General features: G+C 50.3%; 1 protein-coding gene and 1 non-coding gene across 5 annotated transcripts; one reads left to right on the top strand and one right to left on the bottom strand.

Moving 5' to 3' along the window:
- Positions 1-53,802: 53,802 nt before the first annotated feature.
- PHF2 (PHD finger protein 2) lies at positions 53,803-142,563 on the bottom strand. 4 transcript variants are annotated; one of them, XM_031447225.2, is made up of 22 exons: positions 142,302-142,563; positions 97,269-97,354; positions 91,735-91,849; positions 79,501-79,661; positions 76,563-76,704; positions 75,568-75,754; positions 74,364-74,526; positions 73,321-73,408; positions 72,768-72,874; positions 71,152-71,243; positions 69,866-69,955; positions 68,890-69,249; positions 67,850-67,969; positions 67,282-67,400; positions 65,336-65,514; positions 65,123-65,193; positions 64,146-64,309; positions 59,780-60,054; positions 58,105-58,200; positions 57,470-57,579; positions 56,483-56,888; positions 53,803-55,799 (listed from the first exon to the last, which is right to left on the bottom strand). In XM_031447225.2, the coding sequence occupies exons 4-22, from the start codon at positions 79,607-79,609 to the stop codon at positions 55,711-55,713; spliced, it is 2,967 nt and encodes a 988-aa protein (XP_031303085.1). In that variant the 5' UTR covers positions 79,610-79,661; positions 91,735-91,849; positions 97,269-97,354; positions 142,302-142,563; the 3' UTR covers positions 53,803-55,710. The 4 variants fall into 4 exon arrangements, with proteins under 4 accessions (XP_031303085.1, XP_064346158.1, XP_064346160.1 ...); XM_064490088.1 differs by lacking the exon at positions 142,302-142,563 and adding an exon at positions 141,551-141,695; XM_064490090.1 differs by lacking the exon at positions 142,302-142,563 and adding an exon at positions 141,551-141,695 and having other exon boundaries at positions 59,780-60,033.
- On the top strand, positions 112,672-112,744 carry TRNAA-GGC (transfer RNA alanine (anticodon GGC)). The gene has a single exon. It is a non-coding gene; the product is annotated as a tRNA-Ala (tRNA).
- Positions 142,564-144,179: the final 1,616 nt, after the last annotated feature.

Genomic DNA, 144,179 nt, shown 5'->3' with positions numbered 1-144,179 from the left:
CATCCCAACAGCTTTGTTTATGGAGGACTTACTGGGTGCCAGGCCTGGTCAGGAAACCCCAGCCAACTGCTCTGGCCTCATCTCATGACATGTTCCCACTGGTCTTTCTCAGACCCCACCCCATGCAAGGCCTTTGCTTAGACTCTTCCTTTTGTCTGGAACAATCCCTCTCCCTCTCTTTATCTGTATTAGTTAGCTATGGCTGCATAACAAATGACCCCAAATCTTAGGAACTTAGAACAGCAGACACTTATAATCCTGATCTCTGAATCAGGAAGCCAAGAGTGGCTTAGCCTTGCGACTCTGGTTCAGGTCTCTCATGTGGTTGCAGTCGAGCTATCAGCAGGGGCTGTTGTCTCCTGTGAAGGCTGGACTGGGGCTGGAGGACCCACTTTCGAGCTCACTCATGAGGCTGTGGGTAGGAGACCTCAGCTCCTCATCACATGCACATCCGGGAGGACACATAACATGATGGGAGGGAAGAGAGGAAGGTTTTAAGGGAGAAGCCTGAGGCCAAGACCACTGCAGAGAGAGGACCCTCAAGCATCCTGGGCAGGTTAGGTGTATCAGGGGTCAAACTCAGGAGCAGAGCCAGTATATATATATGACTTATTACAAGGAGTTAGAGTTGGCTTATGTAATAATGGGGGCTAGTTAAGCAAGTCCGAAATTCATAAAGTAGGCCATTAGGAAGGAAGACCATGAGGAGACTGAAACCCCCAGGCATGGGCTGAAGCTGTGGTCCACAGGTGGTGTTTCTTCTCTCTTTTGGGGAAGACGCAGCCCTGCTTTTAAGGGCCCCCCCCCCAACTGATTAAGTCAGGCCCACCCAGATTATCCAGGATATTCTCCAGTGCTTAAAGTCAACTGATTAGGAGCTTTAATTACATCTGAAGAATAACTTCACAGCAACATCTGGGTTAGTGTTTGATTGAATAACTGGGGGCCATAGCCTAGTCAAGCCTAGACACATTAAAGAAGTCGTTATGGCCCATCCATAATGGCACCCATACACATCTCCATAAACTAGGTTAATCTTCAAATAAAAAAATAACAAAGTCACACTTTCATCTAACATGATAGAATTATCCTGCTGTATTATTTTGCATACAGCCAAAATTGCACTAATTCTTTCCCCCAAAAGAAGATGAAAAATCCTTGGGTGATGTTCACTTCTGTTTTTGATATCCTGGAACTTAAGTACTAGATGTAGAGCTAACTACTATCAATACATCTTATATTAGATGATAAGGGCATAAGAGAGAGAAAAAGTTTTTTAATTTGGTTATTTTATGTATATAAATATACTGATGTCAACATAAGGAAGAAATACTCCACTCTCTCTCATTCTGTATCTCTCATTTCTGTGCTCCTCATTTCTGTAACTAGTCATATGGTGTAGCTGGTGCTTATCCCTACCTTCTTCCACTGCCCACTGCACATTCCCTTTGTCTTCAGCAAGTATCTCAACTGGTCATGGCTCTTTACATGGTGGAGTGGTCCCAAACCTTTATTCCTGAAGGGTCTGAGCCATTGGTTTTTGTAGTTCTACATTGACCTTAACCACAGGGCATGGCAGATGCCCTGGGAATCTCCTCTGTTCCAGACATCCCCTTCCCTACCTCAGTTATCTAACAGTAGCCCAGTTTTCTCTTGGTAATTAAGACCAGTCACCCCAGCCAAAACAGTGCCCCTTCTTTTGCTTATTGATTCAGAGTGATTCAGAGGCGTGAGGAGCCCAAAGTGGCCAGGCGGCAGTCTTCACCTCTAGTTCAGTGGAATCGTTGTTGTGTCTCCTCATGGAAGCACTCCTTATTCTAAATCTAAGACCTCTAGGCCAGCAGAATATAAAGTTATGGGAACAAGAAGCAAAAATTTTGCCAGTGGGTCACTAGGGGTGAGTGTTGCCACTCTCATTTCCACCCCTTGGCTTCTGGACCCGTGAATCCCAGCTATGGGAGAAAGACCACATACTGGGCACTGACTCAGGTTGTAGACAGCCTTTTGGAGAATCTTGTTCCAGTCCTACAAGGTATTGCCACCCAGTCGGCACTGTAACTGAGTTTTCGGAACGTCATTCCATCGATCTATCAGACCAGCTACTTCAGGATGACAGGGAGCGTGGGGAGTCCGCGGAGTTCCACAAGCTCGGGCCCACTGTAGCCCTTCTTTTGCCGTGAAGTGAGTTTCTTGATCTGAAGCAATGCCACGTGGAATACGATGATCGTGGATAAGGCGTTCCATAAGTCCGTGGATAGTAGTTCTAGCAGAAGCATTGCATGTGAGGAAGGCAAAGTCATATCCTGAGTAAGTGTTTTATTCCAGTAAGAACAAAATCTTGTTCCTTCTATGATGGGAGTGGTCCGATGTAATCAACCTGCCACCAGGTAACTGGCTGATCACCCCAGGTAATAGTCCATACTGGGGACTCCAGCCAGCCAAGGTGATGGAAGGGTCATGCTGCTGAGCCCATGCATCACGTCCATCACTGCCACTGTGTTCGTGCCCCTTTGTCTGTGACCACATTAAGATATGACAGGGTGGCTGAGGAAAGATGCTGCTGGTAACCACAGAAAACGTAATTCCATCCACTTGATTATTAAAACTCTCCTCTTCTGAGGTCACCTTTTGATGAACATTCACATGGGACACAAATATCTTTACATTTTTTGCCCATTTAGAGAAGGCTACCCACACACTTCTTCCTTCAGATTTCTTTGTCACCAACTTTCCAGTCATGTTCCTTCCAAGTCTCTGACCATCTGTCTAAACCATTGTCCAAAGCCCACGAGTCAGTATACAGTTGCACATCTGGCTATTTCTCCTTCTGAGCAGTGAGCTTTGAGTTCTGCCTGCTGGGAGGATTTCCCTTTGCCATTATCCTCCAGTGATGTCCCAGGAAGGGGCTGCAGGGCTGCAGCTCTCCACATTGAGATGGTGCCTGAATGCCAAGCAGAAGCACCTGTGAATCAGGCCCAAGTCTTCTCTTCCTCTGTCAACTGGTCTTAAGGAGTGAGACCGTAGGTCAAGGCTGGGAGAGAGAAGGCAGTGTAGCAGGAGTGGGGACCATGGGCATTTGGGCCACTTTTTAATGTAACTTCCTTATGCCTTCAGGGCTGCTTGGGTCTGATGTATATACCATTTCCATTTGATGGAGGTGTGCTGCTGTGCACACCCAGCTTTATGGCATGGTGGGTCAGGTAACACCCAGTTCATGATGGGCGGTACAAGTCACGTGACAGCTTAGTGACCCATGGTTAAGCATTTAATCTCTACTAAGGCTCAGTAGCAAGTCAAGTGCTGTTTCTCGAAAGAAGAGTAATTACCTGTGGATGATAACAGGGTCTTGCTTCAAAATCCTAAAGGCCTGCACTGTGACTCTGGGTTAGCTGCATCAGCCTGCCGAAAGCTCTGAACTGCACCTCTGTGTGCCATGAGCATGTCAAGCATCATTGGATCTGCTGGATCATTTGCCCCAAGGAGCAGAGCAGCTTGCGTGGCAGCCTGGACCTGTTGTAAGTCTTCTCTTGTTTTGGACCCACTCAAAACTAGCAGTTTTTGGGGTCACGGAATAAAAGAGCCAGAGTAAAACACCTGAATGAGAAATATGCTGCCCCCCCCAAATCCAAAAAGGCCCATTAGGCATTATGCCCCTTTTTTGGTTGTAAGGGAGCCAGATGCAGAAACTTATCTTCCACCTTAGAAAGCATATCTTGACATGCTTCCCAACACTTGAGCCCCAGCGATTTTACGGAGGTAGAATGCCCCTAAATTTTAGTTTGGTGTATTTCTCATCCTTTGACTTTCAGATGTCTTACCAATAAGTCTACAGTGATTGCTCCTTCTTACTTGCTAGGTCCAATCAGCATAATGACATAAATATAACGGACCAGTGGGATGTCTTGCGGAAGAGAAAGGTGATCAAAATGCCTCTGAACTGAGTTGTGTCATAGGGCAGGAGAGTTGTTATACCCCTGAGGTGAGACCGCAAAGGTATATTGCTGGCCTTACCATATGAAAGCAGCCTGCTTCTGGTGGACCTCATGGACAGGGATGGAGAAAAAGGCATTTACCAAATCAATAGCTGCATACCACGTTCCAGAGGATGTGTTAATTGCTCAAGCAGGGAAATCACATCTGGTGCAGCAGTTGCATGCAATTGGAGTCACAACCTGTTTAAACTTTTGATAATCCACTGGCATTCTCCAAGACCCATCTATCTTCCGCATATGACAAATAGGAGAGTTAACTGGGGATGTGGTAGGAATCACCACCCCTGCATCTTTCAAGTCTTTCGATGGTAGTGCTAATCTCTGCAATATCTCAAAGAAATGCTTTTGGTTTACTATTTTGTAGGTAGAGGCAATCAATTTTGGTGGCTTCAACTTGAACTTCCCCATCAAAATAGCCCAGACTTCACAGGTCAGGAAATGAATATGGGGATTCTACCAGCTACTGAGTATGTCTATTCCAACCATGCATGTCAGAACTGAGGCAGTAACCACAGGATGGGTTCAGGGAATCACTGACCCCGCTGTGAGACAGACCTTAGCTAAAACTCCATGGATCACCTGACCTCCATAAGCCCCTTCTGTGACTGGTGGACCCCAGTGATGTTCGGGGTCTCCTGGAATTAGTCAGTCCAGAGCTAGTGTCCATAAATCCCTTAAAAGTCTGATTATTCCCTTTTCCCTAATGCACAGTCATCCTGGTGAATAGCCGTAGGTCCTTTTCAAGAAGGCTGGTCAAAAGATTAACCGTTAAAGTTTCCAGAGTGTAATGGAGTCCTTCCTAAAAGGATCTGTCTTCCTTTTCATTCAGAGGGTTCTGGGTCTGTAAACTGACTCAAGTCTGGCAATCGATTTAGGGCTGTGACTCTCTGCTTTTATGATTCAGGTTAGAATTTTAATGACATAGAACTTTTTGGCTCATACAGATCAAGCAAATATTTGATAGACTGCCCATTTCACTTCTAGGAAAACCATGAACATTGGTCAACACATAGGTCTCTGCAAGTCAGACTATTCTGGTGGTTCCTTTGGTTCTACTGTCCATCATTGCAACCAAGCCCACCTTGCATTCAGGTGACTAAGAGCTGCCACTTGGCCTCCGTCACCCCAGGATCCAATTATCCTCATTGCATTTACGTTTCTCAAGTTGGTGACAGAAGTTCTCACTGTAATTTCTGACCTTCAGAGAAGAACAATCATGGAGCTCTTCAAGGATTCTGGGACTCCCCTCACAAACTGACTTCTCACAAGGACAATAGGAAGAATCCTTGTAGTGATGGAATGTTCTGTAACTTGACTGTGTTTGTGGATCCATGAACACACACGTGTGGGTTGTAGTGAAAGATGGAGTCCTTCCTAAAAGGATCTGTCTTGTAGTGAAAGATGCATCCAGCAAAGGGTGGTGAGCAGATCTTAAATGACAAACCCACTCTAATACTCCAATTTCCTATGCCTTTGGATCCCTTCCTCCACAGTAAAACAAGGCAGCTCTGGCATCTCAACCTCATCTACTGTGCCCACCTTTTGGTTGATGTTTTAGCCAAGTAACCAAATGAACTGTTCGAGCCCCTTCTCTCCCCTCAAGCTGCAACATTAAATCCAGAATCTCTCTTTAGTGAGCTTATGTCAATAAAGTCATCCTGATTCAACTTTATGTTTCTTCTGTTATTATTCTACACCCTAAATATTCATTCCTACACATTCTCTGGATTTCAGTCTGTATAACTTGGAAAAATCACATCAGTTTTTGGGGGGGGGGCGTTGCACTTCCTCACGAGTCACACATTGTACCTCGTCTTTTGGGATCTATTTGGACTTGAATCTAGTCATACATCTACAAGCAAAGAGGGGCGGTGGGTAGAGGTGCAACCTGAGGAAATCAGCAATGTCTTGCAAGGCTACATGGTGGGAGAGGAGGGCAATATATGTTCTTCAGATAACTTCTTAGGCAGGGATGGGAGAGCTGCTTCTCCTGGTCAAGATGACTCAGCAGAATTTAGGAACTCAATGTTCCCACTTTCGTTCGTGTCTTTCCATGTGGGCTCTTTCTGAATTTCAGGATCCCATTCCTTCCCCATCGATGCCCTCACTTTAACAGCAAACACCATGCAGGATTAAGACTTCAGTTTGCTTTATGATTCAGCCATTCACAGGATGATGTTTTATGCTTGGTTTACAGACATCCCAGCCCTGTGGCTATAGGAGATAAGCGTCTCAGGGCGGATGCAGAAGACATCATGTCATCAATGCAGAGTTTAAGCTGGGAATTTGCAGCTTGAGCTCGTCTTCTTCTTTCCCCACTTTCTTTAGCACATTTAGGAGCAACCACCCAATGCTATTGTACACCTTATTTTGACTAAAATATTCTAAGGTAGCAAATATGTGACTACCCAGAGTCTTGCCATCTGTGCTTGATTACAAATGTCTAACAGCAATCATCTGAGTAACTTTTTTGCCACACAGACTGCCACTGTCTTCTTTACCACTAAAAGCAGGATCATTCGTGCCTTTAAACCTAGGAAGATTAGAGAATAAGTTCCAGAAACCCAGAGCCAATACAGAGAACTCATCCATAAGAGTCTATTTCTCTGGAGCCACTTACATTGTGGACATTTGTATCAGCCAGGGTTCAAACACAGAAAAAGACCCTGTATTATACGTGTGGAGTGGTTATAAAGTTCTAAGTTTTGGTCTTCTGTCTGAATGAGCCATAATGGAAATGCCACAGCCAAAGCAAAGAGTGGAGAGAAAAACACACCAACAGGGCAATGTGAAATAAAGACATACTGCTAAATAATTAGATCCTCAGTTTTAAAACTGGTATCTGCCAGAAATTATCTTAGGGCAAAGACAGACACAGTGACAGTCACCCTCCTTCAAAAGGAGGTCTTTGTGGAGGCTACAGACAACTAACACACGGTTATTTATGCACAGTTATTATTGTAGGAATTTTTATTTTCCTTTCTACATGCCTGAATGGTCAATATTTCTATCTATTTGGATAAAGTATCATTTGTGGCTTTGTTCTCTTTGTCAAAATTCTCCTGAAGTACTGTTATTATTTTTAATTGAAGATTTTATTGAGATCATTGTAGATTAACATGCAATTATAAGAACTAACACAGACATCTTGTGTACCCTTTGTTCAGTTTGTGTGTGTGTGTGTTTAGTTGTATACAATTTTATTGTGTGTGGGTTTATCGATCCACAAGCACAGTTATGTTACAGAACATTCCATCACTACAAGGATTCTTCCTCTTGTCCTTTTATAATCACATTCACCTCCCACCCCTAACCTGTTCTTTAATCCCTGGCAACTACTAATCTGTTCCTTATTTCTATAATTTTCAAGAACATTACATAAGGGAGTGGGTGGGGTTATAGTTCAGTGATAGAGCACATGCTTGGTGTGCACGAGGTCCTAGGTTCAAACCCCAGTGCCTCTGTTAAAGGGAAAAAAGCAAAAAGAAAATTTCTTTTAATTAAATAAACAGCAAAATAAAAAATTTTTTAATGTAACATAAATGTAATCATATAGTCATCGATCTTTGGGGATTGGCTTTTTTTGCTCAACGTAATTTCCTGGAGATTTATCCAAGTTGTTGGGTATGTCAATAGTTCACTCCCATCATCTCTATATGAGATGATGGATGTTTACTAAACTTGTTGTGTAATTGTTTTATGGTATTTCTAAGTCAAATCATTGTGTCATATGCCCTAAACTTATACAGTGCTATGTGTTGCTTATAGCTCAATAAAACTGGAAGGAAAAAACAGTTCAGTCACTTTCATTGCTGAGTATGATTCCATGGTATGCCTTACTGCTACAGTTTGTTTAAACATTCACTTGTGGAAGACCTCATAAAATGAGTTGGGAAGTATTCTGTCCTCTTCTATTTTCCAGAAGAAATTATGTAATATTGGTGTTATTTCTTTAAATGTTTGGTAGAATTCTCCAGTGAGACCATCTGAGCTTAGAAATTTCTAGCTTGTGAGATTTTTAATTCAAATGAAATGTCTTTAATAGTTGTAAGTGTTGATATTATCTGTTTAATCTTGGTTAAGTTTTCATAGCTTGTGGTGTTTGAGAAATTGGCCCATTTCTTCTAAATTGCTGAACTTATGAGCATAAAGGTGTTCAATGTATTCCTTTATAGTCACCAGATGTTCCCTATTTCATTCTTAATAGTGATGATTTGAATTCTCTCTTTATTTTTGTCATTCTTGCTACAGGTTTATCAGTTTTACTGATTTTTTTAAACCAGATTTCTGTTTTATTGACATTGTCTGATTTTTAAAATAGTTTCAATTTCATGAATTTCTGCTTTTATTTTTATATATTATTTCCTTTCTACATTTTACTTCCTTCTGGTTTATTTTTCTCTTCTTTTTTTAATATCTTGACACAGAAACGATTTATTTCAGACCTTTCTTCCTTTCTAATGTAAGCATTTAAGTGCTGTAAAGTTCCCTCTCAGCACTGTTGAGCTGAATCTCACATATTTAGATTTCTTTTCCCTCTGAGACTTCCTCTTTGACCCGTAGATTATTTACAAGTGTATTGCTTAATTTTCAAATCTCTCAAAAGATACTTGTTACTTCTCTATTGATTCCTCTTGTCTTTCTCTATTGATTCCTCTTGTCTTTCTCTATTGATTTTTAGTTTGATTCCATTGTGGTGAGAGAACACACTTGTCTGAGTTCAATTTTTAAAAATGTGTTGGTTGCTTTATGGCCTAGGATATGGTCTTTCTTAATGAATGTTCCATAAGCACTTGAAAAAAAGGTGCGTTCTGCTGTTATTGGGTGGAGTGTTCTAAAAATGTCAATTAGATTCACTTGGTATATTGGTTTGTTCAACTCTTCTAAGCATTGCTGTTTTGCAATGGTTCTATCAGTTGCTGAGATGGGGACTGAGGTCTCCAAATACAACTGTGGATCTGTGTATTTCTCCTTTCAGCTGTACCAGTTTTTCCTTCATGCATATTGAGGGTCTATGGTTTGGTTAAGACTGTTAGCCTTCCTGGTAGGTTGATCTTTTTCTCATTATGTAATGTCTCTCTTTGTCTCTAGTACTTTTCTTTGCTTTGAAGTTCATTTTATCTGATATTTATGTAGGCATTCTTACTTTATTATTAAAAATTAACATTTGTGTGGCATATCTTTTCCAATCTTTTACTTTCAACTTACCTGTATCATTGAATTTAAAGTGAAGTTTTTATAAACAGCACAAAGTTGGGTGATGGTTTTATAATCACTTTGCCAAGCTCTGACCTGGCCACATGCCCACTTTGAGCTGATCATGGCCCAGTAGAATGCCATGGTCTAACTGGCCAAGAATGGATCACAGGTTTGTCTCCACTTAAACCACCTCGACCAGCAAAGGAAAAAGATGTGGGCCTTCAAAGTAAAAGAGGAGACAGTGGGATAGAGGGTAGGCAGCAGAAACAGGTGCCCACTGCCCTATACATCTCACTGACCAGGCATATCCAGGTCTAGACACAGGACTGCCAGTGCTGTCATCCTCCTGCCCTCTTGCAGGTTGGGGTGGGTTCTAGAGCTCCTCAATGGGACCATCCCACAGCCTCCTCTGCACTGGGACCTGGTGGCTTCAACTGAGTTTGACAGCACTCCAGCTCTACACTCAGAGTCAATATCCAGGAGAGGCAAATGATACAAACCTACCTGAAGTCACCTGAGATCACACTCCTATGCCAAATTTTCAAATGGCCACAGGATATTGACCAGAATCCTGAGAAGAGCAAACTGGGGACCTCTGTACCTTCTGGAAAGCCCATAGTCCAAGGGCGGGAGGAGGAGGGCTGCATCCCATTAATGTGTGAGATGGAGCACTCAGCCCAGTCAGAGGGAATCCCCTGTTAATCGAGAATTGTCCAGTAGCCTTCAGGTCCCTGACCTGCAGAATTTTACCCAGGTGTGACCCAAGGAACCCAGGAAGATCAAAGAATGTGCCCAGGGATGCACCTCTGCCAAGGGGTTGGGTCAGGACTCTAGTGAGGGCCATCTGACTCCAAAGTCTGGGCTCAGCAGATGAACTGGATTGATGTTCTCTTAAGAGAGATGAAAATAGACAAGTGTATCTGGCAGTTCTTATAAGGGAGCAGGTCACTTGCCAGCTTGAGCACAAGGGCCAGGTTTCGTTCCTCCCTACAACTATTTCCTTACCTGCCAGGTGCAGGAACATTCCCTCCCTCCCTCAGGGGGCTGTAGGAGGTCACAGGAGTCTTTCCCAAGCACCCTTGGGTGGAATCTTGGCTCCTCCAGTGGGGTTGCCAAGGGTAGGACAGAAGTTGTAATTCCTGTCACGGGCTGGGCTGTCCTTCCTTCTTCTCTCCCTGTTGTGCCCAACTCTGTCCCACAAGAAAGGGTGGGGTCAACATCTTGAGAGGACTCAAGGCTTCCCCAGAGCTTCCCAAAAAAGTCATGCTCTTGGAGCCTCAGTTGGGTGATAAGGCTGGTGGGCCCTCTGTCCTCTGCCCTGTCTTTCAAGATCTTGTGACAAGGATGGGAAGCAAGAGGAGAGAAGGTGAAAGTGATTCAAAAGAAAGAATCAGGGCTTGCCTTATGCTTATGAAGATTCTCTCCAAGATGTAGCAGTAAGGGAAAAACAAAAGTACAAGGATTTGTACAGATAGATAAAAATTAAATAATATATAGACAAAATGCTCACCTGTGCATGAAGACATTCTGAAAAGATACATATGAAATGGACAGGGTAAAGTAGTTGGACTGGAGTGAGAGGGGCAGGCAGCACTGCTGATGGACACTTAGGTTGTTTCCATATCTTGGCAATTGTAAATAACTCTGCTATGAACATTGGGGTGTATGCATTGTTTTGAATTACTGGGTTTTTTTTCCAGATATATATTTAGCAATGGAATTGCTGGGTCATATGGTAGTTCCTATTTTTAGTTTTATGAGAAACTGCCATGATGTTTTCCACAGTGGCTGCACCCATTTACATTCCCATCAACAGTGTACAAGTCTTCCCTTTTCTCCATCTCCTTGCCAACACTTGTTATTTTTGTTCTTTTTGATGATAGCTATTCTGACAGGTGTGAAGTGATATCTCATTGTGGTTTTGATTTGCATGTCCCTGATGATTAGTGATGTTGAGCATCTTTTCATGTGCCTGTTGGCCATCAGCATTTCCTCTTTGGGAAAATGTCTATTCTGTTCTTTTGCCCATTTTTAAATTGACTTTTTTGGGGTTGTTTTTTTTTTAAGAGTTGTATGAGCTGTTTATATATGTTGGATATTAACCCCTTATTGGTCATATCATTTGCAAATATTTTCTCCCATTTAGAAGGTTGTTGTCTCATTTTGTCAATGGTTTCCTTTGCTGTGCAAAAGCTCTTTGAGTATAATTAGGTCCCATTTGTTTATTTTTGTTTTTATTTCCTTGGTTTTAGGAGATGGATTCAAAAGAATATTGCTATGGTTTATATCAGAGTATTCTGCCTATGTTTTCTCTTGGAATTTTATGGTATCCAGTCTTATGTTTAGGTCTTTAGTCCATTTGGGGTTTGTTTTTGTATATGCTGTAGGAAAATGTTCTAATTTCTTTCTTTTACATGTAGCTGTCCATTTTCCAAGAAACACTAATTGAAGAGAGTATTCTCTCCATTGCATATTCTTGCCTCCTTTGTCATAGATTAATTGACCATAATTGTGTGGGTTTATTTCTGGGCTGTCTATTCTATTCCATTTATCTATGTCTGTTTTTGTTTCAGTACCATACTGTTTTGATTACAGTAGCTTTGTGGTACAATGTGAAGTCAGGGAGAGTGAATCCTTCAGCTCAGTTCTTCTTTTTCAAGATTGTTTTGGTTATTCAAGGTCTTTTGTATTTCCATACAAATTTTAAATTCTGTGAGAAGACAATTAGTATTTTGATAGGGATTGTATTGAATTTATAGATAGTCCTGGGTAGTATAGTCATTTTAAAATATTAATTTTTCCAACCCAAAAACATGGTATATCTTTCCAGCTTTTTGTGTCATCTTCAGTTCTTTCATCAGTGTCTTATAGCATTCCAAGTACAGGTATTTTACCTCCTCAGGTAGGTTCATTCCTAGGTATTTTATTCTTTATGATGCAATGGTAAATGGGATTGTTTTCTTAATTTTTCTCTCTGATAGTTTGTTGTTAATATACAGAAATGCAGCAGATCAACTTCATTGATGAGCTCTAGTAGTTTTTTGGTAGTGTATTTAAAATATTCTATATCAACTGCAAATAGTGACAGTTTAACTAGCTCCAATCCAATTTGGATTCCTTTTATTTCTTTTTGTTGTCTGATTACTGTGGCTAGGACTTCCAAAACTATGTTGAATAAAGGTGGTGAGAGTGGGCACCCTTGTCTTATTCCTGGTCTTATAGGAAATGCTTTCAGCTTTTCACCATTGAGTCTGATGTTACCTGTGGGCTTGTCATATGTGGGTTTCACTGTGTTAAGGTGTGTTCCCTCTACACCCACTTTCTGGAGAGCTTTTATCATAAATGAAAGGTGAATTTTGTCAAAAGCCTTTTCTACATCTACTGGGATGATCAAATGGTTTTTATTCATCAATTTGTTAATGTGGTGTATCACACTGATTGATATTCAGATATTGAAAATCCCACTTGATCATGGTGTATGGTCCTTTTAATTTATTGCTAGATTTGGTTTGCTAATGTTTTGCTGAGGATCAGTTATTGTATTCTTCACCTCTGGTTGTTTTATATTTTCTAACTCTTTGTTTAAAAGTTCTAACTTCTTGTTCTGTGCATCCAGTCTTCTCCTGAGTTCTTTCATCACCTTTATGATCATTACTATGAACTCCTCCTCTGGAAGACTGCCTATCTCCACTTCATTTAGTTCTTCTGGGCGTTTATTGTCTTCCTTTGTCTGGAGCATGTTCCTCTGCTGCCTCATTTTGTCTAAGTTGCTATTTGTATTTTTATGTATGTGATAGGTTAGTGACGTTTCTCGACTTGGAGACATGGCATTCTATAGGAGAAGCCCTGTGTGTCCCAGCAGTGCAACTCCCCTCATCACCCAAGCTATATGCTCTAGAGAGTCCCCCAAGAGGGCTGTGTGGGTCTTTCTGTCATGACCAGGCTGAACCTGTGGGCAATCTGGTAGACCTGACTGGCCCCTAGCCCAGTATTTTGCCAGGCCCTGCCTTGTATAGATGCTGCTGGCTGCTGGTTAATGGGGTCTGTTCATGAGGTGGTTGACTCAGGGAGAACCACAGAGGGGCTGGGGATAGTGCTGTTTCATTGGTAAGAGGAATTAGGGTCCAGATGACTCCAGGGCTGTGTTCCACACTTGCAGGTGAAGCCAGGTCCTGGGGTTAGTGCCAGACAACTCACAGGCAGAGCTGGGTTGTGGAGCCTGGCTGCAGGGCCCAGGGATTCCAGAGCTGGTATCATATCACTGAGGAATGAGGGTGTTTAGTTTCTGACACAGTTGTATACGGGGCCTGGGGAGACCCAAAGTTTGCGTTGGGCTACTAGTAAGCAGGGCTGAGACCCAGCTGGTTCCAGGTTAGTGTCTGGTCTGCTGTGGGCAGGCTGGGTCCACAGGCTGCAGGATTGATTTTCATGGGTCTGATGTCTGCCCACTGGTGAGTGAGTCTGATCTAGGCTCACTTCCTAGCTAGGGAGGCTGACCAGGCTTCCTGGAGGGCAGGGCCAGTGCCTGCCCACTGGTAGGTGGAGCTGGATTTTGGCCATCTGGTGGGCAGTGCCATGTGTAGAGGTGGGCTGTGGGCTTAGGAAGTTTTTAGGTAGCATGTCTGCCGTTGGATGGTACTGTGTCTCCACCCAGTTAATAATTTGGCCTGAGGTGTCCCAGCTTTGTGACTATAAGCTGTTGGGTGGGGCCGGGTCTTGGTGCTAATGAGCTAGAGGAAGGATCCCATGATGGTGCTCTCCTGAACCAGCTTCCATGCGGTAGAACATGCTCCTAAGTACGGCTGCTGCCAGTGTCTCTGTCCCCAGTGTTAGCCCCAGCTGGCCCCCACCAGCACTTCTCCAGTCCAGCAGAAGTTCTGCACCAGGTTCCTATCAAATTACTTCTTTTGTCCTGCATCCCAGAGCACATGAGACTGTGTGCACCCTTTAAAAGTGAAGTCTCTATTTCCCACAGTCCTTTGGGACTCCCCAGATAAAGCCCCCCTGACCCTCAAAGTCAAATGCTCCAGGGGCATTTCTTACTGGTGCAGAGCCCTTGGGCTAGGAAGCCCAACATGGGGCTCAGAACTCTCACTAATGTGGGAGAAGCTTTGCACTATAATTATTCTCCAGTTTGTGGGTATGGGACTTATTACATCATGAGTTCACCCACTCCTACCCATCTCATTGTGGGTCCTTCTCTATGTCTTTAGTTGTAGATTTTTTCTGATATGTTTGGTCTTTTTCACTGGTGGTTGTTCTGCAGATAGTTTGGTGTGCTTGTGAGAGGAAGAAAGTTCAGGGTCACTCTACTCTGCCATCTTGACCAATCTCCCCCAGTTTTGTTTTGTTTAAGCCAGTTTTCATGAACACCTTAATGGTCTGTTTCTCCTTTGGAGAATTAAACCTATTTGGATTTTGATTTGAATGAAATTTGATAATTTAGTCACACTAAAAATGTACTTCCAAGAAAGTATTCCTGTGTCTTAAATGTTAGTGGGTGGGTAGTAGCTGTGAAATTTCTAGGCTGAGACCTTTATATAGCATAATAGTTTGTTGCATTGCTGTGACATACCTGAGTTTTTTAATAGTCCTCATTGGTTTCCTAAAGTAAGATAGATGTTTTTTATACATAAAATGCTCTTGTGCAGCAGCCTGGAAACCAGAACAAGAAAGTGAAGAAGCATTCCACAGAATGGGAAATAATATTTGCAAATCATATATCTAATAAGGGCCTAGTATCTACTATAAATAAAGAACTCCTACAACTCTATAACAAAAAGATACCCTAATTTAAAATGGGCAAAGGTTCTGAGTAAACATTTTTTCAAAGAAAATAAACAGATGGCCAAAAAGCTCATGAAAATATGCTCAACATCAGTAGTAATTAGGGAAACACAAGTCAAACTCGTAAACAGAAACTAAAAAGTGGTAGCAAAAGTAGAGAAATATTGAAATGGTGTATATTACTACTGGAATGTAAAGTTGTATAACCACTATGGAAAATAGTTTGGTGTTTCCTCAATAAATTATAGAATCTCCATGTGACCCAGCAAGTCCACTGTAGGTTAATACCCAGAACTCAAAACAGATGCCCAAACAAAAACTTGTACACAAATGTTCATAACAACACTATTCACAAAAGCCCAAAAGGGAAACACCTCAAATGTCTGTCAACCAATGAATGGATAAATAGATGTGCCATATCCATACAGTGGAATACTATTTGACCATAAAAAGGAATAAAATACTGGCCCATGCTATAACATGGATGAACCTTGAAAACACTAAGCTAAATGAAAGAAGCCACACAAAAGGGTACATATGGTATTATTCAATTTATATGAAACATCTAGAATATGGCAAATCCAGAGAGACAGAAAGCAGATTAATGATTGCCAGGGCAAAGGAGGACTGAGTAGGGAGTAACTGCTTAATAGATGTGGGGATCTCCTTTTAGGGTGATGGGAATGTTTTAGAATTTGGAAGTTGTGATGGTTGTGCAACATTGTGAATGTGCTAAACATCACTAATGTGTGATTTTACCACAATTAAAAATATAAAATATTTTTTAATGTAAAAGCCTGTTCTTCCTAGGAAAAAGAAAAGAAAAGAATGGCCTAACAATATGAATCCTTTTTGGTAATACCCACCCTACTCCAGCCAAAGACGAAAAGGAAGCTTGCACCCACCCCACCTCCGTGGTTTCAGTAGGACTCAGAGGAAGTTATCTTCCATCTCCTGCCAGTAGAAGCAGGCAGTGCTTTGATGCTCCCACAAATGTGGGCCAGCCAGCTGAGCCTTCACCCCTCACAGCATCAATAAGACTGAAGAAGGCAGTGCAATTCAGGTCAAATAAACACTTTACTTCCCTCCAATTCTTGGTGTTGGTGAGACCAACCTCCCACCCTGCAGCAAAAAAGAAGGGTGAGCCAGCCCTCTACGTCTCCCTCCCTAGGATCAAAGGGCCCAGCAGGGAGTGGATTCTATATCTTTACTTGGAGACAAAGAGTGCTTTGATTGGTAACACATCTCAGCTGAAAAACCATCAGTGGGATCCAGCGGGGAACTACACATACACGCCTACCTGGCCCTTGTGCTAGAAATGAAAAGGAGGACCATCTGACTGAAAAGGAAGATGATGAAATAGAATCCAGAGTCATATTATAATATGCAAACTGTTTACAATGCAATAAAAAAAATCACTTGTCATTTCAAGATCCAGGAAAATCACAACATAAATGGAAAAAAAAAACAATAAACATACATCAACACTGAGATGATTCAGATATTGAAATTATCTGACAAGGATTTAAAGCAGCCATCATTTTTTTTAAAAAAAAAATGCTTCAACAAGTAATTACAAATTCTTTTGAAACTAATTTTAAAAATAAAAAATATCATCCAAGAAGTAGAAATTATGAGTAAAGACCAAATGGTAATGATAGAATAGACAAATACAATGGAAGGGACAGACTGGGAGTTCGAAATTTGTAGATATTGACAGGCATATGTAGAATAGATAAACAAGATTATACCGTATAGCACAGGGAAATATATACAAGATCTTCTGGTAGCTCACAGAGAAAAAGAATGCAACGATGAATATATGTATGTTCATGTATAACTGAAAAATTGTGCTCTACACTGGAAATCGACACAACATTGTACACTGACTATAACTCAATAAAAAAATGTAAAAACTAAGAAATTTTTAAAAAGTCAAGAAATAAAAAAAATTAAAAATAAAAATAAAAACTCACTTTAGGGGCTCAATGGTAGAGTGGAGATGGCAGATGACAGAATCAGTAAACTTGAGACCAGAGGAAGAAGATTTATGCAATCTGAGGAACAGAGAGAAAATGGACAGGATAAAACAATTGAGCACAGCATCAAGGCCCTGTAGGGAAAAGAGAGAAGAGTTAATGTTCATTTTCTCCATAGTCTTAAAAAGGAAGAAGCAAGAGCCTGAGACTGGAAAAATATTTTAATAACTAAATGGCCAAAAACCTACTAAACTTAGTCAAAGATGTCAACCTGCAGATTCAAGGTGAGCAAATGTTAAATAGAATAACCCTAAGGAAATCCACTGTAAGACACAACATACTTAACATTCTGAAAACTAGAGACATAGAAAAAAATCTTGAAAACCGCCAGAGAGAAAAGACACATTCTTTATATGGAAACATAACTTTGAATTACAGCAAATTTCTCATCAGGAACTATGTAGGCACAATATTTTCCAAGTCCTGAAAGAACTGTCAACCATGAATACCAAATCCAGTGAAACCATTCTTTAGTAATGAAGAAGAAATTAAGATTGACAAAAGAAATTTGGTGGAATTAATTTTATTGTTATAAGACAGTCTCTTAAATGATGGCTAAAGAAAGTTCTATAAACAGAAAGTGATGAAAGAAAAAAGTTCGGAATGTCAGTTTGGAAAGCAAAGAACAACACTGACATGGGTAAAAATAGGAGTAAATAAAATAGTCTGTCTTACTTGTCATGAGTTTTTAAATCCTATTTGATAATTGAAGCAAAAAATTTAATATAATCTGATGTGGTGCTCAGTGCATGAAGAAGAAATACTAAAGATATTTTTTTAATGGGGAAGGTAAAGAATCTAAGAGGAAATTAAGTTTTCTATACTTCACAGTATATTAAAAAGCAAAAATCAAAAGAGAATACTCAAAAATGTTGAAATAATCTACAGAAAGATATTAAAAGAGAAACAGGGGACAGAGAAATAAAATAAACAAACAGAAAACATAATAAAGTGTCAGACTTTAGTCATAACATTATCAGTAATTAACTTAAATGTAAATGATCTAAATATAATAATTAAAAGACAAACTGTTAGAGTTAATAAAACTGTGATTCCAATAGTATGCTACATACAAGAAGCTTAACACAAATATAAAAATTTAGACAAGTTGTAAATTAAAGAATAGAACTAGATGGACCGTGAAACTATTATTTTCTAAATGAAGGAGTGGCTATTCCAATATTAGCTAAAATAGATGTCAGAGCAAAGAAAAATACTAAAGAGAAAGAGGGGCATTACATAATGATTAATGTATTGATCTACCATGCAGCCATAATGACCTTAAATGTGCATGCACAAACCAACAGAACCTCAAAATACATGAAGCAAAACCCAGCAGATGTGAAAAGAGAAATGGAAAAATCTAGAATTATAGCTGGGAACTTCAACAACCTTGACTCAGCAATTGATAGACTTCTAGACAAAAAATCCACAAGAATACAGAAGAATTTACCAATAAAATCAACCAACATGATCTAATCAAAAGTTATAGGCTACTTCACTCAACAGCAGCAAAGCACATATTATTTTCAAGCATCCATAAGACATTCACCAAGAAAGACTGACTATATCCTGGGCCATAAAACAGCCCTCAAAAATTTTTTTAAATTAATATCATAGAGTGTGTTCTCTCACCACAATAGGATAAACTAAAAATCAACTAGAGAAAGACCTCAGAAAAATATCTAAATATCTAAATACTTAAAAAATGAAGCCATACACCTGTAAATAATCCATGGGACACAAAGAAAGTCTCAAAGGAGATTCAAAAATACATGTAAGTAGGGGGGTGGAGGGTGGGAAGGGATAGACTGGGATTTCAAAATTGTAGAATAGATAAACAAGATTACACTGTATAGCACAGGGAAATATACACAAAATGTTATGATAACTCAGAGAGAAAAAAATGTGACAATGAGTGTGTATATATCCATGAATGACTGAAAAATTGTGCTGAACACTGGAATTTGACACAACATTGTAAAATGATTATAAATCAATAAAAAATGTTAAAAAAATACATGTAAGTAAATAAAATTAAAATATGGCATATTCAGAATTGTGGGATACAGCTAAAATAGTTTACTGTGAAATTTATAGAATATGAAGTGCAGTGCCCATCAATGGATGAATGAGTAAAGAAGAGGCTATACACACACGCACGCACTTGCGCGTACGCACACACGCACGCGCACACACACGATGGAATATTATTCAGCCACGATAAAGAAGAAAATCTTGCCATTTGTGACAACATGGATGGAACTTGAGGACCTTACACTAAGTGAGGTGAGTCAGACAGAGAAAAATAAATACTGTATGATATCACATGTGCAATCTAGCAAAAGCCAAACTTATAAAAATGGAGAGTAAATTGATGGCTACCAGGGGATGAGGGGGAAGGGGAGAGGGCAGATGTTGTTTAAGGGTACAAATTTGCAACAAGTTAATAAATAAGCCCTGGAGATTTAACCTACAGTGTAGTAAATACAGACAATAATACTGTATTATATCATCAAACTTGCTAGGAGATTCGATCTTAATTATTCAAATAACTAAAAAGAAATGACAATTATGTGATGTGCTACAGGTGCTAATTATCGCTACAGTGGCAATCATAATACAGTGTATAAATGTATCAAATTAACATGTTGAACACCTTAAATTTATACACTTTATGTATTAAATATATTTCAATTAGAAAAAAGAAACACAAAACAAAATGCCTATTAGGAAGCTGCCCCCAGGAAAGCAGTAGAATCTGCTTAAACAATCAGGCTGAGGTTGTCACTTGGGTACACTAAGGAGATAACCATGAGCACTTGCCCTCAGGTCTCTAACACCCTAGAAAACAGATCCCACACACAGACAGGGTGATGGCTGTGGGGGTCAAAGCTGCTCATGATGTGAGCCCTGGGGAGGGGATGGGTCAAGGCTGCTCTGAGCCTGAACCCTGATGGGAATGGGAGCTAAATGCCTGGGGCTCACAGACCTCTGTGAAAATATGATGGTGCTCTGGTCCCAATGCCAGAACAATGAACATTTGTGAGCATGCGTGCGCACGCACACGCGTGCGCGCACACACACACACACTCATGAACCCTCCACACACTGAGGATCAGGAGCCGCTTCACAGCTGAGGCAGCGATGGGCAGAGTGGCGCTCGGAGAAGTGCCCCTCCAGGGAGGAAGGTGCTGGACAGCAACAGCAATGTGAGGTGCCACAACCCAGGGCACGCAGGCAGCCCCCACGGCCCGTAGTAGAGTGGAATGGGCAATGTGAGTGACACTGCTTAGAGATTTGGGCTTCAGATCAGGAAGTCCATGTCTGAGCTGTCCTGCACCCTGACTCTGCGGCCAGAGCTGTGGGGCTAGAAGACAGCACACAGAGAAAACCATGAGAAGAATCCAGGCTAATCCAGACAGGCTGCTGCGCTGTGTCTGAACTGCACCCCATGGAGCAGGAGGTCCTCACCGAGATAGGTCTATGCTTCTCTCTTCTTTAAAGAGAGAAGCCATGGCTTCATCAGGGGTAGAAACCAGCCCAGAATCCCTAAGAGTTGCACTGCTCTTCTGAGCTCTGCATGGACACTAAGTCATATGGGGGCTTTAGGCAACAAACACAAACAGGCAACAACTGGACAGCAGCATGTAAATCAATGAAGTTAGAACACTCCCTCACACCAAACACAAAAATAAACTCAAAATGGCTTAAAGACTTAGATATAAGACAAGACACTATAAACCTCCTAGAAGAAAACACAGGCAAAACATTCTCTGACATAACTCTTAGAAATGTTCTCCTAGAGCAGTCTACCCAGGCAATAGAAATAAAAGCAAAAATTAACAAATGGGACCTAATTAAACTCATAAACTTTTGCACAGCAAAAGAAACCGTAAGCAAAACAAAATGACAACCTACAGAATGGGAGAAAATATTTGCAAATGATGTGACTGACAAAGGTTTAATTTCCAGCATATATAAACAATTCCCATGCAACTTAATAACAAAAAAACAAACAATCCAATCCAAAAATGGGCAGAAGACCTAAACAAGTAATTCTGCAATGAAGACATACAAATGGCCAATAGGCACATGAAAAAATGTTCAATATCACTAATTATCAGAGAAATGCAAATAAGAACTACAATGAGATATCATCTCACAACAGTCAGAATGGCTATCATTAAAAAGTCCATAAATTATAAATGCTGGAAAGGGTGTGGAGAAAAGAGAACCTTCCTACTCTATTTGGGGGGAATGTAAATTGATGCAGCCACTTGGAAAAAACTATGGGGTTTCCTTAAAAAACTAAAAATAGTTTTACCATATGATCCAGCAATCCCACTCCTGGGCATATATCCAGAGGGAACTCTAATTTGAAAAAGCTACATGCACCCCAGTGTTTATAGCAGCACTATATACAATAGCCATTATGGGAGTCTCAGAGGGAAGAAAGAGAGAGAGAAAAGGACAGAAAATCTATTTGAAAAAATAATGGCTGGAAACGTCCCTAATCTGATGAGGGAAATAGACATCCAAGTCCAGCAAGCACAGAAAGTCCCAAACAAAATGAACACAAAGAGAGCCCCACACCAAGACACATTCTAGTTAAAATTTCAAAAGTTAAAGATAAGGAGAGACTCTTAAGAGTAGAAAGCGAAAAAACAACTGGTTACATAAAAGGGAACCAACTTTACAGGCCAGAAGGGACTAACACAATATATTTGAAGTACTTAACAGAAAACTTAAAACCAGAATACTCTACCTAAGCAGTTATGATTCAGAATTGAAGGAGAGCTGGAGTTTCCCAGACAAGAAAAATCCAAAGGAGTTCATCACTGCTAACTTGGCCTTAAAGAAATGCCAAAGGGACTTCTTTAAATGGAAAAGAAAAGATCATAAATAGAAACAAGAAAATTATGAAAGAAAAATTATCACAGGTAAAGGCAAACATATGGTAAAGGTAATGGATCAACCATTGATGAAGCTAGCACAAAAGTTAAAAGACAAAAGTAAAAATCACCTGTGTTTAAAGTAATTGTTTAAGTAATACAAAAAAATTAAAAGAAGTAAAATATGATGTCTGAAACATAAAATGTGGGGGAGGGAGTAGTAAAAATGTAATGCTTCTAGAATGAGCCCCATATTAAGTGCCCATCAAATCCAAGTACAAAGATTATTATATATGAACCTCATGGTAACCACAAACCAAAAATCTATTACAGACACACACAAAAATAATAGAAAGAAATACAAACGTAATATTTTTAAAAATCATCAAAACACAAAAGACAGCAAAAGAAGAAGAAAGGAACCAGGAAGAACCACAAAAATAACTAGAAAACAATTAACAAAATGGCAATAAATACATAACCTATCAATAGTTGCTTTAAGTGTAAATCAAAAGACATAGGGTGGCTGAATTGATTTTTTTTTTAAAGAGTAAGACCAAATATATGCTGCCTACAAGAGACTCATCTCCAATCTAAAGACACACACAGACTGACAGTGAAGGGATAGAAAAAGGTACTGTAGATTCGATGCAATCTTTATCAAAATAACAATGACATTTTCCTCAAAACTGGAACAAATAATTCTAAAATTTGTATAGAACCACAAAAGACCCCGAAGAGCCAAAGCAAAAAAGAACAAAACTGGAGATACCATGCACCCTGATTTCAAACTATACTACAAAGGAATAGTAATAAAAACTGTATGTTACTCACACAAAAGCAGACACATAGATCAGTGGGACAAAATAGAGAGCCACACTTCTACAGTCAACCAATTTATAGCAAAGGAGCCAAGAGCATAAAGTAGGAAAAAGACAGTCACTTCAATAAATGGCATTGGGAAGACTAGTCAGCTACATGCAAAAGAATGAAACTGGGCCACTTTCTTACAACATATACAAAAATAAACTCAAAGTGGATTAAAGCCCTAAATGTAAGACCTAAAACCATAAAACTCCTAGCCGAAAACATAGGCAGTACACTCTTTGACACTGGTCTTAGCAATATGTTTTTGAATCTGTGCCCTCAGGCAAGGGCAACGAAAGCAAAAATAAACAAATGGGACTACATCAACCTAAAAGCCTCTGTACAGCAAAGGAAATAATCAACAAAATGAAAAGACAACTTACTGAGTGGGAAAAATATTTGCAAATCATATATATGATAAGGGGTTAATATCCAAAATATATAAAGAACTCACACAACTCAATATCAAAAAACAATCTACTCAAAAAATAGAGGACCCGAATAGATATTTTTCTAAGGAAGGCATATAGATGGCCAACAGACACGTGAAAGAATGCTCAGAATCACCAATCATCAGCCAAATACAAATCAAAACCATAGCTATATGTGATATCGCCTCATATCTTTCAGAATGGCATTATCAAAAAGACAATGAATAACAATGTTGGGTAAGGAGAAAAGGGAACTTTCATGCGCTGTGGGTGGGAGTGTAAACTGCTGCAGCCACTGTGGGAAACAGTATAGAAGTCCCTCAAAAAATCAAAAATAGAACTACCACGTGATCCAGCAATTCCACTTTTGGGTATTTATCCAGAGAAAACAAAAACACTAATTAGAAAAGATACATGCATCCCTATTTTTATCACAGCATTATTTATAATAGCCAAGACAGAAAGCAACTTGCGTCCGCTGATAGATGAATGGATAAATAAAACATTTATATACATATATGTATACATATATATACACACACACATATGAATACTATTCAGCCATAAAAAAGAATCAAATCTTGCCATTTGCAGCAACACAGATAGACATGGAGGGTATTACAAAACAAATGAGACAGAGAAAGATGAATCCTGTATGATATCACTTTTACGTAAAAATTAAAAAACAAAACAAATAGACAAACAAAAGAAACCAGAAACAGATCTATAGCTACAGAGAACACACTGGTTGTCACCAGAGAGGAGGTAAATGGGGTTTGAGTCAGGGGATTAAGAGGAACAAACTTGAAGCTATAAAATAAATGCCATGAGGTTATAATGTGCAGTATATGGAACAGTCAGTGATATTTTAATAATTTGGTATGGTGACAGAAGGTTACTAGACTTATTGTGGCGATCAATTTGTAATGTATATAAATGTTGAATCACTAGGTTGTACACCTGAAACTTATATAATACTACATGTTATCTATTCTTCAATAAAAACTATAACAACAAACATGGCAATTCTAGTCAGAGCAATTAGGCAAGAAAAAGAAACAGTATCCAATTCAGAAAGGAAGAAGTAATATTATTTCTACTCCAATGCAACATGATATTATATGCAGAAAAACTAAAAATTCTACACACAAATAAAGCTGCCAGACAGATAAGGTCAATACCCCTACTCAGCTCTGAAGCAGCTGCAGAAGACAGATCATTGCCCCTCTGCTCCCCATAATATTATGGGAGTAAAATTTCTGAGGGGGGAATTGAGACAGGAGGGAAGGGGTCAAGGCACAAGCATTGAAGGAATGACACAGCCATCGAGGACAGGACAAACTGGTTAGAACCAAGATGACAGAAGATTCGACTTCCAGTAGATGTTGGGACTCATGGGACACTCGCAGGTGCCATGATAGTTCCTAGGCTGACCATAAAAGGTCAAAAATTGGCGGGGGCCCAACTTCTGGAACTCCTTGCCCCTTCTCCAACATAGTTGGCATAATCCTTCCAGTCATTAACATATGAAATTACCAAGCCCATTGAAAACTAACAACCCCATACCTCATGGTCGCTCTCTCTCTCGCCTTCTGAGATGGCCCACACTCTGTCTATGGAGTGTGTATCTACTTTTACTTTAAACTAAACTTCCCTGCACTTCTCGGACTCTCTCCCTCTCCCCTTCAGAGATGGCCCACATTCTGCTCATGGAGTGTGTATCTCCTAAGCTACTCACCCTTCTGATTGAGACAGACTGCACTCTGTCTATGGAGCGTGTATCTTTCTATAAACTTGCCTTCACTTCACTAAAAAAATTTTTTAAAAGCTGTCAGAGCTTATCAATGAATTCAGCAAAGTTGCAGGATACCAAATCAATAGGCATTTCTATACACTAACAATGAAAAAGGAATTAAGAAAACAATTCTATTTACAATAGCATCAAAAAAGAATAAAATACTTAGGAATCAACTTAACAAAGTATACAAAAGAGCTGTACCCTGAAAACTACAAAACATTGGTGAAAGGAATTAAAGAAGACATAGATATAAAGGCATCCCATGTTAATGAATTGGAAGACTTAATATTGTCAAGATCACGAAACTGCAGAAAGGGAACTACAGATTCAATGCAGTCCGTATCAAAATCTCTACAGCATTTCTTGCAAAACCAGAAAAAAATCCCTATAATTTATATAGAATCTCGAGTAAGCCCACATAGCCAAAAGAATCTGGAAGACGAGGAGCAAAGTTGGAGGATTCGCACTTCCTACTTTCAAGACTTACTTTAAAAAAAAAAACCCTACAATAATCTAAACAGTGTGATTTGGCATAAGGAGAGACATATAGATCAGTGGAATACAATGAAGACTGTAGAAATAAACCCTCACATATATGGTCAAATGATTTTCCAAACGGTTGCCAAGACAATTCACTGGCGAAAAGACAGTTTTTTCAACAAGTAGTACTGAGAAAACTGCATATCCACATGCAAAATAATGAATTTGTACCCTTACTTTACCCCATATACAGAAATTATCTCGAAATAGATCAAGACCTAAACATAGAGTTAAAACTATAAAACTCATAGTAGGATACACAGGGGGTAACCTCCATGACATTGGATTTGGCAATGATTTCTTGGACATGACACCAAAAGCAGAAGCAACAACAGAAAAATATATGAATTGGCTTCACCAAAATTGAAAACTTTTGTGCATCAAAGAACACAATCCAGAGTGTGAAAAGAAAACCCACAGAATGTGAGAAAATATTTGCCAATCATACATCTATCTGGGATTAATACCCAAAATATATAATGCTCTCCCACCACACAACCACAAAAATCAAATACTCCAACTGATAAATGAGCCAAGAGTTGACTAGATATATTTTTAAAGCCATGCAAACGGCCAAACAAGCACATGAAAAGATGCTCAAAATCATTAGTCATTAGGTAAATGCAAGTCAAAAACCACAATTAGATACCACCTCATACCTACTAAGACAGCAATTGTGAAAAAAAAAAAAAAAGGAAAGTAACAAGTATTGGTGAGAATGTGAAGAAATTGCAAATATCACACATTACTAATCGAAATGTGAAATGACCTAGCCACGGCGGAAAACAGCATAATTCTTCAAAAATTTAAACATAGAATTACCATATGATGCAGCATTCCCATTTCTAAGCATATACCCAAAAAATTGAAAGCAAAGGCTCATATACTTGTACACTCATGTTCACAGAGGCATTGTTCACAACAGCCAAACGGTGGAAACAACCCAAGTCTTCACCAACAGATGAATGGGTAAACAAAATGTGATATATACATACAATGGAATATTATTCAGCCAATAAAAGGAATGAAATTCTGATTCCTGCTACAACGTGGATGAAACTTGAAGACATTATGCTAAGTGAAATTAGCCAGACACAGAAGGGCACATAGTGTATGATTCTACTTACATGAGATACCTAGAGTAGGCAAATTCAGAGAGTAGAAAGATGGTTACCAGGGGTGTGCAGAAGGGGGGATGGGAAGTTATTGCTTAAAGGTTAAAGAGTTTCTGTCTGAGATGACGAAAAAGTTCTGGGGATGGATAATGGTGATGGCTACACAATACTGTGAATGGATTTAATTTCATCACTGAATTGTATGCTTAAAAATGCTTAAAAGGATAAATTTTATGTTATATGTATTTTGTCACAATAAAAAAAAAATCAGAAAAAGAAAGGGAGGGAGGGAGGAAGGAAGAAAGGAAGGAAGCAAGGTCGATATCCCGGCCAGCCTGGCTGTTATCCAGTTGATCGGACTTTCGTCTTTCCTGATCCAGCCTCCACCCAGACCATCCTCCAGGCTGGGTATGTATACTTCCAAACTAAACAGAAGGATATTTTAATCCCCAAAGAAGAAAGTTAAAGGAGGGGGAAGCTTTCTCCTATTTTCAGTCTTAACTCTTCAGGTGAAGGCGAAATGCTCGTTCTATTTCCAGACGGGAATCCTAGCATTTCTCAAGGGGGAATCTTCTTTTTAAGTGGAGTAGCTCTAGAAATGACCAGGGCTGTGAGTGGCTAGTCATCGCTAACCACGGATGAGCCTCACGCAGTTGTAACTAACCCCCGCCCCATATCATGAATGGGGTGCCCTTGCCCCCATGTTACCAACGAAGAATCCTAGGCTCAGAGAGGCACCGGAATTTGCCCCAGATCTCATAGTTATAATACATGGAAGAGTCTAGGATAAAATCTAAGTCTGCCTGAATCCTTTGCCTGGTTTTTAGGAATAAAAGGAGAATTTATCAGGTCAGAGTTCAGAGAAAGTCTGGATTCAGAAGCAGAAGGTTTAGCTTCAATCTCTGCCCCCACTCACAGTATGGCTTTGGTCCAGTCATTCTGTCTTTCTGTGCCTTGTTTTTCTCATCAGTAAAAGGAGGATCAGAGTCTCCGCCTCACAGGGGCTTGTTGCTGACTGAGCTCTGCTTGAGGTGAGTGCTTGAGTCACCGCGATGTTTAGCCCATGTGACTACTTTGGGGGAGATTTATTGGTGGCTGGCTTGATTCCTTCCATGTGCTGGAGGTGGGTATCTTGACAGAAGTACATTCTCTTGGTCTGATATATTTTTCTTCCAGAAAAGTTAAGAAGGAAGTGTAATGAAATAGGCTCCCAAAAGTAGACTGAACCCCCATGAGGGAAGGCAAGAAAGGGACTCGTGGGTAGCTGGACAGGCAGCCACTTGGTGGCAGCATACAGAGGTGATTTCTCCCCTGGAAAGGAGTGAGACTGGGTGCCTTTTGAAGACCTTAGGAAGCCTGGTGACCTTCGAGGAAAGTAGATGGAGAAGCAAGAGAGCTTTGTGCTCTCCCGGAGAGCTGCACAAGGAAGTCGTGTGAGGAAACATAAGCGCTGGCTCAGGCCAGCCACATCCTCCCCACACTGGCTGTGTGACTGATTGGGTCACCTCCCCTCTGTGAGCCGCTTCCTCCAGGTGCCTACCCGGTGTCTTCTGAGCCCTGAGGTTAGCATCTTCCCTGCCTGGAGTAGATGGCCGTGAGTGTGGCCAGAATTCCATGTGATGGCAGCACCCACCCAGTGATTATGTCATTCCTTGAGTGTGAAAATTTTAGTCAGCAAATGCATTATGAACACCGACTGCCCCAAGCTGCCAAGCGTTGGATGCAAATGTCCCTCACACATCAGGTTGGCTGAGAGCCTCAGAGCCTCTCCTTGGAGCAGGAGTTCACAGTTGTGGGGAGACTCAGAGTGACAGAGGCCCTGAGAGGACTCTGTGGGCAGCAACCACCCATGCCGCAGTGGTAGCATGAGTGAGTAAAGGGGAAACTGAGGCAAAGTGGGACAGTCTTGCCCCCAAATAAAGCTGCCCATCCACTTGTTGCCTTGTGGGAACTCGGGCCTCGTGTGGCCAGAGCTCCCAGTTTTTTTCTAGAAAATCCAGAGATCCAGATAATTATGTAAAATGTCTGTAGCAGTCAAGACTGTCTTGGTTCTGCTGCAGTAACAAACACATCCAAAGCCCAGTGGCTGGAAACAACAGTTTTCCTTTTTCTTGCTCTGTTCCTTGTCTCTGTCCCACGTAGTCTGCAGGGGCCTCTGATCACCATCATTTACCGTGATTTTGGCCCTGTGTGACTCACTGAGAGGGTTTAGGGGCCTGGCCCAATTCAATGCTGGCCAGAAGAGCAGCCCAGATGTCTCTACACCAAGAAGAAGGTCCCAGCCAACTACACAGTCAGCCACCCTCTCTCCTGCTCAGTCAAGGTTGGCATCAGCCTGCAGGCCACACAGAACCCATCTGCAGGTAGGATGTGGCCCCAGGCTCCCTGGGCTGTGTCCTGGGACCATGAGCTAGTACACAGAGATGCTGAAGACCAGACGCAGCAGAGAGCCAAACACTGGCGCATGCGGGGACCTGGCGAATGGCATCGCCACACTGCCCACTCCATTCTCCCTCTTCTCTGAAGTGGTATCTCTCCAGAGACCCCTGCCCTCCAGGCCCGCAAGTATGGGTTCTCAGCAGCCTCTCTCCTGCCTTCTGACCTTTCTGTCTAGTATCATCCCATTGCCACTGTCCCCTCCACAGCCTGCAGCCCCCAGGAAGGGCCAGCCTCATCCCAGTTCCGGGCCCACAAGATGGGTACTCAGCAGAGAAGTTTGGAAGAAACAACGAATGAGGACATGGGACCCTCATTTTTCATATAAAAATTATCTCAGCCAATATTGATGCCCATTTGCACATGGCGAGGACTGAGACAAGTACTGACATAATAACACAGTACTGGGTACTGGGTACTGGGTGCTTCCTGTGTAGCAGAAACTGCTCTCCTTCACTCCTTACTGCAGCCCACCATCACCCCAGGCTACAGATGGGGAGACTGAGGCATGGGAAAGTTAGGAACTTGCCTTTAGCCACCACCTCCTCCGTCTCCCCACAGCCACTGGAGCACCCTGAGTGGGGAGGGGGCCTGGCTGGTCTGCGCGTGGTGGACTGTGTCCACAACTGGGGGCCATGCCCCTCCCACCTCCAGGCTCAGAATCCCACTTGGGATTCAATCTCCTCCATCTTGAAAGCTCCCGGTGCCCTGGGTGACAACAGGAGGAATCCAGCTCCTGAAAGCCAGGCCAGTCCCAAGAGAGTGTCCACCCAGCTCGGCCCCTAGCACCCTCAAGCTGAGCCTGGACACCTGCTGGGGCATCGTTCCTATAGCCTCCTGCTGGGAAGAGGCAGCGTGTCACAGTCTACAGATGAGAAAAACCGAGGCCACAGGGATGGCAAGCGTCAGGGCCACATTCCAGCCAGACCGCAGCCCCACAGGGATGACTTTGGGTGTAGAGCCACTGCCTCAGAGGGGACAACTGATTTGGCAAAGAGAAGGACACAAATCTGTTAGATTTTTAAAATTGTGATACCATAGACATAAGATAAAATTTACCATTTTAACCGTGTTTGAATGACAGTTGAGTGGCATTAGGTACATTCACAGGGCTGTGGAAACATTGCTGCCAGCCATCTCCGGAACTTTTTCATCTTGCAAAACTGAAACACTGCCCTTAAGAAGCACTAACTCCCCACGCCCTCCTCCCCCCGCCCCTGGCACCCGCCAGTCTACTTTCCGTCTCTGGGAGTCTGACTGCTCTGGAAACCTCGCATAAGTGGAGTCGTGTGGTACCTGTCCTTTTGTGACTGCTTTATGTCCCTTAGCAGAATGTCCTTAAGACTCATCCAGGTTTTACGTTGTGTCAGAACCTCCTTTTGAAGCCTGAATAGTACCCCGCTGTATGGGCATACCACATTTTGCTTATCCATTCATACGTCGATGGATTGCTTCCTCCTTTTGGCTGTTGTGAACAATGCTGCTGTGAACCTGGGTGTGCAAATATCTCTTCAAGACCCTGCTTTTCAGTTTTGGAGGGTATAAAACCAGAAGTGGAATTATTAGATCATATGACAATTCTATACTTATTGTTTGAGATATATTTTTAAGGGACACTTTTGGTCATTTATATTGTAGTAAAGTGGAAAAACTATAGTCAAGAAAAAAAGAAAGCCAAAAATGACTTTTTTTTTTCAATTTTGCAGACGAAACCCACTATGAACATGTGTATGGTGTTAATAGAGGGGGCACCATCTTTCCAAAGCTCCCCTCCATTCACCCGCCTGTCAGCTGCCCTTTGCAGCCACTTGTCCTCGGCTCGGCTGGACCAGTGATGGGCCTACCTTGTGGGTGGACGTTGGAAAGAGGACTTGGGCCACGGGATGCCACACCAGGCCTTTCCTCAACAAAGGCCGGTGCTCCTTGAGGTCACATGCCCACAGGGCCGCGGGTCCCCAGTGCCTGCCCGTCTGCCCACCCTAGGCCAGGCGCCAGGCCCCCGCGTGCCTCACAGGTGCTGGGGGATCAGCCCGCCTGGCCTCCCAGCGGTTCCAGAGTCATCTAGAGAATATATTTGAGCTGTCGTGTGGAGTTGAGTTTCTTTTGGCAAACGCTGGAGACTGACAAAAATATTCACGTCAAAACATTTCTGGTGCAAAATTTATGAAAGCATTTGAATTTGGCCTGGGCATTTTTTTTTTCCTTTTTCCCTCTCCCCCTCCCCTGCCTTGTCCTGAGCTGGGGGTGGGGAGGAGAGATAGAGTCCAGATGTTGGTGAGAATTAAGTTCTCTTGTCTCCCTCCCCCAAGCCCCTCTGGCTGGAGGGACGTCGGAATCAATGGTCGCTGTGTGTCCACGCGGCACAAAAGGCGTGCGGCCGAGCCCTGCACTTGCCCAGCCCGGTGAGCACCGAGGAAGTGCCCTGGCCTGGAGTTTGCCCCCTAACCCCAGGGTCCGGGGTAATTGTCTGCAGAGGCAGCCTGGGGCCGGGCGGGCCATAATGATTTAGGCAGGATCCATTTCACTTCAAGCCTTTTCCACTCCGAAGAGGCCTAATCGAAAGTAATCTGAAAATTAGGGAAAATAAAAACCATGCCCACCGTTACATAAATACCCATTTCCTCGCATCGGCTGCTCGAAATCACCTCATTCCAGAGCAATGTGATGTTTCCCTGATGGGCAAGGCCGAGCCCCGGGGGGGCCTTTTGATCCACACCGCCCCGAGGCCTGCTCCCTGATGGGGATCCTGCAGCAGAGGGTGAGAGCTGGAGGGGGAGGAGTGAGGCTGGCCATGGGGCTGGTCTCGGCACTGATGTCCAAGGTTCCCCTGGGGATCCAGCCTGCAGACCTCGCTTGTGGCCTGGGGGTGGTGACGGAGGGGACAGTGGGTTGAGGTGGCCTTCTTTCTTGGACGGTTCATTTATTTTTCCCATTTCCTCCCCAAGACTCAAGACTTGCCAGGCTCTCCTGACAGCTCCAGGTGACCTCTGTGCTCATACCCTCTCCCTCTCGTCCTGGGTCATTCCTTTTGGCCTTCAGACACTCCCAGCTCAGTCGTACCCCAGGGCCTTTGCACAAGCTGTCCCCAATGCCTGCAGGGCGCTTGCCCAGTTTCCACTCACCTCAGGCTTTCTCTCCACTGCCATCCCAGATGGAAAGTCACTCTCTCAGAGTCGCTTTCCCTTATTTTCCTTGTCTCAAGACCCTCTTCGCTGCGCTCTCATCTCGCTCCACCCAAGCCTGGTGTGTTCTTGCTGGTTGCTTGTCTTTTGAGGCCCATGCTCAAGCTTCAGGAGACAGGGGCCACGTCCAGCTTGGTCTCCGTGACTAGAACTCAGTAAACACTTGCTGACAGAATGAAGACGTTTTTCATGCAAGAACAAAGTTCGGTGGTTTACAAAAGAGGGGCTGGGGTCTGGAGTCCGGGAGGAAATCCAGGCTAAATCCTGCCTGCACAGCCCACCTGCCTCCTCCCGGGTTCTGGCCGGGGGGCAGCAGCATTAAGCCGGCAGAGCTTCCAGGCCGGCATCCGGCACGCCAGCCGCTGGTGTTCAATGTGACTGCAGATCTGCCGGTGGTCTGTCAGGGAGCGAGGTCTCCCCTTGGATGTGCCGGGCCTGTTCTGGAAGTCCCCAGCCAGACCATTCGAGTCTCCCAAGCCAGGCCCCACTTGGACCCCGTCTCTGGGCCAAGCCAAGTGCTGGACATGGAGGTGCGACGGGGAACCAGACTCTCTGTGTCCCGGAGAGGTGGACTCCCTGTGTCCCTGCACGGACCCTCCCACTGCGCACCCACGCTTGCCAGCCTTCACTGCATCAGCCACTCGCATTCAACCTGGGACCCCTGTACCTGGCAGGGGGAGTGTGCCAGGATCAGCTCCCCCTTTGCTGACAGGAGTGGTGGGTTGATGCCCCAGCTCCCTCAGGAGGGGATGCTGAGGTTTGAGTTCTACGCGGACGCCCACAAGGGTGACTGGCCAGGTGACACACACTTTGCTGGGCTCCCCCCTCCCCACTTCACTCCCCCCCCACCTCCTGGCTTCTCCTGGGGACCCTCCCGCTCACAGCTGCAGTGGGACCCTTGACTCCCGTCTGCTTGAGGAGGCGCCTGCCCCTCTGGGTTTTCATCTCCTCGCTGGGATGAGGGACAGTTGTAGATCGTGACAAAGTAATGGGATGTCTGTCAGCCAAGGTGAAGGAAACGGACTGCCACAGCCAAGTCTCCTCCACATGGCTGGGAGATCCACCGTTCCTCCCCCAGCATGACCGTGTAGCTGTCTTGTGTTTTGCTCTTGGCAACATTTATAACAAAAATGGGATGACTGGGGTTCCCCAAAATGGAGTCAAGTCTGCTCCCGAAGTTCCTATCTGTCCCGGGCTGCAAAGATCTCAGAACTAGAATCCCAGGGTCTCTTATGGTGGGGCTTGTCCAGGGACATCAGGCAGGTCAGGGTCTCTGGGTCTCTGAGAGTGGGGGTGAGCCCCTGCATCTCAGGCTGGGTGTCACCCAGACTAATGCCCTTGGTTGGCTGTGCCCATGGCTATTCAAAAAGGCCCCCAACCCAGGGCTGACCTGACAGGCAGGGCCCTGGCTCAAGAGTACAGAGGGCATTTCTGGAACCAACAATTGTGGCAATAACTTACATCCATCACATGCTCAGAGGAGCTAAGAATTTCACACGTTATACTTAACGCTCACCACTGCCCTCCAAGTTTGAGACGAACAGCCCCATCTTTTTATAGATGACGAAACTGAGGCATGAGTTCGAGGGACTGTCCGAGTCCACTGTGATCCCCGAGGCCACAGAGAGGCCTGACACCCAAGTAGTGGCAGCTCCTTTTCTGCCCCACAAAGACCCGCCTCTGCACCACCTCTCACTCACCCCAAGCTCCGCCCAGTTCAGACCCCCAGTGGTGCTGTGAGAGGCACGTCCGACCGCTGGGGGCTCAGCCAGGATGAGGGGAGATGCCCAGGAGGAGGGAGGACCCACCGCTGGCACACGAGCAGGCCGTGCCAGGGCAGGACAGAAGATTCCAGTCTTGGGCGGGGGCTAGACAAAGGGGCCTCCAGGCCTCTGACCGCCGAGTTCAGTGGGCCTCTGTGCCACAGGGGGGAGAACCAGTTCAGAGGCCCCTCCCCATGTCTTGTGCAGCATCCCCAGCCGCACCATTGTCATCCCCAGGCCTTCGTGTTGTCCCCCACCTGGAGCACATTATCACCCACCACACTATCCTCCACCCGGCCAGCCCTGCTCCAGGGCCTCCCCCGGGCTGGCCAGGGGCTCCTCTGGGCTCTGAAGCCCCACCCTGGCCTCTTCTCCGTGCAGCCTGTACAGTCCTGTGTGTTACCGTGTCAGCCTCCCCACCAGCCTGGGCCCCTCCAGGACTCACACTGGGTCAGAGTAATGCCCAGTGGCCAGCAGCTGCTAGGAGAGTGACAAGCGAATGAATGAGTGAGGTGAAGGAATGGGCCCCGGCATCCAGCTCTTCAGAGCGTATATAGGGGTGTGATGAGGCAGTTCCCAAGGGGCCGTCTTGCACAGGTACACTTGTCTCCTGCATCCCTTTACAGATGTTCCATGGGCCCCCGTGCCTGCCTGGGATGGACATTGACCCATTCACACTTCTCCAGGTCCCAAGGGGACAAGCCACCCTATGGTCACTCTCATTTCTACTCTGGGCACAGGGTCAGTGGCAGGGGCAGCCATCAGGCCCGCCCAGAGAGTGGCATGGGCTCCAGGAGACTGAGTGTGGTCCCTGTGCCAGTCGCCATCCTCGGCCTGGAGATAAGGCCTTGTCCAGCAGTGCTTGGTGGTCCCCTCTGCTCCTCCAGGCTAGGGGTCTCTCAGAGGCAGAGACAAGGAAGTCCACAGAGCCCTGACCCCTTTTCCTGGACCCCACTGGGCAGAGTTGCAGGAATTCCACAACTGCCTTTGGGACATTCCATCTACTGCTATCAGGGGACTTTGGCTGAAACTTCCAGTTATGAATCCTGCACCCTGGTCAAGGCTTCCCAGGTAGGCACGGGTCAACCCAGAGCCAGGAGATGGTCCAGTCCAGTGCAGTGCAGTTGAAAACCACACACATCACCCTAGAAGATTCAAGAAAGTTGTGAAGCAAGAGAAAGTTGTGCAGCTGGGAGTTCCGGAAAGGCTGCTCTGAGTTGCAGCAGGAGGTAAGCATTGACTAGAAATGCAAATAGCCTGTCCCAGGTGAAGGCTCCCCAGGAGCCAGACAATGTGAGCCAGGCAGGCTGGGCATTTCTGCTCCATGGGAGCACAAGGCTGGAGAATGCTCAGAGCTGAGGCCAGTCCGTGTTGCACGAAGGGACAGGCCTGTCATCATGGGCCAGTCGGAACGAGTCTGGAGTCTGGTCACCATTGGGTGGGGAGCTGGGCTGGGCTGGGCTGGGCAGGAGCCACTCAGACCTGAGCCAAGTCAGGGACGCCTCCCCAGGACTAGACTTTGTGGATCGGAGCGGAGGGATGACCAGAGCTAACCAGGAGAGGCGGAGGACAGTGCATCCCAAGGCCAGAGACTCCAGGAAGTGGGGGCCCCCTTTCCCTACAGACAGAACCCGTCCAGAAGCCCTGCCTCTTGGTCTGGGGTGGGGGCCCGACTGGCTCGTTTCCGACCCTTGAAGCTTTGGAGGGTGGATGTTGTAGGGTGGGCAGGGGCTCCCAAAGGAACTGTGTGTTTACCCGCAGTAGTCGGGGAAGGCAGACCATGTGAAGGCTCCCGGAGCGAGGCCGGTGCTCTGTTGCAATTACCCGTAAGCCTGGTGTTTACATGGGGGTTTTACAGAGAATTCAAAGCATATCTTCCTGTTGCTTTGGCAGTTCAAGTAAGTGTTCAAAAGGGCCGAGCCGCGTTTGCAAAAATAAAAACCAAATGGCTGAGTAATTTCCACCAGGGAAGGACTTACTCTCACAATTGCACGGTCTATTTAGCATGCTTTCATAAAACCTTTTAACGAATCAGCCCTGAACTCGAGCTCCAGGCCCAGCCCACCTGTCAAGCTTGCATTTCCAAACACAGGTATGGGCGCTCAGGAGACTGGCTGCAGGTCTCCGTCCCCTGCACGGAGCAGAAGTCCCCATTGTCCTTCAGGACGGGCCTGGGGCAGGAGGCAGGTCCCAAGTGCCCAGCAGCAAGGCTGCGAGAACCCTGTGCCAGCCAGAGATGGAGGGCTTGGCCCAGAGGACATCCAGGGGACAGGGTGGGGCGCAAAGCAGCCAGTCAGTACTGTGACACCACGGAGACACTGGGGGGCCCACAGGAGGCCTGGCTCAGCCTGGGGAATCAGATACAGCTTCTGGAAGAAAGAGCTACTTGAACCAGACACAGGAAGGATACAGTAGGAGGGGACAGACCAGGAGGGAAGGAAAGCCCTGTGGGAGGGGAGCGCCCTGAGAGCAGGCAGACCCAGTCCGAGGACGGTCAGTGCCTTGTCTGTAGGTATCCAAAGGAGACAAGAGGGAAAATGCTTGCAGGTGGAGGATTCCATTCAGAAGTAAATGGCAAGCCGGTTCAGCCAAGCTGGGCTGCTGGGCATTGTCAAAGGGGCAGGGCTTCAGCCTCAGATGAGGGGAGATACAGAAGATGTTCTTAAGCCAACCTTCTGGAGGTATTGGTTCTGAGGGTAACCATGTGTTTAACTTTCAAAACAAAAAAACTGCCAAGATGTTTCACCCAGTGGGGCCCATTTGGTCCTGCTATCTGCAGCGTATACGAGTTCCAACACGCTCCGCGTTTTCTTCAACACGCGGTATGGCTGATCAGAGTAATGTCAGCGTTCGAATAGATATTTAGCGAGTGATAGCTCATTACAGTTGCAATTTGCATTTCGCCAATGAATAAATATTAAGCACATTCCATGTGCTTCTAGCCATCAGAATACCTTCTTTTGAAAAAGGTCTTTCAACTCTTTGACCCATTTTTTTGGCTATGTTTGTCTTATTAGTGAGTTGTAAGAGTTCTTTATGTGTTTCAGATATACAAATTCTAGATTTTATTCCCCCCTCTGAATTCTGGCTTGCTTTTCTTTTTTACCTTTTTTTTAAAAAATTTTGAAATAACTGTAGATTTAAAGCAAGTTGCAAAACAATATATGAGGAGGTCCTATACACCCTTCATCCTCCCTCCCCCCAAGTCTGACATATTGTGTGACAACAGTGTGATATCGAAACCAGGAGAGTCACACTGACATGGTCCATGGAGCTTACTGAAATTACTCCAGTTATAGGTGTGCTTGTGCAAGCGTCTGTGTGTCTAGCTCTATGCAGATCTATCACATGTAGTTTAATGTAACTTTCACCAGGATCAAGATGATCCACAAGACTCCCTCACACTGCTCCACTGTAGCCACTCCCATCCCATCCCCACCTCCAGGCAACCAGTAATCTCTTCTCCATTTCTATTATCATATTATTTAATAAATGTTATATAAAAGGAATCCACAGTATGTATCCTTTTGAAATTGGCTTTTTTTTTTTTCACTCAGCCTAGTTCCCTTAGAGATTCATCCACATTTCTGTGTGTGTCGATATTCTTTCCTTTTTCTTGCTGAGAAGCGCTCCACGGTACGGATGTACCACAGTGTTCCCACATTCGTTCATCGAAGGACACCGGATCAGCTCCAGATTTTAGCCGTTACAAATAAAGTTGATCAGAACATTCCTGTCCAAATTTCTATGTGAAAATACGTTTTCATTTTCAGGGATAAATGCCCAAGAGTACAACTGCGAGGTGTTCTAGTCATTTCAGTAGTTGATTTAAAACGAACTGCCCAAGGATTTTGCAGAGTGGCTGCACACTACATTCCAATCGGGAACGTCTGAGGGATCCAGTTCCTCTGCACTCCCACCGCGTTTGGTGTTGTCACGTTTTTCTGTTTGTTTTAGCTGCTCTCATTGGCGTGTAATAATATCACATTTCCCTAATGGCTACTGCTTTTGAGCATCTTTTCATGAGCTTGTTTGCCATCTGTGAATCATCTTTGGTGAAACGTCTGTTTATGCATTTTGCCCGATTCCCAATGGAACTGTTTGTTTCTCACTGTTAGATTTTAAGAGGTCTTTGTATATTGTAGAGACTAGTATTTTGTTATATATGTGGCTTGCAAACATTTTTCTCCCAGTCTATAGTTTATTAAGGGGATCTTTTCATCCTTTCACATAAACGTCTTTCACAGAGGAACAAAAGTTCTTATCTTTGATTCATTTTATTTTTATGGATTATTCTTTTGATAGCAAGTCTAAGAACTCTTTGCCTAGTCTAGATTCAGAAAATTCTGTCCTATTTTTTTTCTAAAATTCATTTAGTTTTACATTTAAATCCATGATCCATTTTGAGTTCCTATTTGTGTAAGGTCAGACATTTAGACCGAGATTCGTTGCTTTGGCTATGATGTCTGGTTACTTCATCACCGTTTATTGAACGGCTGTCCTTCTGGTGTATCAATTTTGTATCTTTGTCCAAAGCCAGCTGGCTGTTCTTTGCGGGTCTCTTTCTGAGTCCTCTGTTCTTTCCCACTGACTTCTGTGTCCCTCTCCACCAGCTCCACACTGTCTTCTTTACTGTGGCTACAGAAGTAGCTGTAATATTAAAAGAGTGACTCCTCCCACTTCACTCTTCTTTGTCAGAATTGCTTTGGCTGTTTGTATTAGTTTGCTCAGATTGCTGTAACAAAGCCCCCCAACCTGGAGGCTTAAACAAGAGGAATTTGTTCTCTCATAGTTCTGGAGGCTGAAGTCCAAGATCAAGTTTGGTTCCTGCGGAGGCAGTGAGGGAGACTCTGCTCTGGGCCTTTCCCCTTGGCTTGTACACAGCCATCTTCATCTTCACAAGGCATTCTCCCTGTAAACGTGTCCATCTCCAAGTCATGTTGGACCAGGCCTCACTCATTCTGACTTGATTACCTCTGTTAAGACTCCATCTCCAAATAAGGGCACGTTCTGAGGTATGGGGGTTGGGATGTCAGTTTATGAGTCTTGGGGAACACAATTCAACCCATAATACTATTTTAAAGCCTGTACCTTCTTTTTTTTTAATTGATGTATAGTCAGTTACAATGTGTCAATTTCTGGTATACAGCATAATGTCTCAGTCATACATATATATACCTATATTTGTTTTCATATTCTTTTTTTATTAAAGGTTATTACAAGATACTGAATATAGCTTCCTGTGCTATACAGAAAAAATTTGCTTTTTATCTATTTTTATATATAGTGGTTAACATTTGCAAATCTCAGACTCCAAAATTTATCCCTTCCCACCCTCTTCCCCAGGTTACCATAAGATCGTTTACTATGTCTGTGAGTCTGTTTCTTTTGTAGATGATTTCATTAGTGTCCTCTTTTTTCTTTTTTAGATTCCACATATAAGTGATATCATATGGTATTCTTCTTTCTCTTTCTGGCTTACTTCATTTAGAATGACAATCTCTAGGTCCACCTATGTTGCTGCAAATGGCATTATTTCATTCTTTTTTATGGCTGAGTAGTATTCCATTGTATAAATATACCACAACTTCTTTATGCAGTCATCTGTCAATGGACATTTAGGTTGTTTCCATGTCTTGGCTGTTGTAAATAGTGCTGCTAGGAACATTGGGGTGCATGTATCTTTTCAAATCAGAGTTCCCTCCAGATACATGACCAGGAGTGGAATTGCTGGATCATAAAGCCTGTGCTTTTTAATATAAATTTTAGAATGAGCTTGTCTATGCCCACCCAAAACCTTCTTGGAGTTTTGATAAGAATTACATTAAACCTATAGATCAGTAGGGGGAGAGCTGACTTCTTTACCATGTTGAGTCTTCCAATTCATGAACATGGTATGGCTTGCTGTTTATTTAGATCTCCTTTGATTTCTTTCACCAACATTTTGTAACTGTCAGCTATTTGGATCCTGTACATGTTTTGCTACACTTACACTTAAGTGTTTATTTTCTTTGGAGTAAGTGTAAATGATATTATGCTTTTAATGTCACTTTTCAAATGTTTATTGTTAGTATAAAGAAACAAAATAGGCTTCTGTATTTTGATCTTTTATCTTTCAACCTTGTTGAACTCACTTATTACCTTTAGGAGTTTGTTCATTTGTATGTTTTGTAAATTCCTTTGGATTTTCTGAAAAAAAATTGATAAATAAACTGTCATGTCATCTGCAACTAGGGACAGTTTAATTTCCTCCTTTACAATCTGTGCAGCTTTTTTCCCCTTTCCTTATCACAGTGGCTAGAACATCCAGGACTGTGTGAAATAATGGTGGTAAGAACAAACATCTCTCTTTTGTTCCCAAACTCAGAAGCAAAGGATTTAGCCCCTCACCATTAAGTATGATGTTAGCTATAGGTTTTTTAGTAGATGTTCTTTAGCAAGTTGAGGGAATTGACCTCTTTATTTCTAGTTTGTTGAAGCTTTAAAAAACAATAAATGGCTGTTGGATTTGTCAAATTCTTTTTCTGCATTCATGGATATAATTGTATTTTTCATCTTTGACTAGTTGATTGATCTTAAAACATTGAACCAGCCTTGCATTCCTGAAATAAATCCCACTATGAGTGTATGTTTTTTTGCTTTATACTCCTAGATATAATTTACTCATATTTTGTTGACGATTTTTGCCTCTAGATTCATGGAAGATACTGGTCTTTAGTTGCCTCTCTTCCTCCTCTCCCTCCCCCTCTCTGTCTGGTTTTAGTATCAGGGTAATACTAGCTCCATAAAATAAGTTGAGGAGTGTTCCCTCTTTTGTATTTTCTGAGCTAGATTGTGCAGAACTGGTGCTAATTCTTTAAATTTTTGTTAGAGTTCTTCAGTGACATCATTTTGGCCCACCAATTTCTTTTTCAGGAGTTTTAAAATCATCAATGCAATTTATTTAATGGTTTTATTACTATTCAATGTGTCTCATTTTTGCTTGACTTTTGGTTGGTTGTGGTGTTGGAGACATTGGTCCATTTCTTCTAAGTTGTCAGGTTGATTCTCATAGAGTTTACTACAGTATTCCCTTACTACATTTTCAGTGGCTGCAGACTCTCCTGTAATACTGCTGTTTCATCATTGATAGTGGTGATTTGGGTCTTCTCTCTTAGTCTTGCTAAAATATTATCAACTTTAATGCAATTTTTAATTAATTTTCTGTATTGTTTTCCCCTTTTCAATGTCATAGATTTCTGCTCTTATCTTTATTCTTTCCTTCTCTCATATTGCTTTGGATATATTTTGCTCTTCTTTTCTAATTTCTTGAGGTAAGAACATGTATTATTGCTTTGATGACTTTTCTCACTCCTAATATAAGCATGTAGGGCTATAAATTTCCCTCTCAGCATGGATTTTGCTGTATCCCACAATTTTTGATATGCCATGTTTTTATTTTTTAGCCAGTTCTATTTATTATTGTATTGTCTTTGAAACTCTCTTTTTGTCTCATGGATTATTTAGAAATGTGTTGATGACTACTTCCCAAGTGTTTGGAGATGCTCCTTTTGTCTTTATCTTATTGATTTCTATGTATGATTTCAATTCTTCTAAATTTGTTGAGGTTTGTTTTATGGCCTAGGTTATAGCCTATCTTGGTAAATGTCCCCATGGTTGTTTGAAAAGATTGTGTACTCTGGTGTTGTTTGGTGTGTTCTGTGTTCTCTCAGCTGCTGAGAGTAGGGTGTTGAAGTCCCAAACATAATTATGGCTTTATCTATTTCTTCGTCTATTTCAGCTCTATCAATTTTTGCTTCATGTACTTGAAAAGGCTGTTATTCAGAGCATAACATATAGGATTGTTATATCTTCTTGGTGGATTGATGCTTCTGTCATTATGTAATGTTCCTCTTTGTCCCGAGTAATTGTTTTTTCTCTAAATTCTACTTTATGTGCTATTAATATACCCACATATCCTTTTTAAAATTAATACTTGGAATGCATGTATCTTTTCCCATTCTTTCACTTTCAATCTATCTCTGCCATTACGTTTGAAGTAAGTTTCCTAATGACAGCTTATAATTGAAACATTATTTAAACCCACTTTTCCAATCTGTCTTTTAATTGATGTATTTATATCATTTACATCTAAAGCAATTAATGGCACATTAGGACTTAAGTCTGCCATTGTACTGTTGTTTTCTGTTTGTTCCTTTTGAATCTATTCCTCTGTTTCTTTTTTTCTTGCCTTCCTGTGGGTTATTTGAATGCTTCTGAGATTCCTTTTTTGACTTATTTATAAAAATTTTGAATCTATTGGTACGTATAGTTTCCTTAATGGTTGCTGTAGGTGTTACCACACACAGACATTATTTATCACAGCCAGTGGTGTAGATGTTTTACCAGTTTGAATGAGTTAAGAAACCGTACTTCCATCTACACTTTCTTTACCCTCCCAAATTTTGAAACAAAATTTTCCTAATTATTTCTTCTACATATCTTGAGAACCACATCATAAGAGTGATACTACTTTTGTTTCAACCACAAAATCTGATTAAAGAAACTCTTAAAACAAAACAAAACAAAACTCCTCAGTGATCACACTCTTCAAAGTGCTATCGTCCTGGCAGCTGGGGGTGGGAGGGTGTGAGATTCTGAAGTCTCCAGGGTTGGATTGGGGAGAGTAAAAGCTCTGAATTCTGCATCTCTTACACAAGGTGTGCCACACCTTGTGGGTGTTGAACGTGTATGGGGGTGATGCTCTCAGCTCCCTTCAGGAACTTGAAGCGGGAGGCCAGAACAATGAAGTGTCTCTTCTGCTTCTTCTTACAAATGCTGCAGTTGCAAGGATATGCAGGCTTGCCAAGACTCAAACTTCAAATTGAACCACTCCACAGTGGCAGCCTCCTGCGTATTTCACCAGGCCCTGGTATTCCTAGGTGTCCAGCAGCAGCTTGGCAGCACCCTCAAAGCTGAGCCTCTGCGGCTTCTGCAATGTCTCCCAGTGCTCCTGCTGGTCACTCAGATCCAGCTCTTCTGCCAAGGGTGCCGCAGGTGAAGGCAGGTGCAGCAGCAGCTCTGGCGGCACCATGGGGCCCGCCTCCTGAGCCCTTGTGGCAACTACAGCCAGTGCTTGGTCAACAGCTGTCTCAGTGCCCTCCAGCTCCCACTCTTGGCCTGGCCAGAGGGCTACCTTGCACAACCTGTGCTAGGGGCTGAGCCCAGGTCGCTTCTTCCCATGTGGCTTGGCCACTGCGGCTGCTCCTGCAGCCTGGCATGCAGGCCTTGACACTGTGCATCCGCTAAAGAAACTCTTGATATTACTTCTATTTTACTTCTATTTTTACCTATTTTTTAACTTATATTTTTACCAATTCCTTCTTCTGGTTTTACCTATTCTGTTGTTTTTCTCTCCTTTCTGAAGGTACCAGTCTTCTGTTTTTGTTTCCTTTATATTGGAGAGCTTCTGTTAGCTTTTTTTTTAAAGTAGGTGTGCTAGCCACAAGTTCTGTTAGTGATTGATTGTCTGAGAGTGATCTTTCTTCCCCTCAGTCACGAAGGATCATTTCACTGAATATGGGATGTGAGGTTAATGACTTCTCTTTCCTCACTTGAAAATCATTGTGCTACTTCCTTCCAAACTCCATGGCTTCAATGACAGATCTGCTGTCACTCGAACTGGTGCTTCTTTGTAGATGATGTGCCATTTCTTTCTAAATTAAAAAGAATTTTTTTTTCTTTGTCTTCTCACAAGTTTTGACTCTGATGTGTCATGGTTGGTGTGGATTTCATTGGATTTATCTTGTTTGGAATCATTCAGCTTCCTGAATCTGGAGGTCTTCGTCTTTCATGTGGCTTACTTTTTATTTTTTTAATAGAAACTTACAAAAAGCAAAATATTTTTATTTTGATGAAGTTCAATTTGCCAATTTTTAATTTTATGTTTTGTTCTTTTTTTGTCCATTCTAAGAAATCTTTGCCTAAAAAGTTCATAAAGATTTTCTTCTATGTTTTCTTCTCGCAGATGTATAGTTTTGGCTTTTAAGGTCTCTGATCATTTTTACCTTCACTCTTGTGTATGAATGAGGTAAGGGCCAAGGTGGTCCCCACCCACTGCTGGGCAAATATCTAGTTTTTCCAGTACCATTAGTTGAAAGAATTTTCTTTCCATAATGAATTGCCTCAGTGTCTTTGCTGGAAATCAATAGACCATATACATGTGGATGAATTTCTGGGCATTCCATCTAGTTTTATTTTTTTGTATCTACCGCATTGTTTTGTTTACTTAGCTTAAGAACAAGCCTTTGTAATTTTATGTCATCTTGAAACCAACCAATCTAAGTCCAATGTTGTTCTTTTAAAATTGTTTGTTTTGGATATTTCAGGTCCTTTGCATTTCTATGTCAATTTCTACCAAAAATCTTGCTAAGATTGGAATTCCAATAAATGTGTAGGTCAGTTTTGAACAAATTGACATCTTAAAGATATCTATTCTTCCAGGCAATAAATACAATTTATCTCTTCATTTTTGTCTTTAATTTCTCTCAGCAGTTTTTTCTGTCACTAGTTTTTAGTGTATAAGTCTTGTAAATATTTTTGTTCAATTTATCCCTAAGCATTCTGTGTTTTTATGCTATTGTGAAAAGTATCACTTTATAATTTCATTTCCAGTTGTTCATTGCTAGCATATAGAAATACAGTTGATTTTTAAATTCTGATCTTATATCTTGTGACCTTGACAAACTGGCTTTTGCCAATCTCTCTAGTCTTAACCCTTTTTTCTCTCTCTCTACTTCTTTGTTCATTATACATTAAACTGATTTATGCTCCAAGTCTTTGCTCAAATCGGTTCTCATAGCTCTTTTATGGATTCCTTAGGGATTCCTACATACAGTAACAGCATCTGTGAGTGTCTTCTAATATATAGGACTTGCATTTCTCTTCCTTGCCTTATTGCTTTATTGCACTATTGAATAGAAGTGCTAAGAGTGGATTTCCTTACCTCAGTTCTGTTTTGGGGGGAATGTATCTAGTCTTCTCACAAAACAGATTACTTTTATCAAGTTGAAGACATTCCTTTCTATTTCCAGTTCCCTGAAAGATTTGTCTTGAATGGGCGCTAAATGGGTGGGTTTGTTTTTTGTTTTAGTCTATCAAAATGATCATATGGTTTTCTTCTTTATTCTCTTAATATGGTGAATTATGTTAATTTGAGAATGTTGAACAAACCTTGCCTTCCTAAGATAAACCCCGCTTAAATATGATGATCCCTTTTTATATTACTGGATTTGATTGCTAATATGTTATGGAGAATCTTATGTTTGTACTCATAAGGGATATGGGTTTATAGTTTTTTTTTTTCCCCTAATATTTCTAGTTTTGAAATCAGTGTAATGCTCACTCATAAAATAAGAAATGTTGCTGCATCCAGTATTTTCTGAAAGAGTTTCTATATCTTTATAAAATGTCTATGAGAATTCACCAGTAAAGCAATCTGGGCCTGGAGTTTTGAGTGTGTAGGGAGAGAACTTTTAAAATATTAATTTTAAAAAAATTGTATGTAGAAAGCTAACCAGATTTTCTGTTTCTTCTTGCATCCGTTTTGGTTATTTGTGTCTTTCAAGGAATTTGTCCATGTTATTTCAGTTGTCAAACTTATTTGCATGAAGTTGATCATAATATTCTTTTGTTTTCTTAAATGTCTGCAATCAGCAGTAATGACCACTCTTTCATTTGTTATATTAGGAATGTTTACCATCTTCATTTTTTTTTTTATCTGTCAAGCTAGAGGTTTATCAATGTTATCGATTTTTCCAAAGAACTAATTTTGGGGTTCATTGATTTTTCTCTATTTTTCTGTTTTTTGTTTCATTGACTGTTTCATGTGGCTATTTACATTTAAAATAATTAAAAGTAAATAAAATTAAGAATTCAAAATTCAGCCACAATAGCCAAATTTCAAGTGCTCAGTTACACTCTATGAACATTTTCATTATTGCAAATAATTTATTGGTCAACCCTTGTTCCGGAGTTTGAGAGATCTGTTTCTCAACTGGTCTCATCTCTCTTAGGTAGGCATTTTCTCTAGGCTTCTTGGAGGTCATGCAAGGTCCAGGTGGCTCTCAAATCCATCCTGTCCTCTTTATGACCCTGGTCTTGGCCCCAGCTCAGGCCTTATGGCCACCTCCCTTCTTCCTGGTCCCTCTGCCTCCTCTTCAGCCCCAACCGTCTGTTCTTTACATCTGTTTCCAGAGGAAGCTTCCAACTTAATGATCTGCCCCTACACCACCCTGCTCAAATAGCAATGCTCCCATTACCTGGGCCCCCATAGGACTTCCCAGAGGGGGACGATCTATCCCCCGCATAGCCATGTTTGCTGAGAGCAACTCCTACTTTTGAACGAGCCACCAAAAACATCCATGTCACTTGTCTTACTTGGCATCAGTCACCTACTAGAAAATGGGGACAGGAGAAATGCCACCAACCCCAGAGCTGCATGACCCCATCTCTTGGACCTGGTTTATGGCCTAAGCCCCAGAGCCAATCCCAGGGGAACCTTCTCTCCAGGCCCTACAAAGCTGGCCCAGGAAGGCAGGTTCTAGATCTCTGAGTCCAGCTGAGTTTAAGAGTGAGACAGAGCATGTAGCAGTTTATAAACACTCCATCAAAGGTATCAGGGGTGTGTGGGGTTGAGGGCCAGACAGCACTTGTCTGGAATGCTGGAATGGACTCCGAGGCTGTGGTTTTGGGATCTGGAGTCTTGCACTCTGTCACCTGGTCTCCCAAAAGCCGGGGCCTGCCTGCACAGGTCAGCCTGGCCCCTCATAGTAAGAGTGGCCACACCCCCTCCCTGCTGGCCTAGCCATGCCCCTGACCGCCTGCCCATCAGCCCTCAGGCCATGAATCATCAGCAGCCTCATAAGAGGAAGCAGTGATAACCCCAGGCCCCAGAAGGGCCACCCTGGATGCTTGTCTGTCATAATCCACCCCTGCAGGGCAGGGATCAACATACCCTCCCCTCAGTTCCTGCTCCAAACATATTCCTCTGCCCGGAGCCCCCTTTAGCACAGACTCCCTCCCTCCACTTGGACAGCCCTCTTCTCGAAGTTCCCCTTGTCCCCCTCCCATCCTTCTGTTCCCTCCCTCCTCTGGAGGCCCTGGTCCTTCAGTCCACCTTGCTCTCCCACCAGCCACCAGCCACCAGCCACCAGCCACTGGTGCCCTTGCTTACCCTGAACCAGGGGCTTCCCAAGGCTCCAGTGCCCACATGGAAGACACAGCCTGTCCTCAGGGGTGAAATGGGCCAGGAGGGGGTCCGTGTGACCACCCGGAGGATGCCCTACTGGGGCTGCCAGAGTTGAGGCACAAAAGAACGGGAAGTCTGGAATGTGGGGATCCCACAGGTAATTAGTGGGGAGCCATGGAAGGTGGCTAAGCTGAAGAACAACCAGAGGAGGCAGAGTTTGGGGCTGAATTTGGAGACCACGAAGAAGGGAATCAGGGAAACAGAGCCAGGGCAGGGCTGACGTAAGCAGTCCTGGGGGAAGGCTAAGTGGGGCTGGCGGGAGGGTGAGATCAAATGAAGCCGGAGCCAACCCCTCCAAGCCTGTCGGAGGAAGGACAGATAGGAAGGGTCCCTGAGGCCCGAGGCACTCAGGAGTGAGGGTTTGGAGCTGCTAAGCAGGCACTGCGGACACTGCTCCTGGAAGCTCCCGGGGCAAAGCAGAGTGTGGGCACCAATAAACGTTACCTGAGCTCAATCCACGGCCACCAAGAGAAACCCACCAACAAATGTCTGTGGGACGTGGACCACAAATACCTGGAGGCTGATGGAGGACAAACACGGGATCCCCGCTCTCAGCCAGGAATTACAGTGCACCCCCCGGGAGTAGGGGAGGGTCACAGGTGATTTAAAAAGTAAAGGATAAAAAAGTAAAACTGAGGGGCAGGGATAGCTCAGCATGCCCCAGACCCTAGGTTCAGTACCCAGTACCTCCTCTAAGAATGAATAAATCTAATTACCTCTCCCCACCACCACAAAAATAAAATAATTAAATAATACAATAACAAATAAGTAAAATATTTTTAAAGGACTTTTTGTTTTGTTTTGTTTTGTTTTTTGCCCCAGACTTAAAAGTGAAATAAATGGCTTTGAGCAAAGGTACTGAGCCCAGTACTCATTGCAGGGACCCGTCTGTGAGCCGGGCATTGGTTTATCCCTACGATCCTGTCGAAGGTTAACTACTGTCCCCATGCCATAGCTCACAGAGGTGGCCTTCCCGCCAGCTGGGCATGCAGAGCAGGAAGACAGACTCCTGGGGGCCCACTGCAAGCCAAGGCATGCGATTCTCCTAAACGCTAAAAGAAATGAACCCGCAAAGGAAGGCAGCAAATACAAATGCGGCAGACCAAGGCTTACTCTATAAAATGTGTCCAAAATTGTGGCCCGCTTAAATAAGATTTCCCTTTGAACAGCAGAAAAGTTGTTATTGGTACACGCATGCACACACAGTATCGCTGATTCCAGATAACTTTCTAGAACAGCATTCTACAAAAATCCTGGCTTTCCAAGGTAGACACATGCTGGACCCCATAAGGCTTTACACACTTACTAAATCAGCCCAAACGAGTAGTGCCAGCCGAGCTGGGCCCACAGCAGGGGTGCTGAGACCACCCCCCCTGGCCTGTGAGGCTGCATCGCCTCAGCCCCTGACCCGTTTGGGCCCGGCAACCCAGGGCAGCATGTTTCAGGGTGTGCAGAAGCTCTGGCCCAGCCCGAGCCAGCCTGTGTGCCGGCTTCTCCTGCCCATCTCAAAGGCCAGGCCGATGGCTCCATTTTACAGGAAGGAAGTCGAGGCCCGCAGAGCCGCGACCCTCTCTCCTGCTCCTTCCTCCAAGCTCCGGCACATCCGCTGTTTGGTAAATGGAGTTTGGAGGGTGAGGGGTTGCAATCTTGAAATAACACCGGCTGGAGTGTGGGTTTAGGCCGCGGGCCGGCAGGAGGACAATTAATTACGAGGATCCCACTTTGAGCCGGGCGAGGGCCCAGCTAGGCCGGGTGTTTACATGCACGCTCGTCTGTTTGGGGCCTGCAAATCCGTGTCAGATGTTAATGGAACAGCATCATTTTTCTGCCGAGGTGGCATCCCCTGGGATGTTTGGATGAGGCGGCCGGTGGGACTCGGCCTGGGAAAGGCGGGCTGGCGGCTAAGCGGGGAGGCCATTTGTCAGGCTGCCCGACAGCCCGCAGCGTCCCCCTCCCGCCACCACCCTTCCTCAGTCCCGCCGCCCCACCCAGCGTCCCTCCATCTACTGGGCTCTGGGGACGCAAAACTGTGAGTCGTAAAAAGTAAGGATCCATTCCAAAGTTTGAGAAGGAGGCTGCAAACTGGGAGTGAGGACACGTTTAACGGAGCATCAACACAACTGTCTGGGTTCACACCCAGCCCGGGGTGCAGCCTCCACCCCGCACCTCACGCCTCTGCAGGTCGGGATGCGCTGTGTCCATCGGCTGACCTCTCAGCCCTGAGGCCGCTCTGTGGCCCGTGTCCTGATGCAACCTGCCTCCTGCGCTGGCAGTCCCCATGGCAGAGAGGATGTAGGGCAGACCAGGTGGGGACACCCCGCTCCCTCAGCTCCGGCTCCCCGCACCATCCTCCTCCTCCTCATCAGGAAGGCCAATAGAAGAAGAGGCCCAGAGAGGGGAAGTGATCTGCCTGAGATCACACAGCTAACAGGCCCTCGGGGCAGGCCCCAGCAGAGGGCCAGGTGGGAATGGCGGACCTGTTGGGGAGAAGTCAGGCCTTTGGGGAGAAGTTGGTCCTGCAGCACCTCTGTGTGCAGTTGAGCCATCAGCCACTCTGCAGATGAGGAAGTTGGGGCCAGCCCCCAGGTTCCATAGCCAGGCTGGACAGGGCCCACCATGGGCTCCTTGGGCCAGCGGTATAGCCACTCACATCAGGGGACACAGCCTGGGCCAAGCCCAGGAGCAGACAAAGCCTTTCTGGAACCCTGGCCCTGCCGAGCTCTCCATCCACACGGCCCCCATTATTCTTCGTGAAGCTTGCTCCTGCCCCAGGGCCTTTGCTCGACTGTTCCCTTGGTCCCAGTACTCTTCCCCCATGCTACTGGGGTTCTACTCAAAGGTCACCTCCTCAGAGAGGCCTCCTGACCTCAAGACTCAAACCTCATCTTCTCTGCAGGCCGAGATATAGGGGCAGTGATGAGTAATTAGCCTTGCCCCCTGCCCAGCACACAGTAGGCACTCAGGAAATGGAGCCACTCCAGCAGCATAATCACTATATGAAACCTGTGGAACTGAGCACTGGCGTCTAATGTCTTTGATATGAATCTTACACTTCATTATAATTATTGTTAAAAATTGCTTTCCTAGAGCTGGGGACAAGCAGCATCTTTTTCTTTAAACTCTGGAGAGTGAGCCCTCTTCAGTCTTCCTCCCTCACACCGTCCAGCCTCAGTACTGTGGACAAGAGGGGCAGAGACCCCCTGCAGCCATGAGTCCAACACAAGACCTGCCGCCGTGTCCCATCTGCAAAAAAAGAGGGCTCCTTGTTCAGGGATGTGCACAGAGAGGTGGGCAGGGTCCATAGGGGAAGTGCGGTTGGGGGCGGGGTGGGCTTGAAGGTCTCTGTGCAGCCTGGGAAAGAGGGAGACCCCATGACGGAAGGGCAAGTCGGGTGAGGGATGGCCCATCCTGCTGCCCCCTCTCCTGTGCTTAACCCCTCACTCCAGCTGGCCTCAAAGACGGCACCTCACCTGTTCCCACCCCAGGGCCTTTGAACGGTAGCTCCTTTCTCCCTGTTCCGGCATAGCTCTTCCTCCTGGGGCCTTGGGGAGCAGGGCAGACATCTGCTGGCCAACATCTGCGGGAGGGTGTCTCTCATGGGCTCAAGGGCTCTGTAATCGTCCTGCCTGGATGTAACCCCAGCAGAGTCTCTGCCTCGGCTTCGGTAAGAGTCATAGGACCTCCTTCAGGGGGCGGTTGTGAAATGTGGTTGCGCAAATATGTGCCAGAGATGTAAACAGGTCTCACTCTCAGCGCTTACATAGTTCAGGACCAAGCTGATCTGATGATCATCCTCTCATTTCCAACACTCACAGCACACTGGTAACTTCACTTTCCTTTGCCCATTGCTATCCCCTCTGCCATTAGCACCAAGGTCTTGGCCGCAGGACACCAGGCACTAAACAAGATGCTTTCGCTTTTGCCAGAGGACTGTTCGTTCCTGGCCCTCCCCTGCCCCCTGGTGGTCACTCTCAGTATTGCCCCAAGGCACCAGGTGGGTCCTTTTCCTGCAAGTTTGGGTATGGGCTCTGGGTCTGTCCAAGTCTCTGGGCACCCAGGCAGGCCCATGAAAAGCAGACTGGGCTGCCCGCGGTGCTGAGCTCCCCACCTGCACAGAGACGATGGGAACGTGTGCTTGATGGGCACAAGACCAGGGGCAGAGGGGGAGTCCCTTAGGGGAGGGGGAGCCTTTGAGGGAAGAGGGAGCCCCTGGAAGAGGGAATCCTGGGGGTGGGATGAGCCCCTTGTCCTCAGCCTACCCCACAGCAGGCTGCTCTCCTGGAGAGCCCACTGCACCTGCTCACTAACCTGCAGGGGCTCCCCGGGGCCTGCCACATCCCCCACCGTGTGAACACCCTCGGCCCCTCCGAGCCAGCTCCAGCCCCACCTCTCACCATCTGACCACCCTGAGGTCTATCTGGCCACCTGCCCTGGGGACCTTTGCTCATGTTGCTGGAAACATTGTCATTTCATGGGCATCTTCAGGGAATCTCCCGGACTCCCCCCTTTTACCTGGAGTGTAAGAGGACACCATGGACGTGTTTCACCACTGCCTGTCCTACTGTACAGGGGGCAGGGGACAGTGTGGGCCCCAGAGCTAGCAAGATCTGGGCTCCCCAAGAGGAGCAGCAAGCCACTCCCCTCGCCCCAGGCTTGGTCCGTATGAAGGCTCCAGGAGGTTCTCAACACGGAGCCTGGCACATAATAGGTGCTCAGGAAATGGCGATAAAATCCAGCTGCACTTTGGGAGCCCAGTTAAGGGGCAATCTGTTTATTTATGCCGTGTTCAGCGCACAGGGCACCAGCTGCATGTGAGTCTCAGTCAGACAAGGCCAGGGTAGTCTGCAGTAACAAACAGCTCCAAGATCTCGGAGGCCTCACATGCAACCCTTTGCATTTCCTCTTGCAAAGTTTGTTGCTGGTCAGGTGGGTCTCCGAGCAGGAACTCCAGGACCCTGCTGCTGGCATCCCGTGGCACCCCCGGAGCTGCCTCAATAGGATGGTGGTGTTTCAGTTTTGCAGCCGGCCACCCGCTGCCAGGAGGCTGAGAAGTTACGGTGAGCAAGGGACAGTCCCGGAGCACTCAAGTCTCATCCACCAAGGGCTTCATTCTGGGCCTCAGGTTATCCACCTGTCAAGTGAGGGGCTGGGTCCGTGGGGCCAGACAGGGCACTTGCTCAGCCCCTCCCCTCCCAGCTCACTGTCTCAGGGCGACTGGCCCTGCATGGCGAGAGGGAGATCCCTGAAGGGCCAGCACCAAGCATGGAGCGACACAGGCCCCTTGCTGCTCCTGCTACGGGCACACCCAGAGATGGCGTCCCAGGTCCATTTACAGATGACACGCCTGGACACGTGGGCTGCTGGGGCCACAGTGAGGGCCCAGGGTGTGACTGGGCCATGCAGCACCAGGATGGTGTGGGTACAGCCCAGGACAAGGCCTGGGGCTCGGGGAGAGACTCTGGGCACCAGCTAGGAGGCCCTCCCCACGCCCAGGGCCCCAGCTTCCAGATGGCCCTCTGAAGGCCCAGTCGCAAAAGCCACGTGTCCAGAAGCACCCAAGAGCACCCAGATAGCTCGGCCTCAAGGAATCAAGCTCAGGGCCTGGGCAGCCGGGGCATGGGGGTGTCCAGAGCCAGGCTTAGGGGTGCTGCACAGAGCAGCCCAGGGCTGGGCACACTCTGCCAGCGGCTGTGGGGTGAGGGTGTGGGGACCCCTGGGAGGAGTCACAGGGCAGAATCTGGCTGGATCTGGGCAGGGACAGGACGGCTGTAAGCAGGGTGAGTGCCCAACACGGGGATGTGCAAGGGCCCCTCTTGCGAGGTCCAGCCAACGGACTCAAGCTGTGCCCAGACTGAATGCTGCATCCCAGGGCCCAGCAATGCCTGAGATGCCTGGCAGCTGGGGTGGCCCTAGCTTGGGCCCAGGTTCTCCTCCATGGCAGCCCCCTCCAGCCAGCCTGTCTTTCTTTCCCTCTAAACCTCGATCCTCACCGTGCCCTGCATTGTGCATCTGTGTGGATGTTGGGGGAGCAGGGGGTGTGGCATTCTGCTTTTGTTTGTTGTGAATAACGTCAGATTTAGATTGAAATCTTGTACATGTTCCTGACTGGACTCAGCTAAACTACACACCTGTGAACCCTAACAAGGCCCTAGATGTCCCTAAGGGTGCTCGGGGCTGGGATTTCCAGGGTCTCAAAGGCTGCCCACCCTGACCAAGGGTCTCTTTTGCCTGCTCCCGCAGGCCGGTCCAGGGTGCTGCGGCTCTGGGGTGCAGGGCAGTATATACGCCCTGTGGGCAATCCAAGGGCCTTCCAAGGAGCGTCCCCCTGTGTGGGGGGCCTGGCCTGACTCCCCGCCCTCACACCCAGCCCAGTGACCCATAGTGCCTCCCCTCTCCAACGTCAAGGACCCTCACCGTCCTCACTACCAGGGTGGACGACGGCAAACAAGGCAGAAACAACACAGACGTGGTTCTGTACAAAACCTGAAATATTTTTACTCTTTTAAAACTTTGATCTAAGTTACCTTAGACCTCATGGACTCGATACAAGAGTAATATGAATTGGGAAATAAAACACTTTAATAGCCACAATAAACTTTGTTAGAAATGTACATGTTGCCAAAATAATAATAATAAAATTAAAAAAATAAAAGAAAGAGGAAGAGAGGGAGCAGCTCGATGGCCAGGTTAGATTCTATAAATGTTCAACACGGACAAGGAAAGGAAACCTTCAAAACGCTGGGTCTGATAGTCAGGGCCCCGTGAGGCTTGCCCCTCCCAGCCTCCGGGCCCCGGGGGGGGGGCTGCGCGCCCCCAAACAGGACAAGCAAGGGTGGCAAGGCCTGCGTGAAGCTGCCTCTCCTCGTGGACAGAACACCCAGGGATGGGCATATAAACAAAGCTCATAAGAAATGTACAAATATAAAAAGCTACAAACATTAATAAATTACAGCATCACAAAACACAGAAACACTTCACAAGGTGCTAGTAAAATAATTGTACCCCCACCCCCTTCATCAGCAAGAAGGAAAGAAAGAGCTGGTATTCGAGGTGAAGATCCTTCTTCACGTGTGTCTGAAATAGATCTTTTGTGTACTGTTTGCTTCTGTAAAGACAGATTATAAGGCTGCACAGACATCACTTGTTTTTCAGGCAATACCTTAGGTCCTAAAAGAAAAAATAATAATAATAACCATAATAATACAAAGAAAGGAGGAAGAAGGAAAAGCATCGGAAACCCAACTGTCCATCATACTCGGCAAAAAAGTTGTATAAATGTTAATGAAGGGCTCTATAGAAAGAAACTCCTAAAGATACTTTTACTCTTATAAAAAAGAAGTCATTTAAAAAGCTATTTACACGCTACATTCTATGAAAAATATGCTTCAGGAAATACATCTAAAATTAAAATACAGGATTGCCTGAGAAACAAATCCAGCCCCTCCGTGTCGATGGGCAGACACGTGGTCCAGGAGCCACCCATGCACTCGACACCAAACGCCAACAGGTGACAAGACAGAAGTGCCTGGCCCCCAAGTCCTCAGGCCGCCCGGCCGCCGTCCGTCCCACCGGGCACACAGCAGGGTGACTTGGCTGGGAAGTGCTTCTCGGATATAACCAGTCGGGCTGGACAGGGCCCCACCGCATGGCCTAGCCTGGGCCCCCTGGGCCCCACACTGCGGCTGGGCCCGAGCCCTTCCCCGGGGACCCCATGACGGCTCCCCCCACCCCACTGACACACTGACCCTGCTGCCGGCCCCAGCCAGCCCCGAGAGATGCCCCAGGCATTCAGGGCACGCCACCCGCCATCCGGCCCGCCACCCACCGACGGGGGAGCACAGAAGCTACATTCCTGGCAGGGCCGAACACCCTCTGCACTTGTCTGAGAATCACTTGGGAAGAGAAGGGGGGCACATACACACCCCAATTTCTCCTCCTCTTCCTCTCTAGTGTTCTTTGCCTTTTTTTAAGCCTCTGGAGGCTACCAGCCTGTGGCCAGCTCAGACTCCGGGCCTGGTGAGCACTGGCTCACTCCTCCTTCCTTGAAGGACTCCTGCTCGCAGCAGAGCTGCAGAGACACTGCAATCACACCCATGCTCGGGGATGCCTGGAGGCGGTCCTGACACTGGAATGGTCCTCAAACTGGCAGGGCCTCGTTTCGGGAACTGGTCACTCTAAGCAACTTGAGAAAAGACGTCTGTCCGTACTGGCGAACTTCGCCTGCTAAAGCAACAGACGCTCGTGTGGGGGGCGGGGGTAGCCGGGAGGAGGCCAGGCCCTCCCTGGGATGAGGCAGTGAGGCCACCCTCCTGGGGGCTGATGTTCCAGCGGGGCTCCGGGGGTCCTGAGCGGAGCAGAAGGATCCTGGTTTTCCAAATTTAAAGGAGCAGTTTTCCATTCCGATGAATTTTCAAAATTTTCCCAAGCCTCTGTTTGGCAGTGGCCATGCCCTTTTTTGTACGTTTTCCTGAGGGAGGAGAAGAGACAAAAGAGACAGATAAGTGAGAGGAGCAGTGTGTGGGGTGGGGGTCTGCAACCCCTCCTTGAGCCCCTATCCCCGTCTGTAAAGTGGGTCTGCCGCACCCAAGCCCTGGGGGTGCCGCATCCCCACAAATTCATCAGTTGTAGACAAACGCCCAGCCCAGAGGCCATGTCCCCACGGGGCTGGGCCGTGGCGAGTGGGGTAGGGACAGGCCAGGGACGGCATCACTATGAAGCGAGGCCCCTGACCCACGTCCTGGCAGCAGGGCCACCTGAAGCCACGTTCCCCATGTCACAGCCAGGGTGAAGGGCGTCTGGGATTGACAGTAGGGATGTCATAGGACCCAGACAGTCCTCACCCTTAATTCACTCAGAGGAGCCTGGGTCACCTTAGTCCCGTCCCAGCGAACCCTCAGCAAACTGCCAACCACGCCCTGACTCCAAGCCAGGCCCCAGGTCAAGGCTCTAGGAGCCTGAAGGGCTGGACCTCGCTCCGAGAGAACCAGGACCCCCGGGTGAGTAACCACAGCTCTCAATCTCGAAAGGGACCATTTCGCTCACAGGCTGACCGAGTGCCTGGCCACAGACACTTGTGGCTACAGTGGGACAAAGGAGACCTGTGGGCATCCACAGGGACAGTCTGCAAGTCAGGGCTGGCAGGCGCGGTACCTTTGGCAGCGGTGTTGTTGGGGGATGACGAGGAGGGCCGCCTCTGGGTGAGGAAGACCCCAGGGGCCATGGGCTGGGAGGCACGACCTGCTTGGGCCCCAGCAAAGGTGCCGGCTGCCGTGTACTCGTGGTCAACCAGGCTGCTGCTGTGTGACTCTGGCTGGGGCTCAGGCGAGCTGCCCTCCTGGGAGGCCTGGCTGCTGGCCGTGCTGGTGGAGGCCGGGGTGGTGGAGGCTGGGGTGGTGGAGGCCGGGGTGGTGGAGGCCGACGTGGTGCTGGCCGAGGTGGTGCTGGCCGAGGTGGTACCGGCCGAGGTGGTGCTGGCAGAGGCAGAGGTGGACGGGGAGGTGGTGTTGGGGGCCAGCTTCCTCTTGGTGTTCTTTTTCTTTCTGCTTTTCTGTTCCTCCTTTGAACAAAACATGTGTGCATGTCAGCCGGCAGGGCCGGCCAGGCCTCGGACACTGGGAGCAGCCGTAGCCAGGGAGCAGGCTCCTTGCACAAGGCCTCTCCCCGGCACTGAGCAAGCCAGCGCTGCTGGAGCAGAAAGGTCTGGGCCATGCCCGAGCCCCAGCTCCAGCCACGCTGGGCACCCCAGAGCAGGGCTGGGGCCTGTGGAGGAACCACCAGACCCCCTGCTGTGAGGTGGGCCGTCCTGGACCCAGGGACGTGAGAGATGTGGCACCAGCACTCAACTGCAGCAGAAAAACCTTGCTCAATCTGAGCTGACCTACTGGTGGGTGTGTGGTATGAGCCCCCTGTCGCCCCAAACCCCTCCATTCCCCTTCTGAGCTGCCATGGGACTCTTGCCACCAGTTCCGGGCTTCCCCACTCCCCACTCTCAGGGACTTGGGAGCTGGAAGAACAGGGGTCAGCAACACTCAAATGTCCCCAGGCCTGTGACAGCCCCAGCCTGGGTGGTCCATGCATGAGGGTGGGGGGAACAGGGGTGTCTGGGAGCCTGAGTTCAGGCGGGGGCCCCCTCCTCACCTGCTGAGACAGTTTGGCCGCGGCGGCTGCCAGTCCGGTCTCAATGGAGGCCACTCTGGTCCCCTCACGCACAGGCCTGTCCTGCCTCGGCACTGACGGCCCGACCCTCGCTGCAGAAGAGAAGGTCAGCCTGCCTCGAGCGGCCACCCACTGCCTGTGTGCCCTCCTGGGCTCCCCCGATCCTGCCCCAGTCTGTCCCTGCATCCCAGGGACAAGTCACAACTCGAAGAGGGTCAGCATGAGCCCCAACCCAGCGAGGGGTGGCCTCCCAACACGAGCAGACAGGAGGGATCGGGAGGGAGTCGCGTAGAAGGCGAACAAGACCCCACCCCACTGGCCGCTGTGACGGGGGCCAGGTGCAGAGGCGACTGTCCCAGCTCCTTGGAGAGGAGCTTGGCAGAAGGGCACCCACCGCGGAGGCACCGCACTGCCCTACTTGCAGGCGCTGGGACGCCTTTGGGTGAGCTTGCAAAAGCACCTGGGCTGAGGTCCTGGGACGGATGGGGAACCCCAGTCAGGCCCCTGCAGGCAGGCGACACTCCGTCTGAGCCCCACACAGAGCCAGTGAGAGAGTGTGGGACATGGCTGCTGGCACTCGGCGTGGACGGAGCTCCCTTCCCAGCCCCCAGCATTACCTGTCGGGCTGTAGGGGGCGTCATCCGAGCCTTTCCTCTTCTTAGACCGGGACTTGAAAACAGGACTGTCCTCATCGGATTCCAGCGAGGGGTAAACTAGAGCGAGGGGAGGGAGGGCGGAACTACTGGTGTGGCCACGGGCAGACCTTGTGGCCAGCATCCCCCGGGCTGTCTTCGGCTGCATAATGCCAACCCTCCTGGCGTGGCTGCCACACACATCGGCACAGGTGGCCTCTGAAGTTGTCCAGCCCAGGCCCCCTTGAGGTCCAGACAGGGGCAGGGACTACCCAGACAAGGGGTCCTGTCCAGACCCCGTGGCCACCTGACCAGCAGTGCTGCCCCAGCCTGGCCGCAGCACCCACTGGGGGCCACTCTGATGCCATCAGAGAAGAGAACACCTGATGTCCATGGAGCTAGGTGGCTCTGAGGCCCCTGGGCTCGGCTCTGCAAGTCTCTGGAGGACGGAGCACCACACAGCAGCCCTGGTGACTCACTGGGTGCCACCCCCTTACTGGTTCAACCCCAGGGGCCTGCCTCGTGTCCCAGGGGAGCCCAAAAAATGGAGTTCACTGTCAGTCGTACCAGGGCAGGCCCCACAGCAAGGCCTCAAAGTGTCCACCAGATAGGGCAGGGCCAGCCTCACCGTGGGAGGACTCTCCAGGGGCAGGAGCGTGAACAGGCAGTTGTCAGATCATCAGGACTGCGCTAAAGGCAAGCTCTGCCCTACCAGGGCCAGCACATCCCTGGCCCCGAGGTGTAGGGGTCTGTGCCAGCACCCTCTGCACCCTGTGGGGGCTGGGACACCCCTAGGCAGCGGGCCAAGGCATGGAGGCAGGTCCTCGCTCAGAGTTCCCTCCCAGGTGGCCAACAGCAGCTCCCTGAGAGCCTGTCAGAAGCTGGAGTGCAGGGCTTGGAAGGGCTATAGTGGGCGGTGAGGGGCCACGCTCCTGAGCAGAAGCCACGGCCACAGCCTAGCCACTAACTCACTGCCCACCACAGACTTGGGCCATAGAGCCACTCTGCCTACATGTGATGGTGACACGGTCTCAGCATGTCTGTGAAATGGTGCGGCCACAAGGAGGAGAGTCAGGCAGTTTCTCAGAAGCTGAAACAGGCAGCGACCCAGGCATATGCCCAGGGGCACCACAGACACAGGCCATATAAAATCCCCTGCACACCCATGCTCATAGTAGCACTATTCAAAAATCGCCAAGAGGTGGAAGCCATCCATGCATCTGTGGAGGGACGAAGGCATAAACAAATGTGGTGCGTCCACGTGGTGGAATATTATTCAGCCATGAAAAGGAACGGAGTGCTGACATGAGCTATAATGTGGATGAAGCCAGCACAGAAGACTAGGCACTGTGCCATTCTGTTCACATGAGATACCCAGAGCAGGGAAATCTACAAGGCAGCATAAATCAGTGGTGGCCAGGGGCCAGGGGAGGGTATATGGACTCTTAAAGGTACAGGACAGGGTTTTTTTTTAGGATGATAAAATGTTCTCAAACTGAGTGTTGTGATGGGGGCACATCTATCCCTCTAAATACACGGAGCACCACTGAGCTGCACGCTTTTAAAGGATGACTTTTAAGGTGCGTGAATTACATCTCATAAAACAGGGCCCGGCTGCCGGCACCCAGGGTGCACGCCCCTCCCAGACAGCGGCGCTCACCATAGTCCGAGTCCTTGAAGCAGGCATCCAGGTGGTCCTGGTCCTCCTCGTAGTCGCCCAGGTCCACGCTGTTCTTGGCCGCCCTCTTCAGCAGCCGCTTGCCCGTGCTCTTACCACCAGCCCCGTTCTTTCGGGCACCATGAGCTGCCAGCGAGCTGCCCTTGGCCTGGCCAGGGCCCCACGCAGTCTGCAGGCAGGAGTCGGAGGCCTGCAGGTTGGCCATGGACAGCATTCCCTGAATGGCTTCCTGTGTGCTGGGGGAGGCGGGGGGCTGGCTGGAGGCACAGAGAGACAGGCACTCAGCCCAAAGCCCACACAGCCTCCCACCCAACAGCCAGCGGAGGGCCTGGGGTGGAGGACGGTGGTGGCTGATGACCCCCATGGAAAGGGCCGGCCACCCCCTTCCCCTACCTTTCCCCAAAGGGAGGGTTGGAGGCCTTGGGACAGAGAGGGGCATAAAGAGGGGACACAGAAGGAGGAAGGGAAGGGGACAGATGGAGGGGCAGAGGAATGGGGGTGGCAGATGGAGGTGCCACTGCTCCTGGTCTCTGCCATCATAAAGCCAATGAGCAGACTCCCCCAAGGACCCAGGCCATCCTCCTTCCCCCTCCCCACTCTAGCTGGCTCTGTGCACCCGTCGGCCCACCCCACACTGCTCTCCCACCTTAGACCCCTGCCCCTGGTGCTCCTCCCCCCATGTCTTCAAGGGCATCCTCACACCAGCACCTGAGATGGAGAGGCACTGGCCTCCCCGTCCCATGGCACTCGGTCTCCCCAGGTGGCACCTGCACCTGGACCCTCGCCCTTGCCCATCACCCCAGGTTTATGTCTACCAGGGACAGGATGACCCCTCTCAGCCTGTGGGGAGCCCGGCCACACCTCTCAAGGCTCTCTGGGTCCCTGGAAGGGAGGGCCAGGATCTGGACATGGGGTGGGGGGAGCTGCAACACTACTTAGGCCCCCTCCCTGGTCACAGGCCCAAGAGGCCCGGCGGTGGTCCTGCCCTGTGTGGCTGACATCCCGGGCTCTGCTTGCCTGCCCCACATGCCCCCGGGGGATGGGCCCACGCTCAGGGCTGCCAGAACCCAGAGGCAGCACCCCAGAGTGCCATTCCACATGGGTCCCAGTGGTTCTGCATTGTCCGCTCCCATGCTGCCCGCTTCCTGCCCCGGCTCCCAAAGTGTCTGAAGCACGTTTAGTAAGACATTAAAACAAGAAGGGATCAGGAGTCCCTCCTCAGAAACAAGGTTCCCAAGACTGCAGCTGGAGGGTGCAGGGAGATGGAGCTGGCCCCGGGGAACAAAGACACAGAGGGTGGTCCCCTGTGGTCCTGGGGTCCCAATGAGGCAAGTTTGGACAAAAGCCATCCTGTGAGGGGTACTGCTGGGCTCCAGGCCAGGGACTCTGCCCCAAGCCAGGAGGAGGCGACGGGCAGGCGCCTCTCTGGGCAGCCCTCCATGCATACCACTTCCCCTAGCCCTGCCTGGGACGCACTGGACCGCAGTGTTTTGGGGTTTTGCTGGAAGCGAACGGATTACGGTTCCAAAGCCGCAAATAATGGGAAAATCAAATATGGTCAGACCGCCACGGAGAGCTGGGAGCCCTCCATCAGATCTTCCACCTGCCCCAGCACCCTCCTAGCCCCCACCGACCCACGCCATGAGGGCAAAGGGCCGCCCAGACCCAGCCAGGAGCACGTGGCGTCCGGTTGTATCACTGCTGTAGCATCACCTCTCATGCTCTCTGAGCAGGCCCAGACCCCCGACTCAGCACGAAAGCCAGCAAGAGCTGAGAGCCGGCCATCCACCCTCTGCACCAGGCTCTCCAGGAGGTGAATGAGGCCCTTCTTGGCCCGCCCTGAAGGTCTCGGGCCCCCTCACCCGGTCTCATGGCCTGGACAAGCACCAGGCTTCTGGCAGGGATGGGAGGGTGGAGGCCTGGACACCCACCACGAGGGTCCCCCGGGAGCCAGCGTGGAAACCAGCCGCCTGCCTGTGCCATCTGGACCGCGTGGTCCCAGCCCAGCTTGGCTGCAACCCGAGAGGGAGGGGCCTCGGAGCCCAGGGCTGCAGTCTGTCTACACGGGCCGGCGAATCAAGGAGCGAAGTCTAACCAGTGTGCATGGAAAATAATACCTTAATCCTCCAATTATCATACCAAAATCCTCTCCTTTCCCCCCAGCGGTAAACACTAAGCAAACCATCCACAAGAAATTAACATATTTTCCTCCATTTTCTTCAGCTGCTTTTTTTTTTCCAAACAGCGAATACTTAAAACAGAGCAAATGGACCATCAAACACTGACCTACACTCCAAATGGGAGACTTGGGAAAGGAACTGCCTGCGGCGGCCGAGGGGGCCCAGCCCCGGCAGGCACACGTGCACGTGTGCGGGCGTGTGTGAGCCACACGTGCGTGCCTACAGAGCGTCCTCAAACTGGATGCCCTCCTCCTGGCAGACCGCGCTCAGGTTGTCAGGAACCCCAGCCGCAGCGCCTGCGTCCCAGCTCCACGCAGAGTTCGGGCACCAGCGCCATCGGCCCTCATCCCGGGGGTCCTCTCCCTGGGCCTCGTGGGGGACCTGGCGTATCTAGGGCACCTCTCCAGGGTCTGGTGTCAACCAGTCACTGAGGTACCAGCTAGTTACAGTTCTTCCCCTTAGAATAAGGGCACTTCAAAGAGGTGAGGGGCCAGCCCCGGGCACCAGCACCCTCCAGGCAAAGACAGCTCCTGTCCAGGCAAAGGGGCCTCAGGTCAGGGTCCCACCACAGCAAAGGCCAGAGGGCATCACTGCATAGAAGGGCTTAGGTGTGCACATCAACAGACACCACTTAAACCCCCAGTCATACTCCACTCCCATGAGAGAAGGTGTCTACGGCTGTCTGTGAGCATAACACTGCACAAGAACTGGCAATTTATGAAAGAAAATACAACCATTTAATTTAGCAAGAACCCTTTTCAATCAAGCCCTCATCTGCCTCCCGGAGCCCCGCTATCCAAGGCGGGGCTGACACGCTGGCTTCCCCAGGTTCACGAAGCCTTGGGGACCTCGATTCTGGAAACACAGACTGAGAGGCAGACGGGGACAGGCAGAGGGCAGATCTAGGGAACCGAGAGCACTGAGAAGGCCATATGGGCCCTGCCTTCCCCAGGCCAGCAGCACGGTCAACCTTCCAGGATCCCCGCTCTTGGGTCCTGTTATCATGCAGATGGAGATGCTGGTCCTGTCTCTGCTGCTTCCTGGCAGTGTGGCCTGAGCCTCAGTTTCCCCATCTGTGCAGCAGGCATCTGCTGTTGACTCGAGGACTGGAAGGGGAGCCACCGTCTACCATAGTGGATTAGGTCCCCAGATGGGGAGGCTGCAGGGGGAACAGCCCCAACCCCTCAGTTTTCTGTCTGTGGAACTCGTGGAAACTCCGTGTGAAAAAAAAAACACAACAGGCCATGATGCTTAAAAACAAAAGTTAACTGGGATTAAAAGAATTTAACTGGGACCACCAGGAGAAAAACAAGCCCTGGCCCTTCATCCAATGCAAAGCCCCAAGGGGATTAATCCGTTTCTCCAAATCAAAGGATGGCAGCTGGGCAGGCCTAGGCAAGGAGGGCAGCCGGAGCTGCGCGGACACACGCCCCGGCCTGCCGGACTGCCCGGAGCCTCGGGGCCTCCAGGGAAGAGCAGCGTGCACACCCGCAGTGAGTGGGCTCCTGAGGCCGCACACCTGGGCTCCCACGGGTCTCAAGGACAACGCCTTGGTCCCCACACAGCCCCAGTCGGTGCGGTAATCTGGGAAACTGGCCAAACCAGCCCCTCCTCAGTCAGGGAGTGGGCTCCACACCCCCAAGCTCTGAAGCCGTCATCTCCCTAGTCACAGGGAAGCCAGGATGGGGTCCCAGAGAGGCCCGTTAAATGCCCTTGACCTTGACACTGGGCGCACACAGTGGAATTTTTCTTGTTTTTATGGCATTTGGGAAGCGAGGAGACAGAGACAGCTAGGCGTCCCCACCTGGAGCAACCCCAACACCTTCCAGGTGCCCAGCCTGGCACTGCGTCCCCGCAGGGACCCACAGGTATGGTGGCCCCCCCCAGACTCCTCCGTCATGGCCCCCACGTGGAGCTGCTCCTCAGCTGCCTTCCCATCCAGCATCCAGGACGTCTGTCCTCAGAGCTCCATGCCCTGGCTCGGGAGCTCTGCAACACGCAGGGCCTGCACTGCCAGCCTCTGCTCACCTCCCTGGCCACCCGACACCACCTATGCCAGGCAGGGGTCGCACTCTGGCCGCCTGGCCTCCGGGACGTGGATCCTCAGGGCTCCGTCTGGCCCACCTCCGTGGAAGCCCCCCCCCCTGCCCCGTGGGCACCGGGCCTACCTGTTGGGGTTGTACTCGAGCGCGCCGACCTCCTCACTGGCCTGCAGCAGGTCCAGGATGCCCGCGGCCGAGCCCCCACCGTCCTTCTTTACTTTGGCATTGCGGGCGGGCTTGGTGTCTGTGTCTATGTGCAGCGAGCCCTCGTCAGAGGAGTCGTCGCTCTGCTGTGGGGACAGAGCAGCGGGTCAGAGAGGGCCTTGGCGGTGGGGATGGGGACTACTGGTTCCCTTCAGTGAGAAAAAGGAGATTTTTTTTTAAAGTTTTTAAAGAGCCTGTCCTTGTAATGAGCACCTGCCAGAGCTCTGTGCTGGGATCTTGGGGCCCCACCTGCACTGCTTCCCAGAGGAACCCTGGTTCGCAGGACCTTATGCAAGCGCCCCGGTACTGAACAGAGATACAAGAGGAGTTGCCATGGGTGGACTGGGAGCAGGCGCGTGTGCCAGCGCCTGAGGGACCCCCTGCTTAGAGCCCCTGGCAGGTGGCTCTGCAGGGATATCCTGGGCTCTGCAGGCAGGATGTGACCCTGACGAGGAACCTGGCCTCCTCAGAGATGGCCACTGCATCCTGGGTTGGACATGGCCTTAGAGGGCATCTAACTTAACCCCCACACCTTAGCACAAGACCCAACAGCCAGCAGGCCTGGCCCCGCTTCCCCCATACCCCCGTCCTTGAGCATCAACAAGATGCATTACCCTCACTGCAGGTCTGACGGGAGAGCGGCTCCCAAGGCCGCACCACTCACACACACCTACAGACCTTCCACAAGCCCCACATCTGCCTTTGCCCCTCCTGTGCAGGGCCCCGGGGCTCGCTCAGCCTCCCCAGGAACATGGCCCCTTCTGCACCCCGCCCAGAAAGCTCAGTCAGAGATGTCCCACCAAGCGGCACGCGAGCCATAGCTTTGAGGACGTCCAGAGACGGGGGTGGACATCTTGCTGGGCCTCCTGTGACCAGGGCCCCAGGAGGCACCTGCTTACCTTGCAGAGCGCCGAGTCCAGCTTTGGCTTTGTCACGGGCGTGGGCAGCGGTTCCTTCTTGTCCAGTAAGACTGAAAGCAGAGCAGACGGGGGTCAGTGGTGGCTTCGGAGGAGCGGGAGCCCAGGTCCGGCGACCCCCGATGCCCACTCCACATGCCCAGGATCGCCCTTATGAGGCTGGGCCTGTCCCCACCCCACGTCCCCCCAACTCACAGGACAAGTCCCTCTTCGGAGCATTTTTCTTCCTCCTGATGGGAAACTCGTCAATCTTGAGCTCCCCGTCATCTGACACGTACTCATACTCGTCCCGCACAGGCTGGGCTTTGTCCTCCTTGAAGTTCTGCAAGGCCCCGAACACCCCTGGGCTTGACTGTGGCTTGAGGGCCTTGGAGCTGGGGTGGCAGAAGCGGGCTGGTCAGTGGGCGTCGCACAGCCTGCCCAGAGCCTCCGGCACCCCACCATGGGCCTTGGAGGCCCGAGAGCTGGGTGGGACCCTTCCCAACCCCACAGGCTCCTCCCGTGCCATGACCCCAGCAAGGACAGCGCACAACGTACGGGGTACACGCCTGGCCCTCCTCCCCAGTGCCTGGCCCTTTCTCTGGCTGCTCAAGGTCGTGCCCCTCACTAACCCCTCAACTGCAGCCACTGGGCGAGCAAAGCCCTCCTTCACCCTGCCCTGGGGCCTGATACAAGCCAGTGCCCCCTGGCCTGCGTTTTCTGCATGGCTATTCTGAAAAGATAAATTCAGGGCAGATGTGCAGACACGATGGTCTAAAAAGTGTCATACACACGTGCAACTCATCTTCCTCCTGGGATCAGACAGGGCTCCTGCAAATGAGGAGAGCCCAAATGCTACAGCCGCCGCCTCCCCGTCGGCTCAGGGCACTAATGCACACTCAGCAGAGGGGACAGCATGCGGGGCAGAGGCCTCTGCAATTGCCAACGCGTACAGCTCCTATTCCCAGCAACGGAAACGCAGAGGGTGGCTGGCGTGAGCTGTGCCGGGCGTGGGCATGAGGTCTGTAACACACACACACACACTCCCCACGTGCACACACACGGGGGTGGTATGGTTACCAAGGAATGAGGAATGTCTGCTTTCCTCTCCTCCATTTCTAAACCCCATAGCATGGAGGGTCAGCCAGAGAGTCAGTGTCGCGCAGAAGCCCCCCGGACCTCATGGCCGAGTTTCAGATAAATCGAGGACATGCAAAGGCCATGAAGTCAGGGCAACAGGCCCGCGCCCCGCCTGCGCACTGCCGTGAGCTCTCGGGAATCACGCTCCCCCATGCCAGGCCTGCACCCGCACCAGGTGCTGCCAGCTCCATCTCCCCAGCACCTGAAACGGCCTTCCCCCATCCTGCAGGTGAGGAGACTCGGGCGTACAGCGGAAGAGTGGCCCCAGTCCCATCGCAACACGTTAGCTTCCTGGTTGCTGGGTGCCCACCCTGGCCTCCGGATTCAGCTTACAACTGCGTGTGGGGCCGAGGCCGCGTCTCAGCAGGCATGGGGTGCCTGGTTCACCCACCTCCCATCAGGCCAGCCCAACACACTGGTCAGCAGATGAGGGGAGACCCCTCATGCAGTCTGCACCCCAGACACGCCAGCTCGCACACACACGCCCTCCCAGGCCGGGTGCCCCCATCTCTCAGCTTAGTGCTATCTCCTCCTCCCTCGGGGACACGAGGACTCCACAGCACCCCAGGGCCCACAAATCCTTCCTCCTTGGCCTCCATCACAGCCGTAATTTTAGGTGAATTGAGTACTGGGTTAATACCAGCCCCTCCCTATTGGCGTCTGGGCTCCAAGGCCAGGACCCTGACTCCCATCACGTCCTCTGTGCCAGCCCAGGAGAGCCACTCAGCTAATATCCGCCCAATCACACTCTCCTCCTTCCTGCTGGCACACACCACTGCCCCTGCCCCACCTACCAGAGCTTTGGCTCAGGAGGTAGGGAAGGGGTCTGCCTGGTGATACCAGCCAGCTCAGGAGGGAACTCATCTGCGAAGCCCTCCAGGGGGGGTGTGTGTGTGTGTGTGTGTGTACAAGCAGAGGATGTGTGTGTGTGCATGTGATGCCGGGGTGGGGGGCATTCAGAGCGTGTGTGTGCGGCACGTGGCACGTGCAACCAGCCCCTCCTGGCACAAGCACTCACGTACCCTAGGAGCTTCTTGTTGGAGAAAGAAAATGAGAACTTGGTGTCCTTGTTGCCTGACAGAGGAGACTTCTCCAACTTCTGTTCCTCCTCCATCTTCAATAGGGAGTCAGGCTTGCTGTTCTGAAAAGCAAACCCAGGACTGTCCTTGAGCCCCACAGAGGCGGCCAGTGGGGAGAGGCAGCAGGACTGGCCAGCCTCCTCCCTCTGACCATGTCACCTGGGGACCCGTGCCCATGGCAGCCCCTGGCCCACAGGACCTGCCCTTGGACGCTGCCCCGTTCCAGGGAGTGTGAGCTTGAACCAGGGGAGGCCACACCAGCCATTGTCCTAGGCCGGGATGTGCCCACGACAACCCCTCGGAAGCTGGCTCCATAGAGGCCACGTGCACAACCAGACCCTCAGCACTGCCCACCTGGGGACAGGTGGACACACCTGACACACTCCACAAGCACACACTCACAGCAAACAGGTGCCCACCTCCGCTCACACCACCGAGCCCGTGTTCCCCCGCACCGCCCTCCCCGAGGGCGGACTCGCGAGGTGGGCGCATCTGCACACAGCCCCCTCACCTTGTACTTCCACTTAGCCTCCGACTTGCTCTTGGTTTGCTCTCGGATTTCCAACCTCTCCACATCGTTCTGCGTGCTGACCACCTCCTTGTTGGGCACACTCAGGACATTCTTTGTGGCCTAGAAAATACTAGCCATGATCTAGTATAGGACATGGGAGGGCAGCCGGGCCCCATCAGGCTACTGCGCGAAGTGAGAGCCACTTCCTGAGCCCGCCTCCTGCTGGCCTGCATGCAGCAGCTCACCTTCCATCAGTCTGCTCGTCCACCTCTCCAACTATCCACCCACTACCACCCACCCATGGATCTGACCATCTTTCTATCCATCCACTCACCCACTCATCCACCCACCATACACCCACTCATTCATCCTCCCACTCTCCCTCCTCCCTCCTCTCCCTCCCTTCCTTTCTCTTTCTCTCCGTCCTTCCACCCATCCATCCATTCATTCATCTACCTTCTTGAGAAAGAGAAAGCCGTCTAGCCTGGGGAAGGGAAAACCAATGTGCCCCACTTACGCCCCTGCGACACTAGCTCTGTTAGCCACCAAACTCCTGGGAAGTGGATAATGGCTCCCATTTCCAGGAAGTCACTCCATGTGGCCTGCTCTCAGGGACTCATGGTCCCCAAAGCCCACACCTAAGACTCTTTACTCACACTGGTGGCTTCTCAGGGCCAGGCCTGCCTCTCTAACTGCCTGCAGGTGCTCAGGCCCTCAAGGCAACCCGGCCTCATCGCCAGCCCCATCACCAGCCCCTCTCCTGCCTCCACACTGCCCACCACTGGGTGCCTCACTCGCCTTCAGGTCCCAGCCAATGCCTGGGCCCGAGGGAAGACTCAGCCAGCTCGTTCCCCCAGGTGACCCTCAGTGGTGCAACCCTGATCCAGCACCAGCTCTACTGCCTTCATTGGGAGGGTCTCGCCCCAGCTGCCCTGTATCTCCAGCACACAGACCCCGCAGCCCCAGGACCCCCCGTGGACCTGGAGCCCGGAGGTGCCCGCAGGCCTGCCGGCCTGGGCGGGGAGGGCACGGCCACCCACCTTGCCCTTCTTGGGGGGCTCAATCTTGGTCAGCGCCTCCTTGGTGTGGGCCTCCAGCAGGTCCAGGTTGGGGATGGTGGGCGAGGCTGACCCCCTGCCCTTCTTCCCTTTCTTCTTGCCCCCATCCTTGAGCTTCAGCGACTTGGGAGCCTTGGGGGGCTTCGGGGGCTTGGGGACTTTGGACGGCTTGGGCATCTTCATGGTTTTGGGAGTCTTTTTTTTGGACACTTTCTCCAGAAAGGCCCGAGGAGGGCTGGCCTCAATGGGGGACGGGGGCTCCTCCTTCTCCCGGTCCCCAAAACAGACCTCGTCTGAGGAGACGGCCGCAGTCACTTCGGGTCGGGAGGCCTTGGAGGCATTCTGGGAAAAGGACAGGGAGAGGTGACCAGCCACCTTCTGCTGGAGGGTGTCGCAGCCCCAGGCCGCGGGAGGCACTCAAGCAGAAAAGGAGCAACCGACCACACGATCAGCTCACACGTCCACATTTCTCCTGCACCATCTGTAGGACACGCCCACATCCATCACCACCACCTGCGAACACGGTCACACCGCCTACACCACCCGTGTGACACGCTCACATCTGTCCCACCCCACACCATCTGTGAAACAGGGCGCCAGCAGTCTGCGTCCGCACGTGACCCCTCCGCCTCCTTGGCGGGGACTGCTGTCCCACCCTGAGGCACGGGGAGGCTGTGGGCTGTCCAGGCTCACACAGCGTCCTCCCTCAGACCCGCAGGGAGCTGCAGGGAGTCCCCACCCTGTCTCCCATCCCCTATGCTTCAGCCAGGAGATGGGAGTGTGCCACGGGGCCTAGGAGTCCGGGCCCCTGTCCTGCAGGGAGCCCCGCCCCACAGGGGCTGGGGGAGGGGCTGCCTCGGCCATGGCCGTCCCTGGTGGGCAGCCCTGGGGAGAACGAGGGAAGACAGGCAGAGATCTCCCTTGACCGAGGCTAGCTGGCCCCCCAGGTCAACCCTACCTCACTGAGCCGGATCTCTTTGGCCAGGTCTTTGATGAGCTGTGAGGGTTTGAAGTGCTCTGGGAGTTCATCCTCATGCTCTGCCAAAGCCTGCAGGGCAGCCACACACAGGGTCAGCGGGTCTCCCGCTGGGTCTGGGCACTGAGGCCCACCCATCCACCCACCCACAGGGACCCCAAGCAGGCTCGCCTCTGTGGTTTCTGACACACGCCCTCTGTCCCTCCAGACCGTCCCCCACCTATCCACCCAGGACTCCCAGCCCCATTGCCACCCAGACAGGCACAAGGGCGGGGCTGCACAGGAGTGGACTGGCTGCATGGGGTCCTGAAGGGGTTAGCCCACTCTGGCCAGGCACTGCCCCGACGGGAAGGCTCTGCCATGACCCTACTCTGAGGCGGACACATAAGTCCCAGAGAGGAGGGGTGCCCAAGGCCACTGCCTCTGCTATGGGGTGGATGGGGGCCATCCCTTCTTCCTGGGCACAAGGCCGCTCCACCTGGCCATGCAGCTGCTGTGAGATAAGAGGCCACTCTGCACTGCTCCGGGCCTTGAGGCCAGGGGACGTGTGGCCGAAGAAGGGCCCTGGGAGGGGACTTGCCACCCGTCCCAGCCCGCCCACGAGAGCAGCACGAAGTACACAGAGTTCCCCTCCTGCAGGCCTGGTGGGACCTGCCCCTGACTGGGAGGGAGTCCCCAGGCAGTGCACACTGCCCCAGAGGGCACCCAGGGCTGACCAGCCCCGCACTTCCCACTGCACCCACAATCCAGGCAGGATGCCAAGGCAGGTGGGAAGCCATTCCTCTGGAGTCTCCATTAGGAGAAGCAGCTGCTGCGTGGGTGCTAATGAGGGGGGCCCAGAAGTGCTGCTTCAGGGGAGCCGTGAGGGGCACAGGGCAGTGCTACTGTGGGCAGGGGACAGAGGGGCACAGAGCAAAACCAGCTTCTGAGCTGGTGCCTGGGCCAGCTGGTAGGACCAAGAGGATATCTCAGCCGAACATCCAGCCAGCCACTAGCCTGAGTGCTCCCTGGCCTTTTGGGTTCACCCAGCACTGTCTCCACCACCTGCCTTCCTCCCACCGAATCTCCCTGCCACTCAGCCCCCGCCCCTCAGGCCAGGCCCCTGGATGATGCATCCGCCCCCCACCAACAGGTGTCTGACCTAGGCAGATGGCACCCACCTGATTTACACGTATTAGTTCCCACTGAAGGAAGAATGCGCCCTGGGGACGGCTCCCCACCTGCCATCGTCCCCTCTGCCCTGGGTCACACCTAGCACACCTCCCTACCTGCTTTTTCGTCCATGATCTGAAAGCACCATTGAGAATTTTAGCTCCTTGGACTAAATGAGGGGGCAGCTGCTTCCCAGATTTGTGAGAACCTGGGGGAAGATGGAGGGGTTTGCTCAGGAGGGTGCCCACCCTCACCTGCTACCTGCAGGTGACTTAAAGCCCCGGTGGTGGGAGGCACTCACGGCCGGACCTTTCAGAGGCCTCTGCCCACTGCCACCTGCCCAACTGCCAGCGGTTCCTCTTGGAACCTAGGAGACACCCATCCAAGACACCCTGTAAGGGGCAGGACTGGCCTCACTGTCCACCCAACAGGCCCCTCATGCAGGCAGCCCAACTCCCCCCTCCATCTGGTCCCTGGCCTGCATCAGCGAGCGGCCACAGTCACACCCCAAAGCAAGCATCCCCAGGTTCCTCCTGAGTCCCACTCTCACATTGCACCCTGCACAGCTGAGGGACACCAGGCAGGATCCGGTTCCCACTGGGGTGACCCAGGGCAAGCACCACCTCAAACACACCCTTGGGAGCCAGAGCCAGTCCCATATAGAAGGCACAGAGCGTCCCCTCTTCTGGCAAAGAGCACACTACGGAGGCAGAGCAGCCTCGAGCTCTGATACCAGCCGGTGACCATCTATCTGCCTGGCAACTCTCTGGGTCCCCTCAGCCCTGGGGCTGCTGTGATGTCAGCCCCTTCAAAGAGGAAGGCCTGAAGCAGAGGGGCGGGGGCAGCCCAGCAAGGCCCGGCTGGCCAGCAGTCACTCTGGCCAGGCTGTCCCCAGGTCCCAAGGTGTGGCTCCGCCAGCATGACCCCCATCCCACCTCCCCAGCAAGGAGCCCCCCAGGCAGGGCACGCCCTCTGCCAGGGTGGAGGCACAGGGTTCGAATTTAGAGAGTGATGGGTGAGTTTCAGTGAAACCCGGGCAGCCCAGGTTTCTCATCTCAAACTAGAGCCAAAGCGCCTAAGTCCTAATAAGGTGGCCTCCACTTGCGGCTCTTATCAGAACACAAGAGAGCAGCTTCCAGGAAGGGCAGGCGCTGCTGAAAAAGGAAGCTCTCTGTGAAAGCAAACACTCCTCCCACGTGGCTGCAGGAAGTCTGGAGACCTGAGCAGAGGGTGGCCACCAAGAGCCACGCGCTGATCCCAAAGGCATGACCCCGGCAGGGCCTGGGATGGAGGGCCATGACTGCAGAGGGCAGAGACCCAGCGGAGCCACCCCTCCCCACACGCCTTCCACGAGGGGCCCTGCCACGCACACCCACCCCTAGTACAGCAGGGATGCTGCAGGGGTCCCTCAGCTGGTGGGGGCAGGCATACACCCAGGCCTCGAGATGTCCCCACTGAGCCCAGTCAGTGACCACACGAGGCCACGGGCACCACGCCGAACACACACTAGGCCTGGGAACACTCGGCCAGAACTCTTTCTGAAACAGCAGACTGCCCTGCAGGCAGGAGTCCTGTCCAGCCTCACACCGCACAGACAAGGAAACTGAGGCCCGGGAGCTGGGGGGACTGTCCCCAGGGTCCCGGAACTGTTACCACTCCGCAGCGCCCCTGAGCTCCGCACGCAAACCAACCACCCAGAGCTGCAGGCTGAGACGCAGACCAGGGGACGTACTTTTGAATGCCTCCAGCAGGTGCTTCCCCATGTACCAGCAGGCAGTTTCGAAGTTAGGAAACTGAGTCAGGCTGCCCAGTTTCAACCTTCTTTCCACTTCATATGCTCTGGAAGCCACAGCAGAGAACTATTCAGTGCGTTAAGCCCTGAGCAGGCAATGCTAAAGGAAGGTGAACCCACGCCACAGCCAGAGGCCACACCAGGCCATGCCCACTCTGGGCTCCCTGCTGGGCCATGCGTGGCGCAGTGGACCAGGGGACCACATCGTGACTAACACTTCGCGTGAGGGTAAGCCCCATGGGCCGCGGCTTCTAGAGCTCTCTGTCAGTGCCCAAGGAGAAGGCACCTTGGCCTCTCAGCTCACCCCAAACCCGCCAAAGGGCCACAGAGGCTGTCGGGCGACCAGGCACCTAGGGACCCTGGTAAGATCACAGCCCGTTTCCTCCTTGCTCCCCCTGCACAGAGGCCTGGCCAGGGCCACCCATGGGTCGGGCCCAGCCAGGACTCAGGGGAGGTATCACCACACCGGCCAGGGGCTCAGGCCTGGTCCTACCTCATCTGCATCTCCACACTCAGGCTGTGGAGGAAATGTCCCGCGAAGGCCAGGCAGTCCACAGGCGTGAGCGTGGCGTAAATCCAGCCTGGGGAGACAGGGATGTGGCTGCCCCCTCAGAGCTCTCATGCCGGGCTCTCGGCAGCTACCTGGCCTGACTCCAGCCTGCTTGGGCTTGGGCTCGGGCTCCTGCCAACCTGCCCTCCGTGCCCCATCCACCTGGGCCCTCTGGAAGGTACCCTGGCCCCTGCCTCCGTGTAATAAGTGGGTGGGCCCTCCCGGAAGAAGAGACTATCCGAGCTGGTCCAGTCTGTTCAATCCAGCCCTGCACGGTACAGACAGGGAAACCAAGGCCCAGGAGTTGAGGGGATCTGCTCAGACCCACACCAGGGTTGGGCGGCCTGGCATCCCTGGTCTCCACGTGCAGGGGCAGAAAGAGACAGGGCAGAGCTGCCACACCTCCCAGGAGAGCTGGGCTCGTCTCAACATCACCCTCAGAGATGGGGCCTGGGCCAGACTTCAGGAAATAACTGTGATTGTAGGAAACAGGGGTGAGGGCTGATCAGGAGGGACTCAGGAACATAAATCAATGGAAATGTGAGGACTTATGTTAAGACAATCAGAAAATCTGAACATTGGCTATTTGGCTATTTGGTGATACGAAGAAACAGTTCATTTTTAAAGTATGATGACGGTATTGTAATGACGTTATTTTTAAAAGGAAATCTTACAGATTTGGTGAAATACTTATGGATAAACCAACGTGACATCTCTAAAGGGCATTCACCTGCTCATGTCTACATATGTTTGAAATGTCGAGATGAGCAAACACCGCCTCTGACAGGGTACCTGGGCTCTCTGGGCCGGGCTCCTGGGGCCGGGCCCGCATACAATCCCATGTGCCTGGCCTCTGTGAGAATGGCCAGGCTGGAGTCTGTGGGCTCTCATGGCCCCAAAGTGGCCCCAGAAGTGATCAGAGAGCAGGCCTGGCCCCAGGGCCCCACCTCAGTGGTGGGGATGCAGCACGGGGACAGGGAACTCACCTGAGGGGATGAAGAGTGTCTGACCCTGCTTGAGGGTGCACTTATAGCATTTGTCCACCTGGTCGGCAAAGAACATCTCACTGTGGTTGGAGGCAGACTGCCAGCGCTCGTACAGGGAGATGTTGGCCGAAGCTGGCTTGATGAGATAGAAGATCTTCTCCCCCTGCCAACAAGAGGCCATTGGCAGAGCCTGTCATAGGCTGGGGGTGGGCAGAGCCCACTCAGCCCTGGGGATGCTGAGAGTCTACCGTGCCCTGGGGATGGGTCCTGGTTTCAGAACCATCCTACCCAGGCCCACCATTCCTGCCCTGGAACACTGGGACCATGGGTGCTTTCCAGTCAGAAGTCTGCGTGTCAGGAAGGTTCTAGGTACAGGAGCCCCAGCATGCTCAGGACAACTGCCCCACTCCACAAACACACACCATGTCTCCACAGCACTGTGGGTGCCGTGGGTGCCAAGGGAAACAATGCTGTGTTCTGCTGTCTGATGAGTTACAGGAAAGCTCTGCTCTTGAAAGTGGCTTGAGTCCCAGTTGGAGATGAAAAGATGGCACCCCTGCCAGTCCCAGTTCAGCCCTGTGCTTAGACCAGGGACATGGGGAGGCCCTCACTCACAGGGCAGACAAGCAGAGGACTTGCTCAGGGCCTCACAGGGCTGGGATCAGAAGCTGAGCCGCCCACCCTAGCCAGGCTCCAGCAGGTCTGGGGAGACCCGGGGCAGGATGGTAAGCCCAAGAATTACGGTCTCCTTTGTTCCAGCTCTCTGCCACTCAGATGTCACTGCAGCCCTGCTCCCCAGCCCCCAGTCCAACCCTCATACTCCCAGTAGGTCATGCTCCCATGTTGCCTCTTCCAGGAAGTCTTCCCAGCATTGCTCTCCCTTCCCTGGACACAAGCTAGTGGTCACCACTCCAGTGGGCAGCCTCCAACTGATTCATGAACCTCAAGCTTTAGAAAAAGGCAGCAGCTGTGGGCTGCTCTGGTCCCGAGGTGCTCCCCCTGCCTGCCCCACACCTCCCGAGGGTCCAGCATCTGCATCCCTTCTGTGGAGAAACAGTCTGTCCCTGCCCCACCCTACGCTGGACCGCAGACAGGCTCGCAGCCCGACAGCACCGGGTCAGGAGGGGACCCTGCCATCGAGGCCGCTTGGGGCCCGCGCAGGGGGCGGGGCGGGGGCGGGGGCAGAGGCCCGCGCAGCGCTCACCTTGAGCACGTGGTACCAGGCGGAGGCGCCCCCGGAGTCGATGTGGAAGTCGGTGTAGCTGTCCTTCACGCAGATCAGGCAGTACTTGGTCACCTTGGGCTTGGCCAGCAACGCGTCGTCGGGCCAGTAGTTTTCCACCCAGGACAGTTTCTTCACGATGTCAGGAGGCTCCACGAAGCTGGACATTCTGGAGACAGGGACAGGAAGAGCAGTCAGCAGTGACGGGAACCATCGCCACGTCTGTCATGCCCCCGGGGCGGGGCAGGGGAGAGGCTCTGAGACAGGCATCCCACATCTACTTCTCCACCCTGGGTTAAATGGCGTTGCTCCCATCCTACAGATGAGCAAACTGAGGTTCACCGAGGGAGAAATGAGCCCAGCTGCTGGGTGTGGCCATGGCAGGCATCTAATACTGTTCTCTTCACCCAAAGATGGGCACGGAGAAGGCCTGAGAACCATCTACCCCAGAGACAACGTCCTTCCTGAAGAACCAGAAAGAGAGAAATTTCAGGTGGGCCCAGGCTAGTGCCACTGGGCGCGATGGGGCCCTGGGAGTAAACAATTGCTCACGCACAGCCCAGGTGCTTCCTGGTGTCACCTAAGGAAAATCCGCTGCTCTCCCGAGCAGATGCCTGGGTGCCTGCAGCTCCCTGCCATTCCAGGCCCCTGTCAGACCAGGTAAGTCATCTCCTGGGAAGATGTGAAAAGGCAAAGGCCGCCTTTGATTCAATTAAATGCCACTGTCCTGGGTAGCACACTGCATCAGGAACACCCAGCTCAGCAGCCCCTGTGCGGTTACAATTCCGCCAAGCTGAGAAGGGGGTCTCCATGTTCTTGCTCCCTTGGGTACATCTGTGCATTCGGACAAGACTGTCACAAGTCCCAGGCCAGGCCACCTTGACCTCAACAGCCTGAGTCACAGGCCCTCCTCTTTAAACCTGCAGCATGTTCCAAACTGGTTCCGTCTCTGTCCTTCCTGCCCTGGCCCCATTCACCTGGTGTCAGAGAACTCGAGGTTGGTGAGGTTAAGGACCCGCTTGCGGTTGGTGCTGTAGTAATAGTCCACAAACTCCTTTAGCTTCATCTTGCAGTCCTTCTGCTTGGTGACATCCGTCACATCCACGCTCCGCTCCGGGCCTGAGGAGGCAGCGGGACGGGGTGAGCACACCCAGGGAAGAGGGCGCGGCTCCCACCCCTTGAGGTCAGGGGCCAGGACGCACATGGGGGATGCTCACTCACCCTTGGAAGGTGGCCCAGGGGAGGGCAGAGTGCTGCGGCTCTAACGTCTGACCCCACCCCACTCCCCGCCTGCCCTGGCCGCTCCTTCCCATGGGCCACCACAGAGACCCCCGGTGCATGAGGTGGCACAGCCACAAACCTCACCTAACGAAGCCAGAGAAGCAAATAAAAATATAGGACCCAGGTAGACTTAAACTTCAGATAAACAATGAAGATGTTTTTTAGTGTAAGTATATCCCAAATAATGCATGGGACATACTTATACTTTAAAAATGTTTAAATAAAAATACTCTCACATTTCCAGAGCACCAATGCATTATTCTGAAAATTGGTAAAGAAAAGAAAAAATGTTTATCCTACATTTTCTATAATTTGATGAGGAAAATTTCAAGGTAAAAAATTGTTAATGAGAGAAAGAAAGTTCTGGATGACCAAGTAACTAATGAGGCAACGTTCTTTATAGAAGACTCACAACAGGAGGAGAGAGGACAGAACTGGAAAACTCGCCCTTTGCAACAGTCCTCACTGGCTGCTCAATGAGCCGAAAGGCTGCTGGAGCTTTCTGTGCACAGATGAGGCTGGACCACCTTGACCATTGAAATAACGTGAGTGGGAGCACCTCTACTCTTGGAAGGAGTCCTGCCGACAACTTGAATGCAAATCCAAGCCAGCCTCTAACCACCTGTCACAGGAACTACTGGGGACCGAGGAACACAGTAAACGACACCACTGTCGTTTGGCTGACAGGGACACTGTCAGGCAAATCCTGAGTGTGAGATTTTTCCCAAATCCCAAATAGGAAAGATCCTCTAGGACAAGCCCACTTCTCCAACAAAGCAAGGGAACGGAAAGGGAGTGGGGGCTGTTACAGAAGTAAAGAGACTGAAGGGACATAAAACCCAAATGCAGTGTGTGGATCTTTTTTGGATTCAAACAGCCAAATGTAAAAGCTTATGGTAAAAACGAATATGAAAATGAATATATGTATATTCATGTATGATGAAAAATTGTGCTATATGCCAGAAATTGACACAACATGATAATCTGACTATAACTCAATTTTTTTTAAAAAGGTGTTTTTGAGGCAACTGGGGAGAATTTAGGTGGGTCTTAGATGATTTAAAAAAACTATTTTTCGCATCATAGAGTACCAGAATGGAACTGATTACATTATTTTAAAAGCCATCTGTCAGCGCTGTGTTACAGAGCTGGCATGGGTGAAATGATATATGTACCAGAGATTTGGTTTCAAATACTTGGGGGAAGAGGGAGTCGGGGAGACAGGAAAATAGCAAAAGCTGGTGAGTTCTGTGACCAGTGCTGGGTGCATGGGGGTTCACTGGTTACTTCTCTCATTTTGTGCATGTGTGTGAAAGTTGCATAATACAGAAAAATTAAGAGAAGAAAGAAAGACATTTACAATTGAAACCTCTGGACTGTCTCCTCCCCTATGTGGTAAGCTGCTCCCCACTCCAAGATACACAGCTGCAGGGCTGGGAGGCTGGGCAGACCTGGCCCCATCCTTGGCCGCTGGCTGAGCCTGGGGCCTGGAAGGCAGAGCTGAGAGTAGGATGACTAGCTCCTCTGAGGGAAGAGAAGGATGCCTGGTACCTTGCTGGCACTCACTAGCCATCAGCTAGATGTTACGACAGGGGCCACAACCTGGCAGAAGCAGCTCCAGACGGTGGTAACTGCCAGACTAGAAAAGTGAGTCCCTTAGCTCCCTGCCACAAGCTGGTCGGCCTCGGGGCCACCCTCAGCCTTGGCTCCAGAGAAGGAGTGCACCTAGTTCTCTGGAATGCCAGTGGCTTCCGCTATGGCTTGTACAGATGATCTCATTTAATCCCTACCACCTCCTCCCCACTCAAAGGCTTTACAGATGCAGCAGGTCAGGAGTTCAGTGATGGAACACCTGTCTGAGGGTGTCAGCACTTGTGCACTCCCCTGTCTGGTGTGCAGCCAGAGCTGGCCTGGGCACTTGCCTTTTCAGGGTCTTTCCTCCTCCCCCACTGGCCACCCAGGCACCCCTGGGCACAGCCCGAGCCCTGGCAACCATGAGGGCCTCAGAGCCGAGGTCACTGCAGGGGAATGCTGACCTCTCTGTTCCAGACGACACCCCAGCACACACAAGCACATCCCTCCGCCCAGAGGTGTCCTGACAGAGGGTGTCCACAGTGCTGGGAGCTTCCAGGGGACACAAGACAGGACTGCCAAGAGCCTCAGCTAGACCCTAGAGGGATCCAGAAAAGGAGGTGGTCCGGGGGCCATGGGGAGGCATGTCCAGGGCAGACAGGGAGGCCAGCCACCTGGGTGATCCCAGGAGAGGCTGAGGAGGACACAGCACGAACCACAGGAGCAGTGGCCCACGCAGCCGGGGCCCTCCCAGGCACGCCTCTCGTCAGCACCCAACAGAAATGAAATCTGCGGTTGCCCAGATGAAGGCCACCATTCAACATCCCTCATTTTGCAGGCAGAGTAACTGCGAAGGGAGGGAATCTGGGTCATCCATCATTTGGTGGGCCTTGGGGTCTCATTCTAAGAAAAGCACTAGGAATGGAGCACGGGGACCCTGAGTTACACCGGCTCACGCGTCTCCGGACACAGTCAGGGCCTAGGCGGTGTATTCGGGGACTCCTGGCTTGGCATCAGCAGGCCCTAGAAACCCACAACCCACACGAAGGAGAGGGCACTCACCCACGTAGTTCTCGACGTCGCTGACGTAGAAGGTGGGGGCTGGGACCGCCAGGCCCAGCCCATCTTTCTTGGGGACGAGGATGGGCTCGGTGAAGCCGTGCTCTTCCATGTAGCCCAGCGTGAGCTGGCTGCCCGGCACGCGGGCCACCACATCTTCCGCGCTGCGGGGAGGTCACAAGTCCGAGGTCACGTCGGGCCAGGTCCCAGCCCCTACGACAGGTCCGGACAGGGCCTCGGGGCTGGAGACGTGAAGCCCAAGCCCCGGCCACACACCCGCCACGGCCCCAGGAGGAGGGCCTGCCACCGCGCCAAGCTCACGGGTCACAAGGCAGCCCCGGGGTAGACACGGCAGGGCCCCACACACTTGTCACAGACAGGAACCTTGAGGTCTGGGAGACCCAGGCACCTGCCCAGGGCCGTGGTGAGCGGAGAACAGGCACACACCACGTCCTTCCCTCCTACTACAGAAGAGGGAGACTCCAGAGGTATGAGCAACATCCGCCCCGCCGCTCGCCTCTTGCCCCCCACTCAATAACGTTCCTCATGGGTGCTTGGAGATCAGACCCCACACGGGGGCAGGTCCAGGACCTAAGGACACAGCAGATGGACACAAACCCCTTTGCAGAGAGAAGCCACCCTCTAGACAAGCCGAGCACAGGACCCACGGGTTGGGTGGGCTGGTGGTCAGCAGCCTTCCTGCTTCCCTTTGTGCTGGACGCTGTCCTGGGCTTGTGGTGATGCTGGAGAGGGGTTTTCATCAGATGAGTGCGCAAGGCCATTAACCCACAGCTGAGGGTGTGCTGTGGTGGACACAGCGGGAAACAGCGTCAGACTGGGCCTGCAGAAGCCCAGGGGAGCAGGCGTGATGGGGGTCAGGGGTCTGAGAAGAACTGTACCGGCAAAGGTCTTGGAGGGAGGAGGATTTGGCAAATGTGAGGAATGAGAAGAAGCCTGGGCGGCTGGGGGACAAAAGGGTAGGGCGGCGCCAAGCACCCAAGGTGAGGAGGTGGGTCAGGCCACCTCATGCCAAGAGCACTGGGAACCACTAGACAGCTTGAGCAGGACAGTGACAATCAGAGGTTCATCTGGCTGCTACGCAGATGGACAGTGGACAGGAGCAGGGCCAGGGCGCAGTGGACAGGGCAGGGCCACCACAGAGGAGGAGGCTCAGCACGCAGTGCCTGGACTGGAAGGTGGCAGTGACAGGGAAATGGCAGACTCCAAAGACCAGACAGGGGTGGGAGGAGAACAGAGGGAGGCACAGGTGAATAGCTGAGGGACTGGCCTGAGTGACCAAGGGCCAGGAGCCATTGACTGAGGCCTGGAAGAGGGACAGGAGTGGGGGTGGGGACAGAGCCAGGGCTGAGTAGGGACACACTTGGTGGGACTGGCCAGTGGATGCACCAGTTGGGCAGACAGGTCAGGAGCTCAGAGAGACTGGTGGCTGGAGAAAGAAGCCGAGGAGTGGCTGACCAGGGGACAATCTATGAAGCCAGGGAAACAGATGGTGGGGAGCGAAAGCAGAGTTCCTCAGGGAGAGCAGTCAGCAGGGGAGGAGGCCGGGCAGACAGAGGAGAGCCAGCAGACATGGAGTCACAGTCTCCGTGGAGGACAGGACGCAAGGAGGGAGGGGCTGCACCGCTGCTACATTTTGACAAGTCAGTTAAGGCGAGGCCTGGAGAGTGATCCTTGGGTTTGACCCCATGGTGACAGAATGTTAGGGATAAACCAGAAGGCCTGAGTGGAAGGTGAGGAAGAGAAGGAACGTGGTAGGCAACTGCTGTGAGAGGCACTGGGAGTATTGGAACAGTGCAGACAGCTGTGGAAGCCAAAGGCAGAAGGTCGCCCTTGATACACTGGAACCCCAAGCTCTCATCTCACTGGTGAGAGTTCCAAATTCACACAACACCCATGCGTTGGGTCTGGAACTGCGAAACCCATGAGGACCTAGCAAGAGGCAAGAAAAAAAACCACCCTGTGGGGGCAGCCAGTCTGCCCTGGGAAAGGATGCCCTTTGAGGGTCACGCCTCACAGAGGAGGTGAACTGCCCGGGGGTGGAGCCTGCAGATTCATCCGCCAAGAAAAGTAGACCCCAAGAGCTGAGGATAACAGGATAATTGAAAAGGGGACTTTAAGACAAATATATTACACACATTCAAAGGGATAATGAGAGGAAAAGGCAAAGAAAAGAGCAGGAGGGGGAAAGAATAGGCAACACTGAAAAGTAATATGCATTTTGAAAATCAAAATACAATGACTGAATTTTTTAAAAACTCAGTAGATACATTAAATGGGAGCTGATTGAAAAAAATTGGGTATTTGATTTGAAAAATAACATAGAGAATGGGAAAGAAGTGCTATTAAAAGAGAAAATAGAACATTTTTCAGAATTGAGATAAAATATGACATCTCAAATTAAAAGAGCTTCCTTGAGTCCTGACCAGGATATATAAAAAGAAATGCACGTTAGAGGCACTGCAGCATACCCGTGCTACATCAAAAGTGAGGAGACAGTGGGGCTTCGAGATGGTGGAATAAAAGGATGCGGGGCTCACCTCCTCCCACAAAAACATCAAAAATACATCTACTTGTGGAGTAATTCTAATAATTCTCACAGAAAACCTACTGAACTCTGGCAGAAGAACTTACACTAGCAAAGCTACAAAAAAAAAAAAAATCTCCTTGTAACCAGGTAAGATTTAAAAAAAAACGGAAAAAGAAGAATCAGGACCGGTACCTGCGCACCCAGGAGGGAGCGGTAAAGAGGAAGAGTTCCCTCGCCCTGGGAAGACCCTTCATCAGCGGGGAGATTAGTTGGGACAGAAAGGGAGCTTCAGGGGCTCAGAGGAGACCACTGCAGCCACGTCACTGACCAGAACAGAGAGAAACTGGGGCCAAGGGTGCAGGCCACCGTGCAGCTCCCCAGCCCAGCACTCGAGCTGCTGTGTGTTGGAGCTGGGCACTGAAGCTGGGCTTCAGACGACAGACCTGGGGTTGGCTTTGCAGAGACAGCCTGAAGGAGCTAGAGTAGGGTGTGGGCTGAAACTGGGAGTGTGTGCAAGGGAGCCTGGGTCTGCCATAAAAAGCCCCACTGTTAGCGCTTGCTTGTGAGCAGAGGGACAGGACCCCACCATAGTAGCATCCGTCTCAGTGTGCTCACAGGGTGTGGTCCTGCCATAAAAGCCCCACTGAAATGCAAGGGGAGGGGTGGGACCCCGCCAGAGTGGTCTCTTTCTTGGTTTGCCCTCAGCTAGGGTGGCTCCATCTCTGGGAGCTGTGACAGGGAACAGTCACTGACAGGTTATCCCCAGTGGAAGAGAAGCTGAGGTCTGGGCCTACTCCCAAGGGTCGCATGAAGGTGAGGGCTGAGCCCTGTCCTGGGCATCTTTGGCGGATTCACAGCCCTGGTGCCTCTGTGGACTTGGTGTCTGTGGGACATCCCAGCGGAAAGCTGGTGCATGGCTGGGGTAGGTCTGCATTACAGGTGGCCATGCACACATGGAGTCAGGGCTGGGGTCTGGGCTGACCCTGTTGCCCATGGTGGATCCAGGCGCACAACTACAGGTGACTATGGCAGGTCTTGGTGCCTGACTTCAACAGATCTGCCCTGGTGACTTTGTGAGCACAGTGCCTGAGGGGCACTAAGGCAGGCTGTCTGCATTCCCATGACTGAGGCGGGGTTGAGGGCAGCACCAAAAAGAGTGTATGTTGTGTATGTTGCAAGCTCGCACAGTAGGTGACAGGCAGCACCACAGAGGGCACTTCCCCATGGCAACTCCTGTGAAGGAGTATCCAGCAGCTCCTGTCCCAGGAGCAGCACCTACCAATCCCACCCTACCTCACACAGCAGCTCAAAAATGGATCTGGGGGCCCCTACTCCAACAGCTGAGGAGCAGAGCTCACCCCGACAGGGCTGTGACAACCATAAAGCAAAGAAGAGGCCCCTTCAAACCCCAGTGCAGGCTCTGGTCACCACAACACCAATCACACCCCCTATCAAGGGGGTAACAGCCAGTACACACAGAGGAAAGACGTGGCAGCCGTGCATACTAAAAACAGCCCTCATAACAAAAATGTTAGAAGCATGCAGGTTACACAGGGACACACCCACATAAAAGCAGCCCTTCAAGACCACAGTAGATAACCGTTACTCATAAATCCACAGAGTCAGAGAGATCTAAGTAAAATGAAGAAGCAGAGAAACCACTCACAGTTAAAATAACAAGAGAAATCCCCTGAAAGACAATTAAACAGACCTCTCTAGTCTACCAGACCTCAAGTTCAAAAAGAAAATAATAAAAATACTGAACAAATTAAGAAAGGCTATCAATAGAAATGCAGATGACTATAAAAAAGGAACTAGAAACTAGAAAGAGGAACCAATTAAAATCAGCTCATCTGCCAAGATGAAAGCCAAGCTAACGGCAATAAGTCACAGACTAAATAATGTAGAAAAACGAATAAGTGATCTGGAAGATACAATAGTAGAAACCACTCAATCAGAACAGCAAATAGAAAAACAAGTGAAAAAAAGTGAAAGCAATTTAAGAGACCTACGGGTATACAGACCTAACATAAAGCATGCCAATCTATGCATACAGTGGGTCCCAGAAGGAGAAGAAAGAAAAACGGGGGTTGAAAACATGTTTGAAGAAATTATGGCTTCCCAAAACTAGAGAAGGAAACATGTCCAGGTATAGAAAGCACAGAGGGTTCCAAACAAGATGAACCCAGACAGACCTACACCAAGACATATTATAATTAAAATTGTAAAAGTTAAAAATTAAGAAAAGATTTTAAAGGCAGCAAGAGAAAAACAGTTAGTTACAAGGAAACCCCCCACAAGGCTATCAGCTGATTTTTCTACAGAAATGTTGCAGGCCAGAAGAGAATGGAAAGATATATTCAAAGTCCTGAAAGAGAAAACTTGCAACTTAGGATACTCTACCCAGCAAGATTATCATTTAGAATAAAAGGAGAGATGAAGAATTTCTCAGGCAAGCAAAAACTAAAAGAATACAGCAATACTAAACCTATTCTAAAAGAAACATTGAAAGGTCTTCTCTAAATAGAAAAGAAGCAAGAATCTACAGAATAGAGAAGATCACATTTGGAAATGCAATGACAACAATTAACAGCAGATGAATAAACATGAAGCAGTAAAAGAGGACATCAAAGTCATAAAATGTGGAGAGAGGAGTAAGAAAATGTAGATTTTTTTCTTTTTTGTTTTTTTAGAATGTGTATGAGCCTATATGATTACCACTCTAAAACAAGTAGATAGAGTAATGGGTTAACATACTTGAAAAACAGGCTACTCACAAATCAAAAACACACAACAGAGTCATAAAAACCAAAAAGAAAATAAACGAAGTGTGACATGAAATAAAATCATCAAACCACAAAACGAAAAACAAAGAGAAAAAGGAACAAATAAATACAAAATCAACTGGAAAACAAGGTAAAAATGGCGGTAAGCACCTATCTATCAATAACTACCTTACACATCAATGGACTAAATGCTCCAATCAAAGGACAGAGAGTGGTAGATTGTATAATAAAACAAGAACCTATAAAATGCTGCCTACAAAAACCCACTTTAGGGAGAAGAATGCACAAACACTGAAAGTGAGGAGATGGAAAAAGATATTACATGCAAATGGAAATGACAAGAAAGCAAGGGTAGCAATACTCATATCACAAAATAGACTTTAAAACAAAGGCCACAAAGAAACATAAAGAAGGACACTATATAATGGCAAAAGGGCCAATACAAGAAAAGGATACTATACTCCTTAACATATATGCACCTAGCATAGGAGCATCTAAATACATAAAACAAATGCTAACAGATACAAAGGGAGAAATTGATGGGAATACAATAATAGCAGGAGACTTTAATACCCCACTAACATCAATAGACAGATCTTCCAGAGAGAAAATCAATAAAGCAACAGAAATCCTAAATGACACAATAGAACAGTCAGATTTAATTGATATTTTCAGGACATTACATCCAAAAAACAAAACAAAAACAAAAATAAAAACAGAATATACATTCTCTTCAAGTGCACATGGAATATTCTCTAGGATAGACCAGAAACTCAGACACAAAACAAGCCTCAGCAAATTTAAGAGGGTAGAAATTATTCCAAGCATCTTTTCTGACCAAAATGGCATGAAACTAGAAATCAACCACAGAAAGAGGAATGAGAAACAAATGATTGCATGGAGACTAAACAAAATGCTATTAAAAATTTTTTTTAAGTTACTAAAAAAAAAAACTAATGGGTCAATGATGAAATCAAAGAGGAAATTAAAAAATACCTTGAAACAAATGACAATGAAAGCACAACCACACAAAATCTATGGGATGCAGCAAAAGCTAAGAGGAAGTTCATAGCAATATAGGCTTAATATCTCAAATAAACAACATAACCGACCACCTATAAGAATTAGAAAAAGAAGAAGCAAAACTAAACTCAGCAGAAGGAAGGAAAAAATAAAGATCACAGAGGAAATAAATAAGAGACTTTAAAACAATATAAAAATAAAACCAAGTTCTAGTTTTATTTTGAAAAGATAAACAAAATCAACAAACCTCTGGCCAGGCTCAGCAAGAAGGAAAGAGAGAGGATATAAATAAACAAAATAAGAAATGAAAGAGGAGAAATGACAACCAATACCACAGAAATACAAAAAAAAAATAAAAGGATATTATGAACAATTATGTGCCAATAAATTGGATAACCTAGAAGAAATGGACAAGTTTCTAGAAACACACAGCCCACCAAAACTGAATCAAGAAGAAATAGATCATTTGAACAGACTGATCACTGTAAATGAAATAGGATCTTTAATTATAAAACAATTCCCTGCAAACAAAAATGCAGGACCAGAAGGCTTCACTGGGGAATTCTACCAAACATACAAAGAAGAACTTATACCAATTATTGTCAAAATCTTCCAAAATACTGAAGAGGAGAGAAAACTCCCAAACTCATTCTATGAAGCAACTAACAACCTGATAGAAACCAGACAAAGACTCTACCAAAAATGAAAATGACAGGCCAATATTTTGATAAACATAGATGCAAAAATTCTCAACAAAATATTAGCAAATTAAATCCAACAACACATAAGATCATACACCACAATCAAGTTGGTATCAACCCAGGGTCACAAAGATGGTTCAACATATACAAATCAATGTGATACACCACATCAACAAAAGATAGGACAAAAACCACATGATCATCTCAATAGATGCAGAAAAAGCACTTGATAAAATTCAACATTCATTCATTATAAAAACTCTTAACAAGTGGGTATGAAGGAAACATATCTCAACATAATAAAAGCTATTTACGACAAACCCACTGCCAACATAATACTCAATGGTGAAAACCTGAAAGCTTTCCTGTTAAATCTGGAACAAGATAAGGATGCCTACTCTCACCACTTCTATTCAATATAGTATTAGAAGTCCCAGCCATAGCAATCAGACAAGAAAAAGAAATAAAAGGGATTCAAATTGGCAGAGAGGAGACAAAATGCTCACTATATGCCAATGACATGATATTATATCTAGAAAACCCTGAAGACACCACACAAAAACTACTAGAGCTGATAAACAAATTCAGCAAGGTAGCAGGATTAACATACAGAAATCTGTTGCATTTCTTTATACTAATAATAAAATATCAGAAAGGGAAAGTAAAAAGCTAATCCCTTTAAAAATCACATCAAAAAAATAAAATACTTATGATAAACCTGACCAAGGCAGTGAAAGACTTATATGCTGAGAACTATAAAACACTGATAAAGGAAATTAAATATGACTTATAGAAATGGAGGGATATCCCATGCTCTTGGATTGGAAGAATTAATATTGTTAAAATGGCTATATTACCCCAAAAAATCTACCAATTTAATGCCAGCCCTATAAAACTACCCAGGACATTTTTCACAGAACTAGAACAAATAATCTTAAAATTTCTATAGAATCACGTAAGACCCAGAATTGCCCAAGCAATACTGAAGAAAATTAAGGAAGCTGGAAGCATAACTCTCCCAGACTTCAGACAATACTACAGAGCTACAGTAATCGAAACAATGTGGTACTGGCACAAAAACAGACATATGGAACAATGGAACAGAATAGAGGGCCCAGAAATAAACCCACACCCCTACAGTCAATTAATCTTCGACAATGGAGGTAAAATATACAATAGAGAAAAGATAGTCTCTTAGGCAAGTGGTGTTGGGAAAACTGAACAGCCTCATGTAAATCAATGAAGTTAGAACACTCCCTCACACAATACACAAAAATAAACTCAAAATGGCTTAAAGACTTAAACATAAGACAAGACACCATAAACCTCCTAGAATAGAACATAGACAAAACATTCCTGATATAAATTGTAGCAATGTTCTCCTAGGGCAGTCTAACCAGGCAATTAAAAAAAGCAAAAATAAATAAATGGACATAATTAAATTTATAAGCTTTTGCACAGCAAAGGAAACTGTAAACAAAACAAAAAGACAACCTATGGACTCAGAGGAAATATTTGCAAACAATGCAACTGACAAAAGCTTAATTTCCAGAATATACAAACAGCTCATACAACTCAATAACAAAAAGCAAACAACCCAATCAAAAATGGGCAGAAGACCTAAACAGACATTTCTCCAATGAAGACATACTAATGGCCAATAGGCACATGAAAAAATGCTCAATATTGCTAACTATCAGAGAAATGCAAATCAAAACCACAAAATCACCTCATATTGGTAAGAATGACCATCATTAAAAAGTCCACAAAGGATAAATGCTGGCGAGAGTGTGAAGAAAAGGGAACCCTCCTACACTGTTGGGGGGAATGTAGTTTGGTGCAGCCACTATGGAAAACTGTATGGAGATTCCTTAAAAAACTAAAAACAGACTTACCATATGATCCAGCAATTCCACTCTTGGGCATAAACTCTAATTGGAAAAGACACCTGCCCCGCAATGTTCATAGCAGCACTATTTATAATAAAGACATGGAAGCAACCTAAATGTCCATTGAAGAGTGAATGGATAAAGAAGATGTGGTGTATACACACACACACACACACACACACACACACACACACACACACACACACACACACACATATATATACACATATACACAATGGAATACTGCTCAGCCATAAAAAAAGAATGAAATACTGTCATTTGCAGCAACACAGATAGAACTAAAGATTATCATACTAAGTGAAGTAAGTCAGAAAGAGAAAGATAAATCATATGACATCACTCACATGTAGAATCTAAAAGAACTTATTTACAAAGCAGAAACAGACTCACAGACAGAAAACAAACTTATGGTTACTGGAGGGGAAGAGGGCAATATATAAATTAGGGGTTTGGGATTTGCAGATAAACACTACTATACATAAAATAGATAAATAGCAAATGTCTACTGTATAGCACAGGGAACTATATTCAATATTTTGCAACTTATAATGATAAAGAATGAGAAAGGAAATATGTATATGTATAACTCAATCAATATGCTGTATACCAGAAACTAACATAACATTGTAAATCAACTATACTTCAGCTTTAAAAAATGAAAAGACACGCTCAAAAGCTTTCAGATCAAAAAACAGATTATTTACCAAAACGAAACAAAACAGAACAAAAACTCTAGCAACTAAAATGGCAACAGAAATCTCATCAATAACAAGAGATGTTATAAGACAACAAAGAAATATTTCCAAAAACCTCAAGGAAAGTAACTTTTACCCTAGAATTTTAGGTCCATTTTAGGAAATTAGAATCATGCAAGAATAAGAACGAAATTAAAACATTTTCAGACATAGAGAATATTTTTATAGGCCTTTTCTGAAAGTACCACTACAGGATATAATTCAACAAGAAGGAAAACAAATCTAGAAGAAAGGAGTGGGATTCAAGGAGTAACGGAAAATTGATTTACAGATTCCACAGAATTCCTACCACAATCCCAGGGGATTACTTTACAGAAACTTGACATACTGAACTTGAAATGCTGAAATAAATGCAAGGCACTCGGATGACCAAAACAGACTTTAAAAAAAACAAAGTTGGAGGACACGTCCTAGTTTCAAAATTCACAAAGCTACAGTAATCAAGACTGTGTGGTACTGGCATAAAGAGAGACATATGGATCAGTGGGACAGAACTATGTCCAGAAATAAACCGAAACATCTATGGTCAATTGCTTTTCATCAAGAGAGTCAAGATAATTCAATGGCGAAAGAATAGTCATTTCAATAAATGGTGCTGGGACAACTGGAAATCCACATACAAAAAAAAGAAGTTGGAGCCTTACCTCACACCATAAAGAAAAATTAACTGAAAATGGGTTAAAGATCTAAATCTAAGAGCTAAAACTTTTAGACATGGGCATAAATTGTGGCCTTAACCTTGGCAATGGTTTCTTACATTAGACAATAAAAGCACAAGCAATGGAAGAAAAAAACAAATAAATTAGACTTCATCAAAATTAAAACCTTTTACACTTCAGAGGACACTATGGAAGTGAAAAGACAACCCACAAAACAAGAGAAAGTATTTGCAAATCATATCTTTGATAAGGGACTTATATCTAAAATATATAAAGAACTCAATACTAAAAAGATAAGAAAAAACTTTGAATGGGCAAAGGACAAATGGCCAATAAGGACATGAAAAGGTGCTCAACATCACTAGTCATCAGGGAAATTCAAATTAAAACCACAGTGAGAGGCAACTTCATACCTACAAGGATGGCTGAAATCAAACCATCAGATAGTTGGATAATAACAAGTTCTGGTGAGGACGTGGAGGCTGCTGGTGAGGATGGAAAGTAGTACACCCACTTTAGAAACGAGTCTGGCAATTGTTCAATGAAATTGAGTAACTCCTAAAAATGAAAATATACATCCAAACAAAACATTTTGCAAGAACATTTATAGTAGAATTCTTCACAGTAGCCAAAACCCAGAAATAATCCAAGTGTCTATCAGCTGACAGTCTATCCATACAATGGAATATTACTCAGCCATAAAAAAGGAGCAAAGCATTGAGATTTGCTACACCAGAGATGAACCTTGAGGGCTTTATTCTAAGTGAAATAAGCCAGTCACAAAAGGGCCACATAGTATATGATTCCACTTAGATGAAATGTTCAAAATAGGCCAATCTACAGTGACAGAAAGCAGATTAGCAGTAGGCCTGAGAAGAGAAGGGAGAGGGATGGGGATAATAATAATGCTACGGGTTTCTTTTTGAGCTGATGAAAATGTTCTAAAACTAACTGTCGGTGGTGCATAGATCTGTGAATACACTGAATTGTACCCTTTAAATAGATGGATTGTACGGTATCTGACTTACATCTCAATAAAGATGGGGGAAAGGAAATAAAAGAGAAAGAAGCCAGAGAGGAAAAATACCTTACCCACAGAGGAGCAAGAGTTACATTGAGTTTCTCATCAGAAACCATGCACTCAAGTAGAGAATGGGGTGAGACATTTAAAGTGTTAAAAAAAAAAAACCGCACCAACTTAGAATTCTGTGTCCATCAAATTACCCTTCAAAAGTGAAGAAGTAAAGACTCTGTCAAATAAAAATTGTCCTGCAGCCATGAAGGGCCAAGGGTGGTGAGGAGGAGCTGTCTCTACAACCGCACAGACACGCGGTCAGGGTGCCCCTGTCTCACCAGAAGCCGCTCCCGACGGCCCTGATCCTGCCCTCAGCCCTCATGCAGGACAAGGGTGTGCGGTGGGTGGGGGGCATTCTAGGAAGGCCGAGGGACTCCCCCCCGGGCCATGGGCACAGATGAAAGTCACAGCAGTTTGACACCAGCACCTGCCACATCCAGAGGGTGGTGTCAGGCTGGATACCCACTCCTTATCCATAAAATGGGGACAGTGGCCTCTCCTTCAGGAAGGTCCCGTGGGAAGGGCCACACCAGGTGGGGATGGTAGGTCCTGTCCTCCCCGGGCTGAGCCCAGAGCCCAGAGGAACAGGGTCGCCAACACCTGTCCACGGAGGCGCTAAGGAGGGAGAGGGCAGCCCCCGTGCCGGGAGCACGTGGGGTTTTGGCCACTGTGCTGGCCCCCTGGGGGGAAGCCCGGGGCCCTGGAGCCCCCGTGGGGGTGCACGCCCCAGCCTGGGAGGGAGCGGGCAGGCCAGAGAGGGAACGGCTGCCACCTGCCCACCTGGGAAAGGTCCGACTCCGCAGCTCCTTGATGAAGAGCTGGCTGCCGTTCTGCACAGGCTTCACATCGGGTGTCTGCCCTGGGCCGTGTTTGTGCCAGGTCCGCTTCTTCTTCACTGCGGGGGACACAGCAGGCAGTGTGTCACCCGCAGCCCTCCCCAAGCCTCCCGGGACCCAGCTGGGAGGACAGCCACCATGAGCACCACAAGGCTCAGACCTCCTCAGAGACAGAGTCCTCGGGGCTCCCTGGCCCTGAGCTGTCACGTGGTCAGGTCCCACCCTCCCCATCCACAGGTCACGGCCCCCACCTGCCCCACACCTCCCGACCTGCCGGTTCAGTTGATGGCATGCAAAAGCTGGGGTCTCCTGGGACCCCTCCCCACTGAGTGTTCAGTCTGCCGAGAACTCATCAGAGGCATCTCCTGAGAAGGCCCACCAAGGCTTGCTATTCAGGACACCTCCGGCCCGGCCTCCCCTCAGACGGGCCCTCCAATAGCACAAACCCTGTCCCTCCCAGCTGGGACCTTCACTGCCCTGACAGCCCACAGCTCACAGGCAGGGCAGGCCAGAGCCCCCTGCTGCACCGGCTGCCCTCCCCACCCCCAAGTCACGTCTTCCTCACACCCCTCTTCGCCATCACCCCTGCCCACCACTGCCTGCCCGCCCCTCAGGCTGTCCGGTTCTCACGCCAGCTCCCAGGGCGCTGGGCATGCACACCTCCCCTACCGGGCTGTGACATGTGCATACACACGGACACACACGTGCACATGCACACACAAGTGCACATGCCCCTCGCAGACTGACAGGCAGGTGCACACTAGCACACGCATACAAGCACGCACGCACACTAACGTACACCCCTACTGGACTGTGAGAGCCCGGAGGGAGGGAAGCTATTTCCCCGATGCCCTCGCCCCCATTCAGGGCAGCCACTGGCCACTCGGTGAGTGAGGACAGGCCAGGTGTGGGGACTCATCGCTGGGGGCTGCTGGGCAGGGTTTGAAACAGGCTGACCCTCGGGTAGAGATGAGACTGGATGTGAGGGAGAGCTGGCAGTGCCGTCAGGGTGCCTGTCCTTCGTGGATAAGAACACGGAGGGGACTGCAGTCCTCCTGCGTCTTGGCGGTTGTGGGGATGAAGCAAGCTGACGGCTACCCCTGAGCAGGACCTGCCTAAGGCAGGATGGGGAAGGCTGGTGGCTGAGCTGACCTCGGTTCCAAACTGCCACCCCTTCCCTGTCTCATCAAGTCATAACTCCTTGAGACTGTCTCCTACAACAGGGGATATTTAATCATGCCTCGTCTCCAAGACCAAGGTGTGGGTGGACATTACGGAAATCTGGCAAGGTCCCGCAAAGGGACGGCTGGAGCTGGGACTTCCAGATCCAGATCCAAAGGCCTCAGGGTCACCTGCCCAGATCTTTCTTGCCCACTATCTTGTAGCTGTGTGACCCTAGGCAAGTTACTGGGTATCTCTGTGCCTCATTATTAATGCTAATCCTGGCCTCCTGGGCTCCTTGTGAGATGAGCGCTTGGTATCCCACCTGCCCCACAGAGCTCTGCCAGGCACCACTGCACCAGCTCAGGCCCCTTTCTTACAGCAAGGCTACCTAGACCACAGGTGCCCCACTTTGCCTGGAAATGCCCAGCACAGAGTGGGCACTGAGGGACATTTGTGGATGGATGGTGTCTCCCCAGTGCCATACTAGTTCCTCAGTCCAACCCGCGGCCTTTGATACCCAACAGAGACCGGCAATGCCAGCAGGAAAACTCCCCTCTGCCCTCCTGTTACTCCATCTCAGGCATGTTCTTCTGTAAATTTGCAAGCACTTGCTCACCAGCTCAGCTCTGCACAGAGGTCGCCAAGGCCGGGGGTGGTGGCCTGGGGGTCATCCCTGATTCTTAAAGTGCTTTGTAAAGAGCTCAGCTGGCTTGGTTGGGAAGGGGGTGCCCATGGCCAACGCAGGGCCCTGGAGGAAGGGGAAAACCTTCTCGATGAAACAGCCTCAGCATCGCCACCCTTTCTGTTGCACGTATCGCTGCTGCACATGCCTGAATCCTTCTGTGCGGGGCACAGTGGGGCCCGCAGAGAAGAGCCGGCTGGTCCGGAACGGGCACCGAGCCCTGTGAACAAGTGCCCCTGGGGCACCATGTGTGCAAAGGGCTTTAGAGTTTACAAGGTGCCCCACTCCGTCCCAAGAAGGGCCCGAGGAAACGGAGGGAGCTGTGTGTGTCCACGGAGGGGTGGAGTGGAACTTGGCGAGTCCAGCTTCTTGGATCCAGGCTGTCCACGAAGCAGGGAGCCTCTCTGACTGTCCCCAGTGGGAGGCGAACCTGGCTCGTAGTGGGGCGTCCCACTTACAAGGGGGCCCAATGAATTCAGAGATTTGAGGAGGGGGTGAAAAGGGAAGCCCAGGATGCACTCTGGCAGCTGTGACAAAGCAGACAGGAGAGGCCACAACCCAGCTGGGAAGGCTGACAGAGACAGGCAGTCCCTGTGCAGAGCAGGGGCCGGCAGGGAGGGGCGAGGGGGAAGGGAGGTGCTTTGGAGGGACCGTGCATGGGCCCTCAAGGTCAGCAGGGTGGGGGTGCCCACATCCTCCCCAGCTGCTGTTCCCTCTAGCACGAGCTCATCTAGCACAGCTCTCTGGCTTGAGGATGCCTGCCCTGGCTCCTGCATCTGCCTCACGCCCCTTCCTGAGAGGCAGGGTGATCTTCAGGGCAGCCCCACTTCTAGGGACAAGACCAAGGCTGCAGCCTTACCTTCCCCTTGGAAGGTACACAGAGGTCCAAGGAGGCAGCCCTCCCAGTGTGGAGTGCCAGGTGCCAGACCTGGGGAAACCGAGTCTCGGAGGGGGCAGACAGCCGAGCGACAGCAAACAGGCAGGGGAGCAGAGGGCAGCAGGACAAGCCAGCAGCACCTCCGTGTGCCTGCCAAGAGCGGGGCCTGAGAAGGCCACGCTGACCAGGGGCCGGGGGCAGTCCTGTCCTGGGCCGGCGTGGGCCTTCTGGGCCCTCACTTGGGGCTGGGCAGCTCCTAGCATCTCATGGAGAGGCTGGAACACACCTGACACTGTGACTGGTGCAGGTGTGCTGGGGCACCAGCCAGAGATGAAGCTGTGGGGCAGGGTGTAAGCTCCACAGGGCTACCTCCAAACCCCCTGCAGCCCTGGCTGGTGGGTTCCTTCCCTCCCCGGGCCCATGACCCCCCCAGAGCCCAGAGGCTGACCCTTGCCCTGCCTGTGGTACCCCAAAGCACCCTCTGACAAGGCACCCTGAAGTTGGCTGCCCATCAGGAAGGCTGGTGGGGGCTCAGCGGGCCCCCCGGAGCACGGGGGCAACAGGTGTGCCTGAGGCGTTTGGTACCAGGGCCCTGCCAGCTTCCGAGCGTGGCTCACCTCACCTCATGGGGTGAGACAGCTGCAGCAGCCGCTGGGGGAGGACGGTAAGAAGTGAGTGAGGGAAGTAGCGTCCAGAGCAGGCCCAGAGCTACCAGGAGGCAACGTTAGCACTCAGAACCACTTTAAGGGCCATGTCACCTGCCTCCCGTGCGCCTTCATGCCAATGAGGATACCTTGTCGAGTTCCCACCTCAAATCTCTGTGAATTGGGTAAACCTGTGGGCCCGCGGGTCACAGGCCAAAATCAGTCCAAGGGACAGGTAGGGACAGGTGGTGACAGCAGGGGGAGAGAACCCTGCCATCTCATGAAGACAGGGCAAAGCTGGAGGGATGTGGCCTCGGTCCAGCTCGTTCTAGAACCCCGCCCCCATCCCATCCTGGTCCTCTCCCTCCTGTCCTCGCCTTGCTGTGTTCACCACAACCCCCCCACCAGGCCAGGGCCAGGAAGGGAGGCAGGCCCACGTGCTTGAGTGTCCCCCAGGCACACAGGGGCATCCAAGGGCCTCACTCTGGAAGGTGTGACCAAAGCCGACGTGGCAAAAACCAACCAGTGTGTCACAGACAGGCTCCGTCAGGGCACAGACATGTGTGAGATGAATGGTGACGGGCAATCTGAGAGCACCCACTGGCGGAAGGTGCTAGAATCTGTGCCTTTGTCCCTGGCGGGCTCCATAACGGCAGGAAACGTCTGATTCACAGAATTTATGAGGCACGTATGCACGCACGTGTGTGCACACACACAGCCAGGGAAGGGCTGCCAGGTCCCGCCAGGCTGCTGTCCACGCTGCTGCTGGTCTAAAACAGGGGCAGCTCTGCCCCCGCCCTCCCCGAGCACCCCCCGGGCAGTGCCTCTCCAGGGCACTCGGCTCTGCTTGAAGGATGGGAGTCTGCTGGCTCCAGCCCTGATCTGCCCCAGGGCCCGCAGATGCAGCCCCTGGGTCCGACCCTGCTCCTATCTCCCAGGCCCTGAGCTTTCCCGGAGGCTCGCGAGGTGCCAGAGATGCTGGTTAAGCCACAGGGTAACAGTCTTCCTCCTGCACCTGCTGTAAGGCAGTTATCAGAACTGTCGGGTCATGTAGGGCAGATGTGTTGTGAACACCTGCCAACGCCCGGGGGTATGTGGCTAAGTTAGGAACTTAAGAACTTTCGTGTCTGGGAAGTTCAGAAGCCATCAGGTCTCCTCTTCTCCCCCGTCTCATGCACCTGTCAGCATTTCCCCATAAGACCACAATGTGCTGGAGGGCAGGGCACAAGAGCTGAAATGAATACCACCCCAGTGGTCACTCAGTGATGATGGGGTGCAGGCTAGGCACAAAGAGAGACCCCGCTTCACCCAGCTTCCCAAGGGGCTGGGCTGCAGTCCTCAAGGCACCCTTGGCCAGCCTCAACCCCTGACCCACAGAGGCGCTGGGAGTGGGCCTCCACTCTGGGCCAGGCTTCTCCCTACACGCTCTGGATCCACAGGACTCGCCCATAAGGGCTGGAGGGGTCCAGTGTCTGCAGACCACGGCACTTCCCTCACGTAGAATTAGCCCTGGAACTTGCCTCCCAGCCATGACGTGAGGCCCCTTGGAGCCACCTTGGATGAACCTGTGCTTTGAGAAGCCCCACAGGCTCCATCAACCCCAAAGGACCAGAAGGAAGGGGGTCTTCATGGTGCACAAACAGAAGTTTGAGAAAGGGAATCAGCTAAGATTCCCTGCAGGGGCCACCACAAAAGGGAAGGAGAGCAGATCGCCAGCAGTGCACAGTCCCAGAGCCCTGCATAGAGGTGGCCGGCTGGGCAGGGCTGGGCTGGGCCAGCCAGTTCCCCATCTCAGGCTGCCTGATCACTGCAGATGGAGTTTGTGGCCCCTGTTCAGGCCTTTAAAGTCCACTGGGCTCTCTGCACAGGGCCATGAGCGGCCCCAGCTGCATCCACAGGCAGGAGACAATCAGGAAGAGTCACAGTGGGCCCAGCAGGGCCATAAGGGACAGTAAGTAAGGCGAGAGGTGGTACCCAGGCACCAGGGTGCCCCGGCTGCATGGGTGGTTCACTCCAGCAAGCTGGGGCCAGGTCAGTGTTGGAGTCAAGGCCAAGCGGAGACCCTGCCTCCCGGCCAGATCCAAGGAGCAGCAGTGTTGGACCATACTTACGGGTGGACTTCCCGTGGGTTTTCTCGCAGTTTGGGCAGTGGTATATGTCGATGTCTGGGGCCTCCTCCTCTTCCACGCCAACACAGCTGCAACAGGAGACACAGACATCACCAGCAGTCAGCAACTGCTCCGCTGCTTCCCCTGCAGGGCTCTGCAGCACCTCCCTCTCACCTTTCAGGAAGAAGGGCCGGGCAGCGTGAGCGCAGCTGGAGCAGAATGTGCGCGGGGACGGTGGCCATGGGGATGGGATGGAGACTCGAAAAGGGACATAGGGTCAAGGAAGGCCTCACCAGGTGTGACCAGGAGGGGCAGAGGGAACTGGCCATCCTTTGAGCTTGCTTCCATGTGGGCCATCATTACCCCGTCACCACAGAGCCCAGGGATGCTGGGGGTGTGGGTCTCAGAGCCAGGCCACCCCCCTCAATTCACTATAGGCAGTTTGCAGCCACGGGCAGGGCCCCTCTGGACCCTATGGTGGGGACAGCTGCAAGTCACCTTCCCCAGGGGCCTGACCACGGTGCCGAGACAACTGGATATCAGAAGGTGAAGCCAAACCCCTACCTCACGCCATATACAAAAAATTAAGTGAAAATGCATTAACAACCTAAAGATAAGGGCTAAAACTGCAACACTTTTAGAAGGAAACACAGGGGTGAATCTTCATGACTTTGGGTTTGATCGTGGATTCCTAAGTATGACACCAAAAGTACAAGCAACAAGAGGAAAAACAGGTAAACTGAACATCATCAAAATTTGAAAGTTTTCTGCATTAAAGGACATCATCAAGAATGGGAGAAAATATTTACAAATCATATACCTGATAAGGGTCTATCACTCAGAATGCATAAAGAACTTTGCAACCCAACAACGAAAAGACAAATCAGTTAAAAATGGTCAAAGGATCTGAATAAATATTTCTCCAAAGAAGATACACAAATGGCCAACAAGCACATGAAAAGATGCTCAACATCCTTGGCTACCTGGATGCCACTGAAGTGCAAATCAAAACCATGAGATACCCCTCCACACTCACTAAGATGACTACAACTTAAAAAAGAAAAAAAATAGGAAACTAGCCAGTGCTGACAAGGATGTGAAGAAACCAGAGCCCTCTTACATCACTGGTAGGTATGCAAAATGGTGCAGTTTCTATGTTAAACAGTAGAATTGCCACATGACCCTGCAATTCCGCTCCTACGGATAGACCCAAAAGAGCTGAGAACACTTTCTCAAACAAATCCTTGTACACAAATGTCACAGCAGCTTCAGTCACAGTCACCAAAAGATGGAAGTAACCCAGATGTCTGTCAACTGATGAATGGATAAGCAAACTGCGGTGTCACCACACAACGGAGTAGTGTTCAGCCTTAAAAAGGAATGGAGCACTTGATACACACGACGACATGACGGACCTCAAAACCATCATGCTAAGTGGAAGGGACCAGACGTAAAAGGTCGCATATTACGAGTCCACTTATATGATCATGCCCATAACAGATACATGCAGAGAGACAGATCAACGGGTGGCCTGGGAGGGTGGGGGGAGGGGAGAATGGGGAATGACTGTTTAGCGCACTTCCGCTTGGGATGAAAATGTTCCAGAACTAGACGGAGGTGATGGTTGCACAACACTATGACTGTATTAAATGCCACTGAATTGTTCACTTTAACAAGGTTAATTTTATGTGATGTGAATTTTATCTCAATAAAAAAAGAAAAAGAAAAGAAGCTGGCCCTGTGAGAGTGACACATTTCCATCGTCACTAAGGCTGGCTGAGTGCTCACTCTACATCTGGCAGCATCAGTAACCCTAAATGTATTTTTTTTGCAACAATCCTGCAATAATTGGGACAATTATCATTAGCACTGCTGTACAATGAGGAAACAGGCACGAGAGGTTAGGTGTCTTCCTAGCCCCAGAGTCTCCTCACTGTTCAGGGGGACAGTCCTCCCTCACCCTCAGGCGTTGGCCCGGGATAAGCATGACTCCCTGCAGGCCACCACGTCCCCAAGGCCCCGGACAGGACACTGCCTGCCACAGATGCCCCAGCCCCACAGCCCCGGGAACAGAGCCTGAAGCCCAGAAAGACCTTTGCAAGTGTTTTGAAAATATAAAGTTTGCTCTTCACTTTAGAACGAAACGGAAATAAAGTGCAAGCAGTCTAAAGTCAGGTGTAAAAGACAAAGCCATCAAAATCAGAACGTGAGGGCGTGTTTGTTCTCACGATGCACAAGTGACTTTCTAAACAAACAAAAACACGGAAAGGAAACCGGAGAGGACACTGATGGACAGGGACAGTGCTCCTTATCATGAGGACAAACTTTGAAGTGCGAACTATGAAAAGCATGTACACAGCACACATGGCAAAGTGTTTCTACCCTTCCTCCATGAAATATACACCAAGGGCACCTCCCAGAAGCAGCAGGCGGAGCCCTGCGGAGAAGCATGCCCCACCTCACTGGCCACCATGAAAGGTAAGCTCAGATCACGATGCCGATGATTTTCACCTGACAAATTAACCAAACCCGAAACGCATTAAACTGGTAACACTCCACGCTGGTGAAGGCACAGCGAGGACAGTAAACACAGCCAGCTCACCACGGGTCTGTCGCCAAGGTTGTCCCCTCCCTCCACTGCCGGGTATGGGGCGCGCCCTGGAGGCTCAGGCAGCAGAGGCCAGCCTCTCTCCACTCCTGAGGAGGAAGGGCTGACTCACCTGAACTCTCCCCTGGGGCTAGCCCACCTGGCTCCTTCCCTCCTAGTCCTCCTCAAATCCCTGCCTCCCAGAATCAGGTCACCGAAAGGGTCCTGAACCCTGGGCCTGCTCTGCATGACAGGCCCTGAGCCAGCGGTCCTCAGTTTGCTCATCCATAAAGTGACACCAGCGATCACACGAGGATAAAGACTGCAACTGCAGAGCTAGGCATGTGTGAGCCCCATCGCTCACACCCACCAGGAGCCGTGGGCTGAGACAAAAGACCCCTGCAACTGTTCAGGATTAGCCAGGTCCAGAAACTGGACCCAGAACCCACACCCCAGGTCTACACCTCATGTCCACACCTGCAGTCCTGTGAAAATTAATAAGCAGAAACCTCATTTAGAATGGAGGCAGGAGTCTTACGCCCTACCACTCGATGCCAACTGGAGTCCCAACAGGAAGAGAATGTACCCTTGCATCTCCAAGATGAAGAAGGTTACTACTTTACTCCTCAGCAGGAGGAGGAATGTCTCCTCGCCCGGCAACAGCCCAGACAACGAGAGAATGTCACGCTCAGCCAATGAAAAGCCACTACACTCTGAATTCCCAGTTTCCCCCAATGGACCCTTTATAACAGCCCGTCCCAACTTCCCCTTCTCCTCATAAAAGAACGTCCCTCCTCTTTGTTCTCTGAACTTGCCTGTGGTTCGCCAGAGATTGCATGTCCCAACTTGCAGTTCTTTGCTATATCTGAATAAACCCATTTTGCTGTTAAAATGACTGGCTGTTTTACAGTTTTAGGTCAACAGGGCACATGGCACGTCCACACCGGGCGGTGGCTCCAGGCTGTCTTCTCACTGGCGGCCCCTGGAGCACACAAACACTGAGGGTGGCCGGCCTCCCCTGACGAGTCTGTCTCCATCCCCGCAGGGGCCATGCACACTCGTGGCTTGTCTGGAATCCCTGCGTGCCGGGGCCACAGGCACCCCAGGGACAGACAGACAGACAGGTTCTGCTGCGAGGCCTCCACGTGCTGGCACTGAACCTGCAGGCAGCCAGGAGGTCTGAAGGCAGATGACCAAACTCTGACACTGACTTGAGGCCGTTTCACCAGGTCAGGAGTCAGGTGCACCATGGAAGGTCCAAGATAGGTGGGGCCCAGGTGACAGGTGGGAAGCTGAGGCCCAGGCGTCATGACCCTGTGCATGTGCATGCTGACACTTCCACTCCATCCCTTGGGGCCACCTCTTTAGAATGCCACCCCCTGGGGGGCACAGGTCCCGCCTGGGCCAGGATGGGTCTGGCTGTTAGCTGCACTGTGCAGGAAGGCTCCCAGACTGAAAGGGAGAGAGGCAAGGGAGGTGGGCACCTGTTCTGCTGGGAACACCTTAGGGCTGCCCCTCACCTAGGAAAGCCAGCCAGGGCCTGGGCCACACACCAGGGGGTGACCCCAGGCAGGCCCAGCCCCTCCCCTAATGGGTGCCAGCAGCCCCCACACACAACCGGACACATGTTGCGGCCTTGGCTGCCTGTGCCCACAGCCCTGACAGGGGCCACTTGACATATGGAAACTAAGGCCCCAGAACCAGCCCACCGGCTATGCTGTGAGCAGAGGGGCAGCCTCAAGGGTCCAGGGACCCACTGTTCAGTACCAGCTCCTGGGCAGTGAGTGTTAGGCCACATTGTGGTCACTGCCATCTCCTCGAGGCGGGCTGTTTCTTGAAACAGCTCATTTATTTCATTATCCGAAAGTTAAGGCTTACTGAGTGCCCCTAAGAAATTATTTGGGAAGTTATCAAAAAGTCTGAGAAGAGAACACAGCAACAGAAAAGGCAGAAGCACTTCCCTGCCCTAAGTCCAGGAGCAAAGACGCTGACGTTCTGATGGAGGGGTCACGCCGAGTGACCACCCGGGAGCACGGGATCAGCACCACCCAGTGAGCACAGAGACGCACGAGCACCTAGTCGGCGGCTGTCAGTGTGATGGATCACTATTTTAAAATACTTTGAAAGATCAAACTTTAAAAAAGAGTTACACACTTCACATTAACGTAAACCAACCCCACTCTACCCTCACTAAGCACAGCGGGCAAGTGGCTAACGAACATCAGTCTGAAGAAAATGCCAAACACACACATGCCCGAGGCGTGGACTCCCACAGGCACGCCCTCTGCAGGAACCCTGCTCAGGGCCACCTGAGCCCAAGCAGCCAGATTTTCCTGGTCTGGAAGGTCTCCTCCCCATGGAGACCACAGCTAGCGCAGGACAAGAGCCGGGCACCCAGGGACTTCCCCCGACGGACCTGGGGGGCTCAGTACAGCCGGGCATCCTCTAGTCCTCCTGGGCCGATGGCAAGGCACCCGAGGGCCTCGCCTGTCCCCTGTCCCCTGTCCCCTGCAGGACTGCAGCAGACGAAGGCTCTGTGAGGACCCAGTGAGCCGAAGAAGGCATGAGGAGGGCCCTCACAGCAGCGGGCCCCAGACTCAGGGGTTTTTGGACGGAAGGCGGCATCGCCCTCCTGGGCAGCAGGCACTATAACCTGCCGCACACTGCAGGCCCAAGCAGGGGCTCAAAGCTACCTGCCAAAGGTCCAGGGGCAGAAGGAAGACACGGGGCAACAGCCACAAGCCAGACCCCAGACACGGCCAGGCCCCGCTGCGTCCGTGTCCCCAAGATCACCACATCCGCACAAGGCAGTCCCAGCTGTAGCCTGGGGGGTGGTCAGCCAGGCCTCGGGCTAAGCCGCCAGGTGAGCACACCGTGGTGTGCAAGCTGGGGGAGAGCAGGCAGGTGAGAGACGGAAAGAGGGGAAGAGAGGCAGAGAGGGAAGGAGAGAGGGAGAGCGCGGAGGCACGTAACTCAGGGCACAGGGGGCAAGACCAGGAGCTGGGAGGGGCGTTGTGGGGCCAAGGCAGGGGAACCCCGCACAGACCTCAGAGGCTGGATGGGGACAGAAGTCACCCGGGATATCGGTTCTAAAACAGAACTACAACTTCAACAGCTCTGGCACCTCAGCAAAAAGACACAGTCAGCCAGGCAATTGTTGAGTTTGTCCTTTTTATTAGCTCTGGTGAGAGCAGCCATCCCCCAAATGCCCCAAAGGCCACATGTCTTCCTGCAGGGCAGAAAGCTTCAGGGGCCAAATCATCATGGACCCTGCTGACCCTGCCTTCCCTCCCCTGGAAAGAACCCAGGCGGCCGGCACCCAGGACCGCAGGTCCCTAGGAGAGGCACAAATGAATGAGTGATGTTCCCACCAACTGGTAGATCTCCCAGGGGCCCAGGGACGGCTCTGCTCATGTGACGGCTGAAGGAGAGGGTGGGATACAGGATGAGGTCAGACCCAGGACTCACAGCGTGAAAGAGACCTGGAAACCACCTGCCCGACGCAGGCAGATCTACAACGCAGAATGCTCTGTGTGGCCAGGATACTGCTAAACTAACTTAAAAAAAAAAAAGAATGAAATAGATCTTTACATCCTGACATGGAAAGATACTCACAGTAACTGCAGAGTGAAAAATCGTAGGTTACAGGAGAATGTGTACAGCATAATTCTTTTTAGTAGAAAACCCAAAACAAAATTATGGGTGAGTGTGCATGTGTGGGTGCATGTGCGTGTGCATGACTGTGTGTGCACTCCTGCATGTGTACATACATGTGTGTGCATATGGGTGTGTGCCTGTGTGTTCCTGTCTGTGTGCTCACTCAGTCCACCCCACTCATCCTGCCACTGGAGAGGCCAGGTGGTGAGAAACAGGGAGGGACACAGGTGCATTTTCAGGGGCTCATGACTGGTTTGATCTGAGCAACCAGTGACCCCAGCATGCCACAAAGTCAACACCAACCAAAGTTAAAGCTAATTTGCTGTCCAGGAAGTAGAAAGACAACAGAATTTTCAAAGGCAGAGGTGGGAGGGGGATAAGTCACTAAAGAAAATGATCAAGAAAGGGGGAACTGAGGGGCAGGGGGCTACAGATTTCAGACATTTGCAAAGGCAGCAAAATCACATCAGAATTGTCCGAGTGGCCATCCGTCCTCCAGGAATGCCCGTTCCCAGGGAAGCCTGGATTCCCCGCTCTTTGTGCAAAATCAGAGTCTGCCCCTTGGAGCTGCTCTGGCTGTCAGACCCTCACAACACCAAGGACCAGGGGAACAAAGACAAAAAGCAACTCTCCCCTCCAGTCGGGCCACTTCTGGCAAGACTTTCTAGAATCCCAGCATGGGGGACCCAACGTCGTGGTGACAGCCCTGACAGAGGAGCTCCTAGGGCACCAGCCCCCAGCCCGGCCTGGGCACTCCACCACATTCCTCTGCTCAGCCTTTGGGAATTACGGCTAGAATTTTCTCATGAATCCACAGTTAGACTGTATGGTGGTTTTTTTCTATTGTGTTGTCAAGAGTGTTGATTTAATGTAAACCACAACTGCTCTAACCCTGTTTTGACATTTATTTTTTTTTAATCATAGGAGGAGCCTCAAAAAAAAGGAAGTGGCCCCTTTCGATCCAAGAGGGGAGGGGGACAGGCAGAACCTCCCCGACGTGGCAGCCCGCGCAGCGTCCAGCACCGAGGCGCTCAGAGGTGGCACAGTGGACGTGTCAATAATGGTCATGATGCAGGGGCTGCTGCAGGGACCGGGCGCTCCTCCTGCCCATGGAGGGACTAACGTGAGAAGAAGCTTCCTGCAATACAGTCGTGTGTGCCAAGAGCTTTAGAAAGGTTTTTATTCTTTAGGCCAGTAATTCCACAACTACAAACCTATTCTAAGGCCAAAAGCAGAAATGCGCGTAAGATTCACATGCAAGAGGGTTCACTCCAGGATTATTTAAAATAGCGAAAAATTCGGAGCAGTAAATTTTTCCAGCCAGGAGGTCAGATACCCAGGTCAGGCTGCACTCACACAGCAGAATATTATGCAGCAATCAAAACTCTGGCTTTATACATTTTTGCAGTCTGCAGATATTAAAACTACAGCTCCGGCACACAGTGACACAGGAGGGCCTTGAGCTGGTGCCAGTAAGAGCATGTTCATCTCCTCTTTGTACTTTTCTGTATTTTCCTAAACCACCCAAAATGCGTTTGTATTCCTTTTGTATGAAGCAGCCAAAGTCCTGCTATATTTTCAAAATCGAATGATGCCCCTTCCCAGCTCACTTTCTTCTGTCTTTTCTGGGTCCTGGTGTCCCACTGAAAAGCCCTCCTGAGCTGGCCTCCCTGCAGCAAGGCTAGGACACCCGTCTCATGGAGCCAGGTGGAGGGGAGAGGCCAGGCTGGCAGGAGAGACAGGGAGAGACAGGACAGGCAGACCCTGCAGGGAAGTTATGGCCGGGGGGGGGGGGGCAGCACAGGGGTTGCTCAGTGATTTCCCTCATGGTGATGTCATCCCATGTCAAGCCCACCCCACTTCAGAGCCATCCTGCTTCCTCCCTCCTCCTCCCCCATTCCCACCTGCGGTCCCTAGAAGATGCCCAGGAACTGGTCATTGGCACATTTCCATGTGACATGGCCATGGGGACTACAACTCGGTCACCACTCAGCTTCAAGATGGCCATCAGCCACAGGTCAAACTTGAGTTGATCCTTGAGACCATAATCGTGCAAACAATCACTATACCACAAAGTGCCCAGCCACAAGTCCAGGAGCCACACAAGCTTTTCCACACAACAGGGGAGAATCCACGGTGGGAGAAGGGAGGTGACACCCTCAGAGCCACACGCAGGCGAGAGGCAGGCTGGATGAGCGGCCCTTCTCAAACACCAGCAAGGGCAGCAAGTCTGGTCCTCATCTCAGGACGCCCCCAGGCCAGCAGCTGCCCATGGATTTCTGCTTTCACCCTAAGAGCCTCAGGCATGATGTACAAGGGAGAAACTGAGGCCCGGAGAGGCCGGCACTTGCCAGGCCCACATGGGAAGGGGTCAAGAGCAGGCAGGGGCAGCTGGGGCTATCTGCACCCTGCAGCTTGCACACCAGACTCAGTAGCCTTCACAGCTCCCAGCCAGCCAAGGGCTTGCTATGCAGGGCAGGATAACAAACACTCTGCCTCGGGAGGTGGAGGAGATACAAGAAAGATCAGACCCCTGATGCGGCTGAGCCCTAACAGGATGAGTTCATAAAGAGGAGCAGGAAAGGGGAATGAGGAAACAGCCAGACCTGGCCCAGCTGGAGGAGCCCGGCCCACCTGGGGAGGAGGGCGCCTGTGAGCATGGGGTGTAGGGGGGTGTCTGACGTGGCCTGGGAGTGGTAGGTGACACTGCCCCACTGAGGAGTGTCTCACTCCCAACCCTGAAGGGCAGTCGGCCTGGGGACTCAGTACATCAGGATCCTCATGGGTCATTCAGACCATGCAGCTTCCACCAGGCCTTTGTGGGAACCCAGCCACAGAACGATGACAGAATTTCAGTGGGGTCAGTTCTGTCTGCTGGGTCTAGATGCAGACTCACGGCAAAAACCCACGTGGTTGCTCTCAGAAGCCACTAGGTTTAGGGTGACCATTACACAGCCATAGGTAACTAGGACTATGGGGAGGGACAGAAAGCTCAGAAGAGATGAAAACAGGCTCCAAAATGCAAAGGACAGTTGTCCTCCCAGCCCCTGGCAGTGTGGCAGGTGAACTCAAGAGGGGTTGTATGTACAATGCCCAGCACCGTGCTGGGCACACAGCAGGGGCCTGACAGGACATTTACTGCTGTCATAGCCATCACCACCATCACCATCACCACCACCATCATCACCACTATCACCATCACCATCATCACCACCACCATCCCCATCATCACCATCACCACTACAATCACCATCACCACCATCATCACCATCACCACCATCACCATCATCACCACCATCATCACTATAATTGTCACCACCATGATCATCACTATCATTATCATCATTGTCATCATCATTATTTTCTCCTGCTGAGCTAATGGATCATGACACATGCTCTCATTTCCATCATAAGAAAGAGCAAAACTCCAGAGGGAAACACAGAATCTGCATGGAAAGAATGTCAATATCTATTCCGCTTCTCAAATGTGTCATATCCACTCTTCCAGGACTCTGAGGTAAATGGATTCCAGCCCAGCCCCTCCCTGTCTCCAAGGAGATAATGAGGGGCCAGTGGCCTCTGACCAGCTGAGCTTCACGCCATCTTGCCCAAAGTTTTTCCTCCCTGGCTGTAACACTCTTGTTTGTGCTTCTCCACACTTCCTTTCAGCAGGATGGGGCTCCCTGGAAAGGAAGCTATGGGAGAGTCGGAAGCCATGAGGGAGACAGAAGCCATGGGATGATGGAAGCCATGGTGGGGTAGAATCCATGGGGTGGGTGGAAGCCACGAGGAAACAGCCATGAGGGACGGAGGCCTTGGGGGAATGGAATCCATGAGGGGGATGGAAGTCATGGGGAGGGGTGGAAGCCATGGGGGGATGGAAGCCATTGGCAGGCACTCCGGAGAGGAACCTCCACCATCCCCAGGCCACCCCTGAGAGCACCACTCTCAGGAATCTGGATGAAGCCCCTCACAGGGTGAGGAAAGCAGAGCCCAAAGACCCTGTTCTTTAACTCCCCAATTTATCGTAATTTATCACCATCTCTAAGAGAAGCACATGCATCCACACCTACAATGGCAGCAGACACCACAGAGGTACCCTTGTAGGGCACATGGGGTTTCCTCCTCTCTCCTAGTTCAATGGTTTAAACAAGGATAAACTGATGGTGCTCACTCTAGTGGAGGTGGAAGTCAAGGTCCCCAACGTCCACACACCTCTCCTGCCAGTCACCTGGGGGCAGGCGAGGCACATCCCTCGTCTCCTTCATCTGGAAAAGGATCCCAAAGGCAGTGTGCGGGCTGCCAGAACAGGGAGGAGCAGGGCGTGGGGGGCAAGCACAGGGCCCTGGGAAGGGCCTGAGTGGGGCCGAGTGCGGCCCCGGGAAGTCTACCAGCAGGTGCCCTGCACGGTCGGGCAGGACACAGCTGAGGGAGGAAGGCAGAGGCAGGCAGGTGACAGTTCTCTGCCTGCTCAATGTCACCGTCACCTAAGAGGGCTCTCTGATCCACTTTCCCTATTTTGAAATTTTAAGCCCTCCGAAAATGTTGAAAGGTTACTACAATGAATAGCCGTGTTCCCTTCACTCAGGTTCTCCAGTCCTTAACAACTCCTCTCATTTGCTTTACATCTCTGTAATTTTTTTTCTGAAATACTTGCAAATATGTTACAGACAGCAGGACCTGCCCCCTAATTCATCCGCCTGCAGCCTCCCGGGAACAGGGCTGTCTTCACGATAGCCACACCATCAAAGTTAACACCATAAGCATGTGTCTACATAGTCACATTTTCCCAGTTGTCTTGACAACATCCTTCTTAGCTATTTGTAGATTTGACGCAGGATCACACATGGCACCAGCTGCCCATCCTCTGGGCTCCTTAAATGGGGTCAAGGGACGCTCTTTGTCTTCGCTGGCGTTGTCCTTTGCAGGCTCCAAGCCAGTGGTCCCCTACAGACGCCGCGTCCTGCACTGCCGAGCGTTCCCACACGACAGCACTCGAGCTGCGTTTCCGGCCCGAGTGCCCCATGGGTGGTGCTGGTGCAGATCACAGACTCGGGTCGGGTTCTGTCCCGTGGGTCTCTTGGCCGGTGCAAGTCCACTATCGGCAGATGAAGAAGGGACTCTGTGAGGGGTCACTCTGTTGCCCCCACAACCTCTGACCTGTGGCCTCAGTGTGCAGGGCTAATCCAGCTGGAATCAGTTACTGCCCTTGGGCTTCCACTTACCAACATGCCCGGGCAATTACATTGTCTTGGCAATATGTCCAGACTATATCGAAGAGCCTCGGGGAGGGTTTTGAAGATCTGGACTCCCAGCCCCGCCTGACTTACTGGATCAGGCCCATTTCCAAAGACAAGCTGGAACCTGGGAGCTGCTTTATAGAAGGGTCTATCTTAGGGAGCCGGGGGGGCAGGGCCTATGCCCCACACAGGCCTCACTCGGGGTCTCCATGACCCATAAGGGGCTGTAATTCCCTTCTTAGGAGGACACACAGCTCCTTGCAGAGGAGCAGCCCACATGCACAGCACAAGTCCGCAGCTTGTTTCTGGTCAACACCCGTGACCCTCGGCCACCGTCTGCGCCCAGGTGCCAGCTTTGCCTAGGAATTCACTGCTCAAGCACATCTCTGGGCTATGTTTGCTGAAGGAAAACCCCAAGCATGACTGGCGGAAACCACAGAGCAGAGCCCCCTGCACATGGGACATAAGTCACTTACCCTTTATGAGTCCCGTTACTCAACCCTAAGCAAACTGCTTTGCCCAGCGCATTGCCACAGTCCCAATGGGACCAAAGCTCCATGACCTAGAAACCTGCAGGCAGCTCCACCCCAGAGGAAGGGGGAAGTCCTTGATTTCTAGACGGCATAGAGAGCCCAGCAGAGGACACAAGTGAGCAGACACCTGCCACCCGTGAGCAAACGAGAACAGGAGACTGGCCAGAGGACAGCACTCTAGGTCCCAAGACGCTCACGTGGACTTAGCTGACACAATGCCCCCCTAAGGGTTGCCGTCCAAAAATCTTACCCCTAAAGCATTTTCAAGCACAAAACCACATCTGCAGGTTTAGTTTAAGTAGGTGTTTGCTGAAGAGGAGAAGTAAGTGGGACACAGAGGCTCATGGCACTAAGAAACCAAGGCCACGTCGGGGAAGGCTGTGGGCCCCGATGGAGACCTGGCCCTTCCCATGCCCCACAGAGACGCCGCTGAGGGGGGCACCTCCTCGTGGTCCATGCCCTGCCACTGGCCTTGTGGACACCAAAATCCAAATGATTCCAAACAATGAACAGCAGTACCAGGAGTGAAAAATATCAGGTACCCAACTCAGCACCTGCCGTCTGTGAGTCTCATGTGCCTCAGGGAGACCTCAGTCTAGGTCTGAACCGTATGTCAAGGATGGAGTAAATTGTAGGAATACATTTTTTATGGGAAAAAAAAAAACATAATGAAACTGCCTGAACAGTGATTTAAATCATGGCTTTAAGTAAATAATTTACAGAAAGGGACACAGTGGTGTTTTCAATATTCCAAAAGAGGTGTAACAGTGCTTGTAGTAAGACGTGCAAACTAAAACTGCGACGTTCCCCCGCCACCTCCCCCGTCAGCTGGCACTGCCCTAGGAGGACGGGCAGGACGTGGTGTGGTGATGCTGCAGGCAGACGAGCACTCTCACACGCCCTCTGTGGAGACACACCTTGGCGCAGCCTCCAGGATGGGAGCTGCTGATACTGAAAACACGTGCACGCTCATCCGTGGCCCTCTTCCAAGAATGAGCAGTTACACCGGGGCCGGCGTGTACAGGGCGTTTCCCGCAGCAGCAAGCAGGTGTCCGTCCAGGGGAGACTTAGGTCAACGTCTGGAATGCCCAGAAGCACCGACTCTACACTTGCAATCTGCAGCAGCCTCCAGGATGTCTCGTGCAGCAAAGCACAGGAGTTGGGAAAGGGGGGCAGGGCACCCACCCATTTTTTGTGCGCATTGAAGGAAAAGCAGACACATGCTCCTCTGTCATCAGAACGTTCTGGAGCAACTCAGAAACCTGACGCGACTGGCCAACTCTGGAGAAGACTGGTGATCAGCAGGAAGGAGACAGACTTGTCACTGAAGACAAATTCTTGACTCTTGAATTTTTTCCTGTGTACATATCGCTGTCTCCCTTTAAAAATTATAAAGAACTACAATACCAGTAAACTGATTTGATTCATCTCAGAGCTATTTGAATTTTTTAAAGTATATTCAAATAGACTTTTTTGAAAATATTCTTCTGGCTCTCAAAGATAAATCTTTATAGAATGCAGGTCAAAAGTAAGTGCTGGTGAGCGCTTATGGTAAAAGTGCTGGAACTTTCTGAGAGTAGTGTCAAGCAGGCAAGAGGTGAAGGCTCTGGAAACATCAAAAAATGAAGGGACTCAGCGAACCTCCATCCTGTCCAGCCCTCTCTTTTGTGAGACGAGGACACTAGGGCCCAGCGTGGACAGTGGGCCTGCCCCGCCTACTTTAATTCCCTCCACGAATCATGGTCAGCGTTTCTCTGGGACACGTGGGAAGCAGGCGGCCCGACACACAGGACAGCCCTCCCCGACGCAGCTCCAAGGAAACCACAGACACCCCGGCGGTCACAGGTCCCCACGCGGCCGGCCCTCAGACACCCATCACGTTTCCGCCCAGCAGGGACCGGAGGGTCACCTAGAACAGCCCAGCAGACGGGCCCTGGGCTGTGCACAGGGATGCAGCACGCGGCCCACAGGGAGGGGCGGGCAGCCGTGAGGAGGCAGAGGGGCGGCCCTTCTCAGCTCAGTGAGCAGCGGAGGTGAGAACATCGTGGCTCAGGGCCACGCAGGCCCGCAGGGGCGCCCTGTGGATGGGCGCTGGGCTCTGTCAGATCTCCCGATTTGTCACGAAAACCTGGGAATGCACATCCTTATGTGAAATCTCATGATTTTATATGATGCAGCTAATGGAACTGGTTTTGAAAACCCTGTGTGACCATCATCATCAGCCCGGCACACACCTATGGCCCAGTGGGCACTTTGCAGCCTGTGCCCCTCCCCTCAGTCACCAGGTCAGCATGTCCCCCATTGCTCTGGGCAGCTAAGCCCACCTGAGGCCCGCCTCCACAGCCCGGTGTCAGGGTTGGGAGAGATCCTACTAGCCTCTGAGGCCTTTCGGTGCTCCCTCTGTGACCTGGCATCTGGGGTGATGTTTGGGGCAGCAGCCCCTCCTCCCCCACCAACATAGGGTCTGCAACACATCCTGACCAAAAGGCAGTCCAGCGGCAATGGGGACCGCATTTGTCTTAGAAGACTCCAGGCCGGGGCCTGTTCTGGGACATCCACATGTAGAACTAAGAGCATAGCTGTGTGTGGTCACAGGACGCTGGAAGGCCAGGATGCCAGAGTGCTGGGCATCCCTGTCTGACCCAGGCCTGCAACAGCATCAGATGAGCAGGAGAAAGGACGCTGGCCTGGGTGCTGCCCCTCTGGGCCTCCCTCAGCCTCCTTGTCCATAAACTACAGCAAGAAAACCCAGATCAGGAGAGACTTAAAAACTCACAGACTAAAGTATCCAGTAACAGAGGAGCTGCTAAGTCAGTATTCGCCTAACAGATCATTATGCACCCAAAGGTTTGCTCTGACAGGGACACGTTTATACCATATACAGGAAACAGCACACTGAGTCATCGCAACATCCACAGAGAAAAGAGATGGGAGGAGGCAAGTGTTTACAGAGGTTACAAGTGAACACCTCTGGATGGTGGCATACAAAGGGGACAGATTCCTTTTCTGTAAAATATTTTTTTGCAACAAAAGAACAGGCATACTAAAAAACAAACAAACAAAAAAACAGTCTGAAGAGACAGAAAGCATGAGATATGCTTTCTCAGATATGGCAGGGATGTTGGAATTATCAGATAAGGAACTAAATTAACTGTGATTAATATGTTAAGGGTTGTAACGGAAAAAGTGGACCATGTGTGAGAACAGATGCGCCATGTAAGCAGAGATGGAAATCCTAAGAAAGGAATAAAAGGAAATGCTAGAAATCAAAAACACTGTAACAGAAACAAAGAAAAAGAAAATATTTTGAAACAAAAGCCAGAAGGAGACAACATTTATAGCAAAGATAAGAATGACACCAACTTCTCTTTAGAAACCATTCAGGGGGTGGGGTGCATAGCTCAGTGGTAGAGCATGTGCTTGGCATGCACAAGGTCCTGGGTTCAATCCCCAGTGCCTCCATTAAGGGGGGGGGACAGAAAACATTCAAATATGAAGAAAGTAGAGTGAAACCTTAAAAGTGCTGAAAGACAAACCACCAACCTAGAATTTTGTATCCTGCAAAATTATCCTTCAGAAGTGAAGGAGAAATGAAGACTTTATCAGACAAGCAAAAACTGAGGGAATTTGTCACCAGGAGACCTGCCTTGCAAGAAATGTTAAAAGAACAGCTTCAGAGAGAAGGAAAAGGACATAGTAAGTCAGACACTTTGATCTACATAAAGGAAGAGCATTAGAAAAGGCATAAATTAAAGGAAAGTAAAATCTTTAATTTTCTTATTCTTAATTGATCTAACAGATAATTTATTCAAAATAATAATAGCAACAATGAACTAGATGATTATAGCTTAGGATTAGGTGAAATAAATGATGGCAATGTCATAAGAGACAGGAGGGAGGAACAGGGAACATTCTCTTATAAGGAACTTGCAGTACCCACAAGTGATACAGTGTATTTGAAAGCGGACCTGGCTTAGGTATAAATATAAATATAAATATAAATATAAATATAAATATAAATATATATATATATATTGCAATATAGATAGCAAATATATATATATTTTTATATAAATATATATAGCAAACTCAAGGGCAATCACTTAAAAAGAAGTTTAAAAAGAAGTATAATTGATATATTAAGAGAGGAGGAAAATGAAATCATATAAAATGCTCCATTAAAGCCAGAGAAGGCAGAAAAGAGTAGAAGAGAAAACCCAAAACAAATAACAAGGATGCAATAAATGGAAAATAGAAGCAAATATAATAAATATTAATCCAACATTTTCAATAATCACTTTAAACATCAATGGTCTAAATACACAAATTAAAAGACAGAGACTGTAAGAGTCAGGGGAAAACAAAACTACATGTTGCGTATCAGAAACTCACTTTACATACAGAGTCACAGATTGAAAGGGACATTGTTGGGGTGGGGAGGGAGGAGGGGTGGTATGGGAACTCTCTGTGCTTTTTGCTCAATTTTGCTGTGAACCTAAAACTATTCTAAAACATAAAATTCTGTTAGAAAATAAATAACAATAAAAATTTTTAGGCTAGGGGGAAGTAAAGGATTGAAGAAAGATGTATCATTGTTTATACTAGTCAAAAGAAGCCAGAGCAGCTATATTAATTTCAGATAAAGGAAACTTCCAAACAAGAAAAGCCATAGGACAAATAGAGGCATTACATAATGATAAAGGGGGTCATTTTCCAAGAAGATAGAACAATCCTGAATGTATCTATGCCTAATAACAGAGCATCAAGATACAGGAGGCAGAAACTGACAGACCACAAGGAGAAACAGACAAACCCATTAGCATATTAGAGATTTCCACATCCTCTATCAATAACTGAGTACCCAACAGACAGAAAAATCAGTAAGGACATAGCTGAACTGAACACCACCATCAATCAGCTGGGTCTAATTCACTTTTATAGAATACTTCATCCAACAAAAGCAGAATGAACGTTCTCAAGCTCACACAGAACATTGACCAAGAGAGATCACGTTCTGGGCAATAAAATACACTTTAACAAATTTAAAAGAATAGAAATCATACAAAGAATGCTTGCATACCACAAAGGAATTACACTAGAAATCAACAAAGAAAGATATTTGGGAAACCCCCAAATACTTGGAGATTAAATAACTCACTTCCAAATAACACACAGGTGAAGTCTGAGGAGAAATTTTAAAATATTTCTAACTAAATGAAAATGAAACAGAACTTAGAAAATTTATGGGATGCAGCGAAAGTAGTGCTTAGAGGAAAATTTATAGCATTGAATGTAAACATTACAAAAGAAGACCTAAAAGCAGTCATTTCTGCTGCCACCTGAGGAAAACTAGAGAAAAAGAGAAAACAAAATCCAAAGTAAGGAGAAGGAAGGGAGTCATAAAAATTACAGCAGGAAGTAATGCAATTGAAAACAGTAAATATTAAAAAAAATCAGTGAAAGCAAAACATGGTTCTTCAGAAAGATCAATCGATAAGTCTTTAGCTAGGTTAACAAAGAAAAAGAGAGAAAACACAAATTACTAATGTCAGAAATGAAAGAGGGGCCATAACTACACATCCCATGGACATTAAAGGGATAATAAAGGAATATTATGAACAACTAACTCTATGCTCCTAAATTTGATAACCTAGATTAAATAAACCAATTCCTTAAAAGATTCGATCTACTAGAACTCATTCAAGGAGAAATAAATAATCTGATTAAGGCTGTATCTATTAAATAAGTGGAATCAATATTTAATAACCTTCCAAAATAGAAAACAGCAGGCCCATGTGGGTTCTCTGATATATTCTGCCAAACATTTAAGGACAATATTATAACAATTCTTTACAGTTTCTTCCTGAAATTAGAAGCAGAGGAAATATTTCCTAACTCATTCTCTGAGGCCAGCATTACCTTAATATCAACCTAGATAAGGAGAGAGAAAGGCAAATCATAGACAGGAAGACTGGAAAACCAGACAAAGACAAGAAAGGAAACCTTTGTTCCAATCTTTCTCATGAACATAGATGGAAAAATCTTCTACAAAACATTAGCAAATCAAATTCAACAGTGTATAAAAAGAACAAGAGGGATTAATTTCAGCTAAGCAAGGATGGTTCAATATTTGAAAGCCAATTAATGTAATCTACCACCTAAACAGGCTAAAGAAGAAAAATTATATAATTATATCAATAAATACAGAACATGTTTCTGACAAAATCCAACGCTCCTTCATGTAAAAATTCACAGAAAACTAGAAATAGACGGGAATTTCCTCTATTTTATAAAGAACATCTTATAAAAACCTACAGCTAACTTATACTTAATATGAGAAACTAGATGTTTTCCCTCTAAGATCAGGAACAAGGCAAGAATATTCACTATTACCACTCCTACTCAACATGGTACTGGAGGTTCTAGCTAACAAAATAAGACAAGAAAAGGAAATAAAAGATACACAGATTGGGAAGGATGAAACAAAACTCTCTTTTTTTGAAGATGACATGCTGGTCTACATAGAAAATCCCAAGTAATCAACAAAAGAACTGACCTACAGGTGATTATAGCAAGGCTGTGGGACACCAAGGTTAACATACAAAGGTAAACTGTTTTCTATATACCAGCAATGAACAATTAGAATTTAAAATTAAAAACTGTGTTGGTATTAAAAACACAACACCATTTATATTAGCACCTAAATCTAACAAAATGTGTACAAGATCTATATGGGAAAAACACAAAACTCTGATGAATGAAATCAAAGAACTAAATAAATGGCGAGATACTGCATATTCACAGACAGGAAGAACCAGTTTTGCCAAGATATCAGTTCTTCACAACTTGATCTATAGATTGAACGCAATCCCAATCAGAAAGACGCAAGTTACTTCGTTGGTATTGACACAATGATTCTAAAGTTTAAATGGAGAGGTAAAGACCCAGAATGACCAACACAGTACTGAAGAAGAGTGAAGGTGGAGGACTGACACTACCCAACTTCAAGACTTACTATAAAGTTACAGTAATCAAGACAGTGTGGCATCTGTGAAATACCAGATGAACAGACCAATGGAGCAGACGAGAGCTCCCAGAAATAGACTCACACCAATATGGCCAACCAGTCTTTGATAGAGAAGCAAAGGCAATAAATGGAGAAAGATGGTCATTTCAACAAATGGCGCTGGAACAACTGGACAACCACATGCAAAAAAGGAGGGGGAGGGTAGACCTAAATGTAAAACTATAAATCTACTAGAAGAAAACATATAAGAAAACCTAGATGACCTTGGTTTGCTTATGACTTTTTAGATAAAATACCAAAAGCACAATCCTAAAAGAAAAAACTGATAAACTGAACTTCGTTAAATTAAAAACTTCTGCTCTGCAAAACACACTTTTAAGAGAGTGAAAAGATAAGCCACAGACTGAAAGAAAATCTTTGCAAAACATATATCTGAAAAATGACTAGTATCCAAAATATCGAGAGAACTATTAAAAACTCAACAATAAGACCAACAATCCATTAAAAAATAAGTCAAAGATATTACCAGTCCCCTCATCAAAAAAGATACACAGCTGGTAAAGAAGCATATGAAAAGGTATTCCACATCACATGTCATCAAGGAAATGAAAATTAAAACAATGAGATACTACTACACACCTATTAGAATGGCCCAAATCTGGGACACTGACATCACCAGTGCTGGTGAGTCTGCAAAGCAACAGGAACTCTCATTCATCGTTACGGGGGCTGTAAAATGGTACAGCCACTTGCGAAGACCATTTGCCAGTTTCTTACAAAACTAAGTGTGCTCTTAACATTTGATCCAGAAATGGCAGTCTTTTGGTATTTACTCAAATGAGCTGAAAAATTATGTCCACACAAAAACCTGCACATGGGCATTTATAGTAGCTTTATTCATAATTGCCAAAACTTAGAAGCAACCACGATGTCCCTTAGTAGCTGAGTGGATAAATAAGCTGTGGTACATCCAGACAACGAATATTACTCAGCACTGAAAAGAAATGAGCTTCCGAGCCATGAAAAGACATGGGGGGAACTTAAATGCACATTAGTAAGTGAAAGAAGCCAGTCTGAAACGGCCGCATACGGTATCATTCCAACTATATGACATTCTGGAAAAGCCAAAACGACGGAGACAGTAAAAAGATTATTGGTTGCCCTGATAGGCAGGGTCAACGTCCCTACTCAGCCTGGAAGCAGTTTCAGAAGACGTACGGTCACCCCTCTGCAACCCCATAAGGTTATGGGAGTAAAATCTCTGAGCGGGGAGTGAGACAGGAAGGAAGGTGGTAGGGCACAGCCATTCAGGGAGTAACGCAGCAATTAACATCAAAATGGTGGAAGACCCAACTCCCAGTTGGCCTTGAGGATTAAGATGGTGGGAGATTTGACTTCTAGTAGACCTTGAGCTTCATTATACGCTCACTGTAACATATTAGCATGGTGAATAACGTGCCCTCAGGCACCATGACAGTCCCAAGGGTAACCACAAAAGGTCAGAGAGTGGGCAATGGCCAACTTCCTGGGAATCCCAGCCTCTTCCCCAGGTTAGTTAGAATGGTCCTCCCACTTGTTAGCATGTGAAGCTATCGAGCCCATTAAAAACTGGCAACAGCATCCCTCGCGGCCGCCCCTCGCTCCCTCATCTTCGGAGACGGCCGGCACTCTGTCTATGGCGTGTGTACCTACTTTTACTCTAACCTGAGCACCCACCCCCGACACCTTGTGGCCTTTCTCTTGCCTTTCAAAACAGCCTACACTCTATGCAGTATGCATCTCTCTAAATAAATCTACCTTTACTCAAATAAAAAAAAAAAATCGGTGGTTGCCAGGGGAGATGGGGGGAGGGATCACAGAGGACTGGTTTTTAAGGCAGTGCAAATATTCTTGTATGACACTATGATGGTGAATACATGTCATTATACATTTGTCCAAACCCACAGAGTGTGCAACACCAAGAGTCAACCTGAATGTAAACTATGGAATTAGTTAGTAATAATGTATCAACATTGGCTCATGAATTATAACAAACGTTCCACACTGATGCAAGATGTTAATGACTGGGGCGCTGGGGGCGGGTACGAAGGGGTACATGGGAGTTCTCTGCACTTTCCACCCAGTCTTTCTGTAAATCTGAAACCCCTCTTTCAAGAAGTCTTTTTTTTTAATCAGGAGAAGTTCCATGTGTGTCCACAGGCTTACTGTGGGCTCCTGGAGAGACACATGGAGCCATTCGGTGAGAAGGCTGGAGAAAAGCTGCCAAGACCTTATGGAAACACCTTATGAGGGAAATACTAATAAAAACCTGCAGAAACAATATCTCTCCCAGATATTAAAATAAGTTTAAAAACAAGCAAGCAAATGGGCAAGGACTAGCAGCGACTAAATGCTGACTTGCTGGGTAATGAGATCGTGAAGCATTCTGCTATTTAATTTTGAAATCCCATACAAGTGCAAATGTAAATCAGCTCTCTAAATTTAAAAGCAAGGCCTCCTGTTCACCATCACCAAGCCCACTCTTCCCCCTGATTCCCTAACACCACGAGCAGCGCTCAGGGCTCCAGGCTGAGGCCTCCACTGTGCCTGACCCTCAGCTCCCCCACCCCACCCCACCCCACTCCACCCCCATGAGCACAGGCCTCCACCACCAGCCACAACCTGCCTCTTGGTCTGATCTCTGGAGCACCATCTGTCTTCTCCCACCTTGGAGGGGCCTCCTTATCTTGGGGTCTCCCCCTCCAGCCTCCTCGTGCTCACACATATGCTCCCAGATCAAGGCCAGGGTGTCTCCCCCGCAAACAGCAGAAATGCTTCCTCGGCCGGCAGGCTCTGGGACAACCACAGACAGCCCAGCAGTGTCCAGTGGGTGCTGGCTGGCACACCTGGACCCTGGGCCCCTCAGGGCCAGAAGTGGCAGCGGGCTGGGGAATCCAGAGGTGGCCACTGGGTAGCCTCCAGGGGCTAACTAATGGGGCAATGTCAAGGTGAGCATTTAAGGTGAGGGCACCATCCCACCAGCCAGGCCCAGGCACAACCCCATGAGGATGCTGCTGGGCAGGAGTTCTGGGAACACCCAGGACAAGCCGCCCTGAAAGAAGAGTAAGGCTTCCTTCCACAAGCAGGTTTGCAGATAAGGGGTGCACTGGGCAAAGGTGCAGGGCGCACCGAGAAGCCCGTATGGTCCTGGCCCGAGACAGGCCAGCAGGGACTCAGGGTGCACCCAGCACGTCCTGACCCAGGCAGAGGGTGTCACTTGAATCTGCAGACAGTGGGGGCGTCCTGGGCTCCATCTGGTCAGCCCTACAGGAGAATGTTCTGGAAACAGGTGCAGAAGAGTTGAGCAAAGAAAAGCTACAGGCAGATATCAGCTGTAAAGACCCCAGAAGCCGAGGTGAGAGGTAGCCTCAGGAAGGGGGTTGCTGGGACCCCGGCTGTGCAGACAGTGGGAGACTGGCACCAGCAGTACTTTTGGGGGCCCACAGCACCTCAAAGTCAACCAAGGACAGGCTGCGTCCGTCGCCTGTGAATGCCCTGTGCTCTGCGGCTGGAAATATGAGCCCCAGTCAGGAGCCAACCATTCCTTCCCCAACTTGGCTGCTCCCACCAAGTGGTGAAAGGTCCCGGGACGGGGGAGGCCTGTGCCAATCTCGCACTGTGGCCCAGGTTCCCAGCGCTCATGTCATCATCTGGGCCAGCTGCCTCTGTAGCCGTGGGCCCTGGGGAGGGCAGCCACAGACCCGGGAGTCCAGCTCCATCTCGCAGCTTCCTTCCCACCTCTGTGCCCGCACTGGTCCAGGAGACTCGGGGTCCTCTTAGCTCCACATCACCCCTTCCCTGCTGGAAAGACCCCTAGGCAGGGCTGCTGGCCCCAGGCTCTGGGAGAATGGGAAGGCTCTGTGTCCCCACAGCCTTGCCAGTCTGTCACAGCAGTAGAGTCACCCCTGAGGGGCAGTATCACAATAAAGGAGCTATTCGACCAGCCTCAAGTCCTCTGACCAGATAAATTCACTGCCGGGACTCTGCCCCAAAGACATGATTCCAAAGACGTAAACAGATGTTTCCGATACTCTGGGTGCCCCACACAGGGAGGCCTGAGGCAGGGACACCACTAACCAAGGTACTCACTGCGAGCCACATTTGAAGCCGCAGGAAAACACGTTTACAACATCGGGATGTGTCTCCAGCCACGTGGAAATAGCATGGGGGGCCCGAAGGCTGGGGGAGCAGCAGCAGGGCCACAGTCCGTGGCAGCCTGCGGGTGGACCTGCCGCTGGGCCTCACTTTTCCCATGACACTGTAGGTGTCTCTGCTGATCAACACCTCCTTTCATAGCCCTGCTCTGCTCAGCCACGGCACTGGTCCCTGAAAGGCCTTGTTGAATATGCAGATCAGTGCAGGGCTAGCCCAGACCCACGGGACATCAGACAGAAGCTGGCTAAAGGCTGCCGCACAGGGGTAGGGTTTCCAGAGCCCACAGAGCAGGGAAGAGGGGCACCCCTGGGGGGCTGTCTCAGATGTTGCAACACCCCCTAGAAACTGCACCGTGGGGCAGGGACGAGCTGTGCACCACAGACCTGGGTGGGAACGGCAGCTCCCTGGGACCTCAGGAGGATAGATCTCCAAACATAAGGAGACGATCTACCCCGAGGGAAAGTAGGACTTAACTTCCAAGTACGTCATAGAATAATAGAGCCATCTAATAGAAGATATAAAATAATTCTAAATGATTGTAGAAGAAAAGAAAGATTCAAAAGCATGAAACACACACTTACACACACTCTGGAGAAAAAAAAAATGATCAGACAAATCTGAAAAACTAGAACTTCCAGAAATAAAAAATGACATTAAAATTTAAAACTCCATTAACAGTTTCAGCAACAAATTAGACACATTTGTTTCATGTGTCCATCGAGTTCAGAGAACTGGTAAACTGGAGTTACCAAGAATGTCACCAGAGAGAAAAAGACGTGGGGAAATGCGATAGCAAAGTTAAGGCCCGTGGAAGAGAACGAGGAGGTCCAGCACAAGAGAAAAGACAGCTCCAGGAGGGAAGGAGAGACTGGACGGAAGGGCAAGGGACGGGGGCCGAGGGCTGGGTGGAACAGGAGGAAGGCCTGGCTCAGCTCCCGGAGCAAAGCCATCCTACTTAAAGGAGGGACTACGAGTAGCTGGAGAAGCAGAGAAGCCACTTCTCGGCTGCAGGGAGGCTGGCACTCGCATCAGGGGAGCCGTGCATCCCGGGCAGCTTGGGCTCCCACGGTGAGGACAGGTTTCAGACTAAGAGAATCACACAGGTAATATTCTGAAAAATTCCTAGCCTCCTCCTCCTACTGCACCTGCCATCCCTTCAGGAGAAAGTATGAGAGGCATCTGGGGACTTGAGAGTTTAGAAGGACCTCCCCCAAATTCTCAGGGTGCTGAGCACAGGCTGCCATACCCTCCCTCCACTGCTCTGTGCTGCACACACACACACACACACACACATACATGCACACTCTACACTCCACAACACACACACACACTGCACACCGCAGGGCTCTCCTCTCACTGGTAAAGCAGGCTGGAGCTGGGGGGGCACGGGGCAACCCAACAGCCAGATTCCCTCTCTGAGATGTGCTGAGGTCCCACCGTACTTGGCTGCAACATCTTCGTTGACAAAGATGCAGGTCTGGGCTGCACCTAGGGTGGCCAGAGTTAGCAAGTAAAAATACAGGACACCCAGTCAAGTTTGAATTTCCAATAAAGAGAAATTCAAACCATTTCTGATCGGGCATCCCTACCTGCATTTCTAAGTCCCTTCCGGCACTGAATCCTCCAGTGTGTGAAATGAGGGTTGGACCCCATCTGTCCCAGCTGAGACAGTTCACGCGTTAGCGCAGACCAGGAATGAGAAATGCAGGGGTGAGTGGACATGGCAGGGGTTCGGCCAGCTCCCCCGTGCGCTGTTTCCTGGCTTTGGGTCCCACTGTGAAACGCTGGCATTCAAACAATGAACGCAGCACAGTCCTTTACTTGGTTTTCCACCCTCCAGGCACCCTGTCTTCTTGTATAACCTCCACCATTGCTCATTTGGACTTTGTTTCACATCCCTTCCTTGATCCCTCTGGTATTCACTTCTTGGACTTATGGAACAGAAGGGCTAACCGGGGGTCGTGGAGGGGCAGTGGCGTCACTGCGCGGCGTGAGCCCACTGCAGCCGTGAGCCCATCTGCTTTCAGGCCAGGCCACCACTGCCTAACCGCTGCCTGTCGCTGCCACGGGCAGGTGAATGTGCTGGACACTAAAACTAACCCCCAGAGTAGCCCTGGCCCCACAAGCCACCCCTGGAACTGCCCTTGGGAGCCCCTGCGAGGTGCACGGGGGCAGGTGTCGGAGCAGACCTCACCCTCAGGGCTCTGGTTCCAACCCCATGTCCGATGGAGTCGGCCCGCTGAGGCCTGAACTGAAGGGAAGAAGGGGCTGCAGGACAAACGGCACAAGTGAAATGACTTATGAAGAACACACATGACACAGTTTCCGAGGGGCCAAGCACAGAATCAGACATGTGGGAAAGGTGGGGCTCATGCCGGACCCCCAAAAGCAGGGGAGCAGAGCAAGGTCAACAGGACGGCACTGGATGCAGCCTCTCAGGGACAAGCCTTCCTGTGAACCCGGAGGTGGTCACAGTTCCCCTGCACGGGGGCCTCTGCACTGGACCCGCTCCTGGGGTCAGGTGGTTGATCCACCCAGACACGCTCAGCGCACACCCGTGGCAGACCCCTCTGGAGGCCAACTGTGCTTTCTGGGGCCCGGGGGCAACAGGACACCTCGCTGGGCTCTGCCCGAGCCCACAGCCAGTCCCGAGGCACAGAGTTCCAGGCCCACATGGGCTAGCACTGGAGGTGCCATTCCTGCGACGTGAACAAGAACGGGACCTGAAAAACCACATGGCAGCCAAGACTTCCAGCTGTGGGGCCTCCCAAGCCCCTCTTCAGCCCATCTCCCCAGCCAAGGGGACCCCCACCCCGAGCCTCGGGGCCAGCCTGTTGGACCTTCTCGCAGCCTGAGAGGTGGGTGGGCCTCCCAGGAGGTGCCCGGATGCGGGGCCATGCCCTACTGCAGAGGTGACAGCTGCAAGGACCAGCTCGGGCGAGGCCACTTCTCACTGAGGACAGGGGCTGTCCCCACTTACCACCATCACCTGTGGAAGTTCCACCCAGCCCCTGGGGACCCTGCTGGCTGCTCACCCTCTGCAAACACCACGTGTCCCTCTCCATGGCCTTTCTGGTAAGACGGGAGTCAAGTCTCAAAGCTCTGGCCACAAGGAAGGTGGCAAAGCTCCCACAAAGTGTGGCCACATTCACAGGGAGTCCGTGTCATCATCAGTCAGTCTGGTTCTCACCTGTCAGAGTAAACAGGGTTCACAGCGGGCTGTGCCCCCGGGGTGGGCCAGGCTTTCCTGCCTTCTCTTAGGGGCATCTGGACTTTTGGGCCCCCCTGGACTGGTGGTCACCAGACAGGCGCCAGGCCTCTCACCAAGGGCGGAGCAGCTGAAGGCGGCGGGAGCAGACGGCCGGCCCTCCGGAGAGACGAAGTGCGCAAGCCAGTCAGCTGAGCTACAGGCAGGGCTGAAATAGGGAGGGATGATCATGAGGGCCCCTGCCCCCATCAGGATGCCCCCCTTCTGGGTGCCTAGAAGAGGAGGATGCCAGGCCGAGGTACTCTCCTGGGGTGGGAAGGGATTTGGAAAATTGGAGAAGCAGAGAGCCAAGAAGAGAGGGGTCCTTTAAAACCCCCAACCACAGCGGTACGGATACTTCCCACACTGCGTGAAAAGGGAGGTTGAAAGAATCCGCAAGTGCAGGAGGGGATGAATGAAAGGGCTTCAGCAGCAGGGAGACTGAAATGTCACCTGCAGGATAGGTTCCAACCCCCGGGAGGGTGAGCCAGCTTCCTCCTGGAGACAACAGGGCCTTTCCCTAGCAGGTCCCAGAACACTCGACCATCTCCTGCACCCCAGACACAGGCGGGGCAGTTAAGCCGCACCCATCCACGGGCACTGTGTGTCCACCAACCCCCACGCACCCAGCAAGCTGCTGCTCCCAGCTCCTCAGGTGGAGAAACCGAGGTCTGGCAGCCTCTGCTCTCCTTCCCACGGCGCCTCCCTCCAGGGCTCTGTCTCAGACCACGGCCAGCAGGCAGGGAGAGGGAGTGGGGGTGGCGCGGGAAGCCCCGCTGGGCACCAGAAAGCCCCAAGAAGCAAGAACAACCCCACGCATTCGCCCTGCCCACCAACCCCTCAAAGCACTGGAGGCCACGTGGACCCCGCCAGGAGCCCTCTCTCTCACCAGGATAAATCCAACCCACCACAGAAGACAGTCATATTCAAGAAGCGGGGGATTTTAGGTCTGCAAAAGTACCTGACGCCACCTGTCAGACACCACCTACAGAGGCTCAGCCACACCCCGGCAGCCTGTGAGCCCCCGCTGCTCATCGGTCCCAGAGCCCCAGCACCGCCAGGTCCAGCACTGTGTCTGCCTGGATGGAGAGTGCAGGCCCCACCAAAGCTGCTGGTCTCCACCGGCTGGTCTCCGCGCTGGTTCTCAACGGGCAGCCCCAGGCCCCTCTGGGCTGCTGGCCTGTGCTCTATGCAGCTCCCCCCCCCTTCTACCCTGGGCACATGGTCCTGACTGAAACAAGGAAACCATGACTTCTCCAAGCCCCCCGCTGTTCAGAGCTGCCCCCCAGGACGGCCAACCCACTCCACCTGGTCCTGCTGCTTCTGCTTCAAACACCCTGCAGCCGTCACAGCAAGGACCCCAGATCCAGACAACAGGAGAGGAGGAGCCCGCTCAGCAGAAAGGCCAGGAACGGCAGAGCCGGGGGCAGCCCAGCCAGGAGGATGGACGGCTGGTAAACGAGCAACTGGAAAAATGTCCACTCTTGCGGGCTGCTGTGGACATAGTTCAAACAGAGACTAGTTATCAAATCCGAAATAGTACAGCATCACCTCGTGCCTATGAGACGGGAGTAAAACTAACAGTAATACGAAGCTTGGTGAAGCAGAGGAAGTGGGGCAACTTAGGGAGGCTGAACTTCTGTTTGATGGAATGTGGCTTGACCTCCGAGATCAAGGCATCTTTTGGGGGAAGGGAAATGGAGAGAGGCTGGTAAAAGGGTACAAACTCAGCTGTGAGATGAGAAAGGTCTGAGGATACAATATATGACACAGCGACTGTAGTTCATAACACTATATTGTATAATTGAAACTTGCCGAGAGAGTAGAGTTTAAGTGTTCTCTCTCTCACATACACACACACACACACACACACAAAGATTAACTCTGTGAGACGATGGATATGTTAATTAACTCCATTGTGGCACTCTTTCCACAATGTATACGTATATTAAATCATCACATTGTACACTTTAAATATATTACAATTGTGTTAATTATAACTCAATAAAGCTGGAAAGAATAAAACTAAATTTTCTAAAATGTGTAAGAAAAAAGGAATTAAGGCATGTTTGGATACGCACACATTTGGTGCAAGGCAGCCGTGCGGATACACCTGTTTGTAAAGGACGTGTGCCCCCGTGGGTGCACCTGTAGGAACGTTCATCCTGTGCATCGTAGACACAAAGATGCACGTGTTCTCAGGGCAGTCCAGACTGGGCATTTTGAAAGTGGATGGTCACACAGTGAATGTGGTCAGAAAATATTTTCTGTAACACCAAACCCTAAATTTCTCAATGCTTATGCTTTATTTTCACAATGCTTTGCTGCCACTCCTAAAGCAGAGCCAGTGGAAAGAGGCTCCCCATTTTTTGCCCTTAGGTTACTCCACTCTCCACCTTCAGGTGGAGCATCTGAAAATAATTACTTAGTATCTGTAAGTATCCGAGAGTATATGAGTAATCATTTGGTATCTGTAAGTAATGGTTTAAAGCCCCAGGCAGGAGGACTCCCTGTTTACAGAGCAGTGTTTAGCCTCCCAGACTGGAACGAGCCTAGACTGGCCCCTGCCCTCAGCCCATCTGGTAAGGCTGGGCTCCCCAAGGGCCCCCTCTTGGGTCACACCCGCATCAGCCTTGCAAACCACACATTTTGTGGCACCAAGGCGCCACCTGCTCTCCCTTCATGTGGCGTGCAGTAACTAGGGGCTTAGCTGCCAGTCTGCAGGAGAGAGACGTCAGGACAGACCAGGAGGAGTCTGCCTTATGGGCTCCGTCCTCCAAAACTGGCCGTGCACTTGGGTCCCACTTAGGGTAGGACATTCCGTCAGGGGAGCAGCCGGGGGCACGATGGTCCTGCTGCTCTGGGAAGTGGTCACGTGGCCTCAGTCACTGCTCCCAGTTAGGTGCAGGCCCAACCCCGACCCATCAACCTGAGGCCCCATTCCTGGGATGACCCCAAAGGAGGGGGGGCTCTGACAGAGCAGGGTCCTATGGGGCTTAAAACTCCACCTGCACAAAGACCCCTGGGGTAGATGGGGCCATTGAGCCGCTGACAGAGCCCCTTCTCAGCAGACAGGCTGCAGGCCAGGCTAACGTGCATTCCTCGGGGGTCATCTCTTTAGAAGGGCTGGGTTGCTGGAAGGGCATTTAGAGTCAGGGGTCCTAGGGGGAGGGTATAGCTCAAGTGGTAGAGCATGTGCTTAGCATGCATGAGGTCCTGGGTTCAATGCCCAGGACCTCCTCTAAAAATAAATTTTAAAACCTAACTACCTTCCTGCCCAGAATAAAAAAATAATAATTAAGTAATAGAGTCAGGGTCCTAAAGAAGGCATCCCTCAGCTGTGCCCCCCGGTGCTAGGGAGACAGTCCAGCCTGAGTGTCTATAAAAATCTATAGTCCACAAAATCTGTGAAATGGGAGGTGGGGGCAGGGTGACCTCTACACTCTGACAATCTAATTTTCATGCTTCGTCATTTCTGATTATAAAACTAATATTATGCTGCTGGAAAACAAGTTGGAAAGTGCAGAGAAGGATGAAAGCAGCAGGGAAAAACCGCTCTCAACCCTCTAACATGTCAGCACATTTGCATCCAGCCTGGCTCCTACCTCACACCAACTGATGCACTGTATAGACAATGCAGAATCCTGCTTTTTTTTTTCCCTCCCATTTAACATTATAGCATAAACATTTTCCCATATCGTTAAAATCTTGTCGTAAACATCACTGTTGATGACTGAATAATTTCCTATTGTGAGTACATTATAATTTACTTAATCATCCCCTCAACTCTAAGAGTCTAAAATCCTTGTCGCATTAAATGAATATTCAAAATGTCTCTTTATATGTTTTTAAACCTGTTCCAGTGGATTTTTAACAGATATTCCAGATACACGGCATGGTCTCTTTAAAAATCAGAAGCAGGTTTTGGAACATTTATTCTAGCAGTTTCTAGGGAAACCAATTGTATGCAGATAAAGAGCAAATACCTCTGTCAGGAAGCCCTGGGAATTACAGCCTTCCATCTGGATAAAGCCCTCAGAGACTCACAAGGTGGCTGGGAAGACAAATTTGACTTGAGAGCAAATGCAGTCCAAGGTCATGTTAACAGAAGTAGAACTCTAGAACAAGGGAGGTGAGGCCCCTGGCCTCAGCCCCCACCACCAGCCTGAGGGCAGCAACAGGGAGGGTGTTTAGGGGTGGGACCTGGGGACCAGCTCTGTGCTGTGACCCTCCAGGGGGCAGCCCTAGACTGAGGGGTGGGCTCAGGTCCTCACTGCTGCGGTGTCTACAGGTGAGAGGGGCTCACGGATTAGAGGTCCTGTCCTTCTGGAACATTCCAGTATCTGATCTTTGCCTTTTTTTTTTTTCTTAACCATAAAGAACAAGAGAAGCAAAGATCAGGATATGGAAACGTGCATGGGCTCCAGCGGGCCCCTGGCCCAGACTCCCAGAAGACACAGACGCGAGGTGTGGGGCCTGAAGCAGAGATCCCCCCGCGGCCCCCTGAGGGATGTGCCTTTTGATGGGCCCTATCCCAGAGGCAACCGGGACTATGAGGCTAAGATGGTGCAAGCTGGGCCCCAAGGGCCACTGCCCACTTCACCAGCAGCCAGCATGGCTAGTGGGCAGTGAGCACGGTGAAAGGACACTGGCTGGGCTGGACCGCCTCCAACCTAGCGGTGTGTTAGGAACACTGAGCATCAGTGCTGCCTTCCCTGAATCAGGGACCTTGCCTGGCTCACGGAACGAGCCCCGAGGACAAGAGGAGGCTCACCCAGACCAGGCACGTCACCACGCAGGGAACATCAGGGCCCTCCGTCCATCCGTGGGACTCACACCGACAGATACCAGCAAGCACAGAATTATTCCTCACCCGTAAGTTCCACCCCACAGTCAGGACACTTCCGGAAAGGCCTGGAAGGGTTCTCTTGCCAAGCGACCAGTAAGAATGGCAGGCCGCCAACTGCTGCCGGGTGACTTCGCCAAGAGCCTTCCTTCACTAACTGGCAGCGCGCACAGGTCACGCTCAACAGGCCAGCGCAGGAGGTGACTGCGCGCTCCCCGAGGAGGACACTCCGGTCCAACAGGGCTTCTGCGCCTGCGTGCTGTCGTCCAGACCAGCGGCCTCAGCACAGGGACTGTCTGCACAGGGATCCCCCTGGGAGTCTAAGAATGAACCAGAGTCCTGGAATCTCTGAGCGTCAGGAGGGAAGTGACAAGGAGACCACCAGGCCTGCCTTGCCACTCCTCAGGCCTCCAGTGACTCTCAGAGGGGCTGAAAATGGGCTGGATCCTGATCCTTAGTTCCAACGAGAGACCTCAGGGAGCTGGCCAGGCTGCCCGTGCCCCGCAGAGAAGGAAAATGGGCAGGCGAGGAGGCGGGGCCCCAGCAGGACGACCGCAGGGCAGGGAAGGCGTCAGGCCGCCTCCTCTCAACACCGGGACCCCAAGCCCGGCTGGTCACAGCCTCCCGCTGCAGACGGGCAGCCCAGCCCAGCCACACAGCGAGGTGGCCCTGAGTAGGGGCCCACAGTCATCACTCCCAATCACAGGAGGCACAGGGCTTCCCACAATCAGGTTTGTGCTGCTCAGGACCGGGTGGGAGAACCAACTGAGAAGGCTCCAGCCCGTCTGTGGGGAACACCTCTGGAAAGAGCTCTAGGCTGCGGGAGGACACTGGTGTGCTGCCTCCATTTCCCTTTTGTGAAAGGGGAGCTAAGACCAAGTGCTCCTAAGAAGCCCCCACTCACACATCCTGCTCCAATGGTGCGTCTAGATGGCAGAGCCACTTAAGTGGATGGTGGCAGATCGCGGGGTGCCGCAAACTGCTCTCTTGGTCAGCTTTTCAGAGAGAAGGTGCCAAAGACCAGTCTAATTACATCTTTCTTTTCCAAAGAGTAGTCTGAAATCTAATACAAGTTTGAGATCTAGAAGAAACTGAAAGGGAACGGCATCGTGGTCCGGACGATGCAGAGAACGCTCCCATGTCTGGGCCTCAGGGACCACCTCGGGGCTGCTGAGTGGTGCCCAGCTCCCTCAGAGGGTCACATGCAGCCCCGTGAGCTGTCGGGGTGCCCACACTGGGCTGGGGCCCCAGGCTCCAGGGTGCGTGACGGTGCCTGGGATGGGGGCACATGCATTGGAGACATGGCTCCTCAGAGGTATACAAACCCTTAAGTGACTTCAGTGTTATGATTACAGGACAAAGGGGTCCGAGAAGCCATCACAGCTGGATAGCTACGCACGCACGGCCTCCAGGAAGCCTAGTTCCGTGGGGAGGACCGAGAGGAGGAGGACCAACCAAGCCACGTGGGCTCCGTAGCTGTGACCAGGGTATGGCAGCGACGTGGGATGGTAACAATCAGAGAAACTGAGCCAGGCGTATGCACAGTGCTACTATGGCTGCAACTTTTCCATAAACCTGAAACACGTCTAAAATAAAAGTCTATGAAGGAAATAAAAGCAAATGAGGCCTGACCTCACAACAGGACTCAAAAGAAAGGTGGGGGTGGATATTTAACAAACAGACGAGCTTCCACCGTCTGCCAGCCTTGGAAGTTTAGGGGCTCAGAGCGCTGCTGGAGCAGGAGGACGGGGAGGATGGGGGGAAGCCCCCGTGGCCCCCATGCCTCAGAGGAGGGCAGCTGCTCCTTCCACTTCTCAGATTCAACCTGCTCTTTCTGACTTTATTAGAAAAGCATCCGGACCGCTTCCCAAATCCTACCATCGTAAGGAGAAAGGGATGTAAAAGTCAGACAACTGCAAACTGAAATGATGATATAATAACATATAATACACAATATAATATGGAAACTGCACCTTAAAACTACAGTGAGATACAACTTTTCACTTTCCAGACTGAACTGACAAAAGATCAAAAAGTTCAGAAATTGGTACAACCTAGCGGACAATTTTAAAACCTGAAATGCTGCCCCCTTCAACTCGGCACCTTTGTGTCTTGGAATTTATCTGCCAGATAAAAGTCACGCGTACACACACATAACTGGATGCAACAGGGTGCTCCCTGTGCGAAACTGCATAGCTCGAGAGGAGGACCAAGCTAGACGCCAACCAGGAGACAGGAGACGGGAGGAAGCACCCCGGGGCACCCGCACGAGGGAGTCCGGGGTGGGGGCCGCGTCCCAGGCAGCGCGCTCCCGTGCGCCTGGGGAAAGGGAGAGGGGGTGGCTGTGCGACACAAATGTTGTATAAACAGAAATCTCTCTGGAGTTTTTCTTAAGACGCTGCAAATGATTTGGTTCCAGGGAGAAGACAAGTTTTTCACTACATATTCTTTAATGCTCTTTTTTGAAAAAACATGTCCTAGTGTTCCATTTGCAAATTCATTCAATTAACCACTTTCAAGTGAATAAAATGCAGTTATTCTTTATCACAATAAATAAATATAAGAAAAGAAAAGGGGTCAGAAACTCCATTTTCCACGAAGTTCAGTCACCTCTTATTCTCAACTGGGGGCAGCTATCCCCCCAGGGGACACTGGCCATGCCTGGAGGCACTTTTGCTGTCACAGCTGGGGGGGCGGGTACTACTGGATTAGCAGGCAGAGGCCAGGGACACTGCTCCACATCCCGCACAGCAAAGAATTTTCTAGCCCCAGTGTCCACAGAGCCAGGCTGAGAAACCCTGATCTAACGTAAAGACTATTTCCCCAGATGTGTCGGGTTTGGGGCCAGTTTCAATTATTAGAAAGTCTTTTCTCAAATTGAATGCAAATCTGTCTGCTTCCTTCTCCAAGCTTTAATCCAGCACTGGAGGCCGGGATGGCTGCTCCGCAGACGGAAGTCACACAGGGCTGCACCTCCGGAGCGTGGCCACCGAGTGTGTGCAGGAGCAGAACCACATGGGGTTCTCTGGTCCCACCAACACCCACCTTCTATTCTAGAGGGTCACATCGTCTGTGGAGGAAAGGAAAGGAACCCCGCGCCCTGGCGAGCTGGAGAAGGGCACGGATGGGCAGGACTGGGGCACAGCATGGGGGACCCTGGGAAAGTGGCTTCACGGCTCCCTGCTCCAAAGCGTCTCCCTCACCCGTGCCCAGATGGCCAGAGGGATTCCCTGAACTGAATCCCTTCAGCCACTGCCAGCACTGCCTTCAGGCCCTAGAGGTTTGAGAGAGTCGGGGGTGGGGAGGTGGCTATGGGAGTTGGGAAGGGGCACCGCAAGGCCAGCAGAGGACCACGTGGCACAAGGCTGGGCAGAACTGGGCTGAGGACACGGGGGAAAAGCATTTGTACCTGTCCTTTGAGGCAGAACTCCGGTAAAAGGTCCTCAGAGCCCTAGTCCCACACCTAGCTACGGCTCAGAGAAGGGGGCCCCACGATATGACACGGCCCCACCCTCACACATCCTGCCTGCACTTAGGGGGCCACCCCCAGGCTCACCCGTCCACCTCCACATAGGAGCCAGGGACCAGAAGGCAAATGCCTGGCGCCTGCTCAGTGGGCAGGTGGGAGGGGCCCTGGCAGACAGGGGGCCCAGGCTGTGGGAGCGGATGCTGGAGAGGCCCGTGGGCAGTGCTGGGCTCAGGTGGGGGCTGGCAACACCAGCACCCAGACTGGGATCGAAAGGTCACCGTGATGACATGGTACCATGAGAATCAACGAGGCCAATGAGCACCTGACGCTTCCATCCTCCAACAGCACGGACGCAGCTCAGGGAAGAAGCAATGCCCGGCTGACTCCAAACTTCCCAAGGGGCGGGCAGAGTGGCAAAGCCCCATGTGCCACTTAGTGGGTGACCCAGGCCAGCTGCTGGCCCTCTCTGGGCCAGACTGTTGAGTGCCCTCAGGAAGCTGCTGAAGGAATTAGAGGATGACAGAAAAGTGTCTTATGCTGGGAGCAAACAAATGGCAGCAAACACCCCTCACCCACCTGCGCGCCCCTTTTTTTTACACGCTGTAGCTCCAAAAACAGCTGGGAGCTTAGCCAGAGTTGTGTTAGACTTTGCAGAGAAGAGACCCCACAAGCACCAATGGTAACTAATCCTGGAGTTTGCAAACATCAGCAGAAGGATGTTTGGTGAGAACCCACCTCCTGCTCCGATGCACGGCCTCTTGTTGCTTCGTGGGACACTGTGGGACCCCCTCCCCACAGGGCCTGGGGGGCTCTCAGGAAGCCCTGCTGCACGCCTCCCTGGGCCTCGCTCCTCTGGGAGGCAGACCGGCTCAGGCTGCAGCTTTGGATTATTCCAGGATGCTAACAGTCACCATGCACCACGACCCCAGGCCTCAGTCTCTTCTCCAGGAGATAGGGACTGAACCCCTCAAATCTGTGTCCTCTCCAGTCAATGGCAAGTCAGCCCAGGAGGACGGTGAGACGGGCCCCGGGCAGGGAAGGGCCCCTGTGCCCTCCCTGGGACAGCACTTTCTCACCGCCCTCAGCCCAGCTTCCCCGAGAATCACACCCAGACTCTGCTTTGGCAGGGTTTCTACGGGATGGGCAAGATGTGTGGCAAAGTCAAAAAGTTACAAGATTTTTTGGGTATCAGAGTTCATGCAGCTGGGCTAGTCATACGTCAGTCTGGGGTTCCGGCCACAGAGGGTTAGGGCTCCGAGCCCCAGGCTGGCTGCCCCAGGGGAGGCCTCTGTGGGCTCAGACCTGGCCCCAGGGCACTCCCAAGGCCTGTGTAGCCACGCACACTTATCACGCAGCCCACGGTGTGTCGGGTACAAGAAGAAATGAGGCCCAGCCTGCACATCCATGTGAAGCATGAAATGGCACCCCACTTGAGGGACCCAGCCCCAGATGCACACAGCCAGAGACTGCGCCCAGAGCTTTCCGGGGATGAGGCCCACTCCAGCATACGGCTCGCGGCTTAGTCAGCAGCCTGGACTACTGTCCCAGGGGCTTATCCACTGCCCTCACGCCTGCTCAGCTCAGGAGTAGTGCTGACCCGTCCTGCAGGTTCGCATCTGCCATGACCTGCCTGACTTCCGGGGCCCTGGGCACCGCTCCCCCATCACTCACATCAATGAAAGGGCGCCGGTCGGGGGAGACCCAGGACAAACACACTGCTGCCGTCCTGTCCGTCATGTTGACCTCAGCAAGCTGATCTCCTCAGCCTCAGGTTGCTCCCCTCCCGATCAGAACAGCCCACCACCACCCAGCACCTCAAGGGCAGTGGGAAGGTCAGTAAGAGCACACGCAGTACGTGCCCAGCAGCCGGCCCTGACCTCCTCCACTGCGGCTTCCTCGATGGTCAGGGTGAAGGCAACAGAGACAATACAGGAAGGAGCCCCGGACACAATGTATGGAAAATGCCTAGCCCAGGATGTGGCAGACGCAAGGCTCGGCAAACACTGATGATTAAAAACGAGAGCAGCACCCCCTCCCCGGGCCTGCAGACACACTCTGGACACAGAGCACCCACAGGCCTGCAGCTGGGTGTGTGACATCCCGCACGGGCATGAACACCTGCACCCCTCACGTGTCTGGTTCTGGAAACTCAGCTGCCACACGTTAAAAGGTGATCTTTTCTTTTTTTAATAGAAAGGATAAAAGTACCAGCAATGAACAATACAAAAAGGAAATCACAAAAACAACCCACAATTGCATCCAAAGGAATGAAATACCGAGTAATAAACTTAATCAAGAAATAAAAAACCTGTACACTGAAAACTACCAAACGTTGTTGAATGAAATCAGGGAAAACCTACATCTAAATAAATGGAAAGACATCTCATGCTCCTGCATCGGAAGATGTAATTTTAAGATGTCAATACTACCCAAAATAATCTACAGATTCAATACAATCCCTGCTGAAATGCCAATAGCCCTTATCGCAGAAATGAAGAAGCCAATCTTCAAATTCACATGGAATTGCAAAGAGCCCCCGAAAGTCAAAACAACATTTTTTTTTTAAAAAGATCAAGGTTGGAGGTCTCACATTTCCTGATTTCAAAGCTTACTACAAAGCTACGGTAATCAAAACAGTGCGGCACTGGCATAAAGATAGACATAAATCCACCAAAGGAATGGAATAGAGTCCAGAATCAAATCCTCGTGGTATATGGTCAAATGATTTTCAATGAGGCTACCACGATTTTCAATAGGGAAAGAACAGTCTTTTCAGCAAATGGTGCTAGGACAACTGGATATCCACATGCAGACAAAAGAAGTTGGATCCCCATCTCAAATCATACACAAAAATTAACTGAGAATAAATCAAACACTAAATATCAGAGCTAAAATTATAAAACTCCTAGAAGAAATCAAGGGAGTAAATCTTCACGACCTCAGATTTGGCAATGGATTCTTAGATAGGACACAAAAAGCACAAGCAACATAAGAAAAAGATAAATTGGACTTCATCAAAATTAAAAATGTTTGTGCATCAATGGGCATTACCACAGACATAAAACAATATGTGCAAATGTTGTATCTGATAAGGGTCTAGTGTCCAGAATATATAAAGAGCTGTTCACAATTCAACAATAAAAAAAAGATCAATTTAAAAATGAGCACTGTTTCAACAGACATTTGTTAAAAAAGACATACAAATGGACAACAAGCACATGAAAACACACTCAACGTCGTCAGCCATGAGGAAAATGCAAAACAAAATCCATTATGAGATACCACCCACTAGTACATCCGTAATTTAAAAGACGGAAAGTAACAAGTGTTGGTAAGAACGAGGAGAAATCAGATTGCTCCCACATCAGTGGGAAGAATGTAAAATGGTGCAGCGCTGTGGAAAACAGTTTGCTGGTTACTCAAAAAGTTAAACAGAGAGTGACCACATGACCCAGCAAGTCCCCCCAAATTGAAAACAGGTCTTTAAACAAACATCTGTACACAAATGTTCACACCAGCACAAATGAAAATAGCCACAGCTGGAAAAAGCCCAAACGCCCATAAACAGAGGAATGGATGTACAAACTGTGATATATCCTTACAATGGAGTATTATTCAGCCATAAAAAATCAATGAAGCTCTCATCCACGCCACAACATGGATGAACCTAAAAAACATTATGCTAAGTGAAAGAAGCCAGACACAAAAGGTTACATACGGTATGGCTCCATTCATACGAAATGTCCAGAATAGGTAAGTCCACAGACGGGTGGTTGTCCAAGGCTCGGGGGAGGAGGGAGGGGAAAGTTGTTTAATGGGTTTACTTTTAGGGTGATAAAAATATCTGGGAGCTAGACAGAGGTGATGGCTGCAAAACATTCTGAATGCACTCAATGCTATAGACTGTTAAATTGGTTAATTTTATGGGATGTAAATTTTTTTAAAAAGATGAAAGGCTGGCTTCTCCATTTGCCTGGACAAACCCCACAAGGACCTTCAGTTCTTACGCTCTGAGGTCAAAGCCAGTCAGTGGCTGAAATTCTAACTATGTCTTTTCACAGATATTTTTCCACGGATGACCCGCACTTCGGGGGGAAGTGAAAAGACCCTACACCCTAAAGCACAGGGCCAAGCCCCACTGCAAAGAGCACGGTTAAGCTCACTTCCCACCAAGCCATAAAGCTGAGAACCAAGAAGCGTGGCGGAATGGAGATGGAGCGAGACAGAGAAGGACAAGTACAGAGATGGAGACACAACTCTAAGTGCGAGGCCAGCAGGACACTGGGCACACCTGAGATGCAGAGGGTCCAGCTTCCCTACTTGGCACCGGACGGGACCTTCCTCCTGAGAAGGTGTTGCCATTCACGTTGCAATTTCGAAACCATGGACAGGAACGGGGTTGTCAGCATCTGGTTGTGAGCCAGAAGAAGCCAGACACCACTTCCCCCCTGCACCTGGCGGAGGGGTGTCCACCTCTGCCAGCAGTGGGAGGACAAGGTGGCCCGCCCGGCCCACCACCCAGGTCACGGTGGGAAGCAGGGAAGAGGACGGCTGTGAATCCTGACACCACACAGGCCAGCCCGAGCGCGAGCCCTGCAGCGCCATTACTCACATCAGTCGTTCAGAAGTCAACTGATGGCTTTGCTTTACTCACACCGGAATCTTAGGAGTTAGAGTCTTCTCGCATGCTCCGTCACGGAACATTATTTTCTGGCCGATACTCACTCCCAACAGCAACTCTCCTCATTCTTTTGGAAAAAGGCCCTGCCACATGGCCAGGTGCCACAAGCACAGAGGCGAGGGGATGGCCCCAGAGGATGGGGCCCCCGGGAGTGGCAGGGTCCGCGCCAAGCACCCCAAGCCTTTGCAGATCTCAGACCATCTGCAACGGCCCCTGAGCCAAAGTAGCCCCCCACAAAACGTGGGCAGTGCAGAGGCTCACACCAAGTACATTTCCAGGCCAAAATTTTCAATAAAAGCAAACATTCTGGTGATTACCATGAGCTCGACTCCAAATCGCTTCCCTTTAGACATCTCATTTGGAGAGGATCGATGGACAGGAGACATCTGCTCTGCCCTCTGTAAGTTGGCAGGACATTCCCCCATCCTCCTCTGGAACTTCTTAAACTCACACAGTGAGAATTCTTCATTAAAAAGGGATGAATCGTTATTTCGAGACACGTCAAACAAGCCACGTCTCCATCTCCATGTGAATGGCGCTCCCCGCAGTATTCAGGGAATCCAGGCTTGAGGACTTAGTTGTCAGATCTGATCACCCAGACTGTGATGTTGAGGCCTGATCCCTGGTGGTCCCACCTTCCCCTTCAAAAGTGCACACACTCCGCTGGCCAACAGAGCCATGCATGAGTCCCACTCTGTGGTACTGGGCACCCGTGAGGGCCGAGGGCCCGGGAAGAGGCTCTGCCCCAAGAAGCTTAAGGCTGAGTGTGGTGAAAGACATGGCAAGAGCCAGCAACGGCCAACCAGTCCTGGGGGACGTGGGCACAGAGACAGGGCCCTGCTGGGGAGGGCAGGTGGAGCCCGGATGGGTGGATGGACACACAGGAATCAGAGGGGATCCACACCAGGCAAGGCTTGTCAGATCACCTCCTGAATACCTGCAGAATTTCACCCTTTCTCCCCATCCCAGTCCTCACCCCCAGGTCCTGCCTGTCACCTCTCTCCTGGACGGTGGCTCCTGTCCCCGCTCCCTTCTCCAACTGTGCCCACAGCAGCCAGAGAGACCCTGTCAAACCCTCAGTGCCCTCCCACCACTGCTCTGCTGAGCCCCCAGCGTGGCTCTCACCTCCCGGCCACCCCGCAGGCCATCCCTGGTGCAGCCTCCTGCTCCCACACGCTGCTTCCTCAGGGCTCTCACAGGGCTCCCCAGGCTGGCATGGAGCTCCCCATCCACAAGTCTGACTCCCATAGAAAAAAACCCTGTAAGAGGCAAGGGACCCGCCTTATTACCCCAGGAACCCCCACAGCCAGCACTGCACCCACACAGAATAAACCAAACTTCCACCACTGAAGGACTTGCACAGCACCTTCAGCTTTCAGACCTTTTCAAATCAACTTTACTGATTATGCTTCCAAAAACCCTTCAGGTTCGATACAACAGGAAGTTAAAGAGGGCCAGGAAGATTTAGGATATCTGACCCTTTAACAGAATCATTCCTGTTTCCCACAACAGACAGAGCTGGTGACAAGGCGAGATGCCCAGACCATTCCCCAGAGTGACTGGTCCACAGCCAGGCGCCTTGCAGAAGGCAGGGGTGGAGGGACACACGGGGTCTGGCAGAAGACACAGGAATGAGAAGCCACTTCGTTTTTGGCCTGTGTGGCTTTGTGGCACCCTAACTGGGGAGGAAAGTCCCCAGTCCCAAGTAGTGCCACACTTTCCTGCCAAATACACAGATGAGACAGCTCTGAGGACAAGTGGCCAGAAAATCCATCCCTTCCTAGTCAAAGGCAATTCCCAGGCAATGCAGTAGCGAGTGCCAGTGAAGGCAGGCTGGGCTGACACGGTACCCCAGCCCCAAGAGTGACCAGCCACAGTCAAGATGGGGAGGAACACCTGGCTGACTGCGTTCCAGCACCGCGCGGCGGAGAGGCCTCCCTGGGGAACACAAGGAGGGGTGGTCAGGGTACCCGAGGCTTCCTGCATACGTGGGCGCAGGCTGTGAGCAGGCTCTGCCCCTAGAAAGAGGCTGCCCCAACCACGTTCTCGGCTGGCGACGCTGCCGGAGTCCTCCCAGCAAAGGCCTGGCCACTGTGAGTGTCAGAGATCCCCTTCCAATCCCCCCAAAATGAGGTGCGCTGGAGGAATGTGATGGGTCACAAGAGGGAGCCTGTTACTTTAACAGCTATGTTTATTTTTACAGGTACTGTCTACGGCAAGTTATACTAATATTCTATTTCAGGGAATGATACGAAGTTTCCTTCTTTAAGAAATATTCAGGAGAGGAAGGAGACATGAGAGTGAAATGCAACGTGGGGTCCTGGAACTAAGCAAGCCTGCCCGAGGCCCAGAGCTTGGTTAGCAGCACTAAGCTAAGGCTTCTGCCTCAGTTTCCATGCTTACAGCATAATTTGATAAGACCCTTAACTTCAGGGGACGGAAGATGTGGGGTCTAGGGAAACTATACCATTTTTGCAACTCTTCTGTAGGTCTAAAAATCTCTCAAAATAAAAAGTCTTTAAACTTTTTAAAAGTGACTCGAGCTGTTGAACGTGAAGTAAACAACAATACTGGTGTACAGGGATCTGGAGTGAAGGGTCATCCATCTGGGAGTATCTGGAGGTCAGGAAACATGTGGATCACGTCACACACCTTCCTGGCACAGCCAAGGGGGGTCTGCCCAGGGCTGTGGGGGCCACACGTGGCCTTGCCCAGCCTCGCCCACAAAAGTCCCAATCCCTGACCCTGAGTCGCCCCATCACAACACCTCCTCTGAGCCGTGCAGGGGACTAGGGACTCCAGAAGGCGTTCCAGCCTCAAGGCTCATTTCCACAAGGGACCCCTGATTAGATGCAGAAAAGATGTGCCCCATGGCAGGGGGGAAGCACAGACCCCGGAGCGACCCCACATAGGTGGACGTGAATCTGCGCTGATCAAGTGATCTGTGCCTGTGTCAGACCAGATCAAGACCTCACATGAGAAACAAGAAACAAGGAAACAAGACCTCCCCAAAACATGCCCTTTAAGGTGCCAGGATGCATCCTTCTCCCTGCCTCTGCCTAAGCCAATCCGGCAAATGCCACCAGACCCTCAGGCCAGCCCTCAGCCCCCCTCCCCTGCCTGCCCTTCATTCCTGGGACTCCCTCTACCCCCTCCACTCCTCCCACTCCCTACCCTCTTCTCAAAGTCTAGCTCAGAACCGGCCTTGCCTTCTCAATCCAGGGGAGAGGACCCGTGAGCAGCCAGACAAGGGTCCCCCCAGGCCCTCACACTCCTCCAGCCTGGGTACCTAGGGAGCTCTTGCAGGTCTGGGGTGGGGGTGGGGGAGGAGGGAGAGGCCCCACCACTGTCAGAGCACTCAAGGCCAGCTTCTCAGCATCTCTGCAACCATGGAGCCATGAAAGATCATATAGCAGCTCTCACCCTTGATCCAGCCATGAACTCTGAAAGGATGCCAGCTGGTGGGTGTGCATAGCAGCACTGTTCTGGGCAGAGCCTAGGGTTCACGCTCCAGGCACCGCTGCTCTTTGGGGTCTCCGCAGCCCTGGACAGCCACAGGAAAGCAGCCCAAGAGGCCCAGTGGGTGTCCCTGCCCCGTGCATCCCCAGCCCCTTCCCCCTGGGGTCCCTGTCACAGGCACTGAGCCCCGGGGACTCAGGCCTGGCGCTGACCAACCTGAGCCGGCCCTGTCACATCTAGCTGCCTGGCGGCCCACATGTAAACTGGCAGGGACTAGACACCACAGCCCACGTTTAAGGGCCACTGGCCCATCCACAGTTAAAACCAGGGGGAGGTTCTCCTCTTTGGGGGACGAGGGACCACCTACCACCCCAGACCTGTCTCTTGCCCCCAGCCCGGCTGCGTTTAAGACTGGAACCTAGGAGGGCACACTGCCCCGGCCAGCCCCTGGCGGGTCCTGCTGAGGCCCGAACACATGAGAACCTGTTGGAGCAGTCTGGGCACCAGTGTCACCTCCTCTTCCTCCTCCTCCACTTACTTCTGGGTGGGAAGGGGCCTCGGGCTTTTGAAAACTCGGCGCAGGGCCAGGTCATGGTCACGGGCAAAGACCAAGCTGTATCTCCCCCTACCCCACCTTCCTCCGAGAGCGTAAGGTCAAGTGAAAACCCGGGTGGGCCTGTGGTCTGCAACAGACAGGAGGGCAGCGGGGAAAGCCAGGGAGGAGGCGGCAAAGCCACAGCACCCCCCACCCACACACACACACACACACACAGACACCGTTCTGTCACACACACTCCCACCGGGGGAAGCGCAGGCCGGCTGGCTCCGCGAGCCCCGCGGGGGCCAGGAAGGGGTCCCGGCCGCCGGGACGAGGTCCCGGAGCTCCGGACCGCGGCGGAGGGTGGGCGCGCCGGCCGCCACCTGGCCGGGCCCCACGTCCGTCCCAGCCCCGCCAGCGTCCGAGCCCGCCACGCGCGCCTCTCCGGGGCCCGCGCGGGGAAAGTTCCTGCAACTTCGCGGGGGAGGCGCCGGGCGCCGGGCCTGGGCCTCGGGAGCCCGGCCTCCGCGGCCCCGCTGTCAGTCGGCCCGGCCGGCCCCGGCGCCCCAACTTCCCTGCCCGGCCCCCGCCCGCCGCCCCCCGCGGGCCCGCTTTGTGCGCGGCGGCGGCGAGGGGCGCCCGCCCGGCCTCAGCCCCCGCCCCGGGCACAAAAGGGCGCGCGGCCGCCGGGAGGCGGCGGGCGGGGGCCTGCGGGGCGCTCACCCGGCCGGGCTGGGGCCCGGGGGGCCGGGAGCCGGGAGCCGGGGGGCCCGAGCCGGGGCCGGAGGCGGGCGGCTGTGCGCTCACCTGCCGTGGAACCAGTCCTTGCAGGCGTCGCACTCGATCATGAAGCGGGTAACGTCGTAGGGGAGCCGGCAGACGCAGTACACGGGCACCGTCGCCATGTTCGCCGCGCCGCCCGCCCGCCCCTCGGCCCGCGCTGCGCTCCCGGGTCGGGCCGGGCGGGCCGGGCCGGGCGGGGGCCGGAGCCGGGGCCGGGGCCGGGGACGGGGCCGGGGGCGCACGACAGCCCGCGCGCACCCGGCCGGCGCGTCCACACAAAGCAGGGCGCGCGGTGCAGGGCCGCGCCGGGAGCCGCCCGCCGGCCCGCGGGGCGCAGGGCGCGAGTGTGCGCGGGGGACGGGCCGCGCGCGGGACACAAAAGGGAATGGACGCGCGGGGGCGGCGGGCGGGGAGCCGCGGCCCCACCGAAGGGACCCCCGGCCGCCGAGCGGCCTCTACGTCAGCGCCCCGGGTGGCGCCGCCTCCGCCCGCCAGCCTGGGCCGCCGCTCCAGCCGCGGGAAGGCGGGCCGGGGACAGCGGGGAAGGCGGGCCGGGGTACCCCGGCGAGGGAGAAGGTGGGCCAGGGAACCCTGCTGGGGGAGAAGAGGGACCGGGGGACCCTTCCAGGAGAAGGTGGGTCAGGGGACCTGCAGGGAGAGAAGGTGGGCGGGGGGAGACCGTGCCAGGGGAGAAAGTGGGCTGCGAGACCCCTCCAGAGGAGAAGGTGGGCTAGGCACTCCCGCCAGGGAAGAAGGTGGGCTGGAAGACCCTCACCTGGAAGAAGGTGGGCCGAGGGATTCCCCGGAGGAGAAGGTGGACTGAGGGTACAAGGGGAAGACAGGTCTGGGAGACCCCCTGGGTGAGGGGTGAGACCCCGGAGGACGTCCTTCCTGGTTCAGAAGCCGGAGGAGCAACTCCTTGGCTCTAACTTTCTTCAGACACAGCGGCAGGGAAGGGGGCAGCCAGGGGGGTTCCTCCTGTTCCCTCCTCCCTCCTACCTTCCCCGACCGAGTTTCTGGCTGGAATACAACTTCCCTTACCCCTCTTTCCTGCCTGGGGACAGCCCACCCTCCCTCACAGGATCTCTGGACTTCCCCTGATGCTCAGCCCACAGAGGAGGACGGAATTCAGGGGACCCAGGAGCGTGCTGGCACGGGTCAGCTCTGTAAGGAGAAAGCAGTTACCTGGAATCTGAGCTGCCCAGGGCCCTGGTCAGAGCCCCCAGAAGACCTAAGGTGCAGGGAGGGCAGCAGGCCCAGTCTCCTGTATGTGTCCCAGATTGCTGAGCTCTGCTGGTGGCCACAGGGATGTAAGAGGAGGGGGGACCCGAAAGTGCGGTAGTGTTGCTCTGGGCCCTGCATCTTTTGCCCTGAAGTGGTCCCGCTACCTCACTTGCGGTGGTCAGAGTCTTTGATGTGTGTGAGAGGGGGAGGGGGCCTGGCTCTGAGGGATCTTTCCCCAAGGCATTCTGTAGCAGGCTCTCCCCTGCCCCCTACCCAGCTGCTGAATTCTTTGAGCATCCATGATCATTTCATGATGCTGGAGCAGAGCTGACTCCTGTCTTGGAGTAAGGAACCTGTCTGTGCTCCCTCACTCTGTCTGTCTTCCCCACCCACTCTCAGCAAAATCTTCATGGAGATCCTGGCCACCACAAGCACAGAATTCCAGGCTTGGGGCAGGAAGCCTGGTCCAGCTCACCCCACAGAAGCATCCTCAACAGACCCTCAGCCGAGGCCTGCAGCTGCTAAGGGCCATTTGCTCCACTTACAGGCAGCTCAGTTGAGGTCTTCCTTCCTATTAAGTGAAAAATCTGCCCTCACATTATTGGCCACCTTCCCCCAATAGGTGACCCCTCAACCACAGCCTCGGCAGGGCCTTAGCTGAGAGAGACAAGCTGAGGAGGGTGAGGATGGGGAAAAAAGAGTCTGGAGAAGAGGGAAGCAGGAAGAAAAGCGATTATCTCCCTCCCTGACCCTCTCTCACCTTGGTGAGCGGCCCACCATCTGGAGTACCATCAGGCCTTCCCACCTGAACTCTAGCTGTCACCCTCCTCTCCAGAGTCCTTCCTCCTGGTGACAGCCTGGATGGCTCTGGGAACGGGGTATCTATTAAGCACTGTCCACCATTCCCACCCTGATGTGAATTAGTGCAGATAAGCAGTGCTCAGCCTGCAGATCAGAGGCTGCAAAGGGGCCCAAAGAGCCTGGCCTGGGCACTGCCGAGTTCCCTCCCCCAACCGCAGTACCGAAGCACTTAAACCAGCAGTGTCCACGTCCCCCGATTCGTCATTCATCGAAGCCAGAAACTTCAGGAGCCCAACCTGACTGGTGCAGGGGAAGCCAGCCTGACTGTGAGCAGTCCTCATCTCTGAGACTTCCATTTCTTACTTTGCAAATAATGATAACAGGCCCCAGCATTTATCAGTTGCTTACCAGGTACGGTACACTGTGCTTAGTTCTTCACAGAGCTCAGAACTCACCCAGGTACTTGTGAAGCACTTAGCATACCTCCTGGGTGGTGATTATTACATTCTCAACACTCACACTGACACCTCAGGTGTTACTGCTGCCACTTTTAGAGATAGGTAGGCAGACAGGTGTCACAGAGAGGTGTCATGTTGGTACCATTTTCTAGAACTGAAAACTGAGGCTC

The sequence above is a fragment of the Camelus dromedarius genome, chromosome 10, assembly GCF_036321535.1.
Source record: "Camelus dromedarius isolate mCamDro1 chromosome 10, mCamDro1.pat, whole genome shotgun sequence".
Classification (NCBI taxonomy): domain Eukaryota; kingdom Metazoa; phylum Chordata; class Mammalia; order Artiodactyla; family Camelidae; genus Camelus; species Camelus dromedarius.
This window is presented reverse-complemented; position numbering and strand designations above follow the sequence as displayed.

What these genes read in the sequence shown, in the direction of transcription:
- PHF2 (XM_064490088.1), bottom strand. Translation starts at nt 141,648, where the DNA reads ATGGCGACGGTGCCCGTGTACTGCGTCTGCCGGCTCCCCTACGACGTT. An exon ending in CGACGTCGAGAACTACGTGG is followed by an intron (nt 76,705 to 79,500) that starts GTGAGTGCCCTC and finishes CTGCCTCCTCAG; the next exon opens with GCCCGGAGCGGAGCGTGGAT. An exon ending in CTTCAAGGACTCGGACTATG is followed by an intron (nt 58,201 to 59,779) that starts GTGAGCGCCGCT and finishes CCCTCGCTCTAG; the next exon opens with TTTACCCCTCGCTGGAATCC.